Genomic DNA, 144,179 nt, shown 5'->3' with positions numbered 1-144,179 from the left:
GATTTGTATGACCATTTCTAGGCTAATTGGAACCACAGGAACTCAGAAAGCACATGAAAAAACGCGTGGGACCAACAGCAGAGAAATGACGGAGAAAATCTGCAGTTTTTTGGCTGTAACTTTTGATCCGTTGCTCGCAGCGTATTGGGACTGCGCTCAGTCGATTTCTGTCGCAAAATTACTTCGGAATAGTGCCCTAACAAATCAATTGCAGCACTTTTTGAAGTCCTCGAAATTTTCGCCAAAAATCCAAAGGGGTTAGCCTTACTTTTTTTGCGATTTTTGAAGATGAAAATTTCTGGTTTCCGAATTAATCTGTATGACCATTTCTAGGCTCATTGGAACCACAGGAACTCAAAAAGCACATTAAAAAACGCGTAGGACCAACAGCAGAGAAACGACGAAGAAAATCTGCAGTTTTCTGGCTGTAACTTTTGATCCGTTGCTCGGAGCGTATTGGGACTGCGCTCAATCGATTTCTCTCGCAAAATTACTTCGGAATAGTGCCCTAACAAATCAATTGCAGCACTTTTTGAAGTCCTCGAAATTTTCGCCAAAAATCCAAAGGGGTTCGCCTTCCTTTCTGCGATTTTTGAAGATGAACATTTCTGGTACCTGAATTGATTTGTATGACCATTTCAAGGCTCATTGGAACCACAGGAACTCTAAAAGCACATTAAGAAACGCGTAGGACCAACAGCAGAGAAATGACGAAAAAAATCTGCAGTTTTCTGGCTGTAACTTTTGATCCGTTGCTCGGAGCGTATTGGGACTGCGCTCAATCGATTTCTCTCGCAAAATTACTTCGGAATAGTGCCCTAACGAATTACTTGCAGCACTTTTCAAAGTCGTCGAAATTTTCGCCAAAAATCCAAAGGGGTTAGCCTTACTTTTTTTGCGATTTTTGAAGATGAAAATTTCTGGTTTCCGAATTGATTTGTATGACCATTTCTAGGCTAATTGGAACCACAGGAACTCAGAAAGCACATTCAAAAACGCGTGGGACCAACAGCAGAGAAATTACGGAGAAAATCTGCAGTTTTTTGGCTGTAACTTTTGATCCGTTGCTCGCAGCGTGTTGGGACTGCGGTCAGTCGATTTCTCTCGCAAAATTACTTCGGAATAGTGCCCTAACAAATCAATTGCAGCACTTTTTGAAGTCGTCGAAATTTTCGCCAAAAATCCAAAGGGGTTAGCCTTACTTTTTTTGCGATTTTTGAAGATGAAAATTTCTGGTTTCCGAATTGATTTGTATGACCATTTCTAGGCTAATTGGAACCACAGGAACTCAGAAAGCACATGAAAAAACGCGTGGGACAAACAGCAGAGAAATGACGGAGAAAATCTGCAGTTTTTTGGCTGTAACTTTCGATCCGTTGCTCGCAGCGTATTGGGACTGCGCTCAGTCGATTTCTGTCGCAAAATTACTCCGGAATAGTGCCCTAACAAATCAATTGCAGCACTTTTTGAAGTCGTCGAAATTTTCGCCAAAAATCCAAAGGGGTTAGCCTTACTTTTTTTGCGATTTTTGAAGATGAAAATTTCTGGTTTCCGAATTGATTTGTATGACCATTTCTAGGCTAATTGGAACCACAGGAACTCAGAAAGCACATGAAAAAACGCGTGGGACCAACAGCAGAGAAATGACGGAGAAAATCTGCAGTTTTTTGGCTGTAACTTTTGATCCGTTGCTCGCAGCGTATTGGGACTGCGCTCAGTCGATTTCTGTCGCAAAATTACTTCGGAATAGTGCCCTAACAAATCAATTGCAGCACTTTTTGAAGTCCTCGAAATTTTCGCCAAAAATCCAAAGGGGTTAGCCTTACTTTTTTTGCGATTTTTGAAGATGAAAATTTCTGGTTTCCGAATTAATCTGTATGACCATTTCTAGGCTCATTGGAACCACAGGAACTCAAAAAGCACATTAAAAAACGCGTAGGACCAACAGCAGAGAAACGACGAAGAAAATCTGCAGTTTTCTGGCTGTAACTTTTGATCCGTTGCTCGGAGCGTATTGGGACTGCGCTCAATCGATTTCTCTCGCAAAATTACTTCGGAATAGTGCCCTAACAAATCAATTGCAGCACTTTTTGAAGTCCTCGAAATTTTCGCCAAAAATCCAAAGGGGTTCGCCTTCCTTTCTGCGATTTTTGAAGATGAACATTTCTGGTACCTGAATTGATTTGTATGACCATTTCAAGGCTCATTGGAACCACAGGAACTCTAAAAGCACATTAAGAAACGCGTAGGACCAACAGCAGAGAAATGACAAAAAAAATCTGCAGTTTTCTGGCTGTAACTTTTGATCCGTTGCTCGGAGCGTATTGGGACTGCGCTCAATCGATTTCTCTCGCAAAATTACTTCGGAATAGTGCCCTAACGAATTACTTGCAGCACTTTTCAAAGTCGTCGAAATTTTCGCCAAAAATCCAAAGGGGTTAGCCTTACTTTTTTTGCGATTTTTGAAGATGAAAATTTCTGGTTTCCGAATTGATTTGTATGACCATTTCTAGGCTAATTGGAACCACAGGAACTCAGAAAGCACATTCAAAAACGCGTGGGACCAACAGCAGAGAAATTACGGAGAAAATCTGCAGTTTTTTGGCTGTAACTTTTGATCCGTTGCTCGCAGCGTGTTGGGACTGCGGTCAGTCGATTTCTCTCGCAAAATTACTTCGGAATAGTGCCCTAACAAATCAATTGCAGCACTTTTTGAAGTCGTCGAAATTTTCGCCAAAAATCCAAAGGGGTTAGCCTTACTTTTTTTGCGATTTTTGAAGATGAAAATTTCTGGTTTCCGAATTGATTTGTATGACCATTTCTAGGCTAATTGGAACCACAGGAACTCAGAAAGCACATGAAAAAACGCGTGGGACAAACAGCAGAGAAATGACGGAGAAAATCTGCAGTTTTTTGGCTGTAACTTTCGATCCGTTGCTCGCAGCGTATTGGGACTGCGCTCAGTCGATTTCTGTCGCAAAATTACTCCGGAATAGTGCCCTAACAAATCAATTGCAGCACTTTTTGAAGTCGTCGAAATTTTCGCCAAAAATCCAAAGGGGTTAGCCTTACTTTTTTTGCGATTTTTGAAGATGAAAATTTCTGGTTTCCGAATTGATTTGTATGACCATTTCTAGGCTAATTGGAACCACAGGAACTCAGAAAGCACATGAAAAAACGCGTGGGACCAACAGCAGAGAAATGACGGAGAAAATCTGCAGTTTTTTGGCTGTAACTTTTGATCCGTTGCTCGCAGCGTATTGGGACTGCGCTCAGTCGATTTCTGTCGCAAAATTACTTCGGAATAGTGCCCTAACAAATCAATTGCAGCACTTTTTGAAGTCCTCGAAATTTTCGCCAAAAATCCAAAGGGGTTAGCCTTACTTTTTTTGCGATTTTTGAAGATGAAAATTTCTGGTTTCCGAATTAATCTGTATGACCATTTCTAGGCTTATTGGAACCACAGGAACTCAAAAAGCACATTAAAAAACGCGTAGGACCAACAGCAGAGAAACGACGAAGAAAATCTGCAGTTTTCTGGCTGTAACTTTTGATCCGTTGCTCGGAGCGTATTGGGACTGCGCTCAATCAATTTCTCTCCCAAAATTACTTTGGAATAGTGCCCTAACGAATTAATTGCGGCACTTTTCAAAGTCGTCGAAATTTTCGCCAAAAATCCAAAGGGGTTAGCCTTACTTTTTTTTCGATTTTTGAAGATGAAAATTTCTGGTTTCCGAATTGATTTGTATGACCATTTTCAGGCTAATTGGAACCACAGGAACTCAAAAAGCACATTCAAAAACGCGTGGGACCAACAGCAGAGAAATTACGGAGAAAATCTGCAGTTTTTTGGCTGTAACTCTTGATGCGTTGCTCGCAGCGTATTGGGACTGCGCTTAATCGATTTCTCTCGCAAAATTACTTCGGAATAGTGCCCTAACGAATTAATTGCAGCACTTTTCAAAGTCGTCGAAATTTTCGCCAAAAATCCAAAGGGGTTAGCCTGACTTTTTTTGCGATTTTTGAAGATGAAAATTTCTGGTTTCCGAATTGATTTGTATGACCATTTCTAGGCTAATTGGAACCACAGGAACTCAGAAAGCACATTAAAAAACGCGTGGGACCAACAGCAGAGAAATGACGGAGAAAATCTGCAGTTTTTTGGCTGTAACTTTTGATCCGTTGCTCGCAGCGTATTGGGACTGCGCTCAGTCGATTTCTCTCGCAAAATTACTTCGGAATAGTGCCCTAACAAATCAATTGCAGCACTTTTTGAAGTCGTCGAAATTTTCGCCAAAAATCCAAAGGGGTTAGCCTTACTTTTTTTGCGATTTTTGAAGATGAAAATTTCTGGTTTCCGAATTAATTTGTATGACCATTTCTAGGCTCATTGGAACCACAGGAACTCAAAAAGCACATTAAAAAACGCGTAGGACCAACTGCAGAGAAACGACGAAGAAAATCTGCAGTTTTCTGGCTGTAACTTCTGATCCGTTGCTCGGAGCGTATTGGGACTGCGCTCAATCGATTTCTCTCGCAAAATTACTCCGGAATAGTGCCCTAACGAATTAATTGCAGCACTTTTCAAAGTCGTCGAAATTTTCGCCAAAAATCCAAAGGGGTTAGCCTTACTTTTTTTGCGATTTTTGAAGATGAAAATTTCTGGTTTCCGAATTGATTTGTATGACCATTTCTAGGCTAATTGGAACCACAGGAACTCAGAAAGCACATTCAAAAACGCGTGGGACCAACAGCAGAGAAATTACGGAGAAAATCTGCAGTTTTTTGGCTGTAACTTTTGATCCGTTGCTCGCAGCGTATTGTGACTGCGCTCAGTCGATTTCTCTCGCAAAATGACTTTGGAATAGTGCCCTAACGAATTATTCGCAGCACTTTTCAAAGTCGTTGAAATTTTCGCCAAAAATCCAAAGGGGTTAGCCTTCCTTTTTTTGCGATTTTTGAAGATGAACATTTCTGGTACCTGAATTGATTTGTATGACCATCTCAAGGCTCATTGGAACCACAGGAACTCTAAAAGCACATTAAGAAACGCGTAGGACCAACAGCAGAGAAATGACGAAAAAAATCTGCAGTTTTCTGGCTGTAACTTTTGATCCGTTGCTCGGAGCGTATTGGGACTGCGCTCAATCAATTTCTCTCGCAAAATTACTTCGGAATAGTGCCCTAACGAATCAATAGCAGCACTTTTCAAAGTCCTCGAAATTTTCGCCAAAAATCCAAAGGGGTTAGCCTTACTTTTTTTGCGATTTTTGAAGATGAAAATTTCTGGTTTCCGAATTGATTTGTACGACCATTTTTAGGCTCATTGGAACCACAGGAACTCAGAAAGCACATTAAAAAACGCGTGGGACCAACAGGAGAGAAATGACGGAGAGAATCTGCAGTTTTTTGGCTGTAACTTTTGATCCGTTACTCGCAGCGTATTGTGACTGCGCTCAGTCGACTTCTTTCGCGAAATGACTTTGGAATAGTGCCCCAACGAATTAATTGCAGCACTTTCCAAAGTCGTCGAAATTTTCGCCAAAAATCCAAAGGGGTTAGCCTTACTTTTTTTGCGATTTTTGAAGATGAAAATTTCTGGTTTTCGAATTAATTTGTATGACCATTTCTAGGCTCATTGGAACCACAGGAACTCAAAGAGCACATTAAAAAACGCGTAGGACCAACAGCAGAGAAACGACGAAGAAAATCTGCAGTTTTCTGGCTGTAACTTCTGACCCGTTGCTCGGAGCGTATTGGGACTGCGCTAAATCAATTTCTCTAGCAAAATTACTTCGGACTAGTATCCTAACGAATCAATTGCAGCACTTTTCAAAGTCGTCGAAATTTCGCCAAAAATCCAAAGGGGTTAGCCTTACTTTTTTTGCGATTTTTGAAGATGAAAATTTCTGGTTTCCGGATTGATTTGTATGACCATTTCTAGGCTAATTGGAACCACAGGAACTCAGAAAGCACATTAAAAAACGCGTGGGACCAACAGCAGAGAAATTACGGAGAAAATCTGCAGTTTTTTGGCTGTAACTTTTGATCCGTTGCTCGCAGCGTGTTGGGACTGCGCTCAGTCGATTTCTCTCGCAAAATTACTTCGGAATAGTGCCCTAACAAATCAATTGCAGCACCTTTTGAAGTCGTCGAAATTTTCGCCAAAAATCCAAAGGGGTTAGCCTTACTTTTTTTGCGATTTTTGAAGATGAGAATTTCTGGTTTCCGAATTGATTTGTATGACCATTTCTAGGCTAATTGGAACCACAGGAACTCAGAAAGCACATTAAAAAACGCGTGGGACCAACAGCAGAGAAATGACGGAGAAAATCTGCAGTTTTTTGGCTGTAACTCTTGATCCGTTGCTCGCAGCGTATTGGGACTGCGCTCAGTCGATTTCTCTCGCAAAATGACTTCGGAATAGTGCGCTCACAAATCAATTGCAGCACTTTTTGAAGTCGTCGAAATTTTCGCCAAAAATCCAAAGGGGTTAACCTTACTTTTTTTGCGATTTTTGAAGATTAAAATTTCTGGTTTCTGAATTAATTTGTATGACCATTTCTAGGCTCATTGGAACCACAGGAACTCAAAAAGCACATTAAAAAACGCGTAGGACCAACAGCAGAGAAACGACGAAAAAAATCTGCAGTTTTCTGGCTGTAACGTTTGATCCGTTGCTCGGAGCGTATTGGGACTGCGCTCAATCGATTTCTCTCGCAAAATTACTTCGGAATAGTGCCCTAACGAATTAATTGCAGCACTTTTCAAAGTCGTCGAAATTTTCGCCGAAAATCCAAAGGGGTTAGCCTTACTTTTTTTGCGATTTTTGAAGATGAACATTTCTGGTACCTGATTTGATTTGTATGACCATTTCAAGGCTCATTGGAACCACAGGAACTCAAAAAGCACATTAAAAAACGCGTAGGACCAACAGCAGAGAAATGACGAAGAAAATCTGCAGTTTCCTAGCTGTAACTTTTGATCCGTTGCTCGCAGCGTATTGGGACTGCGCTCAGTCGATTTCTCTCGCAAAATTACTTCGGAATAGTGCCCTAACAAATCAATTGCAGCACGTTTTGAAGTCGTCGAAATTTTCGCCGAAAATCCAAAGGGGTTAGCCTTACTTTTTTTGCGATTTTTGAAGATGAAAATTTCTGGTTTTCGAATTGATTTGTATGACCATTTCTAGGCTCATTGGAACCACAGGAACTCAGAAAGCACATTAAAAAACGCGTGGGACCAACAGCAGAGAAATGACGGAGAGAATCTGCAGTTTTTTGGCTGTAACTTTTGATCCGTTGCTCGCAGCGTATTGTGACTGCGCTCAGTCGATTCCTTTCGCAAAATGACTTCGGAATAGTGCTCTAACGAATTAATTGCAGCACTTTTCAAAGTCGTCGAAATTTTCGCCAAAAATCCAAAGGGGTTAGCCTTACTTTTTTTGCGATTTTTGAAGATGAAAATTTCTGGTTTCCGAATTGATTCGTATGACCATTTCTAGGCTAATTGGAACCACAGGAACTCAGAAAGCACATGAAAAAACGCGTGGGACCAACAGCAGAGAAATGACGGAGAAAATCTGCAGTTTTTTGGCTGTAACTTTTGATCCGTTGCTCGCAGCGTATTGGGACTGCGCTCAGTCGATTTCTCTCTCAAAATTACTTCGGAATAGTGCCCTAACAAATCAATTGCAGCACTTTTTGGAGTCGTCGAAATTTTCGCCAAAAATCCAAAGGGGTTAGCCTTACTTTTTTTGCGATTTTTGAAGATGAAAATTTCTGGTTTTCGAATTAATTTGTATGACCATTTCTAGGCTCATTGGAACCACAGGAACTCAAAAAGCACATTAAAAAACGCGTAGGACCAACAGCAGAGAAACGACGAAGAAAATCTGCAGTTTTCTGGCTGTAACTTTTGATCCGTTGCTCGGAGCGTATTAGGACTGCGCTCAATCAATTTCTCTCGCAAAATTACTTCGGAATAGTGCCCTAACGAATTAATTGCAGCACTTTTCAAAGTCCTCGAAATTTTCGCCAAAAATCCAAAGGGGCTAGTCTTACTTTTTTCGCAATTTTTGGAGATGAAAATTTCTGGTTTCCGAATTGATTTATATGACCATTTCTGGGCTAATTGGAACCACAGGAACTCAGAAAGCACATGAAAAAACGCGTGGGACCAACAGCAGAGAAATTACGGAGAAAATCCGCAGTTTTTTGGCTGTAACTTTTGATCCGTTGCCCGCAGCGTATTGGGACTGCACTCAGTCGATTTCTCTCGCAAAATTACTTCGGAATAGTGCCCTAACAAATCAATTGCAGCACTTTTTGAAGTCGTCGAAATTTTCGCCAAAAATCCAAAGGGGTTAGCCTTACTTTTTTTGCGATTTTTGAAGACGAAAATTTCTGGTTTCCGAATTAATTTGTATGACCATTTCTAGGCTCATTGGAACCACAGGAACTCAAAAAGCACATTAAAAAACGCGTAGGACCAACAGCAGAGAAACGACGAAGAAAATCTGCAGTTTTCTGGCTGTAACTTTTGATCCGTTGCTCGGAGCGTATTGGGACTGCGCTCAATCAATTTCTCTCGCAAAATTACTTCGGAATGGTGCCTTAACGAATTAATTGCAGCACTTTTCAAAGTCGTCGAAATTTTCGCCAAAAATCCAAAGGGGTTAGCCTTACTTTTTTTGCGATTTTTGAAGATGAAAATTTCTGGTTTCCGGATTGATTTGTATGACCATTTCTAGGCTAATTGGAACCACAGGAACTCAGAAGGCACATTAAAAAACGCGTGGGACCAACAGCAGAGAAATTACGGAGGAAATCTGCAGTTTTTTGGCTGTAACTTTTAATCCGTTGCTCGCAGCGCATTGGGACAGCGCTCAGTCGATTTCTCTCGCAAAATTACTTCGGAATAGTGCCCTAACAAATCAATTGCAGCACTTTTCAAAGTCGTCGAAATTTTCGCCGAAAATCCAAAGGGGTTAGCCTTACTTTTTTTGCGATTTTTGAAGACGGAAATTTCTGGATTCCGAATTGATTTGTATGACCATTTCTAGGCTCATTGGAACCACAGGAACTCTAAAAGCACATTAAAAAACGCGTAGGACCAACAGCAGAGAAATGACGAAGAAAATCTGCAGTTTTCTGGCCGTAACTTTTGATCCGTTGCTCGCAGCGTATTGGGACTGCGCTCAGTCGATTTCTCTCGCAAAATGACTTCGGAATAGTGCCCTAATAAATCAATTGCAGCACTTTTCAAAGTCGTCGAAATTTTCGCTAAAAATCCAAAGGGGTTAGCCTTACTTTTTTTGCGATTTTTGAAGATGAACATTTCTGGTACCTGAATTGATTTGTATGACCATTTCAAGGCACATTGGAACCACAGGAACTCAAAAAGCACACTAAAAAACGCGTAGGACCAACAGCAGAGAAATGACGAAGAAAATCTGCAGTTTCCTAGCTGTAACTTTTGATTCGTTGCTCGCAGCGTATTGGGACTGCGCTTAATCGATTTCTCTTGCAAAATTACTTCGGAATAGTGCCCTAACGAATCAATTGCAGCACTTTTCAAAGTCGTCGAAATTTCCGCCAAAAATCCAAAGGGGTTAGCCTTACTTTTTTTGCGATTTTTGATGATCAAAATTTCTGGTTTCCGGATTGATTTGTATGACCATTTCTAGGCTAATTGGAACCACAGGAACTCAGAAAGCACATTAAAAAACGCGTGGGACCAACAGCAGAGAAATTACGGAGAAAATCTGCAGTTTTTTGGCTGTAACTTTTGATCTGTTGCTCGCAGCGTGTTGGGACTGCGCTCAATCGATTTCACTCGCAAAATCACTTCGGAATAGTGCCCTAACAAATCAATTGCAGCACTTTTTGAAGTCGTCGAAATTTTCGCCAAAAATCCAAAGGGGTTAGCCTTACTTTTTTCGCGATTTTTGAAGATAAAAATTTCTGGTTTCCGAATTAATTTGTATGACCATTTCTAGGCTCATTGGAACCACAGGAACTCAAAAAGCACATTAAAAAACGCGTAATACCAACAGCAGAGAAACGACGAAGAAAATCTGCAGTTTTCTGGCTGTAACTTCTGATCCGTTGCTCGGAGCGTATTGGGACTGCGCTCAATCGATTTTTCTCGCAAAATTACTTCGGAATAGTGCCCTAACGAATTAATTGCAGCACTTTTCAAAGTCGTCGAAATTTTCGCCAAAAATCCAAAGGGGTTAGCCTTACTTTTTTTGCGATTCTTAAAGATGAAAATTTCTGGTTTCCGAATTGATTTGTATGACCATTTCTAGGCTTATTGGAACCACAGGAACTCAGAAAGCACATTAAAAAACGCGTGGGACCAACAGGAGAGAAATGACGGAGAGAATCTGCAGTTTTTTGGCTGTAACTTTTGATCCGTTGCTCGCAGCGTATTGTGACTGCGCTCAGTCGATTTCTTTCGCAAAATGACTTCGGAATAGTGCCCTAACGAATCAATTGCAGCACTTTTCAAAGTCGTCGAAATTTCCGCCAAAAATCCAAAGGGGTTAGCCTTACTTTTTTTGCGATTTTTGATGATCAAAATTTCTGGTTTCCGGATTGATTTGTATGACCATTTCTAGGCTAATCGGAACCACAGGAACTCAGAAAGCACATTAAAAAACGCGTGGGACCAACAGCAGAGAAATTACGGAGAAAATCTGCAGTTTTTTGGCTGTAACTTTTGATCTGTTGCTCGCAGCGTGTTGGGACTGCGCTCAATCGATTTCACTCGCAAAATCACTTCGGAATAGTGCCCTAACAAATCAATTGCAGCACTTTTTGAAGTCGTCGAAATTTTCGCCAAAAATCCAAAGGGGTTAGCCTTACTTTTTTCGCGATTTTTGAAGATAAAAATTTCTGGTTTCCGAATTAATTTGTATGACCATTTCTAGGCTCATTGGAACCACAGGAACTCAAAAAGCACATTAAAAAACGCGTAATACCAACAGCAGAGAAACGACGAAGAAAATCTGCAGTTTTCTGGCTGTAACTTCTGATCCGTTGCTCGGAGCGTATTGGGACTGCGCTCAATCGATTTTTCTCGCAAAATTACTTCGGAATAGTGCCCTAACGAATTAATTGCAGCACTTTTCAAAGTCGTCGAAATTTTCGCCAAAAATCCAAAGGGGTTAGCCTTACTTTTTTTGCGATTCTTAAAGATGAAAATTTCTGGTTTCCGAATTGATTTGTATGACCATTTCTAGGCTTAATGGAACCACAGGAACTCAGAAAGCACATTAAAAAACGCGTGGGACCAACAGGAGAGAAATGACGGAGAGAATCTGCAGTTTTTTGGCTGTAACTTTTGATCCGTTGCTCGCAGCGTATTGTGACTGCGCTCAGTCGATTTCTTTCGCAAAATGACTTCGGAATAGTGCCCTAACGAAAAAATTGCAGCACTTTCCAAAGTCGTCGAAATTTTCGCCAAAAATCCAAAGGGGTTAGCCTTACTTTTTTGGCGATTTTTGAAGATGAAAATTTCTGGTTTCCGAATTAATTTGTATGACCATTACTAGGCTAATTGGAACCACAGGAACTCAGAAAGCACATGAAAAAACGCGTGGGACCAACAGCAGAGAAATGACGGAGAAAATCTGCAGTTTTTTGGCTGTAACTTTTGATCCGTTGCTCGCAGCGTATTGGGACTGCGCTCAGTCGATTTCTCTCGCAAAATTACTTCGGAATAGTGCGCTCACAAATCAATCGACCATCCCAGTACAGCTTCGACATCATCGTTAACTAGAGCCAGTGCGTCGACAAATTGATCAGGGGTACACTGAAAATATATCTGAAGATCATCAGCGTAGACTAAGTGACTGCAGTGTTTCAGGACCGACGAGATACCGTTAATAAAAAGCGAGAAAAGGAGCGGTCCCAGGACGGAACCCTGGGGCACTCCTAGATCAAGAGGGGCCCAAGAGGACAATGGTTGATCACTTAGCGAGACAGCCTGCATTCTACCTTGTAGGTAAGATGACGTCCAGCGAAGAGCATGATGGGAGAATCCAATTTTATAGAGCTGATCAAGGAGGACAGCGTGCGGAATCGTATCAAAAGCCTTACTGTAGTCAAAGAGGACTAAAATAGTGAGCTTACGACTGTCCATGCCGCGACGTACATCCTCCGTCAGGCGAAGCAGAGCACTTTGGGTGCTGAAACCGCGACGAAAGCCAGATTGCCGGGGGTCGAGCAGATCATTCTGCTCAAGAAAAGCAGAGATCTGTTCCAAGACAATGCGTTCGAAGACCTTGGAGAGAAAGCAGAGGTTTGCGATAGGCCGCACCTGTCCGAGAGCGGTGGGGAGCTTCACCTTACCCAAGGGGGTGACGCGCGCACGTTTCCAGATGTCAGGAAACACTGCAGAGTTTAGAGAGCGATTGAGTAGCTCAAGTATGAAAGGTAGAGCAACAGGAAGGGACAGTTTTAGATCCCGCATAGAAATGTCGTCCACCCCACGAGACTGAGAGCGGAAATGTCCGAGTACACGTAGAAAATCCTCCGGTGAGATATCATTAAAATGAAAGGACTCGTCATTGAATGCGGGCTCAGCCAAACCGTCGAAGAAAGCCGTAACCTCTGCCGAAGAAGAGGGACGCTGAGATATGGCACTAAAGTGACGATTGAGCTCTTCTGCAGAAAAGTCCCCACAGCTATTTGTATGAGAGGATGCGATGCCGAGATTTCTGAGCTCCCTCCAGAGGTCGCGAGGGTGTTGGAAGGAAGATAATCGTTCAGAGTAAAAGTCCGAACGCGCTGCAGCGATACGCCTGTGTCAGTCATCGCGAGCTTCTCTATAACGTTGTAACAGGCCCTCTGATCTACACCGCCTGTAAGCGCGATAGAGCTTGTCCCTAGTCCGCAAAAGACACCGAAGGTCAGGAGAAATCCAAGGTTGAATTCCTGGTTTGATAACCCGTGTGAAGTAGGGTGCATGAGCATCAAGGGCACGCGTGATGTTATCCTGCAGGCAAGAAACGAAATGGTCAACAGGAGCCTGAGTGTGGAGGAGGGACCAATCACAGCGAGCGAGGAAATCGGAGAAACTGTCCTGTGAGAAGTTGCGGTGCGAGCGTGATCTGATTTTCTTGCGCGGGGATGGCGGAGCGGATAGTTGAACAGTGACCGATATGAGATCATGACATGCAATGAAAGGCGCCGATGATTGATTGAAAGCGAGCAGAGCGTGTTGATCACTGATGAAGCAGAGGTCGAGCAGTGTATCGGAGGTATTAGTGTGACAGGTCGCAGAGAAGGGAACCATATACAGCGCCCTAGACGTGCCAAAATCACGCACATGAATCGCTTCAGGTGACTGGCTAAGCTGATTCGCGTTGAAATCCCCGAATACCAACGTAAGGGCGTAGGGACCACTGACGCGGTCAAAGGCCTCCTCAAAATCGGACAAGTTAGATGCTTTAGGTGGCCGATAGACAACAGCCAGAAGAAAAGGTGGAGCTGACGGTAATTTGATTTCAGCGATAAGATATTCTGGACTGTTGGTGTATTGGGCTGGAGAGGAAGCCAACACTCTAGCTCGCACGGTCTGCAGGAGATACAACGCAACACCGCCGCCAACTTTTCCTTCACGATCCTGGCGAATGATCGTGTAGCCAGGTAGCAAGACAACGGAGTCCGGGATCTGCGAATGGAGCCAAGTTTCAGTAACAGCTATCACTGGAAAATGGCAGGTGGCAAAGTGGAAACGCAGAAGGTCGATGTGTCCCCGAACAGAGTTTGCGTTAAAGTGGCAAAGGTGAAGGCGGCGGGAAGAGTAGTGTCAACACGACGAAGACTGCGGATCAGGCGATGGACCCGTGCGGACGACACCATGAGCGGAGCGAGGATGGTCACGACGCACTCCGTAAGTCTGAGGAGCAATGGCAGGAAGGTCCAGGTGCAGAGAAGAAGCTGGAGGTTGCGAGGATGTAGCTGCAGCACTGCGGGCAACTGCTGCGGCGGCCGGATTGGCGGGAACGACGGTAGACGCGGCTACCGGGAATTGTGCCTCGAAAGCGGCAAGGGCATCGGCCGATGCGATGCGGTGAATAGCGGCACCGTCAGATTTACGGAGAAGAATGACACCCTCTTTGTGCCACACATACTTAAAACCACGAGACCTAGCGACAGTTTTGGTTGAGATGAGCAGCTTGTGAAACTCCGCAGGCAGAGCCTCGTAGACGTTGATCGTGAAGACAGGTCCCAGCGGAACAACAGGTAAGGCAGTCGTGTGTAATGTCCCTTTATTCTTTTTCGCGGCCAGGAGACGTAGCGCCAGGTCTCTGGACGAGCCTTACTTTTTTTGCGATTTTTGAAGATGAAAATTTCTGGTTTCCGAATTGATTTGTATGACCATTTCTAGGCTCATTGGAACCACAGGAACTCAGAAAGCACATTAAAAAACGCGTGGGACCAACAGCAGAGAAATGACGGAGAGAATCTGCAGTTTTTTGGCTGTAACTTTTGATCCGTTGCTCGCAGCGTATTGTGACTGCGCTCAGTCGATTCCTTTCGCAAAATGACTTCGGAATAGTGCTCTAACGAATTAATTGCAGCACTTTTCAAAGTCGTCGAAATTTTCGCCAAAAATCCAAAGGGGTTAGCTTTACTTTTTTTGCGATTTTTGAAGATGAAAATTTCTGGTTTCCGAATTGATTTGTATGACCATTTCTAGGCTAATTGGAACCACAGGAACTCAGAAAGCACATTAAAAAACGCGTGGGACCAACAGCAGAGAAATTACGGAGAAAATCTGCAGTTTTTTGGCTGTAACTTTTAATCCGTTGCTCGCAGCGTGTTGGGACTGCGCTCAGTCGATTTCTCTCGCAAAATTACTTCGGAATAGTGCCCTAACAAATCAATTGCAGCACCTTTTGAAGTCGTCGAAATTTTCGCCAAAAATCCAAAGGGGTTAGCCTTACTTTTTTTGCGATTTTTGAAGATGAAAATTTCTGGTTTCCGAATTAATTTGTATGACCATTTCTAGGCTCATTGGAACCACAGGAACTCAAAAAGCACATTAAAAAACGCGTAGGACCAACAGCAGAGAAACGACGAAGAAAATCTGCAGTTTTCTGGCTGTAACTTTTGATCCGTTGCTCGGAGCGTATTGGGACTGCGCTCAATCAATTTCTCTCGCAAAATTACTTCGGAATAGTGCCCTAACGAATTATTTGCAGCACTTTTCAAAGTCGTCGAAATTTTCGCCAAAAATCCAAAGGGGTTAGCCTTACTTTTTTTGCGATTTTTGAAGATGAAAATTTCTGGTTTCCGTATTGATTTGTATGACCATTTCTAGGCTAATTGGAACCACAGGAACTCAGAAAGCACATTAAAAAACGCGTGGGACCAACAGCAGAGAAATTACGGAGGAAATCTGCAGTTTTTTGGCTGTAACTTTTAATCCGTTGCTCGCAGCGCATTGGGACAGCGCTCAGTCGATTTCTCTCGCAAAATTACTTCGGAATAGTGCCCTAACAAATCAATTGCAGCACTTTTTAAAGTCGTCGAAATTTTCGCCGAAAATCCAAAGGGGTTAGCCTTACTTTTTTTGCGATTTTTAAAGACGGAAATTTCTGGTTTCCGAATTGATTTGTATGACCATTTCTAGGCTCATTGGAACCACAGGAACTCTAAAAGCACATTAAAAAACGCGTAGGACCAACAGCAGAGAAATGACGAAGAAAATCTGCAGTTTTCTGGCCGTAACTTTTGATCCGTTGCTCGCAGCGTATTGGGACTGCGCTCAGTCGATTTCTCTCGCAAAATGACTTCGGAATAGTGCCCTAATAAATGAATTGCAGCACTTTTCAAAGTCGTCGAAATTTTCGCTAAAAATCCAAAGGGGTTAGCCTTACTTTTTTTGCGATTTTTGAAGATGAACATTTCTGGTACCTGAATTGATTTGTATGACCATTTCAAGGCTCATTGGAACCACAGGAACTCAAAAAGCACATTAAAAAATGCGTAGGACCAACAGCAGAGAAATGACGAAGAAAATCTGCAGTTTCCTAGCTGTAACTTTTGATCCGTTGCTCGCAGCGTATTGGGACTGCGCTTAATCGATTTCTCTTGCAAAATTACTTCGGAATAGTGCCCTAACGAATCAATTGCAGCACTTTTCGAAGTCGTCAAAATTTCCGCCAAAAATCCAAAGGAGTTAGCCTTACTTTTTTTGCGATTTTTGATGATGAAAATTTCTGGTTTCCGGATTGGTTTGTATGACCATTTCTAGGCTAATTGGAACCAAAGGAACTCAGAAAGCACATTAAAAAACGCGTGGGACCAACAGCAGAGAAATTACGGAGAAAATCTGCAGTTTTTTGGCTGTAACTTTTGATCCGTTGCTCGCAGCGTGTTGGGACTGCGCTCTGTCGATTTCTCTCGCAAAATTACTTCGGAATAGTGCCCTAACAAATCAATTGCAGCACCTTTTGAAGTCGTCGAAATTTTCGCCAAAAATCCAAAGGGGTTAGCCTTACTTTTTTTGCGATTTTTGAAGATGAAAATTTCTGGTTTCCGAATTAATTTGTATGACCATTTCTAGGCTCATTGGAACCACAGGAACTCAAAAAGCACATTAAAAAACGCGTAGGACCAACAGCAGAGAAACGACGAAGAAAATCTGCAGTTTTCTGGCTGTAACTTTTGATCCGTTGCTCGGAGCGTATTGGGACTGCGCTCAATCAATTTCTCTCGCAAAATTACTTCGGAATAGTGCCCTAACGAATTATTTGCAGCACTTTTCAAAGTCGTCGAAATTTTCGCCAAAAATCCAAAGGGGTTAGCCTTACTTTTTTCGCGATGTTTGAAGATGAAAATTTCTGGTTTCCGGATTGATTTGTATGACCATTTCTAGGCTAATTGGAACCACAGGAACTCAGAAAGCACATTAAAAAACGCGTGGGACCAACAGCAGAGAAATTACGGAGAAAATCTGCAGTTTTTTGGCTGTAACTTTTGATCCGTTGCTCGCAGCGTGTTGGGACTGCGCTCAGTCGATTTCTCTCGCAAAATTACTTCGGAATAGTGCCCTAACAAATCAATTGCAGCACCTTTTGAAGTCGTCGAAATTTTCGCCAAAAATCCAAAGGGGTTAGCCTTACTTTTTTTGCGATTTTTGAAGATGAAAATTTCTGGTTTCCGAATCAATTTGGATGACCATTTCTAGGCTCATTGGAACCACAGGAACTCAAAAAGCACATTAAAAAACGCGTGGGACCAACAGCAGAGAAATGACGGAGGAAATCTGCAGTTTTTTGGCTGTAACTCTTGATCCGTTGCTCGCAGCGTATTGGGACTGCACTCAGTCGATTTCTCTCGCAAAATTACTTCGGAATAGTGCGCTCACAAATCAATTGCAGCACTTTTTGAAGTCGTCGAAATTTTCGCCAAAAATCCAAAGGGGTTAACCTTACTTTTTTTGCGATTTTTGAAGATTAAAATTTCTGGTTTCTGAATTAATTTGTATGACCATTTCTAGGCTCATTGGAACCACAGGAACTCGAAAAGCACATTAAAAAACGCGTAGGACCAACAGCAGAGAAACGACGAAAAAAATCTGCAGTTTTCTGGCTGTAACTTTTGATCCGTTGCTCGGAGCGTATTGGGACTGCGCTCAATCAATTTCTCTCGCAAAATTACTTCGGAATAGTGCCCTAACGAATTAATTGCAGCACTTTTCAAAGTCGTCGAAATTTTCGCCAAAAATCCAAAGGGGTTAGCCTTACTTTTTTTGCGATTTTTGAAGATGAAAATTTCTGGTTTCCGAATTGATTTGTATGACCATTTCTAGGCTAATTGGAACCACAGGAACTCAGAAAGCACATGAAAAAACGCGTGGGACCAACAGCAGAGAAATGACGGAGAAAATCTGCAGTTTTTTGGCTGTAACTTTCAATCCGTTGCTCGCAGCGCATTGGGACTGCGCTCAGTCGATTTCTCTCGCAAAATTACTTCGGAATAGTGCCCTAACAAATCAATTGCAGCACTTTTTAAAGTCGTCGAAATTTTCGCCGAAAATCCAAAGGGGTTAGCCTTACTTTTTTTGCGATTTTTGAAGATGAACATTTCTGGTACCTGAATTGATTTGTATGACCATTTCAAGGCTCATTGGAACCACAGGAACTCAAAAAGCACATTAAAAAACGCGTAGGACCAACAGCAGAGAAATGACGAAGAAAATCTGCAGTTTCCTAGCTGTAACTTTTGATCCGTTGCTCGCAGCGTATTGGGACTGCGCTTAATCGATTTCTCTTGCAAAATTACTTCGGAATAGTGCCCTAACGAATCAATTGCAGCACTTTTCAAAGTCGTCGAAATTTTCGCCAAAAATCCAAAGGGGTTAGCCTTACTTTTTTTGCGATTTTTGAAGATGAAAATTTCTGGTTTCCGAATTGATTTGTATGACCATTTCTAGGCTAATTGGAACCACAGGAACTCAGAAAGCACATGAAAAAACGCGTGGGACCAACAGCAGAGAAATGACGGAGAAAATCTGCAGTTTTTTGGCTGTAACTTTCAATCCGTTGCTCGCAGCGCATTAGGACTGCGCTCAGTCGATTTCTCTCGCAAAATTACTTCAGAATAGTGCCCTAACAAATCAATTGCAGCACTTTTTAAAGTCGTCGAAATTTTCGCCGAAAATCCAAAGGGGTTAGCCTTACTTTTTTTGCGATTTTTGAAGATGAACATTTCTGGTACCTGAATTGATTTGTATGACCATTTCAAGGCTCATTGGAACCACAGGAACTCAAAAAGCACATTAAAAAACGCGTAGGACCAACAGCAGAGAAATGACGGAGAAAATCTGCAGTTTCCTAGCTGTAACTTTTGATCCGTTGCTCGCAGCGTATTGGGACTGCACTCAGTCGATTTCTTTCGCAAAATTACTTCGGAATAGTGCGCTCACAAATCAATTGCAGCACTTTTTGAAGTCGTCGAAATTTTCGCCAAAAATCCAAAGGGGTTAACCTTACTTTTTTTGCGATTTTTGAAGATTAAAATTTCTGGTTTCTGAATTAATTTGTATGACCATTTCTAGGCTCATTGGAACCACAGGAACTCGAAAAGCACATTAAAAAACGCGTAGGACCAACAGCAGAGAAACGACGAAAAAAATCTGCAGTTTTCTGGCTGTAACTTTTGATCCGTTGCTCGGAGCGTATTGGGACTGCGCTCAATCAATTTCTCTCGCAAAATTACTTCGGAATAGTGCCCTAACGAATTAATTGCAGCACTTTTCAAAGTCGTCGAAATTTTCGCCAAAAATCCAAAGGGGTTAGCCTTACTTTTTTTGCGATTTTTGAAGATGAAAATTTCTGGTTTCCGAATTGATTTGTATGACCATTTCTAGGCTAATTGGAACCACAGGAACTCAGAAAGCACATGAAAAAACGCGTGGGACCAACAGCAGAGAAATGACGGAGAAAATCTGCAGTTTTTTGGCTGTAACTTTCAATCCGTTGCTCGCAGCGCATTGGGACTGCGCTCAGTCGATTTCTCTCGCAAAATTACTTCGGAATAGTGCCCTAACAAATCAATTGCAGCACTTTTTAAAGTCGTCGAAATTTTCGCCGAAAATCCAAAGGGGTTAGCCTCACTTTTTTTGCGATTTTTGAAGATGAACATTTCTGGTACCTGAATTGATTTGTATGACCATTTCAAGGCTCATTGGAACCACAGGAACTCAAAAAGCACATTAAAAAACGCGTAGGACCAACAGCAGAGAAATGACGAAGAAAATCTGCAGTTTCCTAGCTGTAACTTTTGATCCGTTGCTCGCAGCGTATTGGGACTGCGCTTAATCGATTTCTCTTGCAAAATTACTTCGGAATAGTGCCCTAACGAATCAATTGCAGCACTTTTCAAAGTCGTCGAAATTTTCGCCAAAAATCCAAAGGGGTTAGCCTTACTTTTTTTGCGATTTTTGAAGATGAAAATTTCTGGTTTCCGAATTGATTTGTATGACCATTTCTAGGCTAATCGGAACCACAGGAACTCAGAAAGCACATGAAAAAACGCGTGGGACCAACAGCAGAGAAATGACGGAGAAAATCTGCAGTTTTTTGGCTGTAACTTTCAATCCGTTGCTCGCAGCGCATTGGGACTGCGCTCAGTCGATTTCTCTCGCAAAATTACTTCGGAATAGTGCCCTAACAAATCAATTGCAGCACTTTTTAAAGTCGTCGAAATTTTCGCCGAAAATCCAAAGGGGTTAGCCTTACTTTTTTTGCGATTTTTGAAGATGAACATTTCTGGTACCTGAATTGATTTGTATGACCATTTCAAGGCTCATTGGAACCACAGGAACTCAAAAAGCACATTAAAAAACGCGTAGGACCAACAGCAGAGAAATGACGAAGAAAATCTGCAGTTTCCTAGCTGTAACTTTTGATCCGTTGCTCGCAGCGTATTGGGACTGCGCTTAATCGATTTCTCTTGCAAAATTACTTCGGAATAGTGCCCTAACGAATCAATTGCAGCACTTTTCAAAGTCTTCGAAATTTTCGCCAAAAATCCAAAGGGGCTAGTCTTACTTTTTTCGCAATTTTTGGAGATGAAAATTTCTGGTTTCCGAATTGATTTATATGACCATTTCTGGGCTAATTGGAACCACAGGAACTCAGAAAGCACATTAAAAAACGCGTGGGACCAACAGCAGAGAAATGACGGAGAAAATCTGCAGTTTTTTGGCTGTAACTTTTGATCCGTTGCTCGCAGCGTATTGGGACTGCGCTCAGTCGATTTCTCTCGCAAAATTACTTCGGAATAGTGCCCTAACGAATCAATTGCAGCACTTTTTGAAGTCGTCGAAATTTTCGCCAAAAATCCAAAGGGGTTAGCCTTACTTTTTTTGCGATTTTGGAAGATGAAAATTTCTGGTTTCCGAATTGATTTGTATGACCATTTCTAGGCTCATTGGAACCACAGGAACTCAGAAAGCACATTAAAAAACGCGTGGGACCAACAGCAGAGAAATGACGGAGAGAATCTGCAGTTTTTTGGCTGTAACTTTTGATCCGTTGCTCGCAGCGTATTGTGACTGCGCTCAGTCGATTCCTTTCGCAAAATGACTTCGGAATAGTGCTCTAACGAATTAATTGCAGCACTTTTCAAAGTCGTCGAAATTTTCGCCAAAAATCCAAAGGGGTTAGCCTTACTTTTTTTGCGATTTTTGAAGATGAAAATTTCTGGTTTCCGGATTGATTTGTATGACCATTTCTAGGCTAATTGGAACCACAGGAACTCAGAAAGCACATTAAAAAACGCGTGGGACCAACAGCAGAGAAATTACGGAGAAAATCTGCAGTTTTTTGGCTGTAACTTTTGATCCGTTGCTCGCAGCGTATTGGGACTGCGCTTAATCGATTTCTCTTGCAAAATTACTTCGGAATAGTGCCCTCACGAATCAATTGCAGCACTTTTCAAAGTCGTCGAAATTTTCGCCAAAAATCCAAAGGGGCTAGTCTTACTTTTTTCGCAATTTTTGGAGATGAAAATTTCTGGTTTCTGAATTGATTTATATGACCATTTCTGGGCTAATTGGAACCACAGGAACTCAGAAAGCACATTAAAAAACGCGTGGGACCAACAGCAGAGAAATGACGGAGAAAATCTGCAGTTTTTTGGCTGTAACTTTTGATCCGTTGCTCGCAGCGTATTGGGACTGCGCTCAGTCGATTTCTCTCGCAAAATTACTTCGGAATAGTGCCCTAACGAATCAATTGCAGCACGTTTTGAAGTCGTCGAAATTTTCGCCAAAAATCCAAAGGGGTTAGCCTTACTTTTTTTGCGATTTTTGAAGATGAAAATTTCTGGTTTCCGAATTAATTTGTATGACCATTTCTAGGCTCATTGGAACCACAGGAACTCAAAAAGCACATTAAAAAACGCGTAGGACCAACAGCAGAGAAACGACGAAGAAAATCTGCAGTTTTCTGGCTGTAACTTTTGATCCGTTGCTCGGAGCGTATTGGGACTGCGCTCAATCAATTTCTCTCGCAAAATTACCTCGGAATAGTGCCCTAACGAATTAATTGCAGCACTTTTCAAAGTCGTCGAAAGTTTCGCCAAAAATCCAAAGGGGTTAGCCTTACTTTTTTTGCGATTTTTGAAGATAAAAATTTTTGATTTCCGGATTGATTTGTATGACCATTTCTAGGCTAATTGGAACCACAGGAACTCAGAAAGCACATTAAAAAACGCGTGGGACCAACAGCAGAGAAATGACGGAGAAAATCTGCAGTTTTTTGGCTGTAACTTTTGATCCGTTGCTCGCAGCGTATTGGGACTGCGCTCAGTCGATTTCTCTCGCAAAATTACTTCGGAATAGTGCCCTAACAAATCAATTGCAGCACTTTCTGAAGTCGTCGAAATTTTCGCCAAAAATCCAAAGGGGTTAGCCTTACTTTTTTTGCGATTTTTGAAGATGAAAATTTCTGGTTTCCGAATTAATTTGTATGACCATTTCTAGGCTCATTGGAACCACAGGAACTCAAAAAGCACATTGAAAAACGCGTAGGACCAACAGCAGAGAAACGACGAAGAAAATCTGCAGTTTTCTGGCTGTAACTTTCGATCCGTTGCTCGGAGCGTATTGGGACTGCGCTCAATCAATTTCTCTCGCAAAATTACTTCGGAATAGTGCCCTAACGAATTAATTGCAGCACTTTTCAAAGTCGTCGAAATTTTCGCCAAAAATCCAAAGGGGTTAGCCTTACTTTTTTTGCGATTTTTGAAGATAAAAATTTCTGATTTCCGGATTGATTTGTATGACCATTTCTAGGCTAATTGGAACCACAGGAACTCAGAAAGCACATTAAAAAACGCGTGGGACCAACAGCAGAGAAATTACGGAGGAAATCTGCAGTTTTTTGGCTGTAACTTTTAATCCGTTGCTCGCAGCGCATTGGGACAGCGCTCAGTCGATTTCTCTCGCAAAATTACTCCGGAATAGTGCCCTAACAAATCAATTGCAGCACTTTTTAAAGTCGTCGAAATTTTCGCCGAAAATCCAAAGGGGTTAGCCTTACTTTTTTTGCGATTTTTAAAGACGAAAATTTCTGGTTTCCGAATTGAATTGTATGACCATGTCTAGGCTCATTGGAACCACAGGAACTCTAAAAGCACATTAAAAAACGCGTAGGACCAACAGCAGAGAAATGACGAAGAAAATCTGCAGTTTTCTGGCCGTAACTTTTGATCCGTTGCTCGCAGCGTATTGGGACTGCGCTCAGTCGATTTCTCTCGCAAAATGACTTCGGAATAGTGCCCTAATAAATCAATTGCAGCACTTTTCAAAGTCGTCGAAATTTTCGCTAAAAATCCAAAGGGGTTAGCCTTACTTTTTTTGCGATTTTTGAAGATGAACATTTCTGGTACCTGAATTGATTTGTATGACCATTTCAAGGCTCATTGGAACCACAGGAACTCAAAAAGCACATTAAAAAACGCGTAGGACCAACAGCAGAGAAATGACGAAGAAAATCTGCAGTTTCCTAGCTGTAACTTTTGATCCGTTGCTCGCAGCGTATTGGGACTGCGCTTAATCGATTTCTCTTGCAAAATTACTTCGGAATAGTGCCCTAACGAATCAATTGCAGCACTTTTCAAAGTCGTCGAAATTTCCGCCAAAAATCCAAAGGGGTTAGCCTTACTTTTTTTGCGATTTTTGATGATGAAAATTTCTGGTTTCCGGATTGATTTGTATGACCATTTCTGGGCTAATTGGAACCACAGGAACTCAGAAAGCACATTAAAAAACGCGTGGGACCAACAGCAGAGAAATTACGGAGAAAATCTGCAGTTTTTTGGCTGTAACTTTTGATCCGTTGCTCGCAGCGTGTTGGGACTGCGCTCAGTCGATTTCTCTCGCAAAATTACTTCGGAATAGTGTTCTAACAAATCAATTGCAGCACTTTTTGAAGTCGTCGAAATTTTCGCCAAAAATCCAAAGGGGTTAGCCTTACTTTTTTTGCGATTTTTGAAGATGAAAATTTCTGGTTTCCGAATTGATTTGTATGACCATTTCTAGGCTAATTGGAACCACAGGAACTCAGAAAGCACATGAAAAAACGCGTGGGACCAACAGCAGAGAAATGACGGAGAAAATCTGCAGTTTTTTGGCTGTAACTCTTGATCCGTTGCTCGCAGCGTATTGGGACTGCGCTCAGTCGATTTCTCTCGCAAAATTACTTCGGAATAGTGCCCTAACAAATCAATTGCAGCACTTTTTGAAGTCGTCGAAATTTTCGCCAAAAATCCAAAGGGGTTAGCCTTACTTTTTTTGCGATTTTTGAAGATGAAAATTTCTGGTTTCCGAATTAATTTGTATGACCATTTCTAGGCTCATTGGAACCACAGGAACTCAAAAAGCACATTAAAAAACGCGTAGGACCAACTGCAGAGAAACGACGAAGAAAATCTGCAGTTTTCTGGCTGTAACTTCTGATCCGTTGCTCGGAGCGTATTGGGACTGCGCTCAATCGATTTCTCTCGCAAAATTACTTCGGAATAGTGCCCTAACGAATTAATTGCAGCACTTTTCAAAGTCGTCGAAATTTTCGCCAAAAATCCAAAGGGGTTAGCCTTACTTTTTTTGCGATTTTTGAAGATGAAAATTTCTGGTTTCCGAATTAATTTGTATGACCATTTCTAGGCTCATTGGAACCACAGGAACTCAAAAAGCACATTAAAAAACGCGTAATACCAACAGCAGAGAAACGACGAAGAAAATCTGCAGTTTTCTGGCTGTAACTTCTGATCCGTTGCTCGGAGCGTATTGGGACTGCGCTCAATCGATTTTTCTCGCAAAATTACTTCGGAATAGTGCCCTAACGAATTAATTGCAGCACTTTTCAAAGTCGTCGAAATTTTCGCCAAAAATCCAAAGGGGTTAGCCTTACTTTTTTTGCGATTCTTAAAGATGAAAATTTCTGGTTTCCGAATTGATTTGTATGACCATTTCTAGGCTTATTGGAACCACAGGAACTCAGAAAGCACATTAAAAAACGCGTGGGACCAACAGGAGAGAAATGACGGAGAGAATCTGCAGTTTTTTGGCTGTAACTTTTGATCCGTTGCTCGCAGCGTATTGTGACTGCGCTCAGTCGATTTCTTTCGCAAAATGACTTCGGAATAGTGCCCTAACGAAAAAATTGCAGCACTTTCCAAAGTCGTCGAAATTTTCGCCAAAAATCCAAAGGGGTTAGCCTTACTTTTTTGGCGATTTTTGAAGATGAAAATTTCTGGTTTCCGAATTAATTTGTATGACCATTTCTAGGCTAATTGGAACCACAGGAACTCAGAAAGCACATGAAAAAACGCGTGGGACCAACAGCAGAGAAATGACGGAGAAAATCTGCAGTTTTTTGGCTGTAACTTTTGATCCGTTGCTCGCAGCGTATTGGGACTGCGCTCAGTCGATTTCTCTCGCAAAATTACTTCGGAATAGTGCGCTCACAAATCAATCGACCATCCCAGTACAGCTTCGACATCATCGTTAACTAGAGCCAGTGCGTCGACAAATTGATCAGGGGTACACTGAAAATATATCTGAAGATCATCAGCGTAGACTAAGTGACTGCAGTGTTTCAGGACCGACGAGATACCGTTAATAAAAAGCGAGAAAAGGAGCGGTCCCAGGACGGAACCCTGGGGCACTCCTAGATCAAGAGGGGCCCAAGAGGACAATGGTTGATCACTTAGCGAGACAGCCTGCATTCTACCTTGTAGGTAAGATGACGTCCAGCGAAGAGCATGATGGGAGAATCCAATTTTATAGAGCTGATCAAGGAGGACAGCGTGCGGAATCGTATCAAAAGCCTTACTGTAGTCAAAGAGGACTAAAATAGTGAGCTTACGACTGTCCATGCCGCGACGTACATCCTCCGTCAGGCGAAGCAGAGCACTTTGGGTGCTGAAACCGCGACGAAAGCCAGATTGCCGGGGGTCGAGCAGATCATTCTGCTCAAGAAAAGCAGAGATCTGTTCCAAGACAATGCGTTCGAAGACCTTGGAGAGAAAGCAGAGGTTTGCGATAGGCCGCACCTGTCCGAGAGCGGTGGGGAGCTTCACCTTACCCAAGGGGGTGACGCGCGCACGTTTCCAGATGTCAGGAAACACTGCAGAGTTTAGAGAGCGATTGAGTAGCTCAAGTATGAAAGGTAGAGCAACAGGAAGGGACAGTTTTAGATCCCGCATAGAAATGTCGTCCACCCCACGAGACTGAGAGCGGAAATGTCCGAGTACACGTAGAAAATCCTCCGGTGAGATATCATTAAAATGAAAGGACTCGTCATTGAATGCGGGCTCAGCCAAACCGTCGAAGAAAGCCGTAACCTCTGCCGAAGAAGAGGGACGCTGAGATATGGCACTAAAGTGACGATTGAGCTCTTCTGCAGAAAAGTCCCCACAGCTATTTGTATGAGAGGATGCGATGCCGAGATTTCTGAGCTCCCTCCAGAGGTCGCGAGGGTGTTGGAAGGAAGATAATCGTTCAGAGTAAAAGTCCGAACGCGCTGCAGCGATACGCCTGTGTCAGTCATCGCGAGCTTCTCTATAACGTTGTAACAGGCCCTCTGATCTACACCGCCTGTAAGCGCGATAGAGCTTGTCCCTAGTCCGCAAAAGACACCGAAGGTCAGGAGAAATCCAAGGTTGAATTCCTGGTTTGATAACCCGTGTGAAGTAGGGTGCATGAGCATCAAGGGCACGCGTGATGTTATCCTGCAGGCAAGAAACGAAATGGTCAACAGGAGCCTGAGTGTGGAGGAGGGACCAATCACAGCGAGCGAGGAAATCGGAGAAACTGTCCTGTGAGAAGTTGCGGTACGAGCGTGATCTGATTTTCTTGCGCGGGGATGGCGGAGCGGATAGTTGAACAGTGACCGATATGAGATCATGACATGCAATGAAAGGCGCCGATGATTGATTGAAAGCGAGCAGAGCGTGTTGATCACTGATGAAGCAGAGGTCGAGCAGTGTATCGGAGGTATTAGTGTGACAGGTCGCAGAGAAGGGAACCATATACAGCGCCCTAGACGTGCCAAAATCACGCACATGAATCGCTTCAGGTGACTGGCTAAGCTGATTCGCGTTGAAATCCCCGAATACCAACGTAAGGGCGTAGGGACCACTGACGCGGTCAAAGGCCTCCTCAAAATCGGACAAGTTAGATGCTTTAGGTGGCCGATAGACAACAGCCAGAAGAAAAGGTGGAGCTGACGGTAATTTGATTTCAGCGATAAGATATTCTGGACTGTTGGTGTATTGGGCTGGAGAGGAAGCCAACACTCTAGCTCGCACGGTCTGCAGGAGATACAACGCAACACCGCCGCCAACTTTTCCTTCACGATCCTGGCGAATGATCGTGTAGCCAGGTAGCAAGACAACGGAGTCCGGGATCTGCGAATGGAGCCAAGTTTCAGTAACAGCTATCACTGGAAAATGGCAGGTGGCAAAGTGGAAACGCAGAAGGTCGATGTGTCCCCGAACAGAGTTTGCGTTAAAGTGGCAAAGGTGAAGGCGGCGGGAAGAGTAGTGTCAACACGACGAAGACTGCGGATCAGGCGATGGACCCGTGCGGACGACACCATGAGCGGAGCGAGGATGGTCACGACGCACTCCGTAAGTCTGAGGAGCAATGGCAGGAAGGTCCAGGTGCAGAGAAGAAGCTGGAGGTTGCGAGGATGTAGCTGCAGCACTGCGGGCAACTGCTGCGGCGGCCGGATTGGCGGGAACGACGGTAGACGCGGCTACCGGGAATTGTGCCTCGAAAGCGGCAAGGGCATCGGCCGATGCGATGCGGTGAATAGCGGCACCGTCAGATTTACGGAGAAGAATGACACCCTCTTTGTGCCACACATACTTAAAACCACGAGACCTAGCGACAGTTTTGGTTGAGATGAGCAGCTTGTGAAACTCCGCAGGCAGAGCCTCGTAGACGTTGATCGTGAAGACAGGTCCCAGCGGAACAACAGGTAAGGCAGTCGTGTGTAATGTCCCTTTATTCTTTTTCGCGGCCAGGAGACGTAGCGCCAGGTCTCTGGACGAGCCTTACTTTTTTTGCGATTTTTGAAGATGAAAATTTCTGGTTTCCGAATTGATTTGTATGACCATTTCTAGGCTCATTGGAACCACAGGAACTCAGAAAGCACATTAAAAAACGCGTGGGACCAACAGCAGAGAAATGACGGAGAGAATCTGCAGTTTTTTGGCTGTAACTTTTGATCCGTTGCTCGCAGCGTATTGTGACTGCGCTCAGTCGATTCCTTTCGCAAAATGACTTCGGAATAGTGCTCTAACGAATTAATTGCAGCACTTTTCAAAGTCGTCGAAATTTTCGCCAAAAATCCAAAGGGGTTAGCTTTACTTTTTTTGCGATTTTTGAAGATGAAAATTTCTGGTTTCCGAATTGATTTGTATGACCATTTCTAGGCTAATTGGAACCACAGGAACTCAGAAAGCACATTAAAAAACGCGTGGGACCAACAGCAGAGAAATTACGGAGAAAATCTGCAGTTTTTTGGCTGTAACTTTTAATCCGTTGCTCGCAGCGTGTTGGGACTGCGCTCAGTCGATTTCTCTCGCAAAATTACTTCGGAATAGTGCCCTAACAAATCAATTGCAGCACCTTTTGAAGTCGTCGAAATTTTCGCCAAAAATCCAAAGGGGTTAGACTTACTTTTTTTGCGATTTTTGAAGATGAAAATTTCTGGTTTCCGAATTAATTTGTATGACCATTTCTAGGCTCATTGGAACCACAGGAACTCAAAAAGCACATTAAAAAACGCGTAGGACCAACAGCAGAGAAACGACGAAGAAAATCTGCAGTTTTCTGGCTGTAACTTTTGATCCGTTGCTCGGAGCGTATTGGGACTGCGCTCAATCAATTTCTCTCGCAAAATTACTTCGGAATAGTGCCCTAACGAATTATTTGCAGCACTTTTCAAAGTCGTCGAAATTTTCGCCAAAAATCCAAAGGGGTTAGCCTTACTTTTTTTGCGATTTTTGAAGATGAAAATTTCTGGTTTCCGTATTGATTTGTATGACCATTTCTAGGCTAATTGGAACCACAGGAACTCAGAAAGCACATTAAAAAACGCGTGGGACCAACAGCAGAGAAATTACGGAGGAAATCTGCAGTTTTTTGGCTGTAACTTTTAATCCGTTGCTCGCAGCGCATTGGGACAGCGCTCAGTCGATTTCTCTCGCAAAATTACTTCGGAATAGTGCCCTAACAAATCAATTGCAGCACTTTTTAAAGTCGTCGAAATTTTCGCCGAAAATCCAAAGGGGTTAGCCTTACTTTTTTTGCGATTTTTAAAGACGGAAATTTCTGGTTTCCGAATTGATTTGTATGACCATTTCTAGGCTCATTGGAACCACAGGAACTCTAAAAGCACATTAAAAAACGCGTAGGACCAACAGCAGAGAAATGACGAAGAAAATCTGCAGTTTTCTGGCCGTAACTTTTGATCCGTTGCTCGCAGCGTATTGGGACTGCGCTCAGTCGATTTCTCTCGCAAAATGACTTCGGAATAGTGCCCTAATAAATGAATTGCAGCACTTTTCAAAGTCGTCGAAATTTTCGCTAAAAATCCAAAGGGGTTAGCCTTACTTTTTTTGCGATTTTTGAAGATGAACATTTCTGGTACCTGAATTGATTTGTATGACCATTTCAAGGCTCATTGGAACCACAGGAACTCAAAAAGCACATTAAAAAACGCGTAGGACCAACAGCAGAGAAATGACGAAGAAAATCTGCAGTTTCCTAGCTGTAACTTTTGATCCGTTGCTCGCAGCGTATTGGGACTGCGCTTAATCGATTTCTCTTGCAAAATTACTTCGGAATAGTGCCCTAACGAATCAATTGCAGCACTTTTCAAAGTCGTCGAAATTTTCGCCAAAAATCCAAAGGGGTTAGCCTTACTTTTTTTGCGATTTTTGAAGATGAAAATTTCTGGTTTCCGAATTGATTTGTATGACCATTTCTAGGCTAATTGGAACCACAGGAACTCAGAAAGCACATGAAAAAACGCGTGGGACCAACAGCAGAGAAATGACGGAGAAAATCTGCAGTTTTTTGGCTGTAACTTTCAATCCGTTGCTCGCAGCGCATTAGGACTGCGCTCAGTCGATTTCTCTCGCAAAATTACTTCAGAATAGTGCCCTAACAAATCAATTGCAGCACTTTTTAAAGTCGTCGAAATTTTCGCCGAAAATCCAAAGGGGTTAGCCTTACTTTTTTTGCGATTTTTGAAGATGAACATTTCTGGTACCTGAATTGATTTGTATGACCATTTCAAGGCTCATTGGAACCACAGGAACTCAAAAAGCACATTAAAAAACGCGTAGGACCAACAGCAGAGAAATGACGAAGAAAATCTGCAGTTTCCTAGCTGTAACTTTTGATCCGTTGCTCGCAGCGTATTGGGACTGCGCTTAATCGATTTCTCTTGCAAAATTACTTCGGAATAGTGCCCTAACGAATCAATTGCAGCACTTTTCAAAGTCGTCGAAATTTTCGCCAAAAATCCAAAGGGGCTAGTCTTACTTTTTTCGCAATTTTTGGAGATGAAAATTTCTGGTTTCCGAATTGATTTATATGACCATTTCTGGGCTAATTGGAACCACAGGAACTCAGAAAGCACATTAAAAAACGCGTGGGACCAACAGCAGAGAAATGACGGAGAAAATCTGCAGTTTTTTGGCTGTAACTTTTGATCCGTCGCTCGCAGCGTATTGGGACTGCGCTCAGTCGATTTCTCTCGCAAAATTACTTCGGAATAGTGCCCTAACGAATCAATTGCAGCACTTTTCGAAGTCGTCGAAATTTTCGCCAAAAATCCAAAGGGGTTAGCCTTACTTTTTTTGCGATTTTGGAAGATGAAAATTTCTGGTTTCCGAATTGATTTGTATGACCATTTCTAGGCTCATTGGAACCACAGGAACTCAGAAAGCACATGAAAAAACGCGTGGGACCAACAGCAGAGAAATGACGGAGAAAATCTGCAGTTTTTTGGCTGTAACTTTCAATCCGTTGCTCGCAGCGCATTGGGACTGCGATCAGTCGATTTCTCTCGCAAAATTACTTCGGAATAGTGCCCTAACAAATCAGTTGCAGCACTTTTTAAAGTCGTCGAAATTTTCGCCGAAAATCCAAAGGGGTTAGCCTTACTTTTTTTGCGATTTTTGAAGATGAACATTTCTGGTACCTGAATTGATTTGTATGACCATTTCAAGGCTCATTGGAACCACAGGAACTCAAAAAGCACATTAAAAAACGCGTAGGACCAACAGCAGAGAAATGACGAAGAAAATCTGCAGTTTCCTAGCTGTAACTTTTGATCCGTTGCTCGCAGCGTATTGGGACTGCGCTTAATCGATTTCTCTTGCAAAATTACTTCGGAATAGTGCCCTAACGAATCAATTGCAGCACTTTTCAAAGTCGTCGAAATTTTCGCCAAAAATCCAAAGGGGCTAGTCTTACTTTTTTCGCAATTTTTGGAGATGAAAATTTCTGGTTTCCGAATTGATTTATATGACCATTTCTAGGCTAATTGGAACCACAGGAACTCAGAAAGCACATTAAAAAACGCGTGGGACCAACAGCAGAGAAATGACGGAGAAAATCTGCAGTTTTTTGGCTGTAACTTTTGATCCGTTGCTCGCAGCGTGTTGGGACTGCGCTCAGTCGATTTCTCTCGCAAAATTACTTCGGAATAGTGCCCTAACAAATCAATTGCAGCACTTTTTGAAGTCGTCGAAATTTTCGCCAAAAATCCAAAGGGGTTAGCCTTACTTTTTTTGCGATTTTTGAAGATGAAAATTTCTGGTTTCCGAATCAATTTGGATGACCATTTCTAGGCTCATTGGAACCACAGGAACTCAAAAAGCACATTAAAAAACGCGTGGGACCAACAGCAGAGAAATGACGGAGAAAATCTGCAGTTTTTTGGCTGTAACTCTTGATCCGTTGCTCGCAGCGTATTAGGACTGCACTCAGTCGATTTCTTTCGCAAAATTACTTCGGAATAGTGCGCTCACAAATCAATTGCAGCACTTTTTGAAGTCGTCGAAATTTTCGCCAAAAATCCAAAGGGGTTAACCTTACTTTTTTTGCGATTTTTGAAGATTAAAATTTCTGGTTTCTGAATTAATTTGTATGACCATTTCTAGGCTCATTGGAACCACAGGAACTCGAAAAGCACATTAAAAAACGCGTAGGACCAACAGCAGAGAAACGACGAAAAAAATCTGCAGTTTTCTGGCTGTAACTTTTGATCCGTTGCTCGGAGCGTATTGGGACTGCGCTCAATCAATTTCTCTCGCAAAATTACTTCGGAATAGTGCCCTAACGAATTAATTGCAGCACTTTTCAAAGTCGTCGAAATTTTCGCCAAAAATCCAAAGGGGTTAGCCTTACTTTTTTTGCGATTTTTGAAGATGAAAATTTCTGGTTTCCGAATTGATTTGTATGACCATTTCTAGGCTAATTGGAACCACAGGAACTCAGAAAGCACATGAAAAAACGCGTGGGACCAACAGCAGAGAAATGACGGAGAAAATCTGCAGTTTTTTGGCTGTAACTTTCAATCCGTTGCTCGCAGCGCATTGGGACTGCGCTCAGTCGATTTCTCTCGCAAAATTACTTCGGAATAGTGCCCTAACAAATCAATTGCAGCACTTTTTAAAGTCGTCGAAATTTTCGCCGAAAATCCAAAGGGGTTAGCCTCACTTTTTTTGCGATTTTTGAAGATGAACATTTCTGGTACCTGAATTGATTTGTATGACCATTTCAAGGCTCATTGGAACCACAGGAACTCAAAAAGCACATTAAAAAACGCGTAGGACCAACAGCAGAGAAATGACGAAGAAAATCTGCAGTTTCCTAGCTGTAACTTTTGATCCGTTGCTCGCAGCGTATTGGGACTGCGCTTAATCGATTTCTCCTGCAAAATTACTTCGGAATAGTGCCCTAACGAATCAATTGCAGCACTTTTCAAAGTCGTCGAAATTTTCGCCAAAAATCCAAAGGGGTTAGCCTTACTTTTTTTGCGATTTTTGAAGATGAAAATTTCTGGTTTCCGAATTGATTTGTATGACCATTTCTAGGCTAATTGGAACCACAGGAACTCAGAAAGCACATGAAAAAACGCGTGGGACCAACAGCAGAGAAATGACGGAGAAAATCTGCAGTTTTTTGGCTGTAACTTTCAATCCGTTGCTCGCAGCGCATTGGGACTGCGCTCAGTCGATTTCTCTCGCAAAATTACTTCGGAATAGTGCCCTAACAAATCAATTGCAGCACTTTTTAAAGTCGTCGAAATTTTCGCCGAAAATCCAAAGGGGTTAGCCTTACTTTTTTTGCGATTTTTGAAGATGAACATTTCTGGTACCTGAATTGATTTGTATGACCATTTCAAGGCTCATTGGAACCACAGGAACTCAAAAAGCACATTAAAAAACGCGTAGGACCAACAGCAGAGAAATGACGAAGAAAATCTGCAGTTTCCTAGCTGTAACTTTTGATCCGTTGCTCGCAGCGTATTGGGACTGCGCTTAATCGATTTCTCTTGCAAAATTACTTCGGAATAGTGCCCTAACGAATCAATTGCAGCACTTTTCAAAGTCTTCGAAATTTTCGCCAAAAATCCAAAGGGGCTAGTCTTACTTTTTTCGCAATTTTTGGAGATGAAAATTTCTGGTTTCCGAATTGATTTATATGACCATTTCTGGGCTAATTGGAACCACAGGAACTCAGAAAGCACATTAAAAAACGCGTGGGACCAACAGCAGAGAAATGACGGAGAAAATCTGCAGTTTTTTGGCTGTAACTTTTGATCCGTTGCTCGCAGCGTATTGGGACTGCGCTCAGTCGATTTCTCTCGCAAAATTACTTCGGCATAGTGCCCTAACGAATCAATTGCAGCACTTTTTGAAGTCGTCGAAATTTTCGCCAAAAATCCAAAGGGGTTAGCCTTACTTTTTTTGCGATTTTGGAAGATGAAAATTTCTGGTTTCCGAATTGATTTGTATGACCATTTCTAGGCTCATTGGAACCACAGGAACTCAGAAAGCACATTAAAAAACGCGTGGGACCAACAGCAGAGAAATGACGGAGAGAATCTGCAGTTTTTTGGCTGTAACTTTTGATCCGTTGCTCGCAGCGTATTGTGACTGCGCTCAGTCGATTCCTTTCGCAAAATGACTTCGGAATAGTGCTCTAACGAATTAATTGCAGCACTTTTCAAAGTCGTCGAAATTTTCGCCTAAAATCCAAAGGGGTTAGCCTTACTTTTTTTGCGATTTTTGAAGATGAAAATTTCTGGTTTCCGGATTGATTTGTATGACCATTTCTAGGCTAATTGGAACCACAGGAACTCAGAAAGCACATTAAAAAACGCGTGGGACCAACAGCAGAGAAATTACGGAGAAAATCTGCAGTTTTTTGGCTGTAACTTTTGATCCGTTGCTCGCAGCGTATTGGGACTGCGCTTAATCGATTTCTCTTGCAAAATTACTTCGGAATAGTGCCCTCACGAATCAATTGCAGCACTTTTCAAAGTCGTCGAAATTTTCGCCAAAAATCCAAAGGGGCTAGTCTTACTTTTTTCGCAATTTTTGGAGATGAAAATTTCTGGTTTCTGAATTGATTTATATGACCATTTCTGGGCTAATTGGAACCACAGGAACTCAGAAAGCACATTAAAAAACGCGTGGGACCAACAGCAGAGAAATGACGGAGAAAATCTGCAGTTTTTTGGCTGTAACTTTTGATCCGTTGCTCGCAGCGTATTGGGACTGCGCTCAGTCGATTTCTCTCGCAAAATTACTTCGGAATAGTGCCCTAACGAATCAATTGCAGCACGTTTTGAAGTCGTCGAAATTTTCGCCAAAAATCCAAAGGGGTTAGCCTTACATTTTTTGCGATTTTTGAAGATGAAAATTTCTGGTTTCCGAATTGATTTGTATGACCATTTCTAGGCTCATTGGAACCACAGGAACTCAGAAAGCACATTAAAAAACGCGTGGGACCAACAGCAGAGAAATGACGGAGAGAATCTGCAGTTTTTTGGCTGTAACTTTTGATCCGTTGCTCGCAGCGTATTGTGACTGCGCTCAGTCGATTCCTTTCGCAAAATGACTTCGGAATAGTGCTCTAACGAATTAATTGCAGCACTTTTCAAAGTCGTCGAAATTTTCGCCAAAAATCCAAAGGGGTTAGCCTTACTTTTTTTGCGATTTTTGAAGATGAAAATTTCTGGTTTCCGGATTGATTTGTATGACCATTTCTAGGCTAATTGGAACCACAGGAACTCAGAAAGCACATTAAAAAACGCGTGGGACCAACAGCAGAGAAATTACGGAGAAAATCTGCAGTTTTTTGGCTGTAACTTTTGATCCGTTGCTCGCAGCGTGTTGGGACTGCGCTCAGTCGATTTCTCTCGCAAAATTACTTCGGAATAGTGCCCTAACAAATCAATTGCAGCACTTTTTGAAGTCGTCGAAATTTTCGCCAAAAATCCAAAGGGGTTAGCCTTACTTTTCTTGCGATTTTTGAAGATGAAAATTTCTGGTTTCCGAATTGATTTGTATGACCATTTCTAGGCTAATTGGAACCACAGGAACTCAGAAAGCACATGAAAAAACGCGTGGGACCAACAGCAGAGAAATGACGGAGAAAATCTGCAGTTTTTTGGCTGTAACTTTTGATCCGTTGCTCGCAGCGTATTGGGACTGCGCTCAGTCGATTTCTCTCGCAAAATTACTTCGGAATAGTGCCCTAACAAATCAATTGCAGCACTTTCTGAAGTCGTCGAAATTTTCGCCAAAAATCCAAAGGGGTTAGCCTTACTTTTTTTGCGATTTTTGAAGATGAAAATTTCTGGTTTCCGAATTAATTTGTATGACCATTTCTAGGCTCATTGGAACCACAGGAACTCAAAAAGCACATTAAAAAACGCGTAGGACCAACAGCAGAGAAACGACGAAGAAAATCTGCAGTTTTCTGGCTGTAACTTTTGATCCGTTGCTCGGAGCGTATTGGGACTGCGCTCAATCAATTTCTCTCGCAAAATTACCTCGGAATAGTGCCCTAACGAATTAATTGCAGCACTTTTCAAAGTCGTCGAAATTTTCGCCAAAAATCCAAAGGGGTTAGCCTTACTTTTTTTGCGATTTTTGAAGATAAAAATTTTTGATTTCCGGATTGATTTGTATGACCATTTCTAGGCTAATTGGAACCACAGGAACTCAGAAAGCACATTAAAAAACGCGTGGGACCAACAGCAGAGAAATGACGGAGAAAATCTGCAGTTTTTTGGCTGTAACTTTTGATCCGTTGCTCGCAGCGTATTGGGACTGCGCTCAGTCGATTTCTCTCGCAAAATTACTTCGGAATAGTGCCCTAACAAATCAATTGCAGCACTTTCTGAAGTCGTCGAAATTTTCGCCAAAAATCCAAAGGGGTTAGCCTTACTTTTTTTTGCGATTTTTGAAGATGAAAATTTCTGGTTTCCGAATTAATTTGTATGACCATTTCTAGGCTCATTGGAACCACAGGAACTCAAAAAGCACATTGAAAAACGCGTAGGACCAACAGCAGAGAAACGACGAAGAAAATCTGCAGTTTTCTGGCTGTAACTTTTGATCCGTTGCTCGGAGCGTATTGGGACTGCGCTCAATCAATTTCTCTCGCAAAATTACTTCGGAATAGTGCCCTAACGAATTAATTGCAGCACTTTTCAAAGTCGTCGAAATTTTCGCCAAAAATCCAAAGGGGTTAGCCTTACTTTTTTTGCGATTTTTGAAGATAAAAATTTCTGATTTCCGGATTGATTTGTATGACCATTTCTAGGCTAATTGGAACCACAGGAACTCAGAAAGCACATTAAAAAACGCGTGGGACCAACAGCAGAGAAATTACGGAGGAAATCTGCAGTTTTTTGGCTGTAACTTTTAATCCGTTGCTCGCAGCGCATTGGGACAGCGCTCAGTCGATTTCTCTCGCAAAATTACTTCGGAATAGTGCCCTAACAAATCAATTGCAGCACTTTTTAAAGTCGTCGAAATTTTCGCCGAAAATCCAAAGGGGTTAGCCTTACTTTTTTTGCGATTTTTAAAGACGAAAATTTCTGGTTTCCGAATTGATTTGTATGACCATGTCTAGGCTCATTGGAACCACAGGAACTCTAAAAGCACATTAAAAAACGCGTAGGACCAACAGCAGAGAAATGACGAAGAAAATCTGCAGTTTTCTGGCCGTAACTTTTGATCCGTTGCTCGCAGCGTATTGGGACTGCGCTCAGTCGATTTCTCTCGCAAAATGACTTCGGAATAGTGCCCTAATAAATCAATTGCAGCACTTTTCAAAGTCGTCGAAATTTTCGCTAAAAATCCAAAGGGGTTAGCCTTACTTTTTTTGCGATTTTTGAAGATGAACATTTCTGGTACCTGAATTGATTTGTATGACCATTTCAAGGCTCATTGGAACCACAGGAACTCAAAAAGCACATTAAAAAACGCGTAGGACCAACAGCAGAGAAATGACGAAGAAAATCTGCAGTTTCCTAGCTGTAACTTTTGATCCGTTGCTCGCAGCGTATTGGGACTGCGCTTAATCGATTTCTCTTGCAAAATTACTTCGGAATAGTGCCCTAACGAATCAATTGCAGCACTTTTCAAAGTCGTCGAAATTTCCGCCAAAAATCCAAAGGGGTTAGCCTTACTTTTTTTGCGATTTTTGATGATGAAAATTTCTGGTTTCCGAATTGATTTGTGTGACCATTTCTAGGCTAATTGGAACCACAGGAACTCAGAAAGCACATTAAAAAACGCGTGGGACCAACAGCAGAGAAATTACGGAGAAAATCTGCAGTTCTTTAGCTGTAACTTTTGATCCGTTGCTCGCAGCGTATTGGGACTGCGCTTAATCGATTTCTCTTGCAAAATTACCTCGGAATAGTGCCCTAACGAATCAATTGCAGCACTTTTCAAAGTCGTCGAAATTTTCGCCAAAAATCCAAAGGGGTTAGCCTTACTTTTTTTGCGATTTTTGATGATGAAAATTTCTGGTTTCCGGATTGATTTGTATGACCATTTCTAGGCTAATTGGAACCACAGGAACTCAGAAAGCACATTGAAAAACGCGTGGGACCAACAGCAGAGAAATTACGGAGAAAATCTGCAGTTTTTTGGCTGTAACTTTTGATCCGTTGCTCGCAGCGTGTTGGGACTGCGCTCAGTCGATTTCTCTCGCAAAATTACTTCGGAATAGTGCCCTAACAAATCAATTGCAGCACTTTTTGAAGTCGTCGAAATTTTCGCCAAAAATCCAAAGGGGTTAGCCTTACTTTTTTTGCGATTATTGAAGATGAAAATTTCTGGTTTCCGAATTGATTTGTACGACCATTTCTAGGCTAATTGGAACCACAGGAACTCAGAAAGCACATTAAAAAACGCGTGGGACCAACAGCAGAGAAATGACGGAGAAAATCTGCAGTTTTTTGGCTGTAACTTTTGATCCGTTGCTCGCAGCGTATCGCGACTGCGCTCAGTCGATTTCTCTCGCAAAATTACTTCGGAATAGTGCCCTAACAAATCAATTGCAGCACTTTTTGAAGTCGTCGAAATTTTCGCCAAAAATCCAAAGGGGTTAGCCTTACTTTTTTTGCGATTTTTGAAGATGAAAATTTCTGGTTTCCGAATTGATTTGTATGACCATTCCTAGGCTAATTGGAACCACAGGAACTCAGAAAGCACATTAAAAAACGCGTGGGACCAACAGCAGAGAAATGACGGAGAAAATCTGCAGTTTTTTGGCTGTAACTCTTGATTCGATGCTCGCAGCGTATTGGGACTGCGCTTAGTCGATTTCTCTCGCAAAATTACTTCGGAATAGTGCCCTCACAAATCAATTGCAGCACTTTTTGAAGTCGTCGAAATTTTCGCCAAAAATCCAAAGGGGTTAGCCTTACTTTTTTTGCGATTTTTGAAGATGAAAATTTCTGGTTTCCGAATTAATTTGTATGACCATTTCTAGGCTCATTGGAACCACAGGAACTCAAAAAGCACATTAAAAAACGCGTAGGACCAACAGCAGAGAAACGACGAAGAAAATCTGCAGTTTTCTGGCTGTAACTTTTGATCCGTTGCTCGGAGCGTATTGGGACTGCGCTCAATCGATTTCTCTCGCAAAATTACTTCGGAATAGTGCCCTAACGAATTAATTCCAGCACTTTTCAAAGTCGTCGAAATTTTCGCCAAAAATCCAAAGGGGTTAGCCTTACTTTTCTTGCGATTTTTGAAGATGAAAATTTCTGGTTTCCGAATTGATTTGTATGACCATTTCTAGGCTAATTGGAACCACAGGAACTCAGAAAGCACATGAAAAAACGCGTGGGACCAACAGCAGAGAAATGACGGAGAAAATCTGCAGTTTTTTGGCTGTAACTTTTGATCCGTTGCTCGCAGCGTATTGGGACTGCGCTCAGTCGATTTCTCTCGCAAAATTACTTCGGAATAGTGCCCTAACAAATCAATTGCAGCACTTTCTGAAGTCGTCAAAATTTTCGCCAAAAATCCAAAGGGGTTAGCCTTACTTTTTTTGCGATTTTTGAAGATGAAAATTTCTGGTTTCCGAATTAATTTGTATGACCATTTCTAGGCTCATTGGAACCACAGGAACTCAAAAAGCACATTAAAAAACGCGTAGGACCAACAGCAGAGAAACGACGAAGAAAATCTGCAGTTTTCTGGCTGTAACTTTTGATCCGTTGCTCGGAGCGTATTGGGACTGCGCTCAATCAATTTCTCTCGCAAAATTACTTCGGAATAGTGCCCTAACGAATTAATTGCAGCACTTTTCAAAGTCGTCGAAATTTTCGCCAAAAATCCAAAGGGGTTAGCCTTACTTTTTTTGCGATTTTTGAAGATAAAAATTTCTGATTTCCGGATTGATTTGTATGACCATTTCTAGGCTAATTGGAACCACAGGAACTCAGAAAGCACATTAAAAAACGCGTGGGACCAACAGCAGAGAAATTACGGAGGAAATCTGCAGTTTTTTGGCTGTAACTTTTAATCCGTTGCTCGCAGCGCATTGGGACAGCGCTCAGTCGATTTCTCTCGCAAAATTACTTCGGAATAGTGCCCTAACAAATCAATTGCAGCACTTTTTAAAGTCGTCGAAATTTTCGCCGAAAATCCAAAGGGGTTAGCCTTACTTTTTTTGCGATTTTTAAAGACGAAAATTTCTGGTTTCCGACTTGATTTGTATGACCATGTCTAGGCTCATTGGAACCACAGGAACTCTAAAAGCACATTAAAAAACGCGTCGGACCAACAGCAGAGAAATGACGAAGAAAATCTGCAGTTTTCTGGCCGTAACTTTTGATCCGTTGCTCGCAGCGTATTGGGACTGCGCTCAGTCGATTTCTCTCGCAAAATGACTTCGGAATAGTGCCCTAATAAATCAATTGCAGCACTTTTCAAAGTCGTCGAAATTTTCGCTAAAAATCCAAAGGGGTTAGCCTTACTTTTTTTGCGATTTTTGAAGATGAACATTTCTGGTACCTGAATTGATTTGTATGACCATTTCAAGGCTCATTGGAACCACAGGAACTCAAAAAGCACATTAAAAAACGCGTAGGACCAACAGCAGAGAAATGACGAAGAAAATCTGCAGTTTCCTAGCTGTAACTTTTGATCCGTTGCTCGCAGCGTATTGGGACTGCGCTTAATCGATTTCTCTTGCAAAATTACTTCGGAATAGTGCCCTAACGAATCAATGGCAGCACTTTTCAAAGTCGTCGAAATTTCCGCCAAAAATCCAAAGGGGTTAGCCTTACTTTTTTTGCGATTTTTGATGATGAAAATTTCTGGTTTCCGGATTGATTTGTATGACCATTTCTAGGCTAATTGGAACCACAGGAACTCAGTAAGCACATTAAAAAACGCGTGGGACCAACAGCAGAGAAATTACGGAGAAAATCTGCAGTTTTTTGGCTGTAACTTTTGATCCGTTGCTCGCAGCGTGTTGGGACTGCGCTCAGTCGATTTCTCTCGCAAAATTACTTCGGAATAGTGCCCTAACAAATCAATTGCAGCACTTTTTGGAGTCGTCGAAATTTTCGCCAAAAATCCAAAGGGGTTAGCCTTACTTTTTTTGCGATTTTTGAAGATGAAAATTTCTGGTTTCCGAATTGATTTGTATGACCATTTCTAGGCTAATTGGAACCACAGGAACTCAGAAAGCACATTAAAAAACGCGTGGGACCAACAGCAGAGAAATGACGGAGAAAATCTGCAGTTTTTTGGCTGTAACTCTTGATCCGTTGCTCGCAGCGTATTGGGACTGCGCTCAGTCGATTTCTCTCGCAAAATTACTTCGGAATAGTGCCCTCACAAATCAATTGCAGCACTTTTTGAAGTCGTCGAAATTTTCGCCAAAAATCCAAAGGGGTTAGCCTTACTTTTTTTGCGATTTTTGAAGATGAAAATTTCTGGTTTCCGAATTAATTTGTATGACCATTTCTAGGCTCATTGGAACCACAGGAACTCAAAAAGCACATTAAAGAACGCGTAATACCAACAGCAGAGAAACGACGAAGAAAATCTGCAGTTTTCTGGCTGTAACTTTTGATCCGTTGCTCGGAGCGTATTGGGACTGCGCTCAATCGATTTTTCTCGCAAAATTACTTCGGAATAGTGCCCTAACGAATTAATTGCAGCACTTTCCAAAGTCGTCGAAATTTTCGCCAAAAATCCAAAGGGGTTAGCCTTACTTTTTTTTCGATTTTTGAAGATGAAAATTTCTGGTTTCCGAATTGATTTGTATGACCGGTTCCAGGCTAATTGGAACCACAGGAACTCAGAAAGCACATTAAAAAACGCGTGGGACCAACAGCAGAGAAATGACGGAGAAAATCTGCAGTTTTTTGGCTGTAACTTTTGATCCGTTGCTCGCAGCGTATCGCGACTGCGCTCAGTCGATTTCTCTCGCAAAATTACTTCGGAATAGTGCCCTAACAAATCAATTGCAGCACTTTTTGAAGTCGTCGAAATTTTCGCCAAAAATCCAAAGGGGTTAGCCTTACTTTTTTTGCGATTTTTGAAGATGAAAATTTCTGGTTTCCGAATTGATTTGTATGACCATTCCTAGGCTAATTGGAACCACAGGAACTCAGAAAGCACATTAAAAAACGCGTGGGACCAACAGCAGAGAAATGACGGAGAAAATCTGCAGTTTTTTGGCTGTAACTTTTGATTCGTTGCTCGCAGCGTATTGGGACTGCGCTCAGTCGATTTCTCTCGCAAAATTACTTCGGAATAGTGCCCTCACAAATCAATTGCAGCACTTTTTGAAGTCGTCGAAATTTTCGCCAAAAATCCAAAGGGGTTAGCCTTACTTTTTTTGCGATTTTTGAAGATGAAAATTTCTGGTTTCCGAATTAATTTGTATGACCATTTCTAGGCTCATTGGAACCACAGGAACTCAAAAAGCACATTAAAAAACGCGTAGGACCAACAGCAGAGAAACGACGAAGAAAATCTGCAGTTTTCTGGCTGTAACTTTTGATCCGTTGCTCGGAGCGTATTGGGACTGCGCTCAATCGATTTCTCTCGCTAAATTACTTCGGAATAGTGCCCTAACGAATTAATTGCAGCACTTTTCAAAGTCGTCGAAATTTTCGCCAAAAATCCAAAGGGGTTAGCCTTACTTTTCTTGCGATTTTTGAAGATGAAAATTTCTGGTTTCCGAATTGATTTGTATGACCATTTCTAGGCTAATTGGAACCACAGGAACTCAGAAAGCACATGAAAAAACGCGTGGGACCAACAGCAGAGAAATGACGGAGAAAATCTGCAGTTTTTTGGCTGTAACTTTTGATCCGTTGCTCGCAGCGTATTGGGACTGCGCTCAGTCGATTTCTCTCGCAAAATTACTTCGGAATAGTGCCCTAACAAATCAATTGCAGCACTTTCTGAAGTCGTCGAAATTTTCGCCAAAAATCCAAAGGGGTTAGCCTTACTTTTTTTGCGATTTTTGAAGATGAAAATTTCTGGTTTCCGAATTAATTTGTATGACCATTTCTAGGCTCATTGGAACCACAGGAACTCAAAAAGCACATTAAAAAACGCGTAGGACCAACAGCAGAGAAACGACGAAGAAAATCTGCAGTTTTCTGGCTGTAACTTGTGATCCGTTGCTCGGAGCGTATTGGGACTGCGCTCAATCAATTTTTCTCGCAAAATTACTTCGGAATAGTGCCCTAACGAATTAATTGCAGCACTTTTCAAAGTCGTCGAAATTTTCGCCAAAAATCCAAAGGGGTTAGCCTTACTTTTTTTGCGATTTTTGAAGATAAAAATTTCTGATTTCCGGATTGATTTGTATGACCATTTCTAGGCTAATTGGAACCACAGGAACTCAGAAAGCACATTAAAAAACGCGTGGGACCAACAGCAGAGAAATTACGGAGGAAATCTGCAGTTTTTTGGCTGTAACTTTTAATCCGTTGCTCGCAGCGCATTGGGACAGCGCTCAGTCGATTTCTCTCGCAAAATTACTTCGGAATAGTGCCCTAACAAATCAATTGCAGCACTTTTTAAAGTCGTCGAAATTTTCGCCGAAAATCCAAAGGGGTTAGCCTTACTTTTTTTGCGATTTTTAAAGACGAAAATTTCTGGTTTCCGAATTGATTTGTATGACCATGTCTAGGCTCATTGGAACCACAGGAACTCTAAAAGCACATTAAAAAACGCGTCGGACCAACAGCAGAGAAATGACGAAGAAAATCTGCAGTTTTCTGGCCGTAACTTTTGATCCGTTGCTCGCAGCGTATTGGGACTGCGCTCAGTCGATTCCTCTCGCAAAATGACTTCGGAATAGTGCCCTAATAAATCAATTGCAGCACTTTTCAAAGTCGTCGAAATTTTCGCTAAAAATCCAAAGGGGTTAGCCTTACTTTTTTTGCGATTTTTGAAGATGAACATTTCTGGTACCTGAATTGATTTGTATGACCATTTCAAGGCTCATTGGAACCACAGGAACTCAAAAAGCACATTAAAAAACGCGTAGGACCAACAGCAGAGAAATGACGAAGAAAATCTGCAGTTTCCTAGCTGTAACTTTTGATCCGTTGCTCGCAGCGTATTGGGACTGCGCTTAATCGATTTCACTTGCAAAATTACTTCGGAATAGTGCCCTAACGAATCAATGGCAGCACTTTTCAAAGTCGTCGAAATTTCCGCCAAAAATCCAAAGGGGTTAGCCTTACTTTTTTTGCGATTTTTGATGATGAAAATTTCTGGTTTCCGGATTGATTTGTATGACCATTTCTAGGCTAATTGGAACCACAGGAACTCAGAAAGCACATTAAAAAACGCGTGGGACCAACAGCAGAGAAATTACGGAGAAAATCTGCAGTTTTTTGGCTGTAACTTTTGATCCGTTGCTCGCAGCGTGTTGGGACTGCGCTCAGTCGATTTCTCTCGCAAAATTACTTCGGAATAGTGCCCTAACAAATCAATTGCAGCACTTTTTGAAGTCGTCGAAATTTTCGCCAAAAATCCAAAGGGGTTAGCCTTACTTTTTTTGCGATTTTTGAAGATGAAAATTTCTGGTTTCCGAATTGATTTGTATGACCATTTCTAGGCTAATTGGAACCACAGGAACTCAGAAAGCACATTAAAAAACGCGTGGGACCAACAGCAGAGAAATGACGGAGAAAATCTGCAGTTTTTTGGCTGTAACTCTTGATCCGTTGCTCGCAGCGTATTGGGACTGCGCTCAGTCGATTTCTCTCGCAAAATTACTTCGGAATAGTGCCCTCACAAATCAATTGCAGCACTTTTTGAAGTCGTCGAAATTTTCGCCAAAAATCCAAAGGGGTTAGCCTTACTTTTTTTGCGATTTTTGAAGATGAAAATTTCTGGTTTCCGAATTAATTTGTATGACCATTTCTAGGCTCATTGGAACCACAGGAACTCAAAAAGCACATTAAAGAACGCGTAATACCAACAGCAGAGAAACGACGAAAAAAATCTGCAGTTTTCTGGCTGTAACTTTTGATCCGTTGCTCGGAGCGTATTGGGACTGCGCTTAATCGATTTTTCTCGCAAAATTACTTCGGAATAGTGCCCTAACGAATTAATTGCAGCACCTTCCAAAGTCGTCGAAATTTTCGCCAAAAATCCAAAGGGGTTAGCCTTACTTTTTTTTCGATTTTTGAAGATGAAAATTTCTGGTTTCCGAATTGATTTGTATGACCGGTTCCAGGCTAATTGGAACCACAGGAACTCAGAAAGCACATTCAGAAACGCGTGGGACCAACAGCAGAGAAATTACGGAGGAAATCTGCAGTTTTTTGGCTGTAACTTTTGATCCGTTGCTCGCAGCGTATTGGGACTGCGCTCAATCGATTTCTCTCGCAAAATTACTTCGGAATAGTGCCCTAACGAATTAATTGCAGCACTTTTCAAAGTCGTCGAAATTTTCGCCAAAAATCCAAAGGGGTTAGCCTTACTTTTCTTGCGATTTTTGAAGATGAAAATTTCTGGTTTCCGAATTGATTTGTATGACCATTTCTAGGCTAATTGGAACCACAGGAACTCAGAAAGCACATGAAAAAACGCGTGGGACCAACAGCAGAGAAATGACGGAGAAAATCTGCAGTTTTTTGGCTGTAACTTTTGATCCGTTGCTCGCAGCGTATTGGGACTGCGCTCAATCGGTTTCTCTCGCAAAATTACTTCGGAATAGTGCCCTCACGAATTAATTGCAGCACTTTTCAAAGTCGTCGAAATTTTCGCCAAAAATCCAAAGGGGTTAGTCTTACTTTTTTTGCGATTTTTGAAGATGAAAATTTCTGGTTTCCGAATTGATTTGTATGACCATTTCTAGGCTAATTGGAACCACAGGAACTCAGAAAGCACATTAAAAAACGCGTGGGACCAACAGCAGAGAAATTACGGAGAAAATCTGCAGTTCTTTAGCTGTAACTTTTGATCCGTTGCTCGCAGCGTATTGGGACTGCGCTTAATCGATTTCTCTTGCAAAATTACCTCGGAATAGTGCCCTAACGAATCAATTGCAGCACTTTTCAAAGTCGTCGAAATTTTCGCCAAAAATCCAAAGGGGTTAGCCTTACTTTTTTTGCGATTTTTGATGATGAAAATTTCTGGTTTCCGGATTGATTTGTATGACCATTTCTAGGCTAATTGGAACCACAGGAACTCAGAAAGCACATTGAAAAACGCGTGGGACCAACAGCAGAGAAATTACGGAGAAAATCTGCAGTTTTTTGGCTGTAACTTTTGATCCGTTGCTCGCAGCGTGTTGGGACTGCGCTCAGTCGATTTCTCTCGCAAAATTACTTCGGAATAGTGCCCTAACAAATCAATTGCAGCACTTTTTGAAGTCGTCGAAATTTTCGCCAAAAATCCAAAGGGGTTAGCCTTACTTTTTTTGCGATTTTTGAAGATGAAAATTTCTGGTTTCCGAATTGATTTGTACGACCATTTCTAGGCTAATTGGAACCACAGGAACTCAGAAAGCACATTAAAAAACGCGTGGGACCAACAGCAGAGAAATGACGGAGAAAATCTGCAGTTTTTTGGCTGTAACTTTTGATCCGTTGCTCGCAGCGTATCGCGACTGCGCTCAGTCGATTTCTTTCGCAAAATTACTTCGGAATAGTGCCCTAACAAATCAATTGCAGCACTTTTTGAAGTCGTCGAAATTTTCGCCAAAAATCCAAAGGGGTTAGCCTTACTTTTTTTGCGATTTTTGAAGATGAAAATTTCTGGTTTCCGAATTGATTTGTATGACCATTCCTAGGCTAATTGGAACCACAGGAACTCAGAAAGCACATTAAAAAACGCGTGGGACCAACAGCAGAGAAATGACGGAGAAAATCTGCAGTTTTTTGGCTGTAACTCTTGATTCGTTGCTCGCAGCGTATTGGGACTGCGCTCAGTCGATTTCTCTCGCAAAATTACTTCGGAATAGTGCCCTCACAAATCAATTGCAGCACTTTTTGAAGTCGTCGAAATTTTCGCCAAAAATCCAAAGGGGTTAGCCTTACTTTTTTTGCGATTTTTGAAGATGAAAATTTCTGGTTTCCGAATTAATTTGTATGACCATTTCTAGGCTCATTGGAACCACAGGAACTCAAAAAGCACATTAAAAAACGCGTAGGACCAACAGCAGAGAAACGACGAAGAAAATCTGCAGTTTTCTGGCTGTAACTTTTGATCCGTTGCTCGGAGCGTATTGGGACTGCGCTTAATCGATTTCTCTCGCAAAATTACTTCGGAATAGTGCCCTAACGAATTAATTGCAGCACTTTTCAAAGTCGTCGAAATTTTCGCCAAAAATCCAAAGGGGTTAGCCTTACTTTTCTTGCGATTTTTGAAGATGAAAATTTCTGGTTTCCGAATTGATTTGTATGACCATTTCTAGGCTAATTGGAACCACAGGAACTCAGAAAGCACATGAAAAAACGCGTGGGACCAACAGCAGAGAAATGACGGAGAAAATCTGCAGTTTTTTGGCTGTAACTTTTGATCCGTTGCTCGCAGCGTATTGGGACTGCGCTCAGTCGATTTCTCTCGCAAAATTACTTCGGAATAGTGCCCTAACAAATCAATTGCAGCACTTTCTGAAGTCGTCGAAATTTTCGCCAAAAATCCAAAGGGGTTAGCCTTACTTTTTTTGCGATTTTTGAAGATGAAAATTTCTGGTTTCCGAATTAATTTGTATGACCATTTCTAGGCTCATTGGAACCACAGGAACTCAAAAAGCACATTAAAAAACGCGTAGGACCAACAGCAGAGAAACGACGAAGAAAATCTGCAGTTTTCTGGCTGTAACTTTTGATCCGTTGCTCGGAGCGTATTGGGACTGCGCTCAATCAATTTCTCTCGCAAAATTACTTCGGAATAGTGCCCTAACGAATTAATTGCAGCACTTTTCAAAGTCGTCGAAATTTTCGCCAAAAATCCAAAGGGGTTAGCCTTACTTTTTTTGCGATTTTTGAAGATAAAAATTTCTGATTTCCGGATTGATTTGTATGACCATTTCTAGGCTAATTGGAACCACAGGAACTCAGAAAGCACATTAAAAAACGCGTGGGACCAACAGCAGAGAAATTACGGAGGAAATCTGCAGTTTTTTGGCTGTAACTTTTAATCCGTTGCTCGCAGCGCATTGGGACAGCGCTCAGTCGATTTCTCTCGCAAAATTACTTCGGAATAGTGCCCTAACAAATCAATTGCAGCACTTTTTGAAGTCGTCGAAATTTTCGCCAAAAATCCAAAGGGGTTAGCCTTACTTTTTTTGCGATTTTTGAAGATGAAAATTTCTGGTTTCCGAATTGATTTGTATGACCATTTCTAGGCTAATTGGAACCACAGGAACTCAGAAAGCACATTAAAAAACGCGTGGGACCAACAGCAGAGAAATGACGGAGAAAATCTGCAGTTTTTTGGCTGTAACTCTTGATCCGTTGCTCGCAGCGTATTGGGACTGCGCTCAGTCGATTTCTCTCGCAAAATTACTTCGGAATAGTGCCCTCACAAATCAATTGCAGCACTTTTTGAAGTCGTCGAAATTTTCGCCAAAAATCCAAAGGGGTTAGCCTTACTTTTTTTGCGATTTTTGAAGATGAAAATTTCTGGTTTCCGAATTAATTTGTATGACCATTTCTAGGCTCATTGGAACCACAGGAACTCAAAAAGCACATTAAAGAACGCGTAATACCAACAGCAGAGAAACGACGAAGAAAATCTGCAGTTTTCTGGCTGTAACTTTTGATCCGTTGCTCGGAGCGTATTGGGACTGCGCTCAATCGATTTTTCTCGCAAAATTACTTCGGAATAGTGCCCTAACGAATTAATTGCAGCACTTTCCAAAGTCGTCGAAATTTTCGCCAAAAATCCAAAGGGGTTAGCCTTACTTTTTTTTCGATTTTTGAAGATGAAAATTTCTGGTTTCCGAATTGATTTGTATGACCGGTTCCAGGCTAATTGGAACCACAGGAACTCAGAAAGCACATTCAGAAACGCGTGGGACCAACAGCAGAGAAATTACGGAGGAAATCTGCAGTTTTTTGGCTGTAACTTTTGATCCGTTGCTCGCAGCGTATTGGGACTGCGCTCAATCGATTTCTCTCGCAAAATTACTTCGGAATAGTGCCCTAACGAATTAATTGCAGCACTTTTCAAAGTCGTCGAAATTTTCGCCAAAAATCCAAAGGGGTTAGCCTTACTTTTTTTGCGATTTTTGAAGATGAAAATTTCTGGTTTCCGAATTGATTCGTATGACCATTTCTAGGCTAATTGGAACCACAGGAACTCAGAAAGCACATTAAAAAACGCGTGGGACCAACAGCAGAGAAATGACGGAGAAAATCTGCAGTTTTTTGGCTGTAACTCTTGATCCGTTGCTCGCAGCGTATTGGGACTGCGCTCAGTCGATTTCTCTCGCAAAATTACTTCGGAATAGTGTCCTCACAAATCAATTGCAGCACTTTTTGAAGTCGTCGAAATTTTCGCCAAAAATCCAAAGGGGTTAGCCTTACTTTTTTTTCGATTTTTGAAGATGAAAATTTCTGGTTTCCGAATTGATTTGTATGACCATTTCCAGGCTAATTGGAACCACAGGAACTCAGAAAGCACATTCAAAAACGCGTGGGACCAACAGCAGAGAAATTACGGAGAAAATCTGCAGTTTTTTGGCTGTAACTTTTGATCCGTTGCTCGCAGCGTATTGGGACTGCGCTCAATCGATATCTCTCGCAAAATGATTCCGGAATAGTGCCCTCACGAATAATTCGCAGTACTTTTCAAAGTCGTCGAAATTTCCGCCAAAAATCCACAGGGGTTAGCCTTACTCATTTTGCGATTTTTGAAGATGAAAATTTCTGGTTTCCGAATTGATTTGTATGACCATTTCTAGGCTCATTGGAACCACAGGAACTCAGAAAGCACATTAAAAAACGCGTGGGACCAACAGCAGAGAAATGACGGAGAAAATCTGCAGTTTTTTAGCTGTAACTTTTGATCCGTTGCTTGCAGCGTATTGGGACTGCGCTCAGTCGATTCCTTTCGCAAAATGACTTCGGAATAGTGCCCTTACGAATTATTCGCAGCACTTTTCAAAGTCGTCGAAATTTTCGCCAAAAATCCAAAGGGGTTAGCCTTACTTTTCTTGCGATTTTTGGAGATGAAAATTTCTGGTTTTCGAATTGATTTGTATGACCATTTCTAGGCTAATTGGAACCACAGGAACTCAAAAAACACATAAAAAAAAACGTAGGACCAACATCAGAGAAATGACGGAGAAAATCTGCAGTTTTTTGGGCTGTCACTCTTGATCCGTTGCTTGCAGCGTATTGGGACTGCGCCTAATCGATTTTTCCTGCAAAATCACGTCGGAATACTGGCCGGAAGAATCAATTGCAGCACGTTGCAAAGACGTCGAAATTTTTCTCAAAAATCCAAAGGGGTAAGCCTTTTTTTGTTGGTCATTTTTCGAGTTAAGAATATCTTGTCTCGGAATCCATTTGTATGACCAGTAATTTGATTCCCAGGAACTCAGAAAACACATCAAAACGAGCGTAGGACCAGCAGCAGAGAAATGACGACGAAAATCATGAGTTTTTTGGCCGTAACTTTCCAGCTATTGCTCGCAGCGTATTGCGACTGCGGTTAATCGATTCCTTTCGCAAAATTCCGTCGGAATAATGCCTCAACGAAGTTATTGCAGCATTTTCCATATTTGTTGAAATTTCGTCAATACTTCAAAGGGGTTAGCCCTACTTTTTTCGGGTTCAAAATCTTCCGTTTTACAATGGATTTCTATGAATCCTTTTCCTCCACATGTACCTCCAGGAATGCAGAAAAGACATGAACAAGAGCGAAGCATGAACAGCAAAGAAATCATTGGGAAAACTCACAAATTCTTTGACGGTGGAAATGACTTTGATGTTACGACTTCGTAGAATACATCCAATATTTTTATACCCTGTCAAATGAAATTTCATCAGATCGTTTTTATTAGACCTGCGTGTATAATGTGCCTGGTTACTTGTTGTTCATGTTTTAAATATTTGTTCTACCCCATTCGTAGATAAGCACTTGAGCATCCAAATCATTACGTTAACCCCCTCAAAGTAAGGACACCCTTACATTTCTTCTTGCCAGAAGCGCGTCGTAGATATATCGTAGGCTGAAGCTATTTTCTTAGTTTTTCCCAAAATTTGGACACGGACATTGGGTTTCAATTGATAAAAACTACACAAGTTCTTTAATAAATATTAAAATGAATAATGAAAATGAATCGGTCGTGACGTTCGTTGCAAATCTACTGTAATGTTAAAATAAGGGTTTATTGAATTCATTTCCAATTCTGATAAGACGTTAACATTCTCCGTTAGTATAATAATTTACGGAAATGTGACGATAAATAAAAGAGTTGCGTTTTACCTGTTGTCTCATTTTCACAACTTATGAACCCATATAATTTTCTCCCTCCACAGTGGGCATCGGCATTCCAAGTGCAAAAAAATATGTCAAGGAACCTTCTTTCCAGCAGGTAAATTTCGAAATATTCAGGTTTACATCATTGAGATATCAACGGTTGTATTTCAATAACTGATCTTCAAGGAGACTAATCCGTTCGCTTTCAAATCCGTAAAGTCAATTCTACCCTGTCTGCTGTATGTACTAGCAGAATATACTCACAGTTCTTGATAGACAGCGATAGATACTAGATCATTGACGTGGGATCCACCTCTTTGGGATCTATGAATTAGTGATAGAGGACAGGAGTGAGTGAATCGAGAAAAAGAGAATAAATAGGTAGAAGATATTGAGACAGTAGACAATACGTGCAAGTAACAGGATTTGAGGTAGAGAAGGGCGGGTAAAGACTGCACGCAAGTGTGCAGCATCTATGAGGACGACTTGAAATAGCTAGAGCATATAGCATGTATGTAGTTAATCAACACTTATCTGGTAATTTGCGATTCATTCTTTTCCTTTTCCTTCAATATATGAAATGTACCGTAGTACAATATTTCTCGATCAAGAATGTTCATCGTTCGAAAAATTTTCGAATAATAATTTATGTTCAAAGGTATAATAAATATCGAAAGTTGAATAGCAGATCGAGGGAAATATTATTTGAAAGGGAATATATATTCTCGACACACTATAACACATCGAGTTTATCAATGAAGAAGGTCAAATCATTTTACGCATTGATACGCCGACACGCGTAACTTTATATTTTATATTTTATTTTATTTCGTTTTCTCATATATATTAATACATATAGATATTAATATTATACGGTAAATATATTAATCGGACATTATGTTTAATCTTTTATCATAATATTAAGAAGAATAATAATAATGGTAATAATAAGACATTGATACTAAATATTTACAAAAGTACAAAAGCTTAGAAAACATTGATCCTCATACATTGATCGTTACATTTATTCATTTAATTGATTTCGTTTCTTATCCTTTTTTTCTACACATTGAAATCTACATATTTCTTCGTAATATTGAATCCATATTTCTCTTAAGGCTGTTATGTTTTACATGTCGATAAACTAATCTTACTATGATCTTGTTTTATTTTCGTCTCAGAAACTATAAATTTAGACTATGATCCTTAGTTTCAAAGCGCAGTTACAAAAACTGCGTAGGCCTTACAATGATCCGATGATCGGAGGAAAATAAACTCTACACGTTGATACCTATGGGATAGGTATTTTTAGCCGATTCAAAAACGGGGAAAAAGAGCAGTATAATAAAAAAATCTACCTCTATCGATTGGTCCGATTATAGTATGTATACATCAATATAATCTGTATCTTAAATATTTTGATCTTGAACTATTTACTTAAAATTATTCATTTTTAGAAATTATATGACTGTTTTTCTTATTCCGCCTCATTTTAATTAACTCTTTAATTTTCATTTTCTTCGGTTTGATCTTCTTCCTCCACTTATTGACAAGTTGACAACGTTTTAACGCGAGAAAAAAAAAGTTATAATGTGCATAATGACTATTTACAACGCAAAATATAACGCATGCTGTCTTTTCTATTAAAAAACCACTAATTTTTTTCTTCCAAATAGAATCTTCATCCAATCGAGTATTGGGTTCGATCGAATGATTACCGGACTATCTTGACGGCATTTTTCATAACTTACTTATTGAGCTTGAAAATGTTTTTGCGGAAAACCTTCGTCGCGATAGGTATATTCCATACTGAAATAAATACTAAACTCTCTGTCTTGGCACTCGAATAATTTTTTTCCAGTCTTCGGCACGTAAATCTAAATTCAAAACAATTGCAGACACGCAATTTCAGGATAAAACAAAAATTCTTATCTACACGCACTTGTTGAATTAAGAACTTCGAGCAAGGACTATGAGCAAAAAGAGATTCGTCGAAGTCGTAGCAATTAAAATAAAAACGATTATATCACAAGTGTGAAAATATCTGCAACTGATTACTGCGTCCTATTCAAGTGACTAATGCCGTTCCCTGGAATCTTCCCTGTGTGCACTGTGCCTTCGGGATTCTTGACCACTGGGTGTCACCGGTCTGCGCTTCGACCTCTTGAACTTAGCGATGTCCTCGCCAAAAACGTCACCGGTCCGTAGAGCTGATATCAAGTCATCAAACTCGCCCTTGTTGTCACTCTGATTATTTCCATTGCTCTGAGTCTTATTTCCCAACGAGATACTGTTTAGGATTCCCTCTCGAGAATTTTTTCGCTCCATCGTCCGTTTTCTTAGCTGTTCAAAACACAGTTCTTATTATTACGTGGGTTAGTTGGGGGAAAGCTCTTCTGATTTGAATCAGATCAACCGATGGATTTTAATCCCTGAGAAACCCAAGAAGCTTGGCTCAAAAAATGACAACGTCTTCTGGCGTGTACACCTATCATAAATTTTAGATTTTCAATCAAATAAAGAGTATTTTTCAAGGCCTCTATTTTCATTAGAACTATAATATTTCTGACTAAGAAAGCAAAAATTGAATGAAAAAGTATGAAAATTTTATTCTGCATACCTCTTGCTCCTGCTTTGCTCTGCGCTCTTCTTCTTCGACCTTCCTCCTCATATTTTCCACGTCTTGTCTTGCCTCAGCTAAAGCTTGAAGGAAATTTTCGAAAATACCAAAAAATTCGTCGGGCTGTACGCCAGCCGAATCTTCGCCAAACAATCGCACTGCTCTATCAAACTGTAAAGACGAAAAATTTTATCAGCACTGAATACAAGGTATTCAAATATGTCAATATTGGTATTTATCTTCTGAGTCATAAATGAAATCCATTCTAAGCCATAAGAAGATGAAAATAAATTAAGAACTGACTTGAAAGGACTTAGAGATAGTTACCCTAGTTTTCATATCTTGGAACAGATCCTCAGCCTCCGCCAGTCTGCACGTAGCTTGCGCCTGAAATTCCCGCATTGCTGGGAGGAACATGTCGCCTTGAAGTACTTGGGACTGACCCCTATGGAATTCTGAAAAGAAAAAGGAATTACGTCTAGCTAGACGAAACTGATACCACGCTACTCTAAACTTTAGGTGAAATCAGGTAAATTTACAGATGACTGTAACTTTTTCGAACGCAATTAATATTGGAAGAAGCGTGAGTGAATCCTATTCCTAAAGTCTCAAGCCTACCGATTTCTCGTTGCACGTCAGACAATCCGTTTTTCAAATTCGCAACCTCTTTTTGCAGGTCAGCCATGCTAACTCTGGCGGCTGTTCTGACGTGCGGCATGTCTTCCTCGATGTCAAGGACCTCCCTGAACCTCGACTCCAGCATTTGAACCAGGTAGTGAAGAAGCGTGGTGCCCTTTGCGCAGGACGATTTCGTGTCTACCAATCGATTGAGAGACGCCAATCTGAACCCGGCCGCATTGCCACGGGCGTTACCTCGATTCACGTAATTTCCAAGGGCCAAAACCAACTCCAGAAGCTTCCTCAATCTCCTTGAGCGCGCCACTTGACGGCTGGCTTCCAGAACCGATCGCATTCGCGGCGTCAGCTCGGCAATACTAGCAGCAAATTTTTTCTTGTAATGCAAAGACCTTAACCTCTGCTCGTAATGAGGAACTCTGGAATAAGCATCAGAAGGAAGAATTAAGTATATTGTAAGACACATTTGGATGCCGTAATTCTACTGCTGATCCTCTCACACGATACTTTTTATTCACTGTGCATCAAGAAGAGGTGGATTAAAAGTGGCCGATTGAACATGGTGGAGAAAAGTAAAAAATACTGATAAGAGGCGGTCACTGACTATTAATCCTTAGCGGCAACACGGGGTAATTAGTTACCCCAGGTTAAGAAAAAGTGAAATTAGAGGTCTAAAATATGTAGTTAGAAGCTAATAAAACACAAATAAAGCAAATTTTATGATTTGTAATTTTTTTCATTTTTACCTCCAGTAATTTTGCAAAATAAATATACTTTTTGAATGATCGGCAGATACTGTTATTTTTGTATGATAGTGGTATAGGTTGTGCGTACAATCCTAAAATTTTAGCCCGTAATATTGAAAAATAGCGGAGTAATGAATTTTTTTTCTGAAAAAAGCCATTTTTGCTGGAGTTTAACATATATGAGCAGTTTTTAGAACGCCATCAATAAATGGAAATTAATAAAGATCATCAGGAATGTTGAAAAACTCTTCAACAAACATGAAACAATCGGTTAGAAGTCTTAAAACACCCATACGTTTTGTACAACTAGGTTTTTCAGCGTCGGGTGATGAGTTACCACATGTGGCCGCTATGTGGCCTGGCTGAGGTGTGGCCGCTAAAGGTTCAGTATTTTTTTACATACAATGGGACCCATGTCTCGGTGAATCACTGACTGGACATTTCTTAGCGAGAAAAAAATGTTGAAACCTTGTTTTAAATCCCTTTTGAAAAATGGTCTAATTTACTACGAATCTTTGTAAAACATGCTGGTCAGTTTTTCAACTAACACTTGACCCATAGGCTATGAAATTTTCGTTTCATAGTTGATTTTGCTCAAATTTAGAATTGCAGCTCAAAAGAAACGAGTATTCAAGATTTATATTCCCTAAAAAGTGTCCAGTCAGCAAAACCCCAAATCACGGGTCTTTTTATTTTGACCCAAGATCACGTACAAAAATTTCTGTTGAAATCGGCTTGTCTTATTGCGCTATTTCTCCTTGTGGGAATTCTCTGGATTGCTGATTTCAGGCCATATAATTAGCATGACCGTGTGATTTATGAATTCCATTCTTATTAATGCATTTGCAAATGAGCTATTTTACTTTAAAAGGGAGCACACGAAGTGTGAAATGCGACACGCCGCGACTCACTTGGATATTTGATACAAGAAGCAATCCGCCCTGCTTTGGAGGTCCTTCTGATGAAGATCTAGTAACGCTGACTCTTCGGACGATGGTATGTACTTGAGGAGTTGTTCAACCATGTCTATATGAAGTATATTCTGTTGATCCATGGACAAAATGGCCCTGGTGATATCGTTATCGGACATTTTGAGCTTGGACAGAAGAATGGTGCAGTTTTGCGCTCTCCTCGAGTCGATGACAGACATGGTCTTCTTGTTTTTACCCAAGTTCCGGAGGTCCTCTATTGACCCTTCAGTCGGTACGCCGTTCTTCTGATAGGCGCAAAATATCTTGTCGATGGATTCGAGGTCCATGACGTTGTAGAGCTTTGTGTCGTCTAATTCGGACCAAATCGTGCCCTGAAGCTTCTGCTCCGGGATTTTGGACCAGTTGAATGACTTGAGCGGGTTTCCAGGCTGCGGCACGTTTTTGACAATCTCAACTTTCATGGGTGGTGGAGCGGCCGGCATCAAACACGGGGGTGGCGGCGGTGCTAGTGGAGGCGGTGGCGGGGGTGGCGGCATTGGTTTGGCCTCGACTTCCGCGACCTCGTCCTCGACGATCTTTATCGTGGCCTTGGCGTCATCAGGAAGACTTCCCGAAGCAACGAGCTGCTCCAACCGCTTCCTCTCCGACTTTTCGTTGTTTACCTGCCGCGAAAGAGTCTCCACGTTGTCTTGGAGCTCGGATATTCTTTGTTTCGTCTCTATGTGCAACGACGTCTCCTTCTCAAGCCGTTCCTTTATCCTCGATAGACTGGCCTCCATGTCTTCCTGCAAAAGTTGTGATTACGGGACATGAAAATTAATGATTTCCCAAATAACACACATTCGATTCTCAAGGTGCTTATAAAGACCCGTTGTACACCTCGAAAACGCGAGGATGCAAAACTCCTATACCGCTCAAGCGATCAGAGTGAAACTTGGGCAGTTAATGCCTTATTTTGGCAAAAAGTGAAGCGACTATTTACTTTTTTAAAATTTGGAAAAAAAATTTACAGATTGGTTACCACCCACAGAAATTGGCCAAATTTTCACAGTTGCACTGAATGGATCGAATTATTCCGGTATGATGCCACTCGGCGGTGATAAAACACACATTTTAAGCCCAGTCCCATGAGGTTTGATAGTGAAGTCACGAAATGGCAGCTGATCTGGTTTTCGATTATGAAGAACACCGAAATCTCATTTTGGTGACATTTGTCGGTAATTTCTTACCGACATTACACGCATACATTACCGGCATGTCGGTAACAAATGTCACCAAAATGAGATTTCGGTGTTCTTCGTAATCGAAAACCAAATCAGCTGCCATTTCGTCATTTCACCATCAAATCCCATGGGACTGAGCTCAAAATGTGTGTTTCAACACCGCCGAGTGACATCATACCGGATAGTTCGATCCATTCAGTGCAACTGTGAAAATTTGGCCAATTTCTGTGGGTGGTAACCAATCTGTAAAATTTTTTCCCAAATTTTGAAAAAGTAAAAAGATGCTCCACTTTTTGCCAAAATAAGGCATTAACTGCCCAAGTTTCACTCTGATCGCTTGAGCGGTATAGGAGTTTTGCATTCCCGCGTCTTCGAGGTGTACATACAACGGGTCTTTATAAGCACCTTAAAGTTAACCAAAGAGACACTCATGAAAAGACCGTCTTTGAAACCGATAATTGACTACAACCAGACGTTCATGGATATCCGCTAGGTTGTCAATTTAAAGCCATTCGCGGACATAGAATTAGACAAATAGTCACCGGCCACTGAATTTCTGCTAATTCTTAGTCAAATTCTTCATCCGTTGCCATCATGCCAACTTTAATTAGTCAAGTAACAGACTCCATCTTGACAAGTATGCTATCTAGGTCTCGACTTCGAAGAGTTTTTGCAATTTATTTTTCTCAAATCTTGTTTACTCACTTTTTCCTGCGTCCTGAGGTCCAGTTCCTGCTCCTTCTTGGCCAGCCGCGATGACATGTCCGAGTTTTCTTTTTCCAGTTCTTCGGCCTTCTTTTTGGCCGCTACAAGCTCTTCCTCCTTGGCAAGAAGGTGGACGATTTCCTTAACGTTTATCTCGATTGGAGCAACGTCTGGGTTTTTCGTGGGTGGAGTTCCGGTACCTTCCGATTGAAGCACGATCTGCTGAACGATTCGGTCAAAGAGGAGCCAATGTTGAGGGTGCGAGCCATAGTCAACTGTTAGAAATGATTAGGAAACAATTAATTTACGCCGAGGGAAACACTCCAGAAGCGCTGACTAGAGAATTTCATACATACGAGGCAGCAGAAGACAATGCTCCAGCAGACTCAAAAGATGAGGATACGCTGCAGTATGACTGAGCTTTCTTCTCAACAAATCGAACATAGCCGTAGCACTCTTCGTGTCGACGTGTTCCTTCTCGAATTTCCGTGCCAATTCCTTCTCGTCTTCATTTCTGACCATCTCGAAGAAGTCCAAGTGCCTGTCTAGCGTCTCGTTCTCATATTTTCTCAGCTTCTCGATGATAGGTTGAATACCGAGCATCAGCAGTTCGTACCTCAAGTGAAGTCTGAACTCTAGGGTGACTTGTCCAGGTCCGTAATTCAGCACCGCGTTTATAAACGACATTATCGCCGTCTTGAGAGACAAGTTATCCTTGTATATACCAAAGTTCTTGTCCAGATCGTTCACTATACTCTGAAACCTGGTTCTCTCCGAGTGATATTGCTGGAAGTGTAACATCGCTTCGAGGACCTTCCGATGACCGCCGGGCACGAGGCAAACAGCACCGAGTATTTCCAACACCGATATTTTCGTCTTAATATTTTCCGTAGCGAGGGACTGTGATATTGTGTTTATGGCTGTTGGATGGGCCAGGACGTGGGCTCTGCCGTTCTGTAAAAGGGTAAAGATTTCCAAAATGAAGGGTGGTGAGAGGCAGTGATCGATGACTCACATTCTCTGTTAATGTAAAATATACCTACCGAATTGTTCATAAGAGCTTTCAAGCAACCGATAACACTCGTGTGGAGGTTGCTGTTCGTCGCGTCTGTGTCCATCGTCCCTAAAACCTGAAGAAGTGCGGTAAGCCCGTCCAGCTCTATGAACCTCAAAACGAAGCTATGCGGCTGGGTCCGAAGGGCCGTTTTCAGGGCTTCAACCTGCCGCATTTGGTTTGAAATTTCCTCGCCTTCTTCGGGAAATGGGGTCTGTTAAGTGCAAAAATTTGAGATTAGGTCTATCCTGGACGGCGATGAACAGTCGATGAACTTACACTAGCGATCGTTTTGACCCTGTTGATGTAGTCCTCGGGATCACCACTCAAGTCTGTTGTTCTCAGTCCACCATTGTCCAGAGTGCCATTACCTTTCCGGGAGCAGTAAATCTGCCATTTTTTATTAGCCGGTAGAGCCAAGACTGCTTGTCTATTTGTTTGTGTAAGATCCAACTCCTCCACCAGCTCTAGGAACATTTTATTCAGCTCCTCCTCCGCGGGCATTGGCAGCGTCGGGGTCATCGCTTGCAACGTTAACGTACCCGTGTGCTCCACTACGCAGTAGGTTATCTCCGGCGGTTCGTCATCCTGAGAACAGGTGCAATAAACTTTCAAGAAACTGCAGCAGGTGCAAAATGCGTTATTTTATCGAAGACAGTTTTTGCAGAGTACACGCTTCAATATCACTCTAGATGATAAAGTTAACCATTATTCAGTTGGCTGATAAAGAAAAACAATATACTTATAGTGTCTGCACGGATGAAAGTAGCGATTATATCTGCGCCATGATCTATTAAGGTTCAGTAGCAACTGTCTTTTAAAAAATGAATGGAGGGATCGATTTGGATCCATTTTCCGATCACCACTCCATGCTCAAAGTATTGCAATATGCCAACGAGATAATATTTCGTCAGCGAATCGCCGTAGCAGCAGTCAGTCGTGTCTTCCTTTCAACTTTCATTATTATCGCGGATAGTTTAACCTCGATTAGTTAGGGCCAATGTTTGACCGAAACCACAAATTGATGCTCACACTGAACTCCTCGATGATAAATTTGTGAAGAATGCATGAAACCTAGGTACTCGTTCCACAGTACGAGGTGGTGAAGTTGTTGATTACACATTACACTGATATGATCGGTAATCATTCAAACTCGTATTGATCATGCTTGATCAATCAAAACTTCAGGCTCAACATGAGTACAGTAACCAAGAATAGGCACACAGAGCTGTTTCTAAGCCGTATCTAACTCCAAGGTCATGAACCGGCAAGCTCTTCACAGAATTCCAGAATCGGTAGGCTGTTACTTGTAGTAACAGTCTCCCATCGTAAAGAAGATGCCGCCGCAGATGATCTCGACAGTCGGATATAGGCAATGCGCGGGAATAAGGCAATAACCACTACAAAGGTCAGGCGACCGGCTCACATGGTGCTGCTAGATTCCTAAGGTTCTTTCACACGTGACTAGGAAAGTCCCCCGTTCACATGCACGAGCTGCCTCCATGTACACATGCACGTTTATATCCATCATTCATCGCTCCACTGATCACCGGACTCCGCAGGTCTGCGAAGATGGACCGCGACCGAAGAAGCCTCGAGCAGAAATTCTGCAACGAAGATTACCTGCAACGTCGGCAACATTTCTATACCTGCATTGCACGACGTTACCTCCAATGAAATACTATTCTTCCAAGCGTAGTTGTATTGTATGGGATATTCCGTGTCATAAAATATTTCCGGAAAACTAGACCCGACAACTTTTTGCGTTTTCACAGTAATATGAAGTCTAAATTATCAAATTCTACGTAAAGGTCATCATGAAATTTGATTATTCGAAATTTTCATATAAACCTTTTCAATTCATCAAAGCAATCCACACAGATCAGTTGGTAAGGCAATTTGACAATCTTTGTAAGCCTCTTTTCGAAACACTATAGAATTTCATTGATACCGAAAAAAAGAATTAAACATAGCGATTTTCGGAAGATGAAGGACGAGTTGACATGGAATCCACCATATATGCAGATACAAACACTGTTTCTGATCACCGAGGTGGTTACACTGAGTGCGAGCGAATGCCTAGCCTGCAATTTGCGAGAGTCTGGTAGCTGATATCGGAACGTGACAGTGGAGGCTGCCCGAACGCTGCTGAAAGCTTTTAAATATCAATAGTGTATGCAGTCAGGTTATCGAGAGGTATAGGCACCTGCCAATATCCATTGTGGGAGAACGTGTGAATGTTGCGTTTTATAAAAAGAAGAAGGATAAAGATTGGAAATAAAAATAAAAAACCTCTTTCACCGCAGAGACTGCAGATATATAAGCTATAGACGCCGCACTTTTAGCTCAAGAGAATCAGAACCGGGCGTGAGCTGAAAGAAATAAGGAGAAAAAGGAAGTCTATTGCGGGCTCGTTGCCAACTTTTATCAAACAATCTTCACGATTTTAACAAGTCTTATGGATTTTGTCTGCTGGACTCTGCAGATTTCATCATTCAGCGGATTTCCTCAAATTTTGCAACGATTCATCAAATGTCACATAATCTCTTAAGATTTTTAAATTGGCATTGTGAATTGCTGCGATTCGGACGCGTAAAATGCTTCTCTCTCCCCTGAACCCCTCACCAAACCTCCTATAATTTGAGTCGTTCTACCCTACCATCATGATGTTGACTGACAGTAAAATTACTTAGAGTTGGAAGATTGTCCATTTTCAGCTTCCATCTCTGAATCTTCACAGTTGAATAGTAAAATACAAAAATTTTCACGTATGTCTAAATTTTTTTCTGTGTCTGGAAAACATTAGTAACATGACAAACGATAAAAACCCTGATATTTCTGCCTACACATGCACCTTGTATATAATTTGCTCATGGCGTTACCATTGAGCGAGCGCCATTTTCACAAAACCTTCGTTATAGATTAGCATGTAGCTCGTGCTGAAATGCATGCTGTGGTCTCGTTTGCGGTCGGAAAGTCAAGGACCCCGGACTAACGCATAATAGGCAGGTGGAATCTCGGACCAAGTTACAAACAACAGACTCGACGCGTCCGTGACATTGCAAGGCCCCACGATGCACGGCTGCGGAATGAATATTGCATCGCCAAATATCTGAACTGAATTATTTATCATCCGAACGATTTTTCAGGAGAGGCAAGTACGGACAGGCCAGACATTTCACCAGCGTATAACACGTAATAAACCGCTTAGTTATTCCTGACACTTTCCTTGAGGCGATACCTCCGGGTGCCATACTTAAATTACGAGACAGGAATTCGCACATCGTTTAGGAGGATAAATCGTTTCTGGTAAACGTTATGGGATCCAATTTCGAGATCAAATGAATACATCCATGCGATACTTATTTCACTGTTCATACACACAAGGAGAAAAAAACAAAAAAATTCAACCAATTCATTTGGCATCTGCTAGCATATTTCAAAATATTCTATGGTTCACGTCCAATTGGTTTGAGTGTTCAGAAATCACCCCATGTTTCATACCTAAAGCTTTGTGATAAAGCTTTCCGTACAATGCTTTACCGGAAATATATTTGAAAGAAAAAACATGAGCTGATTCAACCTTGTTTGTTCCACCTCCTTTGCGGTCGAAATTTTGATTTAGTACTCCGAAAAGTATGAGACAGAAAAAAAGTAAAATCGTTGATACGAAGCGAGTAAGGCTTTCTCAAATTTACATTATGAATACCGTTCACCAGAATATTTTTATTTCAGATGAAAACGAGAATGTAAATCGTTTATAACTAGCCAGTAGTTATATTGGTAGTTGAAGGTGCATGTAATACGTAAAGCGTAACATTCGCCAGTGTAGTCAATACGCGTGTCCACTACATTTACTTTCATTTCTGAGACGATTATTAAGGAGACATATCACGACGTGTAGTAACGATTCTCAGGAAAATGCGAGTTTTGTACTGTACGCAACATGCATTATAGGAAGGAGGGTATGCAATCACAGTTCCTGATCTGGGTATGGCGATGGATACTAATACAATTTTGCACACGGTTCAACCTCACAGAAAATCATCTGACGAAAATCCTCAGACTCGTGTGTTACAGTAACGGATGCAGAAAATACCGGCTCTTGTTCTTCTTCTTCAGCTGGATTTTCATTACCATCGTGGCACTACACGCTTGCGGTACAGCGAACGGATTGCATGCCATTAGTTCGCAATATATCGTAAATTACTTCTTTGTGAATAACAATAACCGAAAGAATTATTACCTACAGATTTTACAGCTACTGGGTTGAACATTTCATCAGTTTAGTGCGATTTGGAGTTACAAAAAGACACGAAGAGACTTTTCGTACAAACAAACCTGTCATAGTTTCTGGCAATTTTCGGATATATCGTTCTTCTAACGATATTGCTTAAAAAAATATGACGAGCTAATACTTTTATAATCAATAACATTATAAAACCGTTGGGTTATTAATTAAAAATATTAAGTAACTAGTTTCTAAGTTATAATATTAGCTAATCAGATTTATATTTGATTTTCAACGATTTCCATGTTCGTTTCGAAACCTCCCATAAGTGGGGTTATAGTTGATGTCTGATGCAGCAATTACGTTGGAAAGTCATTTGCTCCTTTGATCACTCCTTGGTAATGCCAACTTGCAAGAAATAGATGTCTGTACAATAACGTCCCTAGAAAATAGAGTCCGGTAAATTTTCGCCTCCAAATTGCAAGTTTTCAAGAGAATTTCAAAATTTATCTACTTCAAAAGGTGGTAATCGATATGCATTGCATTCCATAGTACACCAATCGTCACCGTATCTGTCGCCCTTGGAATAGGCAACCGTAGCGCCACGTTCAAATTAGGTTGGCGATGGCGTAGGTAATGTAGGGATCTGCCAACACGAGTCCGTGCAAGATGCAAGGCGAGCGAGCGAATGAACCTCGTAGTTAGCGAATTATCATTACCTACATTTAAATAATGAGCTATCGTCAACCTAAATTGAACGTGTCACTTCGGTTGCCTATTCTAGGGGCGACAGATGCCTTCGACGGTTGGTGTATACTTATATATATTATATACATACATACGTATAAAAAATGTTTTTTATTCAGGTACATCAAGTACACAACGTAATTATATAAGGGTTTACATACTCTTTATACATCAATCTCAAAAAGTCAGTAACAAATTATCGGTAAAAGTTTCAGTCCGATAGAATAATTTGAATAGAGCCTATAAAGTCTTATTAAACTCGCACAGAAGTAAATGAAAGGCATAATAAATAAAAGTGATCATACTGTAACGTCATGATCGGGCCGGTTTCATTTTAGGTTATATTTGCATTCATCATCAAATACACGCAAATGATAATAATGAATGTTTCAGACTGATTCCGTTACCGTTACAACCTCGGATGACATATCGTGCAATTCAATATTTTATATAACGTCGATTCAATACTATAATAGTGTTTTTTAATCGTGAATTGACCATTTTTATGGTTTGGACGCGCATCCGCCATGCTTTGATCAGTTTTGAGGAAGAAATCAGACGGCAGCGCCGATCGTTTTGACTCTGTTTTTTATATGAAAAAACAGGCGAATTCGGTTCCGCAATTCCTTCGCGTGCGATTTTGCAGTGCGGCGCCCAAAGCGCGTTTAAATATCTTCGTCACGAATGAACAGGCGCGGACCTTCGTCAAATTTTAAGGACCGATTCGATTACGTGACTGCATACGAGAGTGGCAAACGAACGGACGATGTGAAAGCACGAGCTCATCACCGCGTGACGTGTTTAAAACCGCGGGACGAATCGGTGTGAAGGGATTAGCGGATGGAAGGCGACTCGCGTCGTGTATAATCCAGACGTATATTTACCCGGTTTTTTCTGTTTGCACACATATTATTACGGTGTTTTGTTTGCGTCTAGCAAAGAAAATCAACTATCGGTAATCGGCACGTTCACTATATACACAACGGTCGAAAAAATATTTCGAATTACGGCGGTTTTTGTTTACTCAAATTTTCGAGCTACAGAATTTGAACTAGAAAATTTGTGTTAAATTCTCACGCGTGCAATCTGTTCAGCGTTGATAGATAAAATGCAATATAAAATACAAAGTTGAACATTTTTTAAAAATCAACTCCGAGTTGAAACAAATTAAATTCATGTTCGATTGATTTAGAATGGATGTTCCATTCCGTTGTTATGAATGGACGAAATTTGCATAATGGAAGCTTTGAATCCGCGGAATGACATTTTGATATTTTTTATTATTGTATCAATATTTGCGAATTCTCGTTGAAATTATGACGTGTAATTTCCGACTGTATTTTCATTTTGAATAAACTCCGTTTGACTTTGTGTCACTGTTTCGTAGTGCAATTGCATATTCAGCGTAATTCCATTTTTTTGGTACCACTACGTATAATAACTTCATAAAAGCAATGTAACTCGTATTGATGTATTAGAATTATTTATTTATTAATTATTAAATTTCTGTGAGTCGATCAAATTTTTTTTCCCAGATCAAATATAGGATCAGATAATTCCGTAGAATCAAAGGATCACATTTGTGGGTTGTTAAAGGAATACATTCTTCCAAATATACCAAAAAATAAACCGAGCTATATGTCAATTGTGAAATCGAGCTAATAAAAGAAATGCTTTTATATTATACATATTCTGAGAGAATTTTCAATAACTACCAAAAAAGTTCAGCCAAAATGTGAAAAAAAAAAAAAAAAAAAAACAGTAAATTCTGTTACAATCTGCAGTAGAAATGATTTCGAACGTTGATGTTTCAAAAATCTTCATAAGCTCTTCTGCCCGAGATTACTAAGCAAGCTTAATCTTCTTCTGAGTTTGTATCGAAATTCGAAATATGTATAAAATTTTCAAAGAACTTTATGAAAATTTCAAATAATTATATTGCATATCACATGCTTTTGCAATTCCTTGACATCGTGAGTGATAATCTAATATGCCTGGCATCGTCGAATGGAGGAAAGTTGCAACAATTTAGCTTAAGGGAAAAATACCCCGAAGATAACGATGCAATCAGAAAAACTAAAGACGATCAAGCTTCCGGTTGCAGAGCAATAAAGATGGCTTATACAGAAGAGACAGAGAATTGAGCGATACTAATGTGCACTCCTGCAGGCTTGCAACGTTTTTTACAGTTACTTCACATCATAGTTTTATCAGATTACTTCCTCGCTCGTCCTTTTAGATCATTTAGTTTCTTGTCCATAGCAGATGGACGACGGCACCCGGCGAAAAAATTCTAACTAGGAAGTACCGCCTCGGCGTATAATATGCAGTAAAACCTGTTTTATGAGTACATTATTTATGTTACGGGTGAAAAATCGAGCGACAAGAAGACGAAGAATATGTATTAGAAAAAAGAAATCTTTCCACTGGTGTATGATTATATGTATATCGAATTACAAGATCTCGTAAAAAGATCAGTCTAAGAGTAAGCGAATGCGACGGAATGCGACGATAGCGTAGTTTTGATAGGACCGTTTATTCTGTAACCAACCTTGACGAGCTGCGGAGACGCGAACGCTTCAGAGAAAGTACCTTGCGTTCTTTATTTGCTTCCTTTTTTGGTTTCTCATATATCCGCAGCCCACTTTTGAATACACACTGCGCATATGCAGAGACCGAAGTTAAGCAGTTATAGACTTGCGGTGTAACGTGAGATTTGAGATTCCACGAATTTTGAACTTCGTAAATTGACAAAATTATGAGCCTGTCAGATTATAATTATGAATTTGTCTTGTCAACTTCTGAATTTTTCATCATTTTACGTAACACGATTCAATCGTAATTGTTTGAATACCAATTTTAAGTTTCTCTTGTAAACTGTATTGATGTTTACTAAATTTTGAGTTTCGGGAGTAAAGGATTCTGTAAAATTACATACCTACATACAAATAAATATAGACTTATTGCAGAGATTACAAATTCAGTCCCTGAAATCAATAACGAAGAAGGCGAATATTAAGGACTGAAATAAATTTTCAAAAACTCTGAGCTAAGTTTCGTTTCGAAATGGCAAACCATCTGAAATTCAAATATACTGTCTAATTTTGTTTGAGATTGTTCCCAGAAAATTCTTTACACAATTTCGAAACATATATTTTGCTTTTTTTACTACTAAAATATAAAAAAAAAAAATAAATAAAAATAGAATAATTGAATTAAAAACAACAAATATGATCTAACAATTAGAAGCTACTACAAATGAGAATGTTTCGTTGAAATCCAAGATCTTACAGTAACACACGGATCATAAATTCTTATTTAAGTTAAACAAAAGACAATTTAACACCAACTGATGCAGCATGGATACATGATAGTAGACTGTATAAAAAAAAAACGATAATTTTTTTTTAGAAAAGTTATACTTAAAATTTTGTTTCAAATGACAAAAGAATAATGCCATCCAATTTTAAGCTCTTAATATTAATATTTATAGGTGCCTCGTCGCGATTTTCTTTTTCCCTTAAGAATAACATGGGAAAAATGGTTTTTGCTTTTTGTTTTTGAGATAAAAAATCAAATAACTCTTGAAAGATTAGATTTATCGTAAAAACCATTTTCCGGTGAAATATCTGTGAAATATTTTGTTTTTCAAATGACTAAAAAAGATGTGATCAAAAATTCTTTCCAGCAAAATTTATATCATGGTAGTATGTGTCCTGGAAAAAAAATTTCAATCTCCTGCCATGAAAGTGCATGCGCAAGGAACTTTTGGGAGCAATACGCTAGAAATTTTCTGCCAATAGTTCCTTGCGCATGGACTTTAATCGCAGGAGATTGAAATTTTTTTTCAGGACACATACTACCTTAATATAAATTTTTTTGGAAGAAATTTTTGATCACATCTTTTTTAGTCGTTTCAAAAATCAAACACTCATTATTATCAAAATTTCACTGTAGTCCCCCCTTAAGAAAAAAAGAAAATCGCGATAAGGCATCTCTATATATTAATATCAAGAGCTAAATATTGGACAGCATTTTTGTTTTCATCATTTGGAACAATATTTTCAATCTAACTTAAAAAAAAAAAAACAATAAAATGATCAATTTTTTTTATACAGTCCAATAGAATAAGTACATACAATTACTGCAGAGCCGGGCAGGAAGTAAAAGCAATTTTAAATCAATGCATGAATGAATTTAATTCATCTGTGCAGAGGTTGATAATTATTCAACGAATCTATAATACGTGTAATATACATGCATACATCAACAATGGACATTATGCTAACGACCTCTGCTCCAAATTGATCGACGACGTTGTGTAATAACTAACGGAGCAGCGCGTTGCACGCGGTCCATGGATATTGTCTTGAGAATGTATAATTTAAATTTATAATACCTACACTCGGCACTGATTAAATCACGGTATGTATAATTCGGTTTGCGCTGAAGAGGCGTAATCAGGTTCTTGGTTATGGTTTGTTGGTTGGTTTCAACTCACCTGCAGGCAACCGCAGAACGACTTTTTCACCCTCGACGGCATCGTCTGGCACCGACCCACGAACTCTTTCAGAGGCGCCGGTTTCTTCACAGGACAACTTGGAATTCTCTGAAAGATAAACCGAATGTTAAAAAGTGATTAATAGAGAACAGAAACCAGCATTCGATATTTCATACTTTAAGCGCAAACGATGCTAGAGTCTCGAGTTTCTACTACGGATGGATCTTTTGTGCTTTCCAAAATGCAGATTTTAACTATTAAAATGATATGTGAAAATCCACTGTTTACTAATGAAACTGTACCACAGAATTAAGTAATATCTCATCAAATTTAGTCCGAACAAACGAATTATCACGTTTCAAAAAATGCATTTTTAAATAAATTGTAAAAAAAAATTCAATATTCCAAATTTAATACACCGTACTTCAGGATTTGATTCAATTCTGAAGTGTTGAATAGTTACTTTAAAATGACCTGCAAATTTAAAGAAATTCGATATTCAAGAATCTTCTTTATTCCTTTTTTAGTTTCAGTTACGATAAGATTACTTTCGAGCAAAAAACTTCTGCTCTTGAAACTTGAATTTTCTTACACAATTAAGTGAAGATAAAATATTTTCGAAGGAATGAACTTACATTTTACGTTTGAAGATATGTTTGTTCTTTTTTTCTCAAGAAGCCAAAAAAATATCTTGATTCTCGAGAGCGTTTACAAATATTCCGGACAATGAGCGCCTGCGCCTTACGAAAGGCAAATCAGCCAAGGTTTTCAGGATGTAATTACGCAAGACTGCGTGACTAGGCTCTTGTAACAATTTCAGATGGATTTTAAGTCGGGAATTGAGCTGTTTCTAAGCGAAATACCGAGAGTTAAACGGCCGTAACACGCGAGGTTTTATTCGACTTGGACATGATACGTAGATACGAGTAATGTGAATTCTTGTATAAACGCGTAATACTTTTCTAAACGGTGTCATCCGAGGTGACGCGGAATTTTTATCACCCATATAAAAAAAACTGTTATATAGTTTTACTTTCGAAATTACAACTTTTGACCCCTCAAACGGGTTTCCCAGCTTCGAAATCATTATTTATTACCTTGTCTTCAATGTCGAAGGACAGATTTTCAAAAAACTTGGTAGCCCGAAAATCAAGACATTTTGTTGATTTTATTACGAGATAGTCGTAGATTGACTGTCGATCAAATTATTATATTCGTAGGCAGGAAAGATCTAATTAAAAATACAAAACAGAATACAGAAAAAAGCATAGATATCGATGTTTATTAATAATCGCTTTAAAAAATTGAAAAATCTAATTGGCTCATTTTATTCCGAAAACAATTTTCTATACAAATCCACCGGATCGGATTTTCTTTTGGTCACTTGCTGGTCACAGTCAATATCGGTGAAATGTTGGAAAATAAAATACTTGACCTGCGAAAATGATGAAAAAAATGTGTCAATGAATTTTGTGCAAATATGTTGCAATACTTGCACTGATTTCGAAAAGAAAAAAGACAAAAAAATAATAATACATTTTACACGTTAAATAAACCTGACGAGTTCTATTCGAAAAATCGATAAAACATTGGCCGATTTATAGACCAACAATCGAACAATTCAACTTTGTCGATCAGATTAACTCGGATCATTTTTTACAAACTCTGAAATTCGTAAAACGTATTGATATTTTATATGAGCGAAATAATAAATATCATATCAGCAAAAACTTTACGTAAATCTTTCACTGCAAATTATAACTTTCCCGTATACTATCAGCATGAAAAATTGAGAAATATCTAATTGTAAGACTTAACTGATTCAATTTATTTGCAACAAATTGCCTAACCTCAACTGCGAACAATGAAATAATACATGTCTTGCAACAGCCAAGTCATTGTTCCGAGATACGCGTGAAACAACGCGTCTGCAAAATTGTTATAGAAAGAAAAAACGATCCATATTGTTATTTAAGTATAGCAAATAACTCTGGTGTAAAATTTTATATCCATTGGATGATATTTCTTTCGTGTCTATAAAGATTTTGACGAGCACGTGCATGGATCCAAAAGATTATACGTACTCAAAGAAAACAACACTTTCTCACTGCTGACAACTGAAAGAACGCAAAGATTTTCGCTGACTAGTTATATTATTCACATGAATAAAAAGTCTTGAAGAGTCTTGAATAAAACGATAAAAATTTTCTGTCAACTTTTCGTGATCTGATTTGAAAATTTGTCATTTTTTCTTAACTTAACTGCACTTTCGCACCGGATTAACAGACATTCAATGAAATTTTACTCATCGTGTATTTTTGCAAGCGGTTATATGCGAAACGGGGACGCGATATTTCACCTTGCGAATACGTGAACAGTCATTACGTATTGCAGTACTACGTAAATTCATGATTGTAAATTATTGTTATCAACGCAAAAACCTCTTATCACATATCACGAGTATTATATGTGGAGTCGCGCTACTTGCAAGTGTGTACATTGCGAAATCCTTCATAATTCAGTAAACCTACATTGAAAAGACAGGTACATGTGACATGATCACCAGTTCTGCAGTTGTACCCAAACATCTCTTTTTTCATTAGACAAATTTCAGTACAGTTTTTTTTTTCACAACCTAACGCCTTTGTTTATTCTACTTTTTGTATTCGGGTTTTAATCAATTAATCTCGACTGTGAAATGTTTAAAATTCATTCGATTTGCTAGCTCAATTAATTAAAAGCTGGTGGAAAAGCGACTGCATCTGTATTTTTTTTTCAATCACTATGCTTTATGATTATGGTCACTTGTACTTTACTTCCTTTTAGCCATTGTGATTAAATTTCAAATCGGTGGAAGAAGAAATTAATCTTGAAGCCGTATTCAACTGCGAAGATCTAGTAAACTAAAGTAGGAAACTTAATATTGCAACGACTAGAAAATAATCGCAATAAATATTTACTTCTACCATATTCACTAGTGATTTGAAAAATATTTAAACCGTTATTGTAACGATACCCATTTGACCAAGGAAAAAGTTGCTCCTAAGAGTAAAAAATAAAATTTCCCCTCCGCAAGTATTGTAGAAAAGAAACTCTATTCGACAGAATCTCGTTAACTCTTTCCGGTGCAACTCCTTACACGGTTTTAAAATTAAGCAAATTCCTTAATAACCGCGTTACACAATTGCGGAAAAACCGCTCGATCCCAACGCGGATTAATCAGGATATCGAAAGTGCAACGTGTATTCATGTGTGTCCTGCATCCACACACGTCGTGCAGTTTATAACGATTTCAGAGTAAAGGATATGGTATGCAGGCAGCCCGGTAGACCGAGTTTAAAGAGGCCTTCCGAGTTCCCTCGGGCGTATGTGAACTTTCGACTTGGTGCCAAGGCTCGACGGTCACGTCGTTTCAAAATTCATTCCGCTTATGAGCTCGTGCTCTGGAATATACGCGAATGGTCCGCATTGATCTCTCTTAAGGTGCTTATAAAGACCCGTTGTACACCTCGAAAACGCGAGGATGCAAGACTCCTATACCGCTCAAGCGATCTGAGTGAAACTTGGTCAGTTAATGCCTTATTTTGGCAAAAGGTGGAGCGTCTTTTTACTTTTTTAAAATTTGGAAAAAAATTTTACAGATTGGTTACCACCCACAGAAATTGGCCAAATTTTCACAGTTGCACTGAATGGATCGAACTATTCCGGTATGATGTCACTCGGCGGTGATGAAACACACATTTTGAGCCCAGTTCCATGAGATTTGATGGTGAAATGACGAAATGGCAGCTGATCTGGTTTTCGATTATGAAGAACGCCGAAATCTCATTTTCGCGACATTTGTTACCGACATTACGCGGATGCCGGTAATGTATGCGTGTAATGTCGGTAAAAAAATTACCGACATGCATGAAAGGTCGGTAACAAATGTTGCCAAAATGAGATTTCGGTGTACTTCGTAATCGAAAACCAGATCAGCTGCCATTTCGTCATTTCACCATCAAATCTCATGGATCTGGGCTCAAAATGTGTGTTTCATCACCGCCGAGTGGCATCATACCGGATAGTTCCATCCATTTAGTGAATCTGTGAAAATTTGGCCAATTTCTGTGGGTGGTAACCAACCTTTAAATTTTTTTTCCAAATCTTAAAAAAGTAAAAAGTCGCTTCACTTTTTGCCAAAATAAGACATTAACTGCCCAAGTTTCACTCTGATCGCTTGAGCGGTATAGGAGTTTTGCATCCCCGCGTTTTCGAGGTTTACAACGGGTCTTTATAAGCACCTTAAGGGGGGTCTGAATTGGTCATTAAAATTTTTATTAGATATAAGATTGCGAATGCGAATCTACGTTTAACCCTTTAATGCACGCTGAGACGTTGAGCGTCCCACCTTTTCTTGGCAGCTTTTGATTTATTAAAGTACTTTTTGGTTCCACATGGTCCCCGAAATATTTCCAAGTTTAAAGGAATATAAAACATTATTTATTTATTTATTGTAAAAATAGCACGTGTAAAGAAATGGTAGAAATTCCTACTTTTCCACGAAAGAAAGTAAATTTTCTGATACTTATCTACAATTAAAAATCCGAATGCTAATTTTTACGCAAACTTAATGGACGCGAAAAAATTTGACAACATTTTTTCAAAATTTTTCTTCTTATGTTTTTTATTTTCCGTCATATTGAATCAACCATTTTAAATTTCACAATTCCGAGTTCAGATTATTAATCCGCAACCCCAAAAACCCATTTATATATAAAATTTCAAGTGAATCGTATATGTAAGGAAAAATATATGCACGGAAGTGTTTTCACATAACGTTGCATTTGAAGCCTAAAATTCATTAAACCATATATTGTAGACATATTTCGCAAGCGATCAACTCTCGCAAAGCCACTCTCAAATTATAAGACATAGTGATTTCCAATTCAATGTTCGCAATCTCATTCCAAACCATGGCAGCAATTTATGAAACGTAATCCTTGATGTTGGAATATTTTTATGTAATTTGTTTGTTCGTTAATAATGTTATACATCATAAAAAAAAATAAAAATAAACCGTAAAAAACCACAAGGCGTCAGAACAACCAATTCCATTTAATTAATTAGCTTCATTTGTAAGCTGCACGTTATGAATGAATTAGAGTCAAGGTAAAGTTAGTTTGGTTACAATCAGGTTGACTTGAGCATTAATTGCATTGAATACGAATGAATATTTTTTTTCTGACGGACTAAATAATTACTATATAAAAAATATTCACGCCATTTGTGTATTCGATAATCAGTTTAAATAAGTTTTTTGACCATGCGATTGAACATTCAATAGAATTGAGTGATGTTATTCGAGCGCGAAAGAATACTTGACTTGACATATGAGAACGCGAATTATAAGAATAGAATCTTGGTAAAGTCGTTGAATTTTCGGAAGGTAAAATTGTACGAAATCAAATCCCGAAAGCATTGAGTTAAATATCAAGTTTGTTAGATTCAAGTCGATTTTATTCAAACTAATTATATTGTATACGAATAGTTAAATCACGAAAATGTCGAGTATCAAATAAATTTTCTTTGAATATTTACCTAGAATACTTAATATAACATTTAATCTAGTAGTAATTATCTAGGATAAAGGAAACAGCGGAAATTGACAACAAAGTGATTATATCAAAACTTGAGTTCACTTTAAAAAAATCTGTGGATATATGTTTGAAATTTGAGAAAATTTTTTTAACCCCTTGAAGCATGATGGGATTTTCTTGAATTTCTCTAATTTATTTACTTTTTTACGTATTCAGATCCTGTTTTTCGCACTTTTTAGTTACTTTAGTAACGAACGATGGTAAAAATACAGTATAATTAGCATAATTGTTTATAATATAAGATTTATATATAAACGTCTTTAAAAAAATGACGTTTTGTTCGGAAAAATTCATTTTTGAAGAATTTATCCAAGGAAATGACTTGAAATTTGGTAAGTCTATGTTTTTGGGGTTGCTGAATACGAATTCGATCTCCGATTTTCAAAATTCAGAATAGCGGATTCAAGATAGCGGCGAAAAATTTAGCTAATTGTGCAATTTTGCTGAAAATGGCACATATTTTGAATCCGCAGTCTTGAATTTCGCAAATCTGATAGCGGATTCGTAATCAGTGACCCCAAAAACCCCGGTGTGAGAATTTTCCCGATCATACGATCATTTAAAAAATTTATACTTCAAAGGGTTAAATCGGACAACTCTTTGGAGCTGTGCACGAAATGAAAATTTTTTAATTTGTCATCTTTATAAGCAGATCAAATTGTTTTTTCTTGCAGATTGATACTCGTTCTCTTAAATTTTTTTCAACGTCATACCGCAGTTGCGTAATATACTTCGTTAGAAGACCGTAAAGTAAAACGAATTGAACCAGTATTTCAGAAGCGTGAGCCTTCGACAAGAAATTTTTTTTTTTTTTCATTTCAGAATTTTATTGCTCAACAACGGATTGGCGTATCGGAAAGAGCAATGTATATTTTTGTGAGAAATTGAACGATCTACAAAAAATGTCTCTTGCAATTTTTTGGTAAATCTGCCGATTCAGAAGTTGATAAAAATATAAATTTTTACAGTAGTTTACGTTAAAAACTTATTTCTTGTTAAGTAATCGGAAATTTTGGAAAAATTTTGATGTTTCAGTAAAGAAGATAACATGAACTTTCAGAAATACTATATTTTTTTCACTTTTGAACCATTATTTCAGAGTGAAAGTGAAAAAAAAATTGTGAAATTTAACATTACTTATTTTTTAACCTTAAATAACTTTTGAACCAGTAGATTTACGAAAAAATCGCAATAAATCTTTTTTATAGATCGTTCAATTTCCTACAAAAATATATATTGTTCTTTACGATACGCCAATTCGTTGTCGAGTTATAAAATTTCAAATAAAGAAGAAAAAAATTTCCCGTGTTATTTAAACGGGAAATGTAAAATTACAAACAGGTACCTCATAATATTAATATTAAGATCTCAAAGTTTCTAGATTTTTTTTTTCGTCATCTTAAACGATATTTTCATGGTGACTAAAGAAAAAAAATATTCGCTTTGTTTAGCCCACGCTAATACTCACACAGTGTAGTTTACTTAACGAGTGGGTGTAAAAATTCAGGAAAATCTAGAATCAGAACGACCATGATTCGGATCGTAAAAATATCGAAAATCCAAAACGAAAGAAATATTAAAGTGGAGAAATTTCACCCAGCCAGAAAAATGCGCAAGCAACAAAGTGTTAATTAAGAACAAGAGTAATTAAAAATCCAGAAAATTACAACTTGCGATTAAGTTTACATTAAATGTCGATTACAATTATCAGAAAATCGTTCAATATTCACATGCAGAGTTAACAATAAAATATTACATTTACACAGTAAAATACAACATTTGAACGGTAAACCGTAAGTTTCTTTCGTTCCATCATCGGCAGGACAAAAACCTCCGAAATTTTTTATTACAGCTGGGATCGAAACGTTCCAGAAAGACTTTTCAATTAAGACCGGAACATAATGAAAGGGAAGAAAAATCGTGAGGAAAAACGCAAGCGAATAAACACGAATCGCAGTGTATATAACTGCGCTTATAAGAAGAGCAAAAAGATCGCGCGTGCGCTTTCTCTGCACGCGCTAACGGCAGGTCGTAATTTCGCCTAATTATCGTTCTTAGCGTCATTTTCTTCTCATGAAAACTGTGTTTCGTTTCGTTTCGTTTCGTCGCGTTCCGACGTCGTTGCATAAAAATTTCAATTTTTTACAAGAAAATTTTAAGCTTTTGTGAAGGTATTCTAGGAGAATACGAAACTGTATATACTTTTTGTAAATAAAAAAATTACTCTTATAACGGTGCTTGAAAGCCTACGTGAAAAATACTCGATAGTTGGATTGATTCGAAATGCCCTAATTTTATCAAAAACAATCATCATGACACCGAATATAATTTAAACATTGTCTTAAAAATCGAATATATTTCCAAACCGTTCGATAATAATCTGTCCTAAAATCTCACTACATCATCAATATCTTCATAATCTGCATCTTCGTCTCGACTTTAGAAAAAAAATTATGTATTTCGTTAGACAAACATTTGTATTCAATGAAAGCGCTCCACAAATAATTAGCTATATAGTATTTAAACATATTTTTGATAAATTGGGATTTCAAGTGGTTTTTTCCTTCTCATTTGTTCGAAAATTGTTCTCAAAATTTTCAGTTTCAACAGGATTATGTTATTAATTTTGGACCGCAAAATTCTGTGATTTTTCCAAGTTTCTTATATTCAAATTAAATATTTTTCTGCAGAAAATCCCTTTCGTGTCTGTTAATATCACAATAATATAAACTAAAAACTTTAGTCAATCGTTACGAATTACAGTTTCTTTATTTAAAAATCCATCTTTCAATTACATCGGTGTTTTCGTTATAAAATAAATCAAGTACATACTGAATATATATTTCGCTAAATCTGTATATTTAAAATGATCTAAGGATTTGAATTTGAAACTTGACTTTTTCCATAAATTTTTCCAATAAACAGTCTAACTATTTCAGCTATTCCAGATATTCCGGCAGTATACTATAACTTCTGGAACCCCGATTTCAGAGGTTCGAGGACGAGTAATTTTTTCGAGACTTAATTCATTCACCGGAAGAAAAGCGCCTCAGGTAATTAACTGATTGTTAATTAACAGCGGAACGGTTAGACGATCGAGGTTCCTTCAGTCGTTGAGATGCATCGAATAAACTCACGCGGTTGTGTAAATTACGCCTAATCAGCAATTACGCACACCGCCTATATACCCACGCGTTATGTCTAAAGCTAATGCTGAAGCGCACAAAGGAGGGAATGGAAATAATAAAACACGTTGCCTAAACACCGGCGTGTACCTACCACAATGGGCTGTAATGCCGGAGTTTCACTTTTTAAATATCTTTGGTGAGAGCGTTAACTCGCAAGCGCTCTGTTCTCGCCATTTTGCTCATTTTTTTACTACGTCTTTTTTTTTTTTTTTTTTTTTTTTGCTAACGCTCTATATATCGCATATTATATTCTGAACTTGTTTCCGGGCGTCTAATTTATCGCAAAATCACATGGATCGCACGAATCAATCGCGTTGTTGTTGCACTTGTCAAACTGGTAACTGCTAGCCTGGAAAAACAAATTTCAGTGCAATGTTTTTTTCGCAACGTGTCACCTTTATTTATTCCGTTTTTGGCATTCGGGTTTTAATTAATTAATCTCAATTCTGAAATGTTTGAAATTCATTCGATTTGCTAGCTTATTTGATTAAAAGCTGGTTGAAATGCGACTGTATCTGTATTTTTTTTCAATCACTGTGCTTTATGATTATGGTCACTTGTACTTTATTTCCTTTTAGCCATTGTGATTAAATTTCGAGTCGGTGGAAGAATAAATTAATTTTGAAGCCTTATTCAACTGCGAAGATCTAGTAAACTAAAGTACGAAATTTAATATTGCAACGACTAGAAAATAATCGCAATAAATATTTACTTCTACCGTATTCGCTTGTAATTTGAAAAATATTTAAACCGTTATTGTAACGATAACCATTTGACCAAGGAAAAAGTTGCTTGTAACAGTAAGAAATGACATTTTCCGTCCGCAAGTATCGTAGATCCATGAAAAGAAACTGTATTTGACAGAACCTCGTTGACTCTTTCCGCTGCAACTATTTCCACGGTTTGAAATCAAGGGAATTTCCTTAACTGCCGATCCTCGATATCACACAGATCACGAATAAGTTCACCTGATGCAAATTTAATTGCAATTAAGGCCGGACTTGTAACTGCTAACGTGGAAAAGCCGGTGCGAGAGAAAAAGAAGTTTTATTCTGTGTACCTGTAACTTATAATTATTCTAATAGTGGAATTTTTGTTAGATAAAAACGCAAACTTATTTAGAAAAATTACTCCTTTTTTTTCATTTAAATAGATACTATCCTGAGAATTGAACAATTTGATAGATTCATAAACTGCAGTCCGTAGCTATATTAAGTGAATCGTATAATACGATACTGGAAAGAAAGAAACGTCTGCTTTTTTCAAATATAAACTAAGTGAACGGAGTATCGTGCAACTTATTTTTAGAATACTACTACAGAGCGTTTTTTTAACAGATCCAACAAACTTGGCCTAAAATTTTGAAGAGCGTGTAAGAAAATAAAGTGAATTTGAATATCCAGCCGCCTATAACCTGCAGCTATTGAAAAAGTGACGGAAACACCTTCAAACGAAACATCGAGTGTGTAATGAATATTGTAAATAAATATCGGCGTAAAAGGAAAAAAAATTATAAAATTCTTAACCTCATACGAAAATACGTCGCCTTATTATACCGTCAGCCTTGAAACGAACGGCAGCAATTAATACATACTCTCGAATGTTTTTAACCAAACGTCGATTGTGTGTATCTACTTGGCTGTATTTATACTGTACATTAGGGTGGCGCAAAAAAACCGACTATTTTTTCTTTTTGAGTCTCGTGTGACAAAATGTTAGTTTTTGATGTTTTAAGAGCCCACTCCAAAGGATAGATCAAAAAAAAATTTTAAGGGATCGCTCCAAATTTTCAAAAATGTCAAAAATCGTTCAAAAATTAAATTAAAAGAATTATATTTTAAGTATTTTGTTTGATTTTTAATTCATGTCGTGGTGTATTGAATAATATCTGACGATTCTCCGACAGCCATTGAAATTGATTGAAAGTTCAGTATCTGATGCTCTGATTTAATTCATGTCAGATTTGCTTGACTATATTATTGTACTAAAATACTCAAGTATCTGAAATTATGAACTTAGTTCATAAGTGGGCACCTTAAAATTTTTGATATCTCAAAACATTTAGGGGCAAGTGGACCCCCTGAAATTTTTTGAGTAACAAGAGATAAAATTAATCACCTGAATTTTTTATTAAATATGAATTATTCGGGAATCATTTACTCGAGTAATTGCACAGCTAATAACGCGAAACGTTTAAAGTTGTGATTTACTCCCAACTCGTCAAAGTGAAATAATTTTCTGAACTTGAATTTATGATAAATTTTTCTCAAGAAAGTTAGATAATAATTAAACATAATTGTTCATTTGAAAATTAAACGTTTTATTCTGATTTTATGAATTATTTTCTTAAGGGGCCCACTTTGCCCCACCCTCTTATAAATATTCGTACAACGGATCGATAATTCAATTGTGTATTTTGAACGAAACTGTTGAACAGGTTTGAGAACTTTGTTGAAAAACTTGTAAGACATCAGCTTTAAGTAACGATAAATTAATATGACACGATATAAAAGGGATATATTAATATTGATAAAGTTGTTTAAAAAATTTACCAGATTCAACTTCCCCATCTTTTCGATCACGGTATCCATGATGAATGTATCGAGATACTTGGCTGGCGAACGAACAACTTTTAAGTAAAAAGAGGAAGAAAAAAAACGATTGCACGGTTTAAAAAAATGTCAATAAATCGTGTCACACAGCTGATAAGGCGTGTCAACACAGGTGTTCTCACTGGTAATTATAAACGGGCGATATAGTAGGTTAACGTCTAAGCAAATAGTTTTACCGGAAAAAAACACACGTGGCTCGTCGAATCGATATTGGAATGGAAAAAAGCACCGATAATAAAAATATTTTTCCCCTTCAATCGACAGTTAATTCCGTTTAAAAAAAATGGGCGGGAAAAATCTGGTGAAAAATTTCACCGCTAATTTTAAACCGCATGTATGAATATTTTAAAAAATATCAGAACAAAGGGTACGAACGAGTTCCGGTATTGTTCACCGGAAGTTCCCGCAATCTCATTGCGCACCGAGGATGAAAACTCGCGAATTTTGATCCAGAAAAATGATCGGACACTGATTTGATGATGACTGCAGCACTGAATAAATCGAGCATCAATCGATCGGAAGAATATCGTTCCAATTTCGATCACTCGAAAAACAAGCGCGGGAGTTTTTTAAGCGTCTCATTTTACACCCGGAACGGTATTTCTTAGTTTCTGTTGTTTTTTTTTTTTTAGTTTAGTTTATGTTTGCTTTTCTCTTCACGACGAACGAACGGAACGAGCCCAAAAACCAAGGGAAATTCCTCGAGTCGGAAACGTCCGCGCACTCTGAGGGACCCGCTTGGTCTGCCGCTGAGGATTCGACTGGCAGGTGAAAACAGAACGCGGCACCAGAACTTGCGGAGGAGAAACGGGTACCGGTCAGGGGGCGGGGGAGATGAGAGGAAAGGAGATGAGAGAAGAGAGAGAGGAGGGGGGGAGAGGAAAGGGGACTCCGACAGCCTTCCTCATTGCCGGTGAGGAAAACGGAAGAATCGAATCCGAGCGTGCTAATGCAATCTTGGTTGGTCAGAGGTGATCGTGAGCGGCCTAATCAGGATGCAGATGGAAACCCTGCAGCTCCCGGCAAGAGACAAATTATCCTCGCCGCCGACAACCTGCAGCAGGAACTGTTCCCGTGGCAGTTCGATCGATCACCGATTTTGGAGATTGGTTATAAGAACGGATGTTTGGGTCGATTTGTCGTGCATGTACCATATTTGATAAGTGATCTTGGAGTGCAGAGAAGTAATTGTGAACACGGAATCGATTGACGGTTTTTATGCTTGGGACGGGGTGAAATGCCGCGTTTTTAAGGCTCCGAGAACACCAAATTCGTAATTTTTTGGGAGTGAAATGTGAAGTATGAAATCGAATTGTGAGGAAATATCAGAGTTTTGAACGGTCTGAAAACCGACACTTAAAGTTCCGAAAGGGTCTGAAAACCGACACTTAAAGTTCCGAAAGGGTATGAACTCCGACTAATCAAAGTTCCGAAAATGCGAAAATGAAAACATTAAAAAATCTGAAACATCGAAATTCCGAATGATCAAAGATTTTCATTTTTGTGAATTTCTGGCTCGGTGAAATTTCACCACTTTTGACTCTTCCTTGTTTTAGGTTTTCGATGTCTTTATCTTCGGTATCCTGGTGATTCCGATATTCTTGATATCTTCTTGATATATCTTCTGTACGAGAAAATTATTCATTAGTGAGAAAGCGAAAAAAAAAAAAATCAAATAGGTGATAAAACTAAATATATCTTAATCACGAATAGCAGAAGTAATGAAAGCGTTACGTATTATTTAAATGTGGTCAAATATAAGACATAACAGTTGTCATTTCACGTATGTTTTGTATTTGCCTGGAAACCTAACGAACTTGAACACGAAAAAAAAAATCGTAAACTGTCATGATTGTTAGAAAATTTACAGAGAATTTGTGAAATATTTGAGAAAACCTTAGACTAAGTAAACATGATTCTATGAGTATTGATAAATTCATTCAACACCGTATAACCTAAACATTCTATAATTACAAGACAGATATGTAATTTGTATTTTGTTCTTCTTAAATTAAAAAACAAAACTGTGACTAACCGCAATTTATTGTTCACAAAACTGGACGAAACGAAACGAGAGTCGATCCGAAATTCTCTTGAGCACTTTATCGCGATCTTAATCCTAATCTAATCCCATTGAAAACACGCATAACTCTTACACGTTTGAAAATAATAGGCAATAATAGCTGTTTATGCGGCATACCCGTAAACTGCCTGTTTTTTTGGCAAGAATAAAAATTTCAGGACGAGCTGAAGGCGAGCCGCAAACGAGTACTGAAATTATCCGAGCCAAAAAACGGTTTACGGGCATGCCACATACAATATTTTTTACGGTATGGGCATTGAAAAGCAAAACGAAGAGTGAGGTTATGTCGCGATCTGTTCAACGAAGCTACTTTATTCGGCAGTTTGGAATGCGCACTTCGAACTGCGCATCAAAACTACGGAATAAAGACTTTATTCCGCAACTTTGTTCGCTGCCGTATAAAGCGTCACTTTACGGAACGAAAACTGCGACAAAAAGTGGACTTTTCAATGCCCATGCCGTGAAAAATAGTTTTTGCTTTGGAATGAAATTTCTTTTACGCTAATCGAGCCATCGACGAGTTGCCTGGTCGTCTCGCTGAATCTCAGTGCTGTTTGACTCGTTACTCTTACAAAACTTCAATTATATCCCGGATTCGTATCCGTTAAGAGAAACTGCTTTGAGTGCAGTTCAACACGAATGTGCGTAATTATTCCTGCGTACACGCATGTTCCTGCCATTTCCGTTGTGCAATCCTCGAATCGGTTTGTTTCCGGTTCTGTATTTGTCTTTTCCTCTCTCTCTCGGCTGATTTTCTTCTTTCTACACGGTCAGTTTATCGGCTTTGGTGTCGTTGAGCAAAGACTTCCGGTAACCTCTGAGACAGTAGGTCAACGCGAAAGGTAGAACGAATTTTTGCCAGGCCACACCTGAGACGACGAGGCAAAGAGGAACTCAACCAGCAGTGTATGAAAATCGATGCTCAAGCCAACAACACGAAAATTGATTTTTTTTTTTTTGTACTAAAACACTAATCAACGAAAGTGTTTTGATTAAAGAACTTTTTTTTTCAGTTTACAGAGGCGTGGAAGAACCGGATGCTCAAATTAAACTTGACTACAACAGAATATTTTGTTTTTCACATGATTTGTGATGTTTTAAAGGGTATTTCACATGTAAAATTAAGTCTTGATGTAAACATTAATTAATATCAGTCATAGAGATTCGAATACTGTGTTTTGTCAGGAATATAATGAAAGTTTCACATTTTCTGACTTGTGAAAATCAGTCGTCACCGTAAATGCGTTGATGTTATCGAACTTCCATTGAAATCGAATGTTTCAAAGAAATTCTCACCGCAGTTAAAGAAAGAAAATCTATGCACGTAAAGTCATTTGCAGAGATTTTTATTTATTCATTTAATATTTTTAATTTTTAACTATCAATCAATTTTGGCTTGTTGTGAAAGATAGTCGAAAGTGTTTGGAAAATAACTGATTTACAGTGAAAAATTTCTACTCCTTTTGATTCGTGATCACATTTCTGAAAAAACAAGAAATTTGAAAATGGAACCGCGCTTGTATTCGGATTTTTTTTTACAACGTTTTACAAAATTTCATAGTAAATCTTACAGTTTCTCGTCAAGTGTCATAGAAAAAAAATCTCCTTTCAGGATCTACAACACGAGGTTTGAGAAAGAAATATTTTTCGAAATCTAACAATAAGCTTAACGATTGACGTGCACCTTTAGAATTTGTTATTTTTTTCACTTGTTTCGTTTATAAGTGAATTTCATTTCTCCCCCATTGACCGATTGAAGAATAGGCAATAGTTTGTAATTGGGGGAAAAATTTAGTTTTTGACAAATGTCGAGGGAGTATCGCACATCGCAACTTTGAACAGAGCGTCGTTGATGTCCATACAAGCTTAACCCACTTCCGGCCAGGCTATGCACATCCAAATTCGTATACGTGTACAGTGTAGACGTTTCGCGGAATGTGACGTCTGCGACTAACTGCAGGCATGCGTCAAGCCTCGAGGACGAAGGACGGATTCATTGGAAGAAATTAAAATGCAAACGATCGCAAACAAAGCTGGAGACGTTTGAATTCAAGCTGTTTTACACGGGTGTCGGGTATATCAAGGATCGTCAAGGTTAACAATGAGGGAAACACGCGACTCCAGGTATTCGCTGTGTAACGATGCATATGGTCTATATAACGGTGTGTAAAATAAATTCAACATTTTTTACAGAAAAACCAGAATCGTCGAGGCGACTCGAACGAACTACGGACTGCAAACGCATTCCGATGTAAGGTTGCTGCTGTTGCTGTTGCTTGGTTTTAGTACTCAGGGCTGCAGGGTGACGCGTTTAAAATTGTTTAATTTTTAATAAGTGTTCGTTTTATTAAGTAGTCAAATTTTTGGTAGATCTCGAATTAATCTAAAGCCTTTAACGAGAACTCCTACACCGTGAATTACGAATCACTAAAAATCTGTCAACATTGTTGAGAAAAACTTCTTCTCACACGTTTGTATAAACTTCTTTTACCTCTTTGTCGCAATTGGATCAACGATTACATACATTTTTATAGAATTTCGGAAAACTCTTAGTCAAGCTTTTCTACGTCACGATTCCCTGAAACTGTCGTAAAAAGTTTTGAAAGTTGTCCAAGAGTTTCTGAAAACTTACCAATTTTGAGAGTATTCCAAAAATACTGATACTTGAAGTAAATAAACATGTGCCAAATGGAAACTGGTGGAGTACAAAGAAGTGTAATAAACATTGATTTCAACTTCCATTATCCATCAAAAGTACTTATTAGCTTGCGTTTTTCGTTCACTGAATACAAAGAAAGAAATCGGTTCCATTATTCAATTTCAATTGCTAATGTAATGAGATTTTATACATGCAAAGTGCCTCGTGCTGCAAGCAAAAGTGATTCGCAGGACGTCCAAGAGCAAGAAAACAACCGTAACGGACACTCTTTTCTTTTCTGCGTCATAATTTATCTCTTTCCCTTTCGCAGATCGAGATTCCGCAGAAAATGTTCATGTGACATTTTCACAGTCTCTATATTATCCTGCTATTTATACGACCGTGGTAAAAGGCATTTTATGGAATCTCACTCGCCGTTTGCAGTGGGTAAGTAGCTCAGAGTGCGTTATGGTTCACCTGATAACAAAGATCCGTGGATTAGAATGGAGCACGTAAATGTCCATCTGAATTCTCCATTGAACTCCACGAGGTTAACGTAGAAAATGTTCGATTATAAACCACTTTGACACGCAACGATGACACGTGACATAGTGAAACAAAAAATGAACATTAACCTTCGAGAAAATCTTGAAATCATCTCATAAATCAACTTCTGAAAGAGTATATGACTGACGCTGAATAGATTGACGGAAAACGTGTTAAATTCTTTGTCCAGCCAGAGCGAGAAGAGGGTTCTCTCAGCCGAACGTTAGCTACAAACGGGGCCTCAAATTCTCAATGATTATGCGGTGAATTAAGGCTGCAATAAAAATAAGAAATTGAATAACAGTTAAAATCGGCAGAGAAGCCTCGAGGCGGATATTAGTTGAAGAATTTGGTGGCACAAATGTGATATTATGCATAGCGTATAGGATTGCCCTGCAGGAGATAAATGAAACGAGACGTTGGATATCAAGGCACATAATGATAGCCTAAGTGAAGTTGGCGATATTTGACTGAGTCGACATATCGAATGGTAAAGAGGCCAGGAAAGTCTTGTCACGGATGGTTAAACGATCGCAATTAAAACTTGGACTTGTACCAATTTACGGGGATCGAATGACGGCGTGGAGTAAATCTGCTGTCTGATGATCGTGCACGAGACGATTGATCGAGAATCGAGGAAACCAGTAAGCAAGAATGTAAGTAAGTAAGTAAGTAAGACAGACTTACAACCCTGCCTCTGATGCCTTCTCGCGCGTTCCAATTCACTCCCAGCTTCTAAGGATTTATATCTAACCATACGAATGATGTGTGAATATCACACGTATACATATACGTTCATTTGCGTTTGGATGATATGCACTGGCGCAGTGTCGTTGACACAAATCGACGCTGTCCAAAGTGGATCTCACGCCGTTAAGTGCCTGCGTTCAGCTAATGCATTAAAGGGATAAAGCAGAATGGTCGTTATGTTTCCACACTTTGTTCACCATTAGTTGCTGTCTTGAAAGAAAATTTGTGTTTCTTGATTGTCGATTGAATGTATAAACAATTAGTACGTATAAATTCGTTGATTGTCACTCTTGAGAAGCGAGCTACGCAACCGTTAAACTGAATACAAGAAGCACGATCAGTTCATTAAAGGATCAAGAACTCGTTTCTCCGTCTTTTAATCATCTTCCACTTGATTCCATTTACAATCTATGACAATATTAAGGAAGGCAAGTCCATTCTATTTACTTTGACCGATGGTCTCATGCGATGATAAGAAGAATACACATCCCGGTGAATTCAAACAACAAGACGAGCACCCCACACACGGAGTTGGAGCCGGAGATGCTCGAGACATCATTATGAGAAAAGTGACATTGACATGGTTGGAAAACGATTTTCATGGATGGAAACTCGAAGCATAAAGTGCACGGTTGAACCGCCCATAATGGAAGGTGCATTTAAAGGTTAATTTATGCGTTTTCCTCGATGTCCCAATCGGTGTCAACTGCTGGGCGCATCGACCTACTCGCTACAGATCCGTTATATTCTATCTCTAGCTCGTAGCTTTTAGACTACTACGCGTGAGCTAGAGTCCCGCCGTTATGGGACGGTAGAACGTTGACTGGTCCGCCGACACCGCTATAGTCCGAGACTATGGCAGATGGTTACCTATTTTACGTGGGAGGGCAACGCATCGCGTGGGCTCATTCATGAATTATTTTTAAGCATACCTGATTCTCATAACCAGGCCAAGCTGCTATTTATATTCGGGACCCTTATGCCGGCTATCAGACGTGACCTATAGCGATAATAGTCGTGCTTTTCCCACTCCAAGTACCCACTCGTCTGCTCAAGAAGGCTATAAACTGAATGCTCGATCAGGCATCAGGCGAGACACGACGGAACGGAAATATCGGTTTTCATCAATAACGAAGAAATGTAGCAGAATATGACCAGTGAGGTGGCGCAAAAAAACCGACTATTTTTTTTTGAGTCTCGTGTGACAAAATGTTAATTTTTGATGTTTTAAGAGCTCACTCCAAAGGACAGTTCAAAAAAAATTTTCTAAGAGGTCGCTCCACATTTTTTAAAACGTAAGAAATCGTCAAAAATCGATCATTTTTTTTTTTTTAATTTTTTTCTAGTTACGGTATAATTTTATAGACAAAAAAAAAATAAGTTTCTGAAAGTTTCAGTTCAAAATTTGAATTTTGAAAGGTCGCTCATAATTTTTTTTCAATTTTTTGGTGCATTTCTTTAAATCTTTTCGAGCGATCTTTTAATATTCATATTAAAATTTCATAAATTTTTTTTCTTTAATTCAGTAAGAAAGAATCGATAACAATACACCACGACATGAATTAAAAATCAAACAAAATACTGAAAATATAATTTTTGTTAGTTTAATTTTTTGACATCTTTTAAAATTTGGAGTGACCTCTTAAAAAATTTTTTTTTGAGCTGTCCTTTGGAGTGGGGTCTTAAAATATTAAAGACTAACATTTTGTCACACGAGACTCAAAAAAAAAATAGTCGGTTTTTTTGCGCCACCCTAATGACCAGTGACTTCGCACTTTGGCGAATAAGAAACTAACAAGCAGGAATTAAGTTTTGCGAACATGCCTTGGTAAGCTATGTTATTGGTTCTCAGCTACTGATGCCAGTTGTATTGTGAATATGAATGAAAACCTTTCTTTGGCACAGAGTTACAAGTTTGTCGTTAGTCTGATTACAATTCTTTACATTTCATACTACTTTGAACAAAAAAAATTTTTGTCGGATAGCTTTTAATTTCGGTTATTTAATTCAAAATTGTTGCGAATAAATCATACTTTTTAGAAATAATTCCATTAAAACAAATTTTAAAGAACTCGAAGCAAACACGAAAGACATGTTTTTCGTTTAAGCCGCAAGTGAATAGTGAAGAATTGCATAAATTTGGTTATCTCACTTTACTTTTTTGTCTATCCAAAAAAATGAAATCCAATTTAACACATTACTCGATCGAATCATAATCCCCTGCAAATGGTTGGCTTCCGCTTACTGTATCTATAGTCCATTTTACGAGCTCTGCAGATCTACGGTTAAAATCTTGTTTTAATTTCTCAAATACGGATCAATTATGAAGATCACATCTGAAATTGGACCACACTTTAAAAATTGTTCGTTGAAGTTGTAATAAATTCCAGACTTGACACATTCGTGTCTTCCCCAAATGAACTTGAACGAGAGCTTAAACAATGACTAGACTCTTAGTCACCAGGCGTGAAGACGTATTCAGTGCATGGACGCACATGAATGCACCAACATAAAATCCAAACACCGAATGAATGCCGGCAGGCAGCTACTGTGAAAAACTGCAGGATTGTTCAAAGTGTTGATTCATTTCCGCGCATTCGAGAAGATAAGCGATGCGTAAAATAGTTTTGTCGATTATTAACGCTGACGAGATGAATGTGTGATAAACGAAGTTGAAAATCAAAGCGATGGCAAGACACAGAAGCCCAGAAGAACTTCAAAGATCGCGAAGAAAGCGAGAGATAAGTAAAAAAGGAAAAAGATGATTTTGGCAAACCAGAAGAACCCGATGTCCGATCGTGAGAGAGAAAGTGCAAGTATATGGTATCTTGTATTTGTATCTGGCATAGGTTTGTGTCCAAACACGGTAAGAACTGTAACAGTTATGTTATGAGTCGCGAGACTCGGTATCCAGACTTGGTGGTCCGCGGTCAGTGATCGGTGGGCAGTTGTGGTTAGGTGGGTTTAGACGTTCTCGTTAACGGGCCTACTGGGGCATAAAATGGTTGTTGGCCAACCGTGACTCCGCCGCGCGAGTATAGGTATAAGCATTTGGAATGCAATAAAATTACCCAAAAGAAGGAGGAGAGAAAAAAGAAGGACATAAAATAAATCAGAAAATTAGGGGGGAAAAAATAGACTCTTCGTGAGCGTGCAGCAGTCAGTGTATTAAAGTCCGATGGCACACTGACCCACTCACAATTTATAGAATATATACTTTGGAGAAAATTACAAATGGAACTGACCCGGTATGAGGTTTGCATCTTAATCGATCCGCCGCACATACTGCATGTGTCACAGATATAGAGATAGAGAGAAAGAGAGAGAGAGAGAGAGTGGCAATCGTTCACCGTAAGCTGGTCTAAAAACGCGTCGGTGCTCGAGACAAAGGTGTGCATGCAACGTGATCATAAGGTATCAGTTCACCGCTCACGTTCTGTGTCCTACAGTTGTCATAGATGTTTGTACAATTCGTAACGCGCATTGATATTCCTTGAGGAGCATCCGGGGCCCCCGACTCTTGTTCCCGTTTGTCTGTCACTCGGCCTTGCGTCTTACGTCTATCGTAGTTTTCACGTGTCCTAGGAAACGTTTGGTCTCTAGCTCCTGATGCAGCGACGGCGGGAGCTCAGGATGTACCGTAACAGGAGCGATAAACGCGTACTGAAAATTAAACGCATCACTGTAGTGTAACGGTCTGTAAGAACCAGTAGCCAGGACTTCGAAAGGTCTTCGAATTAATTCGAAGCACCGCCCCCGACCAAATGCACCGTTTCTTTTCCGTCGAAACATCATTTGAATAAAGGAAACCGAATTCATTTACTCGCGGATGTACCTAAGGCGTAAGACAGAAACGGTTGAAACTTGAATAAAATTTCCTGATACTTTAACGTTCTTCGAAACGGCCAAAAGATCCTTTTTATCACTGAAGTCATGTGTATTTTCAAACAAAGAAACACCGATGATGAAGCATACGTGTGACTGAGATACTTCACGTTTTGGAACTAATTTCAACACCCTTGTTTTCGTGTCTAAACGATCTAAATCGTGACGAGCTACCTAAGTGCCTGTACTAGTGACGGGAAATTTTCATTGCAATGAGAATTCAAGTAGATACGTGCGAAACTTATCTAATCTTCACGCTCAAAATTCAAAAGAATAAGTAGAGACCGATAATGAGGCATGTTTTTCTCGACCACGGTTTACTTATTACGATCTTGCTAATCTCAGAGTGTAAAGTTCATTCAGGATCTGTTACGTTCATGCGGAATGCTTAGTATACTGTGAAATTTTCGCAACAGGTACGAACTGGAAGAGAGTCAATCATACTTCAATGCTCAAGCAAAAGCTATCAAGGTCTGAAGGAGTAGGAAAAAACCATGAAAACTGCCCAACAGATAAGTTGTCCAACCATTTTACTCGCCGTGCCCTGCTACATTATTAATTGGATGGAAAAAGATGGCGGCCTAACGGCAGTTCTTTTGGACGTCGACGGAACCCAGCGTAGTTTTCTTGGTCGTCCAGTACGGCACCCACAAAGGGACGCATGAATCACGCCGTGTAAACGGGCGTAGAGAAAGTCCAAAGTTCGGGGATCGAAACAGTCGTGTTGTGCAGGATGAGGGTGTAATCAAGCCCGTCGCAGGGTTCATTGCCTAGGGCTACTGTCCAGACGAAATCAATAATAGCACCAACGAGTAGGTGGAGAAGCAGTGGGTACGGTCAAGTCAATGGCTTCTCATGATCCCAAGAGAAAAGTAATTGCTGCCACTAAGCCCGGTGCGATGGTATATGAATGGCTGCGAAACAAAAGCGCCTAAGTCGAACGGAATTAACTTTTTATGCCATGGGCATTGAAAATTCCACTTTTTGTGGCAGTTTTCGTTCCGTAAAGTGACGCTTTATACGGCAGCAAACAAAGTTGCGGAATAAAGTCTTTATTCCGTAGTTTTGATGCGCAGTTCGAAGTGCGCATCTCAAACTGCCGAATAAAGTAGCTTCGTCGAACAGATCGCGACATAACCTCACTCTTCGTTTTGCTTTTCAATGCCCATACCGTAAAAAATATTGTATGTGGCACGCACGTAAACCGTTTTTTGGCTCGGATAATTTCAGTACTCGCTTCCGGCTCGCCTTCAGCTAGTCCTGAAAGCTTTATCCTTGCCAAAAAAACAGGCGGTTTACGGGCATACCACATAAATAGCTATTTTAGAAAACCTGAAAAACATTAGACCTTTTGCAAATGTTGACCGAATAATTTGAAAAAAAAAACATAAAACATTGAACTTATAATACTGAGAACAGTGTTTTTGAGAATTGATTCGTGTCAATATAGCCTGAAGCAAATTTCACTGTAAAATTATCTTTGGCGCCGAAATGAAGTTCTGGTAGTATACTAAAAGTATGAATATGTTGTGAAACGATAAGATTAGGAGCAAAGATAAATATTGGTAGCTCAAATGTTAGTTGAAACAAGGCTGATTTAATCGAAACTGTTCAAGACACATTGAGGCGTGATTATTGACGTGTTTAAAAAGTTTTTTATAACTGTTCCAAGTTTATGCTTGCGCAGTTGTGATTCATTTGAGGCCCTCTGGATGTAAGAACCTTCAAGATTACCGATTTTAAAAATTAGACAACGCATACCATTTGACAGAGACATTCGTGCGGAAGTTTTAAAGCAAATTGAGCCAAAAAACAGGGCTTCAGGAGGGTATGAGTTAAAGAATATGAAAAGAGAAAAAAAAACGGTTTCAGAAAGGTGCAAAAATATTATTCGTGCTATCAGTGTTAGTGAATAGTAATAGTGAACAGGCATGAAACATACCTACTATGTAATGAGAATTAATCCAACCGAGTTCGAATAGCGCTAGCTAAGGTATGAAAAATTTGAGAAAGCTCTCGTAATCAGAAAATGAAAAGTGATTAAATTGGTGTTTTTGGTCTGATTTTAGTGATTTTGAGGTTATTTTATTCGGTATAGAAATTTTCAGAGGTTGCTTGGAAAAAAACTCTTGAATGGTTCTTCAAACAATTTATGGAATTATGGTAAAGCAATTACGTAACACCGTAAAAAAAAACTTAAAACTTGATTGGACTTAATTTTTTCTCTTCCTACAAATCCACGAACAATAAATTAAATTGCGTTTCGGAATTGAGATAGATTGCGGTCTATTTAACAGGATATCGGTCATCAGCCAGCTGTATCTAATGTTCATTCGACGCGAATCCGAAGGTATTCCACACGCGGAGGTCCGTTAACAGCAATAATGAGTTCTACTCGCCTTCGGTATTTCAGAGTTTGAAAAAAATCTTTAGAAAAAGTACGTATAACAATATAAGACAAGTGTAATAATTGTCCTAGAATGTACAGAGCTTGATGATATTCTTTTGTCGTAAAACTCGGACAATGTCAGTGAAAGCGGATAAAGAAATTCTCTAATTTCGGTCCGATGACTACCAGCTACTCTGACACAGCTGCTGCGATCGGTAATCAATCGGTTATAAAACTAAACGTTGTTTACTGAGTTTAAAAGTCGATTCGAATCACTGATATTTATAGAAAATACCTATAAAAAAAATACTTGTAAGACATTTCGTAAAAAATTCGAAAGACTTGGAAATCAACATCTGTAAATAAAAAATTTCTCTGCATAAAACAGATTTAAATCGATAAGAGTAACGTACATTAATACCAGCTGTTTGTAGATTGATGTTCGTCTTACGTCATGAAATAGGATTGTAATTTACATGAAATATAACAGCGGTATAAAGTGACACTCGATGCTATGTATAGTTGACGAAAAAAGGCCGTGAAGAAAAAACAAAACTCAGCAAATTACCCAAAGCTTACGAGAATCACCGGAAATTAATAAAACCGGTATAGTTGCGTATTCCGGTAGTTTTCAAGGAGAGAAAGATATTCAAGCGTTGAAATATACATCAGCTTAAATGCCTAATTTTATAGCTTATATAATTACGGTGACAGTTATCGAACACTTCTTCGAAAAATCGTTAGATTCAGATTAAATTCGACGATCGTTTTACCGAGAAAATATAAGGAAAATAATTATTTAGCAGGCACCTCTTTATTTTTGCCTGCATATAATCAGTAGAGATATCGTTCCAAATTGAATCTACCGTACATCCGTTTGAGCAACAAAACTATTTGATAAATATATGCCATACGCACAGCTAGATACATAACTATCTAATATCGAAAGCGCGCTTTGTTAGAACGGAGATAAAATGATGCTTCCGAAATGTGTCAGCAGAAACTATAAAACCGAAAAGAAATTGATAGCTTAAAAACTTGCTCAAGTAACAAGGAGAGTTGAAGATAGAAGTTGATTTTGCACGTGTATCACAATTAATGTACAAATCTATTTTTCATTTTGATTTTCTTTGACGGTATAGCAAAAAATTTGGTTTAATGAAAAGAACAGAGTATGTATCAGCCAGATAAAAAATAGAGGAATGAAAGAGCTTCGACGAGATGTCTTAAGTATATGTACGTACGTCATGTCATATAGAGGCAGATAAATAGCTTTCTGAATCGAGTTTGTTACTTCCGATATAAAATACATCATATCAGCGTTATAATGTTTTATTTCTACCTTAATTTTATACAATACGACTTAACTTTCATTTTTACCACACAGCATCATCGTCAGATAATTTTATCGCGCGTAGATTTGTGTTCAGATGTTTATTATAGATATAATATTACGAATGTATAGGTAAGTATTACATACACAACGCGTGTGTCGTAAATTTATTCAATGCACGAACATCGTCTTCCGGTTTTCTGCGAGTTCTTGCGCGTTGAGACACACACATAGAAAAAAAAAGAGGAAAACTAAAAACCAAAAGCTAACATAAAACAGAGAATACATAATATACCGTTTAATTATGTGTACCCTGTAATATGACTGTTTATGTTACATCAAACGGTCAACGTAACATCTCTAATCGGATATTTTATTCGCCTATAAAACGATCTTGTATCCATCACGACACGTGTCCAAAACCGTAGGCATCACAAACGTCCGGAAAGATCGTCAAGGATAAAATGATTTACAGAAAGTTGGATAAGTCGGTAGGTAATATAAGATAAAAAAATTTCGAAAACCAACTGAATATTTGTTGATTACTTGTTTTTTTCTCCTTCAAATCTCACGAAAATTTCTAACTACGTTATTTCGCTAAATTATTTGCAAGGATAATTTCCCTCAAACTCTTAATAAAGAAGTTCCATAAATTTCGTAAAGATGATGTAAAAAATTGTGGGAGAAAAATAATCGTTGATCAGTTTTAATAAAAACAAATTGATGCTGAAGTTTTATCAGTTTTACGGAATCCAATATTCAATCCTCCCCCATAAGAATACCCATAATACTTTAGAATAATTATAACTTGAATACTATTTCCCAAATGTTAAAATTTCGTCAATTCGCACTTTTACGAAAAATATATTTACATACTTTTATAAAACAACCTTTTATATTCCGAGCTCTATTTAGTACACTTGCTTTTTCCCCGTGTTTTTCAGCCAGAGTAGCCCGAGTCGATGATCGCGAAACAAGAAGAAAGTCCCGATAAAATTCAAACGTATCACTGCACGCGGTGCACTCTGGTTAAATCTTGGACTGCATGGGCACAACCCATTCCTCCGGGATACCGTGACTGCGGGATTATGGATCAGAGACGCGGCGGGACGCCTGATGGTCGGGGAGAGACGACTGAATGGGCCATGGGGTAGTTCCTGCTCGATGCAGCGCACTTCATGGGCCGGCACCCCATGGAGAACTAAGCCCTAGCGCGTGGACCAAACATCTGTCCAACCCCCCACCTACCGCCGCACACACTCACACCTACTTGCACGTATCTTACAACCATCGTACGCGTATTGCCTGCCTAAATGCATGGGATGTGTGCAGAGAGGAAGGGAGGAGGGGTGGAAACGAGCCGGAGAAATATGCAGTAGTTCGGTGTACGGATGTATAAATATATGCACACAGGCGTGCATGCGGTGTGTATAATAATTCTGCTGCGTTCAACTCGGACCTATTTTTATTACGTTTTTATTTTCACTCGGGCTTATCCTCTTCGATCGCAATCGCCGAGAATTGTTCTCTCCACTTTGCTAAAAAAAAAGTCGAATTTTGACTATGTACTCAGGGGAAACGGCTAATATTGGCAGATTTAGCTTCTGACTACGCATGCGCGAGTTTCGACGTGTTTTTAATCAGACTGACCACCTTGAGGTTCAGATGTCAATTGCCGCTTATAGAGGTTATGTAGATGATGCGATTTCTTCAGGTTGAGCAGGTTTCAAATATTTAATGTAGGCGTTCGGATAGACTTGGCAAACTTTTGTTCTTAACTGACTTTTGACTGCTAGGAGTCGCCATAACGACAGGATTTTAATCTAGCATTTAACGTAGGAGAATTTAACGACTTATGACACGTTTAGAGTAAGTTGGCAGCCTTATCTTGCTGACGTAAGTATCGCAGCGGTCCGATCTCGCCGACCAATCGTATTCCAGTATTCTGCGCATGCGCGATCGGTCACTCAGCTTGTTAACTCTCGTCATTTTCTTTGATAAAGCCACATTTATTTCAAGTATAGTAAGAATATATAGAAATGTTTTCATCATTTACTTGTCGATAGCGTATTAAACAAAATCAATCTTCTATATAAGACAAAATGAGGTATGTAAGTAAAGTAGATTCATAGTTATTTGGAGTATAACACAATCTCTTAACAGGTTTTTATTCATAGTTTACAAAGCCAGATGTTCATCAAGCAATATTAGTTTGATATCTATCTCATATTGGAAACATTAAAAATACGAAAGGGCAACAAGCTCCAAATGAAATCTGACAGCAAACACATCTTCGGGATTTAGTCATCGGACGTAGAATGATAGCTTCTGAATAACCCTAATCACGAGATCGTCAAGCGTCCTGCGACGCCTGGCGGCCACTTTTAGTACTCGTAGCGTTAAAAGAGGTTAGCTTTTTAATTTCCCCAAATATAATATCTTTTTTCAGTAATACGAATTTAAGTTATTCTCAAACATGCTTGGAACCTTTAAATAATAAAGTTTCAAACCTTATAAATCCATCAGTGTATAAAATAACCTCAAAAATAAAAAAATAATTCTCAACTGAATTCAAACTTTATTACGTACGATACGAAGTAATATCATGAAGAAATTCGATATTCACGGAGAAAAAACTTGTACCCAGATCTTCCTGCACGACGATTTATAATTAGAAAAATTAAACGAAAAAAGAAACGAAGTTCATTAAATATCTAGATTACTAGTACTAATTTTAAACACCCGTTATATAGTGTATACATACGAAGCGTGCCCAGAGTTTTGTTTTGAAAGAAGATAAAACCGGGAGAGAGGGAGAGAAAAAGGGAAAATTCCTACCTACCGACCGCACTGTACTTGAGGTCTAGAGTCTAGACCAAACATATATATGGTCATAATATGCCGGAAATGTAACGAACGCGAGTCGACAGCCCTTAAAAAATGTAATAATTAGAGTAGTTACACGGCTCGGTAGTCACGGGAGTGCTGCAGAGGCACGCGCTCAAACGTTTTATCTAATTAAATGCAGACGCACTTCATCGTCAGACACGGACTGCGATAGCCGCCTACATGTATGGATCATGACGGACGTGCATAATTTGATAATCTGCACTTCTGCTGCTGCATAATGGATTCTAATTTCCCCAGGAATAAACCTCTCCATAAGTTTTAATAATTAATCTTACGGATATCATTAATGATATAATAATAATAATAATAATAATAATAATAGAGCTTGGTTGGATAAAAATGAATACTTGGTATTAGTTTTATTACAAGTTGTATATTGAGAGTTTGGCATATTATTGCGATTGTAAGCTTCGAAAATCTTTTGCATAATACGAAAAATGAAAAAATTCTGGAGTTATGAACAAATGATAGGATATCGTTTCAGTCAGAAAATCATTTTCTGCGAATACACAGAGATATGGTTTTTTTTATCATGTTGGTATCGTTAGATATTTAATTTGATAACATTGCACTGATATTGATTATGATTAACAAATTGTAACATCGAATTGATTGCTGAAATGAAAAAAAGAAAACTTAATTCAGTAAGTTTACAGAAAATAGTCTGTCAAATAAAGTGAGGCATCTTAGAATGAAATCGTATAAGTAGACTCGCTTTTTAACTATTTTTAAACGATTTCAAATTGAACTTCGATAATTAAGCTTCCGTTTTCAATTTCCAAATCTCTTATTCTTATATTCTTAAAGAGATTTGGTATATACTAGTTATGTGATCATATCGAAATGAAATGTCAAATTGTACCAGCAGGTCTCCGCCTAATTCGGCCAATTCTTTGGATCCTTGTAATTTACTTTCACTATTTACTAATTCATGGCTTCATTTACCATTTAAATTGTATTTTTTCTCCTATAAATAATCCGGGAAACCCTGACTTCTAGCCCTGTTGTCCGGTCAGAATTAGTGCAAGTTTTAAGAACGCCAAGTCTTGTTACCAACAAGTTCGTAGCTGTTGGGTTCGCCGCAAGCTATAGACGAAAAAAGGACATCGTCCCAGCCAGCGACTGGTCAAGGACGAAGACCGTTTTGTCCACTGCGTCCAATTTGCGTTTCAAATGCGGTGTCCGGTCATTATTATACGGATAATTTTGCCCGCGGCATATTCAGAGGCATTAGACATCCGTGCCATACCCAACGTGTATTGAGGGAATTTAATTATCGTCAGCAATCGTTGTGTTGCACAATAATTACGATTGCTCAATCACGTTAATATTGACAAGTTACGTCATCGAAAAGAATAACCACAAAATTGGTAACCGATAACCAATAGATGCTTTAGTTTCTGGGCTATGAATACCTTTTTTTACAATAACTTAAAAGGTGGAATATTATTTGATTTCCTTTAATGAGGAGGAAAACCGTGAGTTAAAAATTGTCATTTAAATTTGCAAAAAAATCATTTTCTTTTCTCAAGTCTTCCATTTTGCCCCGGCCTTCCCGAATTGGTAACGATTTTTCTATGATACAGCGATAATTGGGAAAGATAATAGATTTCCTCGCGAGAAAAGTGCAATTAAATCATTTAGAAAATCCTTCCGTTGCTCGAATTATATAACCAGACCAGGAAGTAATTATAGACAGTAAGATTTCCACAATATGCGTACGTACAGCACGCTACGTTGAATTGGAAATGAGGTTTAAAACCGATTGAGAGAATTGCGTTACTGCTCGAGAGAAAACACTTTTTATAACTATATCAGAGATGAAAGTGAACGCGCGCCATTATTGTGTACCGATCGCAACAAACGATTTCGCGACTATGTTAAAAATTACTATTATTTCACATAACTATTCAGAGATTACAGATTTGCACATAGATAGTCGATGCAGATGAAAAGAATGTACGGAAATGGAAACTAGTTTACTGCTAAAAATTTACAAATAGTTAACGACACTAAAAAATTGTTTATTTCTTGTAGTTTATACTAACTGTATTAGGTTTGTCGAAAGTATAAATTGTACTTTTTTATTTTTATTTTTATTTTGACCACATTTATTCTCTTTGGAAGATTTTTAAATAAGCTGTGCTCATTATATTATTGTTTGCGTTGACATTTACATACAACCATTAAAGATTTGGTACTAAAATGACCCTGAAGTATTAATTTCCAAGAAAGCAATTAAGAGAAGAGAGAACAGAAAAAAATTACGCAAATACTTTAAAACCTGCGACATGCAAAATCACGGCTACGTTTATTGCCCCTAATTCCGTCCAATTCTGGACAATTGACAGAAATATTCTACGTCTGCATACACTGTGTATGCCCGACAAACCGCAGCACGTAAATTATACATAAAAACAAGCAGCGAGACTTAATAAGAACAATAAATTTGTCCATTTTATGTTTTACTGTTTCGATATTTTTTTGCCCAACGAACATGGAGGAAATTTTTTTTTTTTTCTCTCCAACTCAAATTTACAATTTTATCTCTTTTATTTGATAAACAAAAATTTGGTATTATCAAAATTTCACTACAGATCTCGTCAAAGTTTAGGATTATTAGCCCTACGCACCCGCGAAAAAATCAAACGTTTATCCTGAAATTTGATTTTTAAGGTTCTCCATGGTTTGTCACGTGCGATAGACAGCGAGAGAGAGAGATAAAAGCTAGCCCCGGGAAAAGCGAACTTGACACAGTTTAACCACGTCGAAAGAAGAGATAAAGTCCTCGGTCTTGGCTGTGCCCATGGGCTTTAGTGACGTCACGAGGCTCTTCTCTCCTTCTCTCTGCACACGCATACGTGGACGCACAAGTGTGTTTTGAGGCATCTATCTTTTCAGTGTTTGCAAAGTAGGTGGAGGCGACTCGCTTATAAAGACGGTCGCTTCGTCACGAGATTGGAATTTACTACTAATGCATGGTGTATATAATACATGTGCGAATTGGGTTTTCTACTATGTAATCGGCCTTTTTTCCCTCTTTTCTTCCTTACTTTCTGTTCTTTTTTTAGAACCTTTCTCCATCACCTCGTTATATTCGGTCGCGAATTAAGAATATCATACGGGAAAAATTTAATTAAGTGCAAAGAGATCGATGACACAGCAGTGAGTAATTGATGTCTACAGGCTGCAGGTAATTATTCTCTCTCAACTAGCCGCGGTGCCCGGAGAAAAAAAAACTTTTTCTACCCATCAAAGTTTTTATTCGTTCTTTCGATTTCTTTTTCATTTTCCTTTTTTTTTTTTTTTTGTCGTCTCGTCTTACTGATACTTTGAAGAAGACCCTTCGAAAAATAATGTACCGACACGATCGTGATACTGATGAGTTTTGAAATTTTTTCTCTCTTTCTAGATTCTTACACGTCAATAAGCCATATTATCATTATTATTGTTATTATACTTATTTATTATTATTAGGTAATCGAAGCTACCGGTGATCTGGAGATAAAATAGCGCCATTTAAAAATCGAGCGAGATGCCATTTCCTATTTCCGATAAATTGTACACCTACATGTCTTTGAAAATATATGTATATAAGAAATGTAACATAAAACACAAAGTCTATCCGACGTATGTTCGCTTACAACTTCAGAACTACTGAGCCGATTTTGATTCCTTCTTTTCTGCAGATAGTTATATTGCCTCGGCAAATTTTAGGCGATATTTCGATATAGTCAGATCAATAGTTTTGGACATATAACGATATTTGCTGCCTAAACTTTTTCCTAGAGATGGTTTAAGTCGGGTTAGCTTGGCTTAGGTTGGATCAAGTTAGGTCAGGTTATATCAGCTCAAATCAGATTAGGTCAGGTTAGGTCTGATTTTTTGTTACAGGTGGGTTAGGTCAAGTTAGGTCAGGTTACATCAGGTCAGGTCAGGTCAGATAAACTTTATTTTATAAATGGGTTAGGTCAAGTTAGGTCAGGTTATGTCAAATTAGGTCGGGTTAGGTTAGATAAACTGTATTCCATAGATGAGATAGGTGACATCAAGTCAGATCAGGTCAGATAAACCTTATCTTATAGATGAGTTAGGTCAAGTTAGGACAGGTTATGTTAGATTAGGTTAGGTCAGGTTAGATAAACTGTATATTATAGATGGGATAGGTGAGATCAAGTCAGATCAGGTCAGATAAACTAAGTGCTATAGATGAATGAGATCGATTTAGGTTAGGTCAGATAAACTTTGTGCTATAGATGAGTTAGGTGTGGTTGGCTTGGCTTAGGATAGGTTAGGATATGTTAGGTTAGGACAGGTTAGGTCAGATATCATCAATCTTCATTCCAATATCCTCAACTGTAAGCAAGATTTTTTTATCTGAATAGAATTTTCATGCTATTACATTGAATTTGGGTGCAGGCGGAGCTGCGACGGCTGCCAGCTTTGTATGTAATATATTCGCGTCCGTATAAGCGTATATAACGGTTGGAGTTGTTAAACTGCACGTGTGCAAGATGTTCAAAGTGCACGGCACCGTGGTAAATGCATCCATGATGTATGCGGTATATGTGGTACAATATTTTGGCAGTCGTGGGCCAGACTTGTGAGTCACTAACGCGGACGAGACACACGACCCCGTTGTATGCCTACAATGTCGGAACTTGAGGGTGCGCTCACACCGAACGCGAAGAAGAATCCTGAAGAAAGGAAATAAATTTTTGGCACGCTGTCAGTCGAAGACTAGATAAAAAAAATTAATTAAATGAAAATAATGTGGAATACGTTGGCTGGATATTTAATTTCATTCGTTGGATTTTATTATAAATAAATTGCATCCCAACGAGGATTTTATATCGAACAAGTGACGTCAAAGTAGATACATACAAAAAAATATAAGGTATAGATATATGTCTTGTAGGAATAAAACTTTTCATAATTTGTTTGGTCTGAAATCAAACGATAAGTATAATGTGAGTTCGGTATGTCTTTTCGTGTCTAGAAACAAAAGATCTTGATTTATCAGCTGGAAATATACTAACAAGTGCTCAATATTGACGCGTAGAAGTCTGCAAACCAATTTTGAATTATATTGCTTGTTACTATGGAAATTAGTTGTCCAAAATCGATACTTTTCAGCAATTTCATAACAAGACAGTCACACGTTGAGTATTTATCAAAACATTCCATTTGCAGGTTACGAATATCTGTTAAAAAATTGAAAATTGAGATTTCTCATGGCTTCAAATTGTGAAAAATTTAATAGATTGGTTTAATCTCACTTCAGGGTGGCTCGTTTTATTCGAAAGACTGTAAGTTTCGATGCAGTGATTCAGACCGACTTTTTTTTTTCTTTAACAGTAAAATACACATTTTTATTCCCTGATTATGATTAATATTAGTACAATGTTGTAAAATTGGATATTCAACAATATCATTGCAATAGGAGTAAAAAATGCCGGAGAATTCGTAACGAAATCCTAACGTCTTTCGAATCAAATTACCCATCGTCGAACAAAATTGAACGATCCACGATATTTTTAACCGTTTTTAAGCAATTTTTAATCAAACATAAGTATTCAAGTTTCTTTGCATAATTTCGGTATTTTCTATTCGCACATTTCTAAAGTGACCTTCGTGGCTTACAAATCCTCACGATTGACACAATGGATCCTAAACACACGACCATCTCGTGCTAAAATCATTGAAAAAATTACAGCTTTTTGTCGCAACTAACCTCCTAAATCTTTCGTTTATTATTTGTTTGTTCCGATGAAATTTAGTCTGCAGATAATAAAATATAAGAACGTATGCAGGATTTGGTGTGAACGCAGCGTAAGGCGGTCTCAGGAAAAAGAACGAGGAGCTGACAGCTGGAACTGATAGCCACATGGCTTGTGTGCATCATGCTCTTGACGGGATGTGAGACTATCGATTTTATTACCCCGCGATTCGCTGATGAACGCGAGTTAAGTTATTGGATCGATCGTTGCCCGGCTAAGTGGAGTTCCCGGTCATGTGCGTCGAGATAAAACCACCTTTGGGTGTAAGAAAAATGTCGAATCGTACATTCTTTGAGTCAACACTTGAGTGTAACCTTGCGAGGGTTATTAATGCCGTAGGTCAGCGATAAATTTTTCCAATCGTCGATGTTCTGGCTGAATACCTTTGAGAGAATGGCATATTTGAAGAATAATTTTCATCTGTTGATCACTGTTTTAATATTCTTTTGTGTGAAATGAAATTTGCGTTATACCTAAACACCGAGAAAAAGAAAGTGTAATTGTTCTACACGTGACATGGATGAAATGTCAATCAAATTTGAAAATAGGGAGGTAAAAAATTTACAATTTAAGATTATTATGAAGGAATGTTTAAAATCACGGAATCGAAGTAGTTCATATTTTGATTGTTGTCGAATCCGAATTAAAAATTCAATCGAATACAATTTGATAAAGTTTTCATTACAGAACACGCTCTGAAATAAAAACTTTGAAAGATTAAATTCCTTCGATTCTTATGGAAGAGAATCGAATTCTTGATCGATGATTAATCATAGTTTACGACTTTGACGCTTTACGACTCAGATAATTGTTCGTCAATGATGCGACGAGACATATAAATTTTATACAAACATATCTATTAACTAAATACTAACCACGTAATTCTATATAAAAGAAAACGAACAAATCATATCGAACCCGCGACTATCAGCAGGATTATCACGCTAGCACTGAGTATTCTGTCCTCTTATAGCAACAATCTCATTAATGGGCAAAATTTCAGGCATAATTGGATCACCTTGGATAAAACTTTGATTTTTACCGTGAGACGGGTAGCCAACAATTTTTAATATTTTAATAAACTAACACAACCGCAATCGAGAATGTAATTGAGATCCTGAAAACACGAATGAAGCAATTGTACGTATGCAAAATGAATGTCGCTTTGTGACGTATCTGCATTGTACACTTGAAAAGAAGGACAGACATACAAGTAAACAGGGTAATAAAAAATGGTGTAATAACTGAGCTGTAAAATGTTTGAGGTGCCAGGTTGTTTGGGGGATAAACTGGCGTCAATGAATGCAGAGTTTGTGGGTGTAACGAAGAGTCAAGTAGCTTATAGCTCGTAAATTTTTAAGGATGTACGATACTCCCAAAAATATTTGAATCTCCGACAATCTGAAGAGGATGGCGTTGGGCGTTAAGACGCGTCATGATAAGGCGATAACCAAAGAAGAAAAAATTCGAAAAACCCGGAAAGGAGAAGCACGAGCAAAGGAAGGGCGAACCGCTGCCACCCTTTGCTCAAGCCCTTCCACTTCAGCCCTAGAAAATAACGCATGACTTTTGAAACCTTTCAGCCCCGTGGAGGTTTGCTTGCAGTGGAAACACGACGGCTCCGAGTCATTCTAAATATTTACAGTAACAGAAAGCACGCCTGTTTCTTCGTCGAGAATAAGTATGTACAGAAGACTGCCGCAGCTCAAATTTACGCATGATACCCTCTCGTGGCGTACAGCTCCACACGCACGAAGCTACGCACGCGATGCGTACGTTCGTTATGCTCCTGGCGCGCCACTATTTTTGGATTCGTATGCATGCATCTGCATGCGCGCGATCCACCAACCGGAATTATTGCAAGGTTATTCCCGAGGCCACATGTGTACTCTTTCATCGCTGGATTTTGCCACCTTCCTTAAATATTTCTGATTTGAACATGGCGGCCAAGTGATATATTGAAAGCTTAATAACTCAGGTATTTGTATGTGAATACTAACTAAATTTTGAACCACGTTTCATTCAAATGGTCGACGTATTTATAAATTATTACAGAATTTTTTAACCTGAAATACCAAAATGGCGAACGTTTGAATAGTTGAGGTGGAACAATAGTGGAGACATAATAGTGGCGACAACCAGGAAATAGCTATTTCTACGATAAAGCATATATACATGTATGGTTTACAGACTTCGAAGCATTCCATGAATTCAAAAGTTCTGAAATAACTTGAACGATTTTGCTTCATTTCGAGATCCCTGTGGTGAACAATACTTAAACTATGTTGTTCAAGTAACTTCCCGTGAGATTAACTTCCTTCAGTAGATTTTATCAAATTACTATAGAAGATTCCACATGATTATGAACGTGATTTCAAACGACTTTGCAACAGTTTATTCTCAACGCATTTGATTGAAAATAAACGAGAAGAGCTGACTCCAAGACTAAAAAAATTGAAGGATCGGCAAATGTCAACGTTTCAAGAAGTAGGAACCTTATGATAAGGAAAAGTCAAAGGTTGAGACTTGAAATACTGTTTTCGAGCGTATCCTAAGTATCTGTTTTTGCCAGTGGCTAAACTAATCGTATATAAATATCCTCATCGTAAGTGACACGTCGATAATTAGTATGATTTTTTGTCTCTGGCGCTAAATTTCATTTATCACAGCTGCCAATCAAGAGCCTGTATTATGATTAGAGATCAACCTTTCTCTGTATATTAGCATACATTCCGTACGTAGTACGTGTTAGCATATATCGAGCTTAGCATTTTGATTATTAGTTGCGCAACGTCAACCTGCAGCCTGTCAAATGATATTTCACAAATTACGTGCCACATCTTTGACTTTGAGATGAGTCCAAAGAAATCGTAGAGGAATTAAGGATTTTACGCTCATATGTGTGCACGCGCTACCTATGTACTATACAGTTAAGCCGTCCATTGCCTCATCTTACAGAGCCGGAAATTACTCCATGTAAGTGTTACAAGTGTAAGATTATCAAAGGATTTTTAATACCCATCAGTTATTTTTTAAACAGGCAAAAATACCGTTTGAAAATCTTTATATTCATACGAAAGTAAAGAAATTTTCCATATACTCTTATAAATTAAAAAATATCCAAACTTTGTTTGTTAAACATCCTGTGATCATTATTGTGATTTTCCAGGAGCTGGAAATTTATTGAAATTGAAAATATTCAAAGCAGAGAAATTGCGCTGTTGGTTACAAAATTTTTGTCTACTTTTACCGTCAATTACCCAATTGCATGTCGAACTCTTTGTCAAAATCGTTGAAACCATCGAGACAGAAATTGCAAAAATTATTTCATTCGCCCTCTAATTTCGCGATATTTTCTGCAGCGACACTTTGGGCAAGAAAAATAGTTCCACAATGAAGGTATCAGTGACCTAAACATATGTATACTGATCTGTATTAACGGGACGTGAATGAGTACACACATCGAGTTTGTACATCGGCTTAGCACAGCTCGACTTTCGTTCTTATATCGACGATCGATCTGAGAACACATCGACGGGTTGACAGAAACATGTGTCGTTCTCGGTTCACCGCTCGTGGATAGCTCTTTCTCTCGGCCCATATCCATATCCATGGACTAAAACTGACTCTCTATTTCTCTGCGAATAATAAATATCATAATAGTAAAGTAAGATAGAAGCAAAGTGCGGGATACGAAGGTACACACCTACACACACACACACACGTAGGAGGTACTGACATTTCCAAATGCCGTTCCGTGAAGATTTCCCAATACCCTACAACCACGCTCTTTATCATTTAGGTTCACAATGGACCTTTAACCACGCTCTCGTATCCACCACACGCGAAGAAGCTGCGTGCAGACTGCAAACTGATTCCAGGTGTCGAGTGCCATGACGCCGAGCTAAAGGTCAATTCGCACTGCAGGGTCGAATAAAATTAATTAGCAGATTAAGATTTACCGACCTTTCACCCTATTGACTCTTCTAATTAGAAAGAAGGCGGATTACCCATCTAACAGATTATAATTATACAATTATTGCAGTATATTGTCTTGTAAGTTTGCATTGAATTAAATTCTTAATCCAAAGTGTGAAGAATTTGAGAAGAAATATGAGATCGAAGGGAGTTTAAAACACTGGAATTTTCATTAGTTTTTTTTTCTTTTTTTTTGTTTGAAAAGTTCTTACAACAGTAATTGATTAACGAAGTAAATACTATAGGAACAATTCTTGTTTCTCTGATACTTGCATGAAGTGGAGCATTAATTTTAAATAACAAGATCGTATGTGATGTTTTAATTCCGTGACTGACAGTAATTGCAATTATTATATACAATTAAATATCACTTTTTTTTAATACATATATTGAAGCATTGTTTACCACTTGATACTTGCAAACCATTAAATTTGCTATAACTTTCTGTTTATTGAAATACTTTATTTTCATAATGTTGGGTTCATTAAATATTTTACTTTACAACATTAGATTGATGTTGATAACCGTCGGAAAATGGCAAAATAAAGTTGACCACTGAAAGAAGAAACAAAACTTTGTTTTGGTGGAATGAAATCGAACGAATTTACTAGATTCTTACCAACACTGAAGCAATTTAAAATTAAGCATCGATATTCTAAGCCTTTTGCTGTAACTCTCATATTCTCAATTATTGTATTTTGGAGAGAGCTTCGTAGCTTATAAATGTACGATGATTGAATAAATCCTTAAATCGTTTTTTAACCTGCAACCAATTGCCTTAACATTTTTTTAATCCAACATGTCGTCCAAAAACAAATTCCAGCCTGTTTCTCGATCCATGTTTAACGATATTCGTCTGCTGGGAGATCAACGGACGAATGACTGCTTGAATTGTAGACACAACTTTTTTGCGTCGATCTTCATTCTCGCGTGCAAAGTATCGCTCGCATGACTCGGTCTGCGCGATTATACAGCGGCCTCAGAAGCATTAGTTGAAATAGTAAGTAATTGGCCGTTATCTTTATTGCATCGTTTACCACGCGGCTGAAAATTAAACAGAATCATTCGGTCCGTATAATCATTCTGATAAAAATCACATTAATTTTAAGGGGTTATATACAGTCAGGTGACCCAAAAAAAATATCGATTTTTGAAAAAATTTTCTTCAGAAGACGTTTTAATTGATTAAAGTAAAAACTTGTGTATATTGTGGTAACTTTTATCTGTATTTTGACATTTTTCATTTGTAAAAATAATTATTTTGAACGCGAGCATCTCTAAAAAAAGGCGTCTTGCGGTGAGCACGGTATCCTCTGAACTGAATAATGTAAAATGAAAAAACGAAAAATATTTCGTTGATATAATATATTATACCTTGTAATTGATCGAAGGAATAAGCAAAATATTAATTTTTGACAAAATACTAGTCTATCAAAAAACAAAAAAATCGTTTTTTGATCAAAATTTAGGTCTGAAATTGATTTGTCAATATTTGCCGGATTGGCAAGAAATTTTCTGTTTGTCTACTTAAATAAATATAGATTTTTTGAAAATTGTAACTTCATATAAGTAACCCCTTAATGTATAATAAAATAGAAATTGATGATGTCCGAACCTAACCTAACCTAACCTAATCCTTATCCGGAAGAGCTTAAAGATCTTACAAATATCGTTATATCATCTTGAAAATTATTTATCTGCATGTAACGAAGTAAAGCCCAAGTCCTGAGAAGACGTCGTAGCTATGTATATAACGACAGAAAAAAAGAACCAAAATCGATTCGGTAGTTTATGTATTACAAGCGAACATACGTCAGAAAAACTTTCGAGTTTTATATCGTATGTGTAGATATAAATTGAATCAGAGTTCCGCACGCGGTTGACAAATGTCGGTGTGTATAACCGCACGATACAGCAATCGTTATCCGCCGGGAGGAAAAATGCCGAATAAATTTTTTTTCCAGGCACCGCAAGCGCGTCAAGGACTAATTATCGTCACTGATTATACGAGGCTATACGTATATATATATATATATATATATATATTAGGGTGGCGCAAAAAAACCGACTATTTTTTTTTTTTTTTTTTTTTTTTTTTTTGAGTCTCATGTGACAAAGTGTTAGTTTTTGATGTTTTAAGAGCCCACTCCAAAGGACAGATCAAAAAAAAAATTTTAAGAGGTCACTCCAAATTTTTTAAAATGTCAAAAATCGTCAAAAAATTAAATTAAAAAAATTACATTTTCAGTATTTTGGTTGATTTTTAATTCATGTCGTGGTGTATTGTTATCGATTCTTTTTTACTAAATTGAAGAAAAAAAATTATGAAATTTTAATATGAATATTAAAAGGTCGCTCGATAAGATTCAAATTTAAAAATTAAATTTAAATTCAAATTTTGAACTGAAACTTTCGAAAACTTATTTTTCTTTTGTCTATAAAATTCTACCGTAATGAGAAAAAAAATTAGAAAAAAAATCGATTTTTGACGATTTCTGACGTTTTAAAAAATGTGGAGCGACCTCTTGAAAAAAATTTTTTTTAACTGTCCTTTGGAGTGGGATCTTAAAACATCAAAAACTAACATTCTGTCACACGAGACTAAAGAAAAAAAAAATAGTTGGTTTTTTTGCGCCACCCATATATTATATATACGCATATAATAAAGCGCCATGTGTTGCGAATCAAGGCTGCCATGCTTTGTAGCATATTACACACGTGATTCAATCGCTGACTACGGAGTTATCCCCAAAAATCGCGACTCTTATGCATGGAAATCAGTTGTACCTACTTAATGAGAGAGTCGACTAGATTAACTATATTTCTTCAAGTAAATTCCTGGTTTCTCGGACCAACGATGCAAAGGTCAGATGACAGCGTATCTCGAAACTCGTTTCGGCTTATCGATCATCAGCAACTGATGACAGATTTAACACACAAAATTCAACGAACGACTATCTTTTAACAGAGAGACGCGGCGGCTGTCGTGAGTTGTTCGAAATTAATTGCTGGTCTGATTTTTAGCCAAGATCTTGTACTAAAGATCCATGATAATTAATCAGTAAATTCTCTTGGATATTTATAAACCTGACCATTAATCATCTCGGAAACGGTTTCCCTGTGGCTTTGAAACTTCTCGTTTTACATTTCTTTACGCCTTTCTTCAGCCTGTAGACGGAATAGGCAATAAAAACTTCGGGTGTAAAAGATATAAAAATATAGGTATTATTGAATTCGCAGTAACGTTGATTAACGTCTCTTCCACTTCCGGTATAATCGGATTGAAACCAAAATATGATTCACAACTTTTACAGAAAAAAAACAACTCTGTAAGCTCGTCAAACTTGAACCTCAAATCGAAAGTAAAAAGTGTCTAAACACTAAACTATAATGAAATTGTAAAAATTTTTGAGCAGATAACGGATGCCCAAAAACCGAATATTTTTATCTATTTTATAAGGTCCTAGTCGTGCAGAAAAAAACTTGACGAATCATTACACATTCAAACTACCAAGATCTCTTAAAAAGTGACAGAATTGAAAATTCTGTAATCGTAAATAAACCGCTATAAAATCGTTAAAAATCTCCCAAAATTCGTGATCGATCGAACGATCCTTCTTAATTCGCATAGAGTGATCGATGATCCGGAATTGAGATAGGTCGTTGTCTTACCGACTACTCACGATCAGCCACTCACACTCGGTGAACTAGACGCAAAATTCCATTGCAGTCGGCGTGCAGGTCAGATCAATACAGCGAGAGTCCCATAGAGTATAAGTTTCACACGAGTCACCCATCGAGCCGAAGAAAACCATGAAAATTCCAGTGACGAAGAGCCGGTGCGAGTGAAAATTCACGTGAAAATCGGGGCAGATTGCATCGGTAGTGAAACTGCGAAACGCGGCGATTAGAATTGGGGGAAATCGGAGCAGAACCAGGGGCCGATGGACAGCTAAACGAGAACTAAAAAACGCGTGCAATTCCGGACCGGAAAAGTTTCCTGAACTGAACCGACGCGACGCGACGGCCGGAACGTCGGGACGTCGGGACGTCGGGACGTTTGACGGTTCTCTGCGCCGGTCCGCCGCAACCGCGTAACCATGACGACGTGCGGCCTGCGGAGACGGATCGATGGGTCGAAACGTAGAGAACGAAACGAGATGTATCGAGAACCGAATATGAGCCTCGAATCTCGCAAAAGTCGGTGACATTCGCAATAAACCTCGAGTTCCTGGCTTTCGGTGAAATTTTTGAACGGAAGATATTTCAAGGAGTAGAAGAAGTCCGGAAAATACGAAGAACGTTACGGCGGTATCGAATTTTTTTTTTTTAAGTGGTATGAAAATATAGTTTTGTGCAATTTTTTAAAATTAATAAGTCGATGGATGATATAAAAGTCGACGTAGTACACCGTAGAAAAGATGAGATTGAAGTTAGTAAAGTTTTTGTAACGAAACATTGGGAAAAAGTCACTATTTTCTTATTTTTACAATGATTTTGAAGGAACTAAGATTTCAAAATATTCTTTTTAACTTCAACATGATTAGAAAAGGAAAATATGGAATTGTTGGAATTCTGCTATTCGACTTGATTCCGATTATTCTGTCATTTTTTCTTACCGTACTTTGACCTTTTCACATTCTGACTTTTTTAAATTTTGAAATGATGTGAAATCGGTTTTCTCGTTTTAAAAAAGTTCTATATTGTGATCCTGGTTTTTGAATCTTCTACATTTTTCTCCTCACTCGGTCTATTCAGTAACGTTAAAAAACGAATCATGCAAAACAATACTGATTGTAAGTAAAATTTCATTTGTCATAGTTGTTAGAATATTTCTAGTAAAATAGGTGCGTGCCGTTACAATGACGGCCTCGATATTCTTAGAATGACAATAAAATGTGATACATAGAAGTAACTATTTACTGTGATTATAATTGCTAATGCTACATCCACTGGTCATTGCGACATTACATTTGTTTGTTCAGTTAAATAAGGTTTCAACATTAATTTATTGTAGCGCCAGCATCAAGTAATCGCAACAGTTTCGATAAAATCTAGTACAAATGACTATAACCAAGAATAATGGTAATACATACGTACGTATTAGATTTTCTGGTAAGAGCTACGAGACTCGACAAGATTTTTCACCCGATACTATATTTTTCGATTATGGTAAAAGATGAAAATAGTTAAGCGGTGTATGGTAACTACAACTAGAATTTTCTCTCATTATAGTTGATGAAAAGTAACAAATCAGTATTTCGCAATTTTTATATTTGCATGATTTTGAAGGAGTTCAGATTGGAAAATAAATATTAATACGTTTTGCTTCGTTACTGTAGTTTAGCGAATTTGAGAAAATCCTGAAATAGCGAAATAACTATTTTTTCTCTATGCATCGTTACTCTAAATTCAAATCTCTCGAATTAATCAGCTAATGAAATTCGACTCGATACTCGGGTACAATTCCTGCGAATAATGAAATATTACTACAGAATTCAATCACTTAATTGAATTCTTAAGCACTCGTTGACAGTGAGATTGCATTTACTATACTCTTTCAAAACTCAAAACGCAGATAATTGGTGTTGTTTTAACTGATTCGAATTTGGTAGCTTACTTTGTCCAAAAATTATTTCTTTACAGCGTCGTTTAGAAAAAAATTTCGAACAAAATCAATGTATTTTGTTAAGAAATCATAAATTCGTAAGTCATAAGTTATAACTGATAACGATACTACATACTAGACGTTTTTTTCTAATCAACCAATAAGTTCAAGGAAAATATCCGATTTTAAATATTCCCAGTGAACCGATTTACGAACGAAATCAAACTACAAATTTGAATTATCGAGCCTTAAGACATCGGGCATGCACGTCACTTACAGTGAAAAGTACAGTCAAAAGCTGAGGTTTTTAGAAATGGCGTTAAACGAGTTGAGAATTTCGTTGCTGCACTTCGTTCTGCAGTTCTGCGAAAGCATTTTGTAATGACAAGTTGTGATTCAGGCCACCAAAAACGGCATCCAAGTAAGCCATGAATGAATCCATAAGACATCTACACGTGCAATGACCGAAAGATCGATTTTTTTCGTACGTTACGACCATCGATTATTATACAATATACGTATAATATATATATATAATTTACATTTGACAATATTCATTTCTTTTAGTTGCAATTTACCAATGTAAACTTTGGATTTCAATTGGGAAATTTAAACGAATTGTCTCAATTTGATTACCTGACCATAAGCGAAAATAGTTGCGTTGTAGCCGTTCAGGACGCTGAAACAAATAAACCAATCAAATATTTCACTAGCTACAGGATAGTTTTGACTAGGATCTAATTCCTCCTGAATTCAGGATAACATATGCAATTTTCAAACCCGAGAAATTTAGTTAAATGCATTGTTTAATCGCAATTTAATACCTTTTTGTTAATTTGATGATGAGGCAGTTAAGCGATGAGAACTTTTTGCATTCATATATTCGATAGGTTACGAAAATTTTTGTAAAAAAGTTGACAACGACTTATTTACAAAACTTATGAACAGAGTACAGATACTGATTTTCCTTTTCAAATCGCTTCGAAGGGGTTGAAAATCTAGGAAACTCATTCAATTTCAATCCAAAAGAAACTATTTTTCACAAATGTACTTCCATAGATTTTTTTTTAGCCATTTAAAAATATCTACCGACACCGACGTGATGAATATAAAAATGTTTCACAGTGAGATTGTAGAAAATAATTTGATGGAAGTGAAGGAATTTAACCAGATCATAAATCATTTCAAAGTGATCCAAAATGAAAAACTGATATCTAGACTTCACTTTATAATTTTAGTACTTGAATTTTTAGAAAAATCATCAAACGATAAAATGTTGCTTTTTAAACGAGGAATTATGCTTCGTCTGAAAGAATCACTTCACAGTGACTAGAGTTCACGACTTTTGTTCCGAAAAATATATATATATATATATATGTAAATTGACAATTCGCTCGAGATAAAAGACTGTCGGAAGATATCGATACGGAATAGGGAAAAAGAGAGGCGAGAAAATGCTGCAGACGACAAGCAGCCGATGTGCGCAAATAAAGGTTTCAATTTCTTTACTTTTTCTAAACAGAAGTAAGACGTGAACGCGAGATAAAATAATAGTATAAAATATAGAAAAATCTCAAGCAGGATGGTAAAAAATGAGATAAAAGTCTTTGCTCGACTGAGGCCGGAATTAAAACGAAGAAACGTCGTAGTGAGTGATTAATGATCGGTCTGATTAACCTATAAGAATGATGACGGGAAATTTCCTCACTCTTGTGTAGAATTACGAGATACATCGGCGGCCCAGAAAACACGTTGAAGAAGATTATCTGGTCTTATGGGGAGCCCAGAAGTCCGGTAACGAGTTCGTCGATAATAGACCGGAGTCATGGAACTTTGCGTAAGTTGTATTAAGGGGTCTACCCAGCTGACGAGCAGAAAAAAAAGTTTTTTCAAGAATTTTTTTAACAAGTTTTAACTTGAAATATTGATATAGGCTCTTGAATTGCATTTAAAAAAAAAATTTTATTGATTTTAAACACGAAAATCGTAGTTGAAAATTAGTTTGAAAAAAAGTTAGGTCTGCCTGGAACCAAAAAATCGAACGATTTTAGATTCAGCATGTTAATGGCGTTGGAATGAATCATACGATTTTTGATATTTGCAAAATTAACAAACTGACGGGCATTTTTTGAAAAGTTGAAAAAGACCGTTTTTTGACCTTTTTGCAAAAATATTTAGTTAAAATAAAAATTTGAAACAAGGTATGATTCATTCCAAGGCCATTAACATGCTGAATCTAAAACCGTTCGATTCTTTGGTTTCAGGTTAACCATCTCCGAGAAATCATCAACATCGCAAACCTAACTTTTTTCAGAATGATTTTCAACTTCGATTTCCGTGTGTAGAAAGTGATTAAAATCACAAAAATAAAAAAAACATTTTTATTTATGTAATTCGAGAGTGTATTTATTAAGCCTAACAAAGCCTTTACCAATATTTACAGTTAAAACTTGTTAAACAAATTCTCGAAGAAACTCTTTTTTGCTCGTCAGTTGAGTAGACCTCTTAAGGTAATTGCGAGATTCAAGATTTTCGAGTAACACAAGTGTGTATTACTCTTGTTCAGATTCCATAAAATCTTTGACCACGGTGCCAGACAGGATGAAGTTTTCGAAGATGTTGCAAAGCCGATAATTCAGAGGTACGAATACTCGAAATTCGAAGAAATTTTGACCCGATTGCAATCTTGGAATCTTTTATTTCTGTCAATCGGTAGGTAAAGTGGTTTCGATAATATGCGTAAAATTTTTCGGAACAAAAATCGTGAACTCTAGTCACTGTGAAGTGATTCTTTCAGACGAAGCATAATTCCTCGTTTAAAAAGCAACATTTTATCGTTTGATGATTTTTCTAAAAATTCAAGTACTAAAATTATAAAGTGAAGTCTAGATATCAGTTTTTCATTTTGGATCACTTTGAAATGATTTATGATCTGGTTAAATTCCTTCACTTCCATCAAATTATTTTCTACAATCTCACTGTGAAACATTTTTATATTCATCACGTCGGTGTCGGTAGATATTTTTAAATAGCTAAAAAAAAATCTATGGAAGTACATTTGTGAAAAATAGTTTCTTTTGGATTGAAATCGAATGAGTTTCCTAGATTTTCAACCCCTTCGAAGCGATTTGAAAAGGAAAATCAGTATCTGTACTCTGTTCATAAGTTTTGTAAATAAATCGTTGTCAACTTTTTTACAAAAATTTTCGTAACCTATCGAATATATGAATGCAAAAAGTTCTCATCGCTTAACTGCCTCATCATCAAATTAACAAAAAGGTATTAAATTGCGATTAAACAATGTCTTTAACTAAATTTCTCGGGTTTGAAAATTGCATATGTTATCCTGAATTCAGGAGGAATTAGATCCTAGTCAAAACTATCCTGTAGCTAGTGAAATATTTGATTGGTTTATTTGTTTCAGCGTCCTGAACGGCTACAACGCAACTATTTTCGCTTATGGTCAGGTAATCAAATTGAGACAATTCGTTTAAATTTCCCAATTGAAATCCAAAGTTTACATTGGTAAATTGCAACTAAAAGAAATGAATATTGTCAAATGTAAATTTTTGCTAGGAACTATTATAGATTGCTAACTAAATAAATTTTATCTTCTGAGCTAAACAATCCGACTAAAAATGAACTTTTCAGACTGGCAGCGGTAAAACATTTTCCATAACAGGTGATTCGGAAGAATACGAGGATCGAGGCATCCTACCAAGAACCATTCAACACCTTTTTCAGACTATTCAAAAGGTTATTAATATGGAATTACCTATAGTATGCGCATGGACGTCAATCCGCGAACATGCAATTAACATACGCGATTATAATAATCACGAAGCGCCGGAACTTTCTCCGTAAGAATTCGATATCGGATTATAGATGATATTGTAGTTTTATAATGTGTATAACGTATATGTATAATGCAGAATCCGGAGAACCTCTACTCCGTAGAAATCGCATACCTCGAAATCTACAACGAGAATGGGTACGACCTGCTGGATCCGAAACACGAGGTCGTCACGAAACTGGAAGACCTGCCGTAAGCCTCACCCACGTATAACACCGACTATCGTTAATTGACAATCCACACGCGTGGCCGAAGAGTCGAGCTACACACCGGACACGTGACGGGATTACACGATCAAATACCGTTACCAAAAACTGGGGAAATAAACAACGGTTCGAAAACCTCCGTACATATACCTACACACGATCGACATAGATCGAGAGAGAGAGATAATTAGGTTACCATTGACGTTCTACTATTTTGCCAATTTTCTTTCTGCGTTTTTCTGGGTCAAAACACGATGCAACGCAATACTTCGGTCTTGGTGTCTGATGGTATTATTCGAAATTTTCTCAATTCGTGGGTATTTTTAATTAGGTATAGTATTTTGAAAGTTTATTAGTTTTTCTTTAATTTTTGCTGATACACAGGGTATTTCCGAGTAAACACCGGAGTATGTTGGCTTGCCTATCACTGAGGGACACAAATACCGTTAAAACAGATTACCGAGTTATCGGCAGGTAGCGCGTTTAAAGTCCAGTCGCGAGGACTTTGAACGCGTTACCTACCGAGTTGTTTACCGGTAACGTGGTAGGTCTGTTTTAACGATATTTGTGCCCCTTGGTAGTAGGCGACCTAACATACCGCAGCGTTTATTCGGAAACACCATGTACGTGTGTAGAGGAAGTTGGAATCTTTTGGAATTGAACATGGAGCGCGAAATGTTCCCGATCAACATTTTTTATTTCGTTTGGAAAATGTTCCGACAGGAATGTGTAACGTATCGTAACTTACGTATGTGATCATCCTTAAATGGAAATCTCTGGATTCCGCTACAACGTAACGCAGGGGATTTTGTAAATAGTAAAAAAGTAATTGCGTTTCTAGTCTTGTTACGGTTTGGTCTCCAGAGACCGAGTATACAGTCCGGTATAGCAGCATGCACTTAAGAGTCAAGATGTTGTGAGACGTAACTGGTTACCACGAGTTACTCCGCTAATAAGGCGACCTCGTTTAAGCCTCTGCAGTTTCCCGATTTGTTCCGCCGCTATAAAATCGCGACAAAAAAGCAGTTTAAAATAAAATGTAATGAATATTAGGTGTATGCCATTTACCGATTAATCGAAAGAAAAGATCAATTGGAAGGACCGATGATCAGATTAATCGACAGAACTATTCATTGAAAGGGTCGATCGATCGATCGATCAATCCGAAAAACTATTCGTTCGAAATACCGATTGAGCGATTCATTGAAAAGACCGAATAATCGGAACTCCTGATTATTTGATTAATCAACAAAAACCATCGAAACGGCTGAATAATATTTGAGTAAATTGAACTTGATCGAGGGAAAAGCAAAAGAAAATTGACTTTTCCAGTCGCGTGACGATTCAAGAGGACGAAGCCGGTAGACTCCACCTGAAAAATCTGAGCTTTCGAGTCGTCGAGAATGAGAAAGACGCGTTGGCACTTCTTTTTCTGGGTGACACGAAGAGGTAATAATTTTTCTCCACGTTATAATATCTAGATAAAATTTATAAATATGTACCTCAGGGTGTCCCTTATTTAGGGTGTTGACAAATTTTTGCAACCCCACCCCCCAAATTGACTTCAAATAATTCGAAAACAATTGCCTAATTTTTTTAGATTTCTACCTCAACTCTGGGATAGTCCGCTTCGTGATCGAAGGTTCTTATGGAAATGTCATGGGAAAAACTTGTTTTGTCAAAATATATTTTCTTGCAAAGGTAATAATATTTTTGAAAAATCTGAAATTGCGAGTTTTTAGTGGGCATTAATGGTACTATTTGTAAAAAAATTTACATCACGATACCAGCAAATCTAGACGAATTGCACTTCCTCTAAATATAAAAAAAGATTAGATTTCGAGGTTGTGTAATCTGTCGAAATTGCGTGGTATGATTATGTGAATTTTTTAGCAGACAGTAGCACTAGTGCCGACTGAAACCTGACAGTTACAAATTTTTCTTAACAGTATTACTTTTACAGTAAAATATATACTGAGAAAAAACGTTTTTTCAATTTTTTGCATGAGAAACTTCGACCCACAAAGCGGACTATCTTAGAGTTGAGATAAAAATCTGAAAAAATTAGGGAATTGTTTTTTAATTATTTGAAATTGATTTGGGGAGTGGGGAGGCAAAAATTCGTCAAACACACAACTATTGAGGAAAAAAACGAAAAAAATGAAATTTCCAGTCAAATGAGTTTCGCGAAAATTATAAGTGATTAGTATAGTATAGATATAACAATATATTCCGAATGGAATGCCGCGATTATTATGCCGATGATCTCCTTCTTTTGATCTCCAGAGCCATTGCCGAAACCCCGATGAATCCTCAGTCATCGAGATCACATTGCATATTCACAATAGTTGTAACTGTGAGGCAATACGGTGCCGAAAAATATTTGAAGAAAGCTAAAATGCATCTCGTCGATCTCGCTGGGTAAGATACAAGCTTTCTGATAGTGATTACTTAACGGTAACTCGATATTTAAATTTTTTTGTCACAACCAAAAAATATAATGATGGGTATAAAATAAAAATCAATTTTGTTGCCGTAACCAAAAAATCAAGTCCACGTTACTATTCTTTTTGAATATACAGGGTGGTCACAAATTTTTGGAAAAAAAATTCACTGACATTTCCAGGTTTTCCAGTTTTTCCAAGTGTGTGGCCACCCTGTTATAGCTATGTTTTTTGCAGCTGTTGCGTAATTTAATTTTTGGTGCAACACCAAGCTGATGTTGAAGCCTCATTTAACTAAAAAATTTAACAAACTGATCTAATCCATTTAATTTGACAATAACCAGAAATGTTATTGTACTGATTCGAAAAAAGTTCAAACCGTTGTATTGTGAGGATGTTTATTTTACTAAAATTTTTCTAGTCGTTTCTAATTTTATGCACCACTGGGAAAAAGTTTATTTCTATTTATAATAACAAAAAACTGTGTTCGTATACAACGATCAGTATTGCGTGTAGGAAAAATGATACAACTTAGAAGAAGAAAAAAGAGCGACATAAAACTGGTCAGATTTCATCTGCAAATCAACATCAGAAGAGTGAAAACAAATATTCTCGTTTTGAAACGAGGTCAGGTTGACTAAAAATTTTGTTTTCAATCCTAGACGGTGAAAATACTGCATATAAAATAATTTTCAATAAAGCAATTATTTTTCTCATCAGCCGCGATATATTATCAAAATATATCATCAAATTTCACGATATTTATTAAGGCTGGGCGATTAATCGATTAATCGTAAACTTTGCTCAATATTTATTTATACTCTTTTTTTTTCTAATTAATCTGTCAATCAAACAATATTAATTACCCACTCTCATACTAATGATCGTTTATTTGTGATCGATCGATTGACAAGTCCTTTCAATCGATCAAATATTCTGGAATTCTAAATACTGATTTTTCGATAAATCTGTAATAAATATCGGCGCTTTCAATTAATCTTTTTTCCAATCAATTGATAAACCAGGAATTCCAATTGTCATTTTTTCCAGTTAACCAATCAATCAAAAATTTCAATTAAAAAAATCGAAGAGGAGATTTAAAAAGGGCTATAAATGCCATTATTTTTCTAAAGAAATGACATTTTATCGTAAAGAAAATGACACTTAGAATCTTTTCAATTTTCCTCTTCAATCATTCCATTTTTCTATTCAGTACCTTTCCGCAGATCAGAACGCGTCTACAAATGTTGTATTTCCGGCAGCATATTGACAGAAGCAAAGCACATAAACCTGAGTTTACACTACCTGGAACAGGTAATCGTGTGTCTCGGCCAGCAGAACGTAAGCCATATACCTTACAGGTAAAAGAGACTTTTTCAAAGAAAATTACGCAACAAGTGTATATCAAGTATGAAGTAGCAGAAGAGATCGCGGCACTTTAAACTCGTAACTTTATTACGGAATATAAATTCTTCCAGAAATTCTCTTCTAACAGCCATCCTGAGGGATAGTCTCGGCGGCAACTGCCTGACGACGATGCTCGCGACTTTGAGCATCAATAAATCGAATTTAGAGGTGAGACGCGTATCATTTTCTAATGCAAATTAGATGTTATAAAAAAATAAAAGGTTTGGAATTGTTTCTGGCCATTTTTGCGATACAAAACACGGACCGAAAAAATAAGGCTGAAGTTCTGGGCAAAAACAAAAAACAAGAAAAAAAGGGAAGACTTTACACACAAAAAAAAAAAAAGCCACTGTGAATCTCAATTTTTGTATTTTAAACATCACCTCATTTAAAACGACTTCCGTATGAAAGCATGAGAATGGCAACGGAGAAAAACATTTATCTTCAACGTTAGCCAGTGACTAAAAAAAAAAGAAAAATGTTGCAAAGAGTTTAAAATAAAAAGCATAAAGTCAAGTCATTATAAAGTGAAAATGATGAATTTTTATATATTTTCCATGACAATTTATTACGCGTGTAGCTTATAGTTGGAATTAAAAACCACCATATATTCACGCACAGGAAACCATTTCTACGTGTAGATTTTCTCAAAGAGTCGCGCTAATTAGAAACGACGTGAAACTCGTCCTCGAGAGAAACGCGGAGGATGAGAATAAATTTTTAAAAATGGAAGTTGAGAGGTTGAGGAACCAATTAGCACTGCTTACTGAACAGCCGGTAAGTACAAATTGCATTTTCACTGATCAGATTTTTCTATCAAATTACACTTTAACTTTGTACAGAAAAACGAAGAACTAACACCGAGCGAAAAGCAGGACCTCGATTATCAAGTGGAGAAATTTTTGCAATCGGATTTCGCAACGATCGACTGGAAAAACGATGAAAGGAAAATCAGATACTGCCTGAATACTTTACGGAGTAAATTGAGATCAAGAAATGGGAAAACAAACTGCTCAATAGGTGACGATAACTCGGCAAAAGACGTAGATTACTACAGAAATTTGGTCATCCAACGAGACAAGGAGATTTGTATCCTTCGAGCGTTTTATCAATATTATATATATACATGCACGGTAGAGTTGACCAAGAAAATGACTATTTTTTTTCGTTAGTTACCGTAAAAATATCGTTCAATATGACGAATAATATTCTGTTAAAGTTTCAGCTCTTAATATTAATTAATTTTTTTTTTTTTTTTTTCGAATTTTATTGCTTAACAACGGATTGGCATATCGTAAAGAGCAATGAATATTTTCGTGGGAAATTGATCGATCTACAAAAAAGGTCTCTTGCGATTTTTTCGTGAATCTAATGGTTCAAAAGTTGATAAAAATATAAATTTTATACAAGAGTTTACGTTAAAAACTTATTTCTTGTTAATTAATCGGAAATTTCGGGAAAATTTCAATGTTTCAATAAAGAAGATAACACGAACTTTAAGTAATATTATATTTTTTTCATTTTTCAACCATTATTTTATAGTGGGAATGAAAAAAATCGTGAAATTTGATATAACTAATGTTTAACCTTGAATAACTTTTGAACCAGTAGATTTACGAAAAAATCGCAAGAGACCTTTTTTGTAGATCGATAAATTTCCCACGAAAATACGTATTGCTCTTTACTATACGCGAATCCGTTGTTGAATAATAAAAATTAACAAAAAATGTCCTGTGTTACTTAAACGAGAAATGGAAAATCTTATATTAATATTAAGAGCTGAGACTTTTACAGAACATTTTTTTTTCCCATCTTGAACGAAATTTTCACGGTAACTAACAAAAAATAAAATCGTCAATTTTTTTGGCCCAGCCTAATGCACAATTTATACCAACCAGTAAGTGAATTCTGTTTAAAATTCTATTCAATTTCTTTTTTCAGATTTTTTCAATTTTTCTCATTTTGCTTATCCAGGCAGCACGAGTCATTTGAAATTTCCTTAGCTTAATTAATTATATACATACACCAATATGCGTGACACGTATATGTATACACACGTATGCCTACAGCCGCGCTAGTCAAGATGCTTGAAAAAGCTAGACGAAACTCGTCAAACTACTCGGCAAACGATTCAGGTTACGACGAAACGAAAATAACCCAATGCAATATAAATATGTACACATATAACTTTGAAATACCATCATACTTGTGCAAAACTCTGTTTAGGATCGGTTCGAACGTGCGAAAAAATCGAGGAAACGAGCCCAACGGCATCAGTAATTGCTAAGAAAGTTCGACTCAGAAATCTCATTGCGGAGGCGAGATCGGTTGCCGAATCGGTTAGAATCGGCAAAGCGTCAATCGGTTAGCATAATCATCGGTAGTTCCAATTTCCGCCACCAGAGTTCCAGGAAATGAAAAAAAGTTTTCCGGAAACAAAATAAAAAAAAAAAACTTCTCTTAAATACGCGTTAATCAGATGCGAACTTTTTTTCTGATTTTCAGGACCTTTGGTCACGGAAATTGGAAATATTATATCTACTCTCGATTTTTGCTTCTATTTACGAAAAGTAAGTCGTAACAAAGCTTAAAACCAATGAAAACCGTAAGACGATTGCTTCTTTTTTTTCTTCTTCTTCTTCTTCCTTTCTTGACTCTTTACTCAGCAATAATTTCGAGCGGTGATATTTTGTCAATGCTTTTAGTACAAAAATAGAATACCATGAATAATTCTTCACGCAATTATGATGTTTTTTTTTTATATTTTACTACAGAGCAATGATATTGTATTTTGCAAATTCGAAAGGATTGAGATTTATCCTGAAACGGTATGTGAAAAAAAAAAAAAATCATAATGCCAAGTATTGAAAATTTCTACAAACGAATGTACTGGCATATTCAAAAAAGTTGTATATTGTAATCTTTAAGCAATGAAAAATAATCTACTTTGAAAATCTGAAATTTCACTTTTCGATTTACGAAATCCGGTTTGATGCATGGAAATTTTTTGACAAAATGTGTAGCGCGAAAAAAATGAAAACAGAGAAAATATTTAACAAGTTTTTCAAACCAATTACTAATAGTTTTAAAATATAGCGATTATAGCTTTCACCACTTGCAACGACACTGAATTGAGAAAATTATTGCAAAGATTTTCAGCATTTTTTTAATATAATCAATACCCGTGCGATGTTAAAAATTGAAATATTTAATGATAGTAAAATGATAAAAATCAATGTGTTCCTGTGATTTATAGTAAATAGTCTTCTCAACAATATTAGTAATCGTAGAGTGAAATGGAAGGAATATAGTAGATTCACAACTAATTCCAAGACAATGTTTGGATGTTTCGGGATTCCAAGGATTCGTGTTCGGTGTTACAGGCGACCTTCGGAGGCGGATGAGTGACCCTCAGATCCTGAACGGAGCGGAGATTCAAACGTTGCACAAAGTTCTGCAGGACGAGCAATCTCGGCTCTCCAATAATCTGTCTTTGCTCAAGAGCCTGAAGTCCGAAGTAACCGATCTCAGGAGCGTCTCACCTTCTGTTCAGCAAGAGCAATCAACCTTCGAAACGTGTGCAAACGCCGTAGAAAATCTTGTGCAGGACTCAGATCCTTCAGCTCAAAGAGATTCGGAAGATCTTTTCACACCTGTTCAAGCACTGACCTTGGAAAGATCGCAGCCGAATGATGAAGACCAAGAAACAAAGAAGGTTTCCGAGTCCTTGAAGCCGTTGAGAAAAGCCTTCTCTGAACCCGGAAAAGTCAGACGTAAAATGAAAGTCTCAGATTTCCTGAGCAATGAGTGCCTGAAACTGAACGAGAACGTCGATAAACGCGAGGCGAGTGAAGGATCGGATTTCGGCCATGTTGGAAAGCCTGCCGATGAACCCAAGGCCTCAAGGTCATCGGGGTCGAATTGGAGATCGTTGAAGGACTCTAATCAGCGAATACCGATCGAAGGCGATAATTTTGGGGCAATTTCAACCGGCGAAAGTTCAATTCGAGCTGAAGCTTCACTAGCGATGTCGAGCTTTCTGCCCCCGAAGTTCCTCCAGGACTTGCTGAAGTCTGTCAAGGATTCCGAGCACGAAAAACGTGAGGAAAACGTTAACGATCCGGAGATCCCGAGCGGCTGGGAGTTTTCAAAAGGTGAAGATTCTTCGTGGCGCAAAAAAAGCTGTTTGGGGTCGATTTCGACCCCTGAGCAACGCGACGAGAAAGATTTGGCCGAGCCTGCGGGAGAATTTCGGGCACAGCCGGAGATCCCGAATCCGAATGAAAGTCTCCAGGAAGACGACGATTTTGTAAAATCTTTACCGCTGACCGGTGACCCGGAAATCGATAAAGAAATCATCGCTTTTTACCGAGCAAAAAGATCCGGAGGAACTTATTTATGAGTCAGAAGCCACGTGTCGTACTGTATAAAAAATAAACACAACAACAACAACAACAACAAAAACAATAACAGAAAATAGTATACTTTGAATTGCCTGTAAAAAGTCACGTGTCGCGTATTACGCGTTTGAATAAATATAGTGAGAATTTGTTGGAATGGCAAGTGTGTGTAGAATTTTTATTCATATGTCAACAACAACAATAACAACAACAACAAAAAAAAATAAATAAAATAAAGATGTGTTACGTTTTTTTTATACCAATCTTATCGCAGGTAATATATATTATTTGAACTTGGAAAGTAATAATAGTAATAAAAATAATAATAATAATAATAATAACATAAGAACAGCGATAACATATCGTAAAAAAATAATATAATAATTAATTTTTTTTTTTAACACACAATTATAATACGGCGTTGTAACACAAGTTACTTAATATAAATTCAAATAAATTATGCGATTTGTACAAGCCGACTACCCGAGGTAACAATAATATATTTATGATTATTTATACCCATGTGTCGACTGAAATTAGAATAATTGAAAAAATCTTAATAATCCTCGCAGGTTAGATATTCTAAATCTAATTTTTCACCGTACATTTTAGCCTCTAATATTTTTAAGCTATTTCTATGCACAGCAGCAATGAAATTTCTTTTCGACAATCCAGGATTTTTTCTCAGTTTGAATCCAAACGTTTTATCAATCGGCATTTGCAGACTTTCTCGGTAAACGAAACCCTCGATTCCTGTATAGATCAGGCAAGAAATTTTTATGTGTTTGTTGCACGGATTATTGTTTGTGATTAACGCGGCGGCGTCATGTTATGAGATATAAAATTAAGTAACAGCTTCATAGACTCACCCTTATACTCGAAAATCTCAAGACTTCGGCCGTTTTTAACAAAGGTCAAAAATGTCTCGACAAAACCGTCGAAATTTATTATCAAAAATGATTTTGGATTGTGAGTCGGGATCGACTGACGTATTTTTTTTACTGACAGGCCGTCAAATATCTAGAATCGAAGAGAAAATAAGGCAGGAACGGAATAATTCGATAAAGATTTTCAAATCCGATAACTATTTTGAAAAAAGCTTAATTTGGTCATTTTTTTTTTTTTGAACAATTTTTTTCGCCTTTGTTTTGTTTTGCTAACTCATTGCATTTTTGTAATGAGTAATGTTTGTAACACTGATTCGATTCGAAATGCTAGAAAACTATTTTGTTTCCAATTTTTTTTTTTTTTTTTTTTTTTTTAATTCTGAATTCATTAATATTTTGCCAAATATTGACGGAATTTTGAGAAAAGTATGGAAAATCAAGCAGATAATGAATGGAATGAAAATCCTTTAAAATATGATAAACTAATAATAACAATAAATGTGAAATTTCCGGAAAGTAAAAAACTGAAAATACATTTTTGCAGCAAGAATTTCACTAAAAAGTGAAAACTCAAAATATACAGAGAAAGGTGTTACAATTTCAGAGCAAGAAAATAAAACAATGATTAATTGCTTGTACAATCACATTTTTAGCTATCTGTCTTTTTAATCGACAAACTTCATATCAGAACACGATCGTAATTGTATCATGGAACGGACAGTTATTATTTGTCTCAACTTCACTCTTCACTCTCTCATAGAATTTAGCGTCATTTGTACAACAGAATTAAAATTTATTAAAATTGAAAGCAGAGACCAAAAAAAAAAAAATAAAAAAAAAATGTTATTCAATATGAACTATATTTGGCTGATAGGCATTTTAAATAAATGAATGTGTAATAATCTCGCTAACTGATATAAATTTTTTGTGTTTAATGTCCCATTAATTTCATTATATATCTGTATTATAAGCTGCCAAACTGTATCACATACCATTCAACAAATAATTGGCAAAATTTGTCGCAGGCTTTATCTTGAAAATATAATAAAATACATTGACAATCACTGGACAAATAAAATCGTTGTATCAAAAATTCGTTACAGAAGTTATTAGGCATGAATTTAAGTCTAACGCTAAAAATTATTATCCACAAATATTGAAAAATAGAAAGATAATTTAAATCTGGAAAAAAAACACTTGATCCATATGTTTATAGCTAGTGGAATGCAAATAGGATTTTGAAAATATCGATTTTTGTGAAACTGGCGTGAATCTAAATAAAAGACGTTCAATTTTTGACAAAAAAAGAAGCGATCCTTTGTTAATAAATAATGTTTAAATTAACTTATTGAAAATCCCCTACGTGTTTCACTGCATGCCTATAAACGTGAAGGTTGAATAATTTTTTTCCAAATTCCAGTTTCCACTCCAGTGTCGCCATTTTTTGAGTAGTTGTTGATAATAATTTTGTATATTACGCTTAAATATATGCCTAATAACTTCCTTAAATATTATTATCTTATTACCTTTTCTTCCAGCGATAAAAAAAAAAAAAAAAAAAAAAAAAAAAGTCCTTTTCTCAGATTTTTGCAATGGTTTTACCCCTTAAAATTAGAAAAATTATGGTTTATGGAAATACGAAAAGGCCGGACTTACAAAGGCGTTATTTTCACTGACTCCTTCGTCGTAGTAGAGGAACATTTCGTTTCGAAAGACACCCGCCTGCAAGCCCAAAATCGAACTATCTCTAAAGTGGTTCCAGAGGCTGGTGTGATTCAGATATAGGGGATGAAATTCGCGAATGTGATCCTGATCGACGAGCAATATTCTCTCCGTATTTGGGACAAACCGCATCCGTTCATCGGCCGGGAAATATGAAGTCGAGTTCCCGTATAAGCCGCGATGCAAATCCTCGATCGACCACTTTTCCAATCTCTCCTTGGAGATAAGCAGGAATGCGTGTTCGCCGATCTTCTTGGCGTCTTTAATTCTTCCAAGATCCAAGATATGCTAAAACGAGAATCGAGCCGTGTGAGAGTGCAATACGAGTACTTAATGCGAAAGCCGGCGACGAAGAAACGCGCATTGGAAAGTGAATTTCCACGTGCAGAACGCGAAACCCGATTCGAAATGTGAAAGATTCGCAAATCTAACAGCTGGCGAAAATTTTCAACGAACGCAGAGTTCTTTGGAGTCAAAATTTGATCTCACTTCAATTCGGATGTGTTAAAATGTACATTAAATCATGAAAATCCACGAATCTACAGGATTCTGAATATCACATTGATCAATTGTATCGCGATTTCAAATTCAACTTTTGTCTTGAAATTTTCAGCACTTCGTATCGTCGGAAAAAATACTGCCACGTAATTTTTTGTGTGATATTTTTTAACATGAAATCTATTTTGAGCCATGGATCAATCCATTTTGGCCAGAAAAATAATTTTTTTTTACTTTTTCGTATGAAAAAGAAGATATCCTGGACTATATCATGAAACACCTTGCTTTTCACATCCACTAGAAAAAAGAAAATTTCTAGAAAAAAAAAAACGGAGCATTCTTAACAAGTTCTGAGAATTTACCTTAGAATGAGTTCCCTACTCGCAAAAATGAGACTATTTCACGCGGAAAAAAAGGTCACATTTCTGTGACGATACAGAAGGTGCTGAAAATTTGAGATCGGAAGTTAAATTCGAAAACGCGATAAAATTGATCAATTTGTTGCGTTTTTCATAAACGGGAAAACCTAAAGCCTCAAAGGTTTTGGGATTCAAATACCTTAGTAGGAATACACTATATAACATATTTAATGTCGGACCCTAAGATGCTGGTCGAAAGTTGGTGGATCGATCCACTATGCATGATCTATATTGAAATACTAACAGTCAATGTGTCTTCCTCAAATTTCCACAAGTTTCCAAAACTCATTCCACAGTTTCCGGTTCCGATGGTCAGGAGATAAATCTGATCCTTGTACTCCAAGGTGATCCATTTACCGACATTGTCGAAATTTCGTTTGCTCGATACGATCGTAAAGCCAGATCCGTTGTAAACGAATGTGTTCAAAAAACAATTCTCCAAATTGATCAACAGGTATTCACCGGCATCTTTTGCTGCGAATTGATGTGCACTTTCGATCGCGATGTCGAATTCAAGGATTTGGAGATACTCGAAGTATTTAAACCTGTATATTTGGTTACTGGCATATTTTTGTAAAGGTGTCAGATCCTGGCAAGTGCTTTTCAAATCCATCTACGACGAATGAAATAAAATTTTAGAAGCAACGCGTATAAATAAAAAGAAGACGAACACAGATAGAGTTCATAACTATAAGTATACAAATGAAAAGAAGTTCGTTTAGGCGACTGAAATTTGTTTTACTGTTTGTGAATCACATGTTACGATCAAATATCGAGTAATTAGTCTGTTTTACTACTCAAAAAAATCAAAAAAAAAAAATCACTGGTTTCCAAATAACCACCGATGGTCAATGGCTACGCTAAAAACGGACAGATAATATTTATTTTATCTGTTGTATTATTTTATATTCAAAAGTTTATTCTCTGTGTCCTCAGGTCAGTGGATCGGTACGAGTGAAGATTGTAAAATACAGAAAATACATATTCAGCCATTGTAGCTTCATTACTTCTCGAAAAATTGAACAATTAGCGTAACAAAAAATCATTAATATGAATCAAGCTTTCCTCAAAATCAAGGAAGTTGTTGAGTCAAGAATCAATACTTTTCCGCTTTATTTATCACGAGATAGTCACACATTGAAGATTTTTTTATTAAATTATTAAATTTACGTATTCGTAAGCGACAAAAATTTTCCTGAAGAATATAAAATAAAAAAAACAGTTGACTTATGCAGAAAAGTAGTGACTTGTTAATATTCAAGGAACTAGTTTCTTCAGTCATTCTTAACAATACAGGAATACCAAAGATAATTAAAAAATGTATCTGAATCATAATTTCCACTGCGTTTGTTACCCGTCGCATTATTAATTTATTAATCGATTAACAAGGAGTGCAGTGTTAATTTTTAAATATTACTGTACCTTTACGCCTGTCACTACCGAGTCAATTTCCAAATTTCGTTTCTCCAATTCGTCGTACAAAATTCGAACGTCAATACCGTTCAACAGTCCGCTTCCCGTGACGTCTTTTTCAAAAGTGATATTACCCCGAACGAGCCAATCGCCCGAGATCAATTGTTTTTTTGGAAAACTGGTATAAATGGCTTCGCTTTCCCATATCGCGAGATCGATATCATTTACAAGTCCAACAACGTGTAAGTTTCCTCTTAATATTAACGGACTCAAAAATTGGAAGGTACCTGAAACGTGATAAGACGTACAATTAACCACAGAGAACGAATTCTCGACTAAGTAAACAGCGTTTACCGTTTCTCGTGACACTTTGTGCAGTACGCGAAGCGCAATACGTATCCATTAACCGTAAAACAACGTTCCGATATCATCGAAGCCCCCCTTTGAATTTAGGCTCCGCCTGCACAGCCTCAACCCGCATCACTTTCTAGTATTGCGGTCTGTGTAATTCAGGCGTTTGTCACGCGCCAATTATTACAAAACGGGCAATTCGTGTCCATAAACGAGTTCAAATATTTTTTAGGTTTTAGTTTTGCGATCGTTTGAGTGAGAAAAAAAAAATCCCCAAATTAGAGGGAGAACTTTGTGTCAAATTTTAGGTTTCCTTTCAATATTTAACAGTCAATTTCAATTTTTAACCTCACTTGGTAAAAGAGAAAAATCGAAGAAGCACAGAAGTCGAGATGAGAAATGAATTCAACCCGATTTTGCCAAAGTTGCAAAATTATTATTGAAAAAATTATAAAAAAAATGACATTTTACCAGTGAGTTTTTCATCGCCATCTAACGTGGCCATTTGTGATCTGTCGATATTGTTGATACATTTCGCATTAAAGTTTGTTTGTATCTGCACATTTCCGTGTAGCACTAAATTTCCATTAATCATTTGATCGCCGGATAACTGACGTGAAAATAGAAAAAAAATAAGAAAAATAATTAATAAAGTAAAAGAAGGACAGGATATTCAGTAAAGTTTGTTGATAAATATTAAACAAACGTCAATAAAATCAGATCCAAACGGAATCTTACTTACCATAAAGGTATTGGTAAATATTTCACTTATGTTGTGCCCGTTTAATGTCCCCGTGATTCCCAAATTTTCTACGGTGACATCAACGAAGGACAGGCGATTGGAGATGATCTGATTTTCTTTCAACGAAATCACGTCATTCAAGTTTATGCCATTCAAATAATCAACGGTCAAGCTAGACTCAAACGTCACGTTTGTAAATGTCAAGACACCTGAAATCAGTTCTCGGTTTTCAAGGAGTAAATGGTTGTGCTCCAAAATTGGAATTCCAATAAGAAATTTGAGTTCATATTCACTCCGTGTTATTGTAAACGGAATATTTATAAAGGTTAGGGGATAAAAATTTATACTTATCACTAATTTCATGGAGTGATAGTTATCTATTGAGTATTTATCAAACTGTTGTATTCGCAAGCGAAGACGAAGATGTCTTCGAAAGTACAAAAACAGTGAATACTGTGATCATAAACAAGAATTTGAATATGAAAGCTTTATTTCAAATCGATTCAAAATGGCATTTAGTAGATCCGTTGAATTCACTCGGTGATGGTCTCGTTTTATTCAGAAAACTATTTTATACAAATTCACAATAACACTTGCTGTATCGGATTGATATTGTTGAATATTTAATTTTACAACATTGTATCAATGCCGATTGTGATCACGAAATGGCAATATTGATTATTGAATCCAATACCGAAAGAAAAGAAAATCTGACAATGAGTGAATTTAAACAAAAATAGTTTTTTAGATAAAATGAGCCATCGTAAAATAATGAAATTGATCAATCTGCTTAATTTCCAGCCATTTTGAAATAGTTTTAAATAATGCATCGATATCTATAAACGTTGTTCATAATTCCAGTATATTTTACTTTCGTATTTTTAAATAGATCTTCGAAGCTTACGTATGTAGTAATTTTATAAATACTCAATCCAAGACTATATAATGATGATATTGATAAAAATGATCGATTTTTAACCAACGAAGCTCCTTAATTTGCATTTTTAGTATCATAATGAGCGTTCGCGATATACTACATGTTAAGTAGGTCCACTTACTGATAAACCGTTCTCCTATTCAAGCGGATTTCACTAAAAGTTTGCATACATACGAAGAATTCTGTTTGAACGGGTACCGCGCTATATGCATGAATTTCATCACGTATTTTGCGATGAGAATTTGCTTTTTCGAAGTGCAAACAGTCCGCGCGAGTGTTCAAATTTATTCGAAGGCTTGGACTGGTCTCATTATGATCGGAAGTTGATTCGAAGAGTTCGAGTTTCTCAATATCTCCTCAAATTATAGGGAAATCATTAAATGTTGAGACTCTTAACGTCGCGTAAAATTATAAATAACCAAGTACAAATACATTATGAATAAATGAAAAGAATACGAATTAAAGATAAAGAGACACCCGTGTGTTTTTTTCTTTTGATTAATTTTTGTCGGTAAGTTTTTGCGCGGATTTGACCAGTGAAAAAATGATTCGGAAATGCCAAACACGAGAACTCGCCAGCAGTTTATATTTTTCGTTGATTTGAGATTTCTGAGAAATGAAAAATTCGAATGACTGAAATTTTGTTTCAAAACTGAAAACAATTTTTGAAATCAGAATCAAAATTTGATGTAAAGTTTCAAAAAATCAATAATCAACGTTCATATAAATAATAATTGAACAAATTATCTTTTTTTGAAAAACTAACAATCCTAAGCTGCCGAAAATTGGTAGAATTTTTATAAATAACAATTAACCGCATTACTTTAGCAATACATAAATTTTTTCATCGAAGAAAGAGAAGAAACTCTACAACGCTAAGAATTCATTGACCGAAAGAATAATTAAGTCTGCAGATAAAATTGCACGAGAAATAAATTTGCTACTAAATCCTCGGAGAACATGTATTCAACAATAAATAATGTTAAAAACCTTAAGATTCTAAAATAACGTGCAAGAATTTGCATAAAATTTACCTTGCACATAGGAAGGTCGGTTGCAAAATATGGCGCTCGATTCGAGTTCCTCGATATCGACATTCGCCAGAGTTCGTGTGTCCAAATGTTTTTCGACGATCAAATCACCGCCGAGATGTACATCGTTTTCAAAAATCACATCAAAATCGCAATGAAAATCTCTATCGACGAACAGAGCCTTTTTATTGAATTGCGTCAGGTCCAAGCCGTTGACTTCGTCAAGGACGGTGAAATTTTTTGCAAACTTTACAGAATTGGTGAATATCTTCGTACCGGAAATTCCGACGAAATCTTCATCTCGCCTGACGGTCCCCTCAATAAAATCGCCGAAGTTGACCCCCTGGACGAGTCCCTGCACTCGGAGATCGTCGATCGCGACGGCGTTGGGAAACCGGAAATGACCGGTTAGTTTAAAGGTGTGATTATTCCTCAAGTAGGAGAGCCTCTCGACTAATTTCCGATACGAAATGTCGTTCACTTTTCCCTCCGAGTCGAAGGAATCGGTGACACGAACGCTTCCTTTGACCAAAACTGGCCCGGTTAAAATTTGGGTCAGACGCGAGTTCAGAATAATTTCCACCGGAACTCCGTTCAGAATCGGGACCTGGAGGACCTCGCAGTCCAGAAGGTCGAAGGTCTTCTCACCCGTCAAAATGACGCTGTCTTTGCTCCTGAAGACAGAGTCCAAAATGAACGAGGTTAGGTTTATTCCGTTCACCAGACCACGAACCTCCAAATTTTTTGCGTAAAAACCGTCGCCAACAAGAACATTCCGCGGCCCATTCCGTAATTGAATTTCCGCTACGGATTGGCCGTTGATTTTGCCCGCCTGGACTCGTCCTTTGACGATAAAGACGTCGATCGCCATTTTTCCGTTCCATATCCTGTCGAAGAGGTCCTCGAAATCGGTACGAAATTTGTCGAGATCGGTAAGCGAAATATCGTTTATCCGTCGCGCCTTAACTCGACCGACTTTCAGTTTATTTATCCTGTAATTTCCGGTAAGGACTTGGGATTTTGTGGCCGATATTCGGCGCGCCTGAAACTCGGCGAAATTTACGTTGTTCAGGAATTGCGGAGTTATATAGCCAGCGAAAAGTTCGTCCACTTCCAGATCATCGAATAAGACGTTTCGAAAAGTTTGCGAAAACTTTGCGAAAAAATTACGTGCTGAAATCTTGCCGTTCAAGTTTCGAAAACTTAGGTCCTCCAGAATCGGGGGTACTTTGAATATCAGTTTTTTTTTAGGGCATTTAGACAAATCACCATCGCCCATCGTCGCAAGTCCGTCCAAGTGATTCTCCAAGTCGTTGAACTGCTTACATTTCAGTTTATCGAAGGTTACGAGGGTCGAGATTTTTTTCAGATCTACAAAAATGAAGGGAAATTTGTTTTTGTTTTTAACCCGAATAACCGTCGGACGCAAAAACTTACTCGGAAATTCCTGTTCGCCACTGAATGTGACGAATTCGTCGATTAGGTGCCCGTTGTACTTTTTTGATGCAACTTTTAATTTTGTATCGATATGAACGTTGCCCAAAAACGTCTTGTGTCCGGTGATCACGGCGTATTCATCGTTCTGACAAATTATATCGTCAAAGTCCGACAAGGTCTTATCGTTCACTAAATCCTCAACGATCAAATTCCCCTTGACGTGCAAATTCGTGAACATCGTATCGGCGGTAATGACGTTCACGTCAGTCAGCGTCAAACGATGTTCTTCTAGATCGACTTTGATACCGGTTATATGTCCGTCGATCTAAAGTCGATATATTATTTAAAATCGTTGCAAATCAGAAACGTTTTAACAGTGCTATTTTCTTAAGGTACTTATAAAGACGCGTTGTACACCTCGAAAACGCGGGGAAGCAAAACTCCTATACCGCTCAAGCGATCAGAGTGAAACTTGGGCAATTGATGACTTATTTTGGCAAAAAGTGAAGCGAATTTTTACTTTTTCAAAATTTAAAAAAAAATTTACAGATTGGTTACCACCCACAGAAATTGGCCAAATTTTCACAGTTGCACTGAATGGATCGAACTATCCGGCATGACGCCACTCGGCGGTGTTGAAACATACATTTTGAGCCCAGTCTCATGAGGTTTGATGGTGAAATGGCGAAATGGCAGCTGATCTGGTTTTCAATTACGAAGTACACCAGAATCTCATTTTGGCGACATTTGTTACCGACATTACGCGCATGCCGGTAATGTATGCGTGTAATGTCGGTAAAAAGTTACCGACAAATGTCACCAAAATGAGATTTCGGTGTTCTTCATAATCGAAAACCAGATCAGCTGCCATTTCGTCATTTCACCATCAAATCCCATGGGACTGAGCTCAAAATGTATGTTTCAACACCGCCGAGTGGTGTCATACCGGATAGTTCAATCCATTCAGTGCAACTGTAAAAATTTGGCCAATTTCTGTGGGTGGTAACCAATCTGTAAATTTTTTTTAAAATTTTGAAAAAGTAAAAATTCGCTCCACTTTTTGCCAAAATAACGCATTAACTGCCCAAGTTTCACTCTGATCGCTGGAGCGGTATAGGAGTTTTGCATCCCCGCGTTTTCAAGGTGTACAACGCGTCTTTATAAGCACCTTAAAGGTACCAAATCCTTTTCACAACCAGATAATATAACTAAAATTAATAGACACGTGAGGCAATTTCAAAATTCAATATCTATAACTTGTACAGAAAATAGACAGAAACTTGTCTTATAGACTGATTGGATTAATTCTTTTATCTGGAAATTATATTTACGATATAAGTTCATGATGTTGACGACAGGATAGATTTTTTTTTAAATATGCTATCTCACGAATTTGAGATAATCTGGAATGGTCTAAACCATAATGAGATTGAAGTTGGTAAGGTTAACGCAACGATACGTGGAATGAAAAATCAAAATTTGTAGTTTAAGTTAGATTTGCAATATCTGATGCTCTATTACTGTTAACTCAATCTTCGGCAACATTAATGTTGCGAAATAACTATTTTTTTACAAACTGAAATCTATTAAACCATTATAAACGTGAAGATGTTGAAATTTTTCAAACTCAACTCCTTTAGACATTCGAAAATTGGAAGAAGGAATTTTTTTTCTTTAATGTATCGTTACGTTAACGTCGCTGATTGCAAACTCTTAATACGTCACAAATTTCGATATCTCGAAATAGCGTTTTTCAAAATCCTAAAGCTTTTGCAAATCGTTGCTGTGGCTTTTTTATCTTTCGAAATATAAAAAATATTCCGAATGCAAGAAAATTTGTTTCAACTGTTTTTCGATAAATTTAAACATTCGTTTTTTTTTCTCTTTCTTTCAAGAGCACAACATTTTTTAATTTCTGAAACATTAGAACTTCTATTTCTGCTCTGTATAGAAAACGAACTCGATCTCGAGTGAAAAAAAGTTGATGGTAAAAAATTACCTGCAAATTTTCCTCTATCGTTAAATTCTTAAACGTTATTTGGTGAGGTAACTTCTGCTCCTTGTCCAAGACAATGAAATCATCGTACGGAATGCCATTGATCGTTTTTATTCCCTTCAAATTCGTTACCTTGAGGTTACCAAAAGTTTTTCGTCCAAAAATTTTCGCCTGCTTCGTACCGTTTTGCAGCACGTATTCTTCGGGATATTTGAGACCGTTTAAAGTCGTAACCGAAACAGTGTCAGCAAAGATTTCCTGCCAAAAATACACCAACATACATAACTTCTCCCCATATCGATCATTTTCGCAATTCTACACACGGAGGGAAAAGATTATCCAAGTCAAGTGATGTTCGTTTGAATCAACTAAATCTCTAGATTTATTTGAAGAAAGTTTAAAGAAAATTTAAAGTTATTTGGAAGATATGAGGGATTGAATATTGAAGTAAATGGACTCCGACGAAATCTACTTTGTAGGTTCAAGAATTCCTTTCCTTCCGTGTAGAAGCATCGAATTGCCAACATCCACGTACCCCATAAACAACCGTCAGACCTGGTATAACTGCGGGTTGATTTTTCCATACAACATTCTTCATCAAATTGTACCACAAGAATCCGTTAATGCTGGTGAAATTGAGACTACCGTCAACGAACAAATGATTCAAGTTGGTAAAGTCAAAGTTTTCGTAGTTCGTCCTTTTGGTGTCGAATATCAATTCGTTTATCGGTACCCCGTTAATATTGGCGATATTTAAAATGGCAGTCTCGATTGACGGGAACGATTTACGACCTTTGATAATCAATTTCTTGTCATATTTAACAAAGTCATTGTGTATATTCTCGATTGAAAAGTTATTAATGAACTTTAAGCTCGATTTTTTCACGTGCAATGTTCCCCGCACTTCCATTCCACCGTTGAGAACGAAACCGTTGCTCAAGTTAACTTCCGGCGAATCTACACGCAGAGCTGTCTCTGAGATGATTTTGATTTTCTCCATTTTATATTTCAAAATTTGAAACCGTTGATCGAATATAGTCAGGTCTGAGGCTGCGTCAAATTTGGAGAATACTTTTGAGCCAACTTTAAGAGACTCGATGATGACGTCGTGCGAAATCGTCAAGGCCTCGGTGTTGACTTTGGACAAATTCCAGAATCCAGTGATAACCGGATTCTTATGATAACTATTCTCAAACCTTTTCGTCGTCTCGTCTAAAATAAATTCCTGCTTCATAAATGTTTCCTAGAAAAATTGATGAAAACGTGACCGTTTGAAATAAGACCGAAGTTAGATTGATTTGAGAAATTTTTATTTGATACCTCCAAAGAATTCTTGAGCTGCAATATTTTCTCCATTTCGTCGAGCACGGGTCTAGGCAAATCTGACAACATGGTATCAACTCTGACCAGTTTGTTCTCAAACAAAAATCCGTACTTCGGTATCGGAGTGATTTTTGATAGTTGAAAATCGGCGATATTTATCGGCGGAAGATGAACGATTTGGAATTTTGTACCCTGCCAAGAAAAACCGACGACTGTCAGGTTCTTCAATTGCACAAGAAGGAGGCATTCCTCTCTATAGGTTCGGACCGGCAAGCATTGCACCCACAAAGTTTCACCTAAGTCTAATTCGGGGTAAGATTTAGTTAATGGATAAATCTCGAAGGTACAGTGAGATCGAGAAAGTGGGCGAAACGAAAACGTGACGAAAAAAAGTTTGGAATATATATCTCACTTGAGCTAATCTTGTTACATATAACTAGAAAACTTCCCCTGACACGGAAGAGAATTTAAAAACGCTGAATTTCAATTGTAACGACCTGATAATTCGTTGTTTCAAAGCTATGCTTTGTTTTATTATTACGAGTTTTTTTTTCTGACAAAAATCAATTATTATGGAAAATCATTAACAACGACTAATCGAGCTATCTAGAAAACGTATTTTCTGGAATTTTTCTTAGATATATCGAAACTGACATACCGACCGAAAAAAGTAATTTTCGTATGTTTTTGATAAAAATGGTCATTTCTTCAACTCGAAAAATTACAAAACAAAATTTTTTACAAAATTGATGTAAAACTGCAATTTTTTCGTCTCAAACATTTTTCTGTTCAATCGTGGTACTCGAAAAACTTTGAAATTTTGAAAAACTCAAAAAAAAAATGCTATTCAAAAATTTTGGAAAAATGTACACTACTCTTTTTGTTATAATTAAATAATTTTTAAAAATTTCAATTTTGTTTGAGATTGGACAACTTTTTGACCATTTTGGGTATTTAGAAATAAATTAAATTATTTTTTACCAAAATTGGATTAAATGTATAAATATTTGGATGATAAAAAAAATTGAACAACGTGATTTCTCCGATGTTGTTACAATAACAGGGTTTTTACAGTTGAAATTCAGAGTTGAAAAAAATTCCGGAATCGCAGGGAATTTTTTTGCAACAATACTTAGATAACTTTGTCAGCTTCAGTTTTCCTTTTTAAACCTTTGTTGCGTCATGTTTGCGTTTCGAAATATTCTTCAGCTGACTGTACGTCTCACTCAACTTTAATCCACGAATAGTATGTTGAAAAAAGAAAGTTTGAAAAAAGGAAGAAATGATTCACCGCTAAGCAATTTTTCCATCTCAACGTCGAACAGAAATTCGTTTTCCATGAAAGCGAAGAGGGCTGGTTCCTGGCCGGAGATGATCAGATACTCTGTGTACCCGTTTTCAAAGCAAACCGAATTCCTGAAGCCATTTGACGTGATATTTTGCGTAGGTGTAAACAGTCCTTCCCTCGTCTCGCTCTCTTTAAATTCATACAATGAAATCGTGTCCGCACTCTGAATACTGAGGAAAGTCTCTTCGTAGACTGAGCAGATCTCAAACCTCGAAACTTTTGGCATCCAAATTCTTTGACAAAGCCTACAAGACGCAGTGAGTAATCTTTAATTACAAACTAACAATAAACAATTCATCGTTCGAAAATATATTATTATAGCTTACGAAAAGTGAGCTTTTGGTACCAAGAGATAAGACTCCTCCGAAAAGTGAGGTTTTTTTTTAGACAAGATGGAAAAACTAATGTCAAAAACAAGAATTATCGAACAACGTTGGAAAATTTGAGAAAAGTTTTGGAGAAAACCAGACGGATCGAGAAAAAAAAATGTACGATTCACGCAGTATTATTGCAGTATTATTTTTTACTATTAAGAACAAATTATAAAGACTAAATTCTTTTTCAAAACAAAATTTTATACGGTGAAAAACTCGTCGAGTACTTCGCTTTGATAACATGTTCAAAAAACTGATCTGTGTTAGGACGTATGTGTATAAAAAATCATACAAACTTTTACAAAGAATTGAAAGTATGTTACGTACAAGAGAGAGTATTGAGAGTGAATTTTTTATACCAAAGCTCAACATACAAACGAGCTCAGCGAAGAGATAAATTGAAAACTCAAAACTGCAAATAAAAATTTCATCGCTAGAAAAGCGTTTTTATATTCCTAACATGAAATACTTTTCATCGACACTCTTTTCTTCTGAATATCACAGTATTCATCGTCTCAATATTTTCCCTAAACATTACTTATGCGCAGTTCCATTGGATAGTAAGTAGCTGTGCCGAGTCGAGACACATTAGCATTGAAAAAGTATGAATATATATATTAGACTGTATCAAAAAAATTGACTATTTTTTTTTTTTTTCAATGGTATACTGAAAATATTGTTCAAGGTGACGAAAAAAAAATACCATAAAAATTTCAGATTTTAATATTGATATTTAGAGGTGCCTCATCGCGATTTTCTACTTTCCATAAGAATAACATGGCAAAAATGGTTCTTGCTCCTTGCGATTTTTATAACTAGATAACGACGCGGCGTACAGAAAATTCATAAACATGTTTTTGTAGGAAATTGAACTTTCTACAAAAAAGGTCTCTTGTCATTTTACGATAAATCTACTTCAAAAGTTATTTGAGATCCTTTGCTGATGTTTGACCTCAAATAACTTTTGAAGGAGTAGACTTATCGTAAAATGACAAGAGACCTTTTTTGTAGAACGTTCAATTTCCTACAAAAACATGTTTATGAATTTTCTGTACGCCGCATCGTTATCTAGTTATAAAAATCGTAAGGAGCAAGAACCATTTTTGCCATGTTATTCTTATGGAAATTAGAAAATCGCGATGAGGCACCTCTAAATATCAATATTAAAATCTAAAATTTTTATGGTATTTCTTTTTCGTCACCTTGAACAATATTTTCAGTATACCATTAAAAAAAAAATAGTCCATTTTTTTTATACAGTCTAATATATATACATATAATGTCTGAGAAGAAAACTGATCGAGAGTTATCACATCAATTATGCAATCTAAAATTACATGGTTCGTTACAAAACACTCTAACGTCATATCAAAGTTCTGCGACAAGTATCGTGGTATTCGCATAACGATAACTAAACTTCCATCTACACGAGTTCCAAACACACATCGGCGCAAACTGATTTCATTACGGTTAGATCTAACAGAATACATTAATCATATCCCACTGCGTTGATCGGTTTCAAAATCTAATCGTATAAAGCAAGCAAGCTTAGTTTCTAAATACATTTCACAATGACCTGAAAATCCCAGCATTGAATAAAACATTAAGCTCAAAAATAATGCGCCGAACTGGCGTAGTAAGATGTAAGACAAGACGCAGAAGCCACAAGAGGATTCTGAGCATACGGCGCATGGGCGATAAAATTATAACCTAAAAATGCAAAAGACTCACCACAAGTCGAGAAGACCGCCGACGAACTTGAATCCATAGATTTCGATGGATGAATAGACAGCGTCGTTGTACCTCATCGGTTCGGTAAGCAGCAGGAGTTTATTGCGTCGGTTGTGTTGGAAGAATTCTAACCTCTCGACGCGCCTGGAGACGGCTGAGGATGCAACTCGCTCAAACTTATGGTGTCCATATTTATACCACAGAATTTCCGTCTCAGCACCGGACTCGACACAAATTATGGCGAAAATGTGCTCTTGACGACCGACAGGCTCGAGCAAAGCGATCACTTTGAAGGTCAGAATTGTGCCGGCAACTGTCAAAACGGCGCGATCATGGACGCGGCCATCTTTGTTGCCATGGAAACAGAGCCAAAGGCTCGACCCCCCGCTGCTGGCCAAGATTCCGTCGCGAACGCCAGCCGAATACTGCCAGCCGTTGGCGCCGAATGTTGACAGAATTTCATCCTCCTCGATTGTTATGTTCGCGACGATTAGCTCTAGGGTTTAAATCAGCGTTTCATGAGTCTGACAATTAGCTATTTATGTAGCATGCCCGTAAACCGCATGTTTTTTTGGCAAGGATGAAGATTTCAGGACGAGCTGAAGGCGAGCCGGAAGTGAGTACTGAAATTACCCGAGCCAAAAAACGGTTTACGGGCATGCCACATACAATATTTTTTATGGTATGGGCATTGAAAAGCAATACGAAGAGTGAGGTTATGTCGCGATCTGTTCGACGAAGTTACTTTATTCGGTAGTTTGGGATGCGCACTTCGAACTGCGCATCAAAACTACGGAATAAAGACTTTATTCCGCAACTTTGTTCGCTGCCGTATAAAGCGTCACTTTACGAAACGAAAACTGACACAAAAAGTGGACTTTTCAATGCCCATGCCGTAAAATAAGTATTTGTGTATGATATATACCATATACCGAGTTATTTCCATGATTCGACCCATCGGGGGCACTTATTATAGGCAAATGAGGGCACATTCCACCCTAAGCAGCTCTGAGTTGTTTTACCAAGTCGACATCAAGAGCAGCGGAGTTGCTCACAAGCAGAATGGACTTGTACCCTGATTTGCTTACAATTAGGATTCTGTATGGGGTGCATCAGCAAAATAATTTCGTATACATATCGAACATTTTTCAGGTTTCATCAATCTAATATTTGTATATGTATGTACTGGGGATAACAAATATCTAATGACTCTAATGAGGTTTCGTGTCAATATGCTCCCACAACCATGCTTTTTAGTCGACAGTAATGTATATCGAGTTGCCGTCGCGTAGTTGATTAGGGGCTATCCTTTAATTGCGCCAAATTAATTTTTCGCAAATTTCTTTTTTTAAAACCTTACGCAATTTAGAGACAGCCGTCTTGAAAAAAAATCTACGAATCTATAGAAGTATAATGCATGGATGGGTAGAAATGCTTTTATGAATGTACTCAGAATGTTGTGTGAAGATTGAGAATAACATACGAAACAAGGTTAAGGCGATGCTTGAACGATTAAGCATCATCCTTGAACGAAGCAATAGTGAAGAGTATCCGTTTGTCAATAAATAAGTCAGATATGTAAAACGGTATTTAGAATATATATATTACTTGAAATATGTAGTCACTTGTTTCACCGACAAAGTCTACGCGCATAATACAGAATGTTGTGAAATCTGCATTTGAAATGGAAAACTGGAAGTGAATCCGTTAATCGTTTACAAAACATAATATGAAAATTAGGTATTTCGAGTTGATAATTAGAAAACAAAATATCGTTGGTTAATATACTGAAGAAATGATCAGCGCAAACTGAAAAAGGAATTTCGAAGTTTGTTTTCGCTAGTTATGTAAACATCGTGCATCATATTGAGAATATAGGTCGAAATGAAAATGAACTTATGAATACTAAGAAATTCGTGTTCTAAAACATACATGATTTTCGAAAAACAGGCACTTCAAACAAAAAGTGCAAAACACCACTCAGTACTTTTAATTCCGATTGAAAATGAACCTGTTTTCAACACTACAAGAATATTAATTTCTGCAAGTCTTTAGAATTTCGACTTTGAAATGTTTGAAAAGATTTATCGCTGCTTAGGTTGAAAAATTTTTCTACAAACGACTATAAAAAATAAATTTGGAATATTAAGCAAAATACTCCATTGCCACATAATCTTAACATTTTTTATTTCTGTTTTTCGTGAAACGATTGTGCGCGGTCACCCGATTCTATCTCGATATTCACATCACCCTGACACATTTTATTTTCATGTAAGACAACACTTGCTTGTTTCAGATTGAGCAAATTTAAATTCGATGCTCAAACGATAAGCAAGACATAAGTTTTCATAATTATCAGTGCAAAAAAAAAAAAAAAAAACGTTATTCTTGTATATGCAAAATCATGTCCGATATGATCTTTTTACTATCACGAAAAGGATTTCATTTTCATTTACCAAGAATTTAACTTTCAATTTAAAATCCAATGAAAATACTAACAAGAAAAATTATTTCTATGCACAAGATACACAAAAATTTTTATTTATATTCTTACTGTGAGAGTGAAAAAAGATTCAGTGCATCCTAGATGTAATTAATTAGTGAATCCAGATACAGTGCTGAATGAAATAAAGGTTCTCCTACCTTCGCGATTACCGGCACCGCTTCCAAACTCGTATTCCTGCCATATTTTCAAACTGTTGTCCGTATCCCGAGAATATCTTTGAGTCTTTACATCCTTCAACATGACGTCCAGTCTTTCGACCATATCTTCGTCGTGAAAGCCGCATTGCACCGGTACGAAAATTGCAAGAAAAACCAATAGAGCTTTATTGAAGTGGGACGGTGCAACGGCCATCTTCGATCACCTATTGATCTCTATTTCTTGACCACGATCTATCTCGGGTGTTTATTGATGTCGACTGTCGCTGGAATCACTTAATCGGCATATACTACACCGCCCCCCCCCCCCCCCCCCCCCCCCCCACGCCCTGCTTATTGTATTCGCAATTCTCGTCAGGGCACGAATCAAAATATCGCCAATTCGTGAGGTGTTAGGTACCAGATATAGGATAAATGTGTATACATACAGCATACACGTGACCTGCACAATGTGTACCACGTAAACATATACTTAAATTGGTGGTAGTTTATTTTTATTATACCACGTGATATACAAAACTATGTAATTAAATAACTTACATAAATAATTAAGGTAATTAGACGTATAATATGAAAATGTGTTTGATTATAAAACCCATAACTTGTTACACACTGAATGTAAATTTTCAGACACGTGTAATATTATGAAACAGCGGAAATTTGTGTTATTATTCATTCATTATTATTTATTAGGTTATTATTTATTTAGCCGGATTTTTTAGCCAAAGGAAATAA

At 38.1% G+C, this 144,179-nt stretch overlaps 3 protein-coding genes across 4 annotated transcripts; 1 reads left to right on the top strand and 2 right to left on the bottom strand.

Moving 5' to 3' along the window:
- Window positions 1-52,375: 52,375 nt before the first annotated feature.
- On the bottom strand, window positions 52,376-110,693 carry LOC124413044 (disheveled-associated activator of morphogenesis 1). 2 transcript variants are annotated; one of them, XM_046893360.1, is made up of 11 exons: window positions 110,329-110,693; window positions 68,926-69,033; window positions 59,726-60,034; window positions 59,436-59,660; window positions 58,749-59,346; window positions 58,393-58,667; window positions 56,444-57,249; window positions 54,769-55,205; window positions 54,478-54,605; window positions 54,151-54,321; window positions 52,376-53,873 (listed from the first exon to the last, which is right to left on the bottom strand). In XM_046893360.1, the coding sequence occupies exons 2-11, from the start codon at window positions 68,965-68,967 to the stop codon at window positions 53,607-53,609; spliced, it is 3,258 nt and encodes a 1,085-aa protein (XP_046749316.1). In that variant the 5' UTR covers window positions 68,968-69,033; window positions 110,329-110,693; the 3' UTR covers window positions 52,376-53,606. The 2 variants fall into 2 exon arrangements, with proteins under 2 accessions (XP_046749316.1, XP_046749315.1); XM_046893359.1 differs by lacking the exon at window positions 110,329-110,693 and adding an exon at window positions 80,305-80,569.
- Window positions 110,694-113,846: 3,153 nt separating this feature from the next.
- On the top strand, window positions 113,847-124,576 carry LOC124413614 (kinesin-like protein KIF6). The gene is made up of 13 exons (XM_046894335.1): window positions 113,847-113,912; window positions 113,983-114,101; window positions 114,831-114,905; window positions 115,689-115,731; window positions 115,916-116,020; window positions 116,197-116,309; window positions 117,656-117,772; window positions 118,610-118,744; window positions 119,994-120,128; window positions 120,246-120,342; window positions 120,796-120,951; window positions 121,017-121,263; window positions 123,558-124,576. Exons 1-13 carry the CDS (start codon window positions 113,847-113,849, stop codon window positions 124,574-124,576), a joined length of 2,427 nt encoding a protein of 808 aa, XP_046750291.1.
- A 419-nt stretch (window positions 124,577-124,995) lies between these two features.
- LOC124413043 lies at window positions 124,996-143,719 on the bottom strand. The gene is made up of 15 exons (XM_046893358.1): window positions 143,427-143,719; window positions 140,784-141,279; window positions 138,622-138,923; window positions 137,328-137,632; window positions 136,543-137,250; window positions 136,011-136,265; window positions 134,012-134,336; window positions 132,578-133,945; window positions 130,607-130,815; window positions 130,336-130,474; window positions 129,523-129,800; window positions 128,345-128,713; window positions 127,118-127,471; window positions 125,444-125,594; window positions 124,996-125,327 (listed from the first exon to the last, which is right to left on the bottom strand). The coding sequence occupies exons 1-15, from the start codon at window positions 143,638-143,640 to the stop codon at window positions 125,131-125,133; spliced, it is 5,670 nt and encodes a 1,889-aa protein (XP_046749314.1). The 5' UTR covers window positions 143,641-143,719; the 3' UTR covers window positions 124,996-125,130.
- Between the last annotated feature and the right edge of the window lie 460 nt (window positions 143,720-144,179).

Source organism: Diprion similis, chromosome 12 (assembly GCF_021155765.1).
Source record: "Diprion similis isolate iyDipSimi1 chromosome 12, iyDipSimi1.1, whole genome shotgun sequence".
Taxonomy (NCBI): domain Eukaryota; kingdom Metazoa; phylum Arthropoda; class Insecta; order Hymenoptera; family Diprionidae; genus Diprion; species Diprion similis.
Note: the sequence above shows the minus strand (reverse complement) of the source record. Positions and strands in the feature narration are given on the sequence as shown.

Excerpts from the sequence above, each read along its gene's own strand:
- LOC124413614 (XM_046894335.1), top strand. The coding sequence starts at position 113,847 with ATGGTAAAAAATGAGATAAAAGTCTTTGCTCGACTGAGGCCGGAATTA. Across the intron at positions 117,773-118,609 it reads TTTCTGGGTGACACGAAGAG|AGCCATTGCCGAAACCCCGA; the intron begins GTAATAATTTTT and ends TTTGATCTCCAG. Across the intron at positions 121,264-123,557 it reads CCAACGAGACAAGGAGATTT|GCGACCTTCGGAGGCGGATG; the intron begins GTATCCTTCGAG and ends TCGGTGTTACAG.
- LOC124413043 (XM_046893358.1), bottom strand. The coding sequence starts at position 143,640 with ATGGCCGTTGCACCGTCCCACTTCAATAAAGCTCTATTGGTTTTTCTT. Across the intron at positions 141,280-143,426 it reads CGGTGCCGGTAATCGCGAAG|AGCTAATCGTCGCGAACATA; the intron begins GTAGGAGAACCT and ends TTTAAACCCTAG. Across the intron at positions 125,595-127,117 it reads TCAGTGAAAATAACGCCTTT|ATATTTGACGGCCTGTCAGT; the intron begins GTAAGTCCGGCC and ends CTTCGATTCTAG.
- LOC124413044 (XM_046893359.1), bottom strand. The coding sequence starts at position 80,343 with ATGGATACCGTGATCGAAAAGATGGGGAAGTTGAATCTG. Across the intron at positions 59,661-59,725 it reads GGGTCAAAACGATCGCTAGT|ACCCCATTTCCCGAAGAAGG; the intron begins GTAAGTTCATCG and ends TGCACTTAACAG. Across the intron at positions 53,874-54,150 it reads GAGCAAAGCAGGAGCAAGAG|CTAAGAAAACGGACGATGGA; the intron begins GTATGCAGAATA and ends TGTTTTGAACAG.